General features: G+C 34.0%; 4 protein-coding genes across 5 annotated transcripts; 1 reads left to right on the top strand and 3 right to left on the bottom strand.

Annotated features, from left to right (window-relative positions):
- The first annotated feature begins 1,839 nt into the window (after window positions 1–1,839).
- LOC149911371 (uncharacterized) lies at window positions 1,840–22,397 on the top strand. Its single transcript, XM_090105786.1, has 13 exons — window positions 1,840–1,960; window positions 7,979–8,093; window positions 16,215–17,215; window positions 17,287–17,465; window positions 17,567–17,851; window positions 18,174–18,235; window positions 18,644–18,778; window positions 19,644–19,828; window positions 20,178–20,481; window positions 20,676–21,014; window positions 21,115–21,406; window positions 21,551–21,862; window positions 22,083–22,397. The coding sequence occupies exons 3-12, from the start codon at window positions 16,243–16,245 to the stop codon at window positions 21,809–21,811; spliced, it is 3,015 nt and encodes a 1,004-aa protein (XP_089961912.1). The 5' UTR covers window positions 1,840–1,960; window positions 7,979–8,093; window positions 16,215–16,242; the 3' UTR covers window positions 21,812–21,862; window positions 22,083–22,397.
- A 342-nt stretch (window positions 22,398–22,739) lies between these two features.
- Window positions 22,740–77,745, bottom strand: LOC149911372 (uncharacterized). Its single transcript, XM_090120514.1, has 27 exons — window positions 77,630–77,745; window positions 58,005–58,119; window positions 55,874–56,047; window positions 52,605–52,785; window positions 51,479–51,603; window positions 50,546–50,718; window positions 49,801–49,962; window positions 49,330–49,472; window positions 48,679–49,059; window positions 42,980–48,490; window positions 40,498–42,645; window positions 33,037–40,377; window positions 32,702–32,953; window positions 32,153–32,620; window positions 31,640–31,812; window positions 31,340–31,433; window positions 30,326–30,956; window positions 29,622–29,788; window positions 29,050–29,259; window positions 28,476–28,764; window positions 28,173–28,305; window positions 27,258–27,426; window positions 27,010–27,049; window positions 26,259–26,391; window positions 25,699–25,855; window positions 24,516–24,638; window positions 22,740–23,644 (listed from the first exon to the last, which is right to left on the bottom strand). Exons 1-27 carry the CDS (start codon window positions 77,743–77,745, stop codon window positions 23,220–23,222), a joined length of 20,034 nt encoding a protein of 6,677 aa, XP_089976640.1. The 3' UTR covers window positions 22,740–23,219.
- Window positions 77,746–88,661: 10,916 nt separating this feature from the next.
- Window positions 88,662–96,097, bottom strand: LOC149911373 (mitogen-activated protein kinase kinase kinase 13-like). The gene is made up of 7 exons (XM_090116511.1): window positions 95,911–96,097; window positions 93,379–93,552; window positions 93,094–93,295; window positions 92,674–93,012; window positions 89,911–90,048; window positions 89,463–89,642; window positions 88,662–89,031 (listed from the first exon to the last, which is right to left on the bottom strand). Exons 1-7 carry the CDS (start codon window positions 96,095–96,097, stop codon window positions 88,662–88,664), a joined length of 1,590 nt encoding a protein of 529 aa, XP_089972637.1.
- Window positions 96,098–97,720: 1,623 nt separating this feature from the next.
- Window positions 97,721–110,306, bottom strand: LOC149911374 (succinate dehydrogenase [ubiquinone] flavoprotein subunit, mitochondrial-like). 2 transcript variants are annotated; one of them, XM_090116415.1, is made up of 11 exons: window positions 110,276–110,306; window positions 109,394–109,467; window positions 108,923–109,095; window positions 105,917–106,072; window positions 105,417–105,574; window positions 104,805–104,969; window positions 104,208–104,407; window positions 103,115–103,309; window positions 101,930–102,074; window positions 101,013–101,257; window positions 97,721–97,866 (listed from the first exon to the last, which is right to left on the bottom strand). In XM_090116415.1, the coding sequence occupies exons 1-11, from the start codon at window positions 110,289–110,291 to the stop codon at window positions 97,723–97,725; spliced, it is 1,671 nt and encodes a 556-aa protein (XP_089972541.1). In that variant the 5' UTR covers window positions 110,292–110,306; the 3' UTR covers window positions 97,721–97,722. The 2 variants fall into 2 exon arrangements, with proteins under 2 accessions (XP_089972541.1, XP_089972471.1); XM_090116345.1 differs by having other exon boundaries at window positions 97,721–97,875; window positions 101,022–101,257; window positions 110,276–110,291.
- Window positions 110,307–128,186: the final 17,880 nt, after the last annotated feature.

Consider the following 128,186-nt stretch of genomic DNA (forward strand, 5'->3'; position numbering starts at 1 on the left):
CCAAAAAGCGGACGATGTATAAAATCTGTTGCATTAATGGAGGTTCCTTTTTTTGATGAAAAAATAGAGAAGATAAAAGCACTCTCCTGAAAAACTAGTAATATTATATTCAGGTATTTGTTACATTCGGAACTATTGCTAGAAATTTTTTGAATCGAATAAAACCCGGCTTTGTTAACATATATAGATAGACAATAGGCATGATTGTAAGCTTTTCTATGAATATAAAAATGTCCAATAATAACTTGATGACATGAAATAAAAATCAATTCTCAAATAACTAACAAACATTAATTAATTTTTATTCTCTTTCCTCACTTAAAAATATTATCGTATGAAAAACCTTGCCCAAGATGGGCGCTGTAGTCGCCAAGCTGTTAAAAAAATCTGAACGCCTGTTATTCAAATATTGGTTTATTTACGTATTAAGACAGTGAAAATATGTAAAAAAGAATCTTGCCTTCATAATCAAACAAACTTGATTTTCTTGTATTTGTTTTCATTAAAATTAGCAGATCTCAATTATTTCCCTTTATACATTTTTTTTCAGTCTTACCAAAATAACATATTATCTTATAATTTCGTGAATAGGACAAAAAAAAATTGGCAACAAATCTAGAACAAGACGTACCTAATGTATACATATTTACCTAATCTTAATGGTAAATACCTACTTATGGTACACTCTGACCGCTGATTTTTTTAAGCAGAAATATTTACGATTTAGAAAATACATAATTAGGGATAACAATTAGTATACCTACATATGGTAGGTACGAATAACATGAAAGAAAGTTGAATACAATGAGATAAAAAAATAATATAATTATCAAATATGTATTATCATAATTATTTAATTTATTAAAATTAATACCTGTATCCCATCCATATATGTTTTATTCCGCTAGTACATATCTGGGCGGTTAATGTATCGGTTCGTCTTCCACACAGGTATGTGCAGGTATTAAGGTTTCTAAAAACTAAACTTACGCTACAGTTTTAGCTGCGGTGCTTGTCAATGTGCGCAGGTAACCGGATATTACTGTTCATCTTACTCAATTTGAGATTGACTGGATTGAATTTAAAAAATATGTCTCATTTTATTGTCTAACAAGAGTTCGGTTCGCGTTCGCTTCGCTATTTGGACCTTTGAGCGCATACCAAGGTTCAATGCAATAGGAGCAATGCACGTGTGCGATTTGTCAAAGGACCCTAGGGTTTGTCATGTTTTTCTCTTTGTCATCTTGTAATAAAATTTATAAAATCTTAAACCAATCTTATCTAATTGTTACACAATACCTAAGTGGTGACTCTCGAACCAATTACAGCATAAAAATATGATCGACTTTTTCCGCCCTATCCTTGGTATAATCATTGTTTGTGTTAAATCCTACACAAAATAGACGGACGAATTACGATACATAATTAATAAACAACAAATCAAAATTGCGTGTCTGGATTCGAAGTAGCGACTCCGGTAAGCCGAGTGCTAGCGCAATCGAACGTGGTGTTAGTCACAAAGTTAGCCTTACAGTTCTTTACCCCAAGTTCGGTGTAAATGTCAAACGTTAATTCTTCAATAAAGATTCCCTAATAATTATTATAAATTAATTAATTTTAATAATTACCTTAAAAAATTTACATTGAAAATTAATTTCCGAATTTAATGTGTAGTATATTAACAATAGGGATTCCATGTATCATTAAAAGTGTTAATTGAGTTATATCTGGACGTATCGTACCGGAGGCTGCGTGGGCATCATATGAAAATATTTTCAATTTCCTCCCTATATAAGGCGCGCCGTCCCCGTGCACCTCACAGTATGCGCTAAGGTTTTAAAGCACTAAGTACTTGCTGTGTAACCTGTGTAATGATAACCGGTCTATGGACTATGGGTCTTGTCATTAGTTGAACAACGTCCGCGCCGGCTGTACCTTACGCACCGCCTTACCGCGCTCCGTGAGTTATATTCTTTTTTTTTAAATAAATTTATTATTAAAAAAATGCGAGGGCAATGCGAGCTTAAATTATAAAACAATTTTTTGATTGGAATATATTTTTTTTCAGTGCATTTGTGAATTTTTGGGACTTATCTGAACAGCCTTTTGCGATAGTTAATTTTTAATAATAGTTTTTGGAGTGACTATTTTTTAGTTTTGTGTGAAATTAATATTTCTGGTTTCTCTCTCTCTGAGTCTGATTAATAAATAGTGTTTTAAATATTTTATGCTTCATTTCTGTTAAAACAAAACTTTTCAAAAATTTAATTTGATTTAATTGTATTTTTTAAAGTGATTAATTAATTATAGAGATGGATTTACGCTTTCATTAAATTATCTGTTTTCATTTTACAATTTTATATGAACTAGAACATTATATGAACGATTAGAAAATTATAGAAGCTGTTTTGCAGAGCGCAACAGGTAGATTTGACATTGAGCGAGTTTTCGACTTAGATATGTTTAAATTTTAATCTACTTTAGCTAAATCTCGCATTGCCCTTTTAGTTATAGTAATTATTGTTAAATAATTTATTTGTTATTTTAAGTATATGAAAGTTAAATTAATAAAAAAGTTATTAAAAACATAAATCAGTATTTTATCAAATTATTCTAGAAAAAGCATTTTACGTTAATTTTTTAAAATAATAATTATTTTTGACACTTGTCTAGAAATTTATTAATCATCCTACGTTAATTAACTTAAAAAAACCCTCTTAGATATTATTAGATATAATATTTACTAATACTTTAATTTTAATAATACTTGAACACCATAAATTTATCTATACAATAGGTATATATAATAAATCTGTAGAAGGGTCAATTCTGTACATTGAAAATATTGAAAAAATAAATAGCAGGGGGTGTTACTGGATCGATACCAAACCCAAATATGTGATTTAAAAAAATTTTTGTCTGTCTGTCTGTCTGTCTGTCTGTCTGTATGTGAAGACATCACGTGAAAACTAACGGTTCGATTTCGATGAAACTTGGTATAATTATACCTTATTATCCTGGGCGTAAAATAGGATACTTTTTATCCTGGAAAAATACGTAGAAAAAAAATTAATCTTAATTTTTCAGTTTTATCCATGGACGTTGTTCTGTAGAACCGCGAACACATGTTGCGTATTATTATAGGCCTAGCCGTTTATAAGATTTAATTGTCAGAGTTACTCAAAATGTAGAAATAAACCATCCACGTGAAGACCGACATCCGCAAGGACGGAGTCGCGGACGGAAGCTAGTCTAAAATAAATTAAAATGAGACTTATTCAAATCATGCATCAATCTAACAAAACATAATGTAAAAAATATAAGAGCCTTACTGCTAAAAAATAAACGCGGACGATAGCAAAAATTTCATATACCGAAATTAATTAAAATATGTACGCAGTCCTAGCGACTACCAATAGAAGTGAAAATTTAGAATTTTTGTATTAATATTTCAAATTTAATAACATTGGCATGTTGGTGACGCGGACTCATAAGATACGAGTCGAGCTTTTTTTAAAGAATTTTTAACATCAAAAATATCACAATTTTTCAAAATATCCTTAATAAAGCTTCTAACGTGCACTTATAAAAATTCATAATTTTTTAAGCCATCGAGAGGAGAAGAGAGAATTTTATATAAGAAAATTTTACAATACCTATTAATAATAAAATTTCCATTAGTAATTTTGAAAACATTATAAAATGATACATTCAAACTGAATTAAAACGAGTCCTAATGAAAACGTGTACTGCACAAAGGAAAATGCATAAAATGTATAAAAAACTTAAAAAAAATCACAGACAATACCAATTACATTATGGAAAATGTGCGAATCGAAAACGCGTTCTTTTTCGAGACGTTACATTTGGAGCTTTTAAAAACAAAGAAGTTGCGGCTCTATGTCACAGCTAATCACCAGCATGTTAAGTCTATTTTGCATGCACAGTTTCCTAAAATACAGCCATTCTCTACCAGGAAGTTTCCAAACCTATTGTGGAGCGAAACATTTTGGCATTGATTTTTAAGATCGGATTACAGACTATTAGATTGGGCGGTGGGGAATTTTAGTGTATTGAATAACGCATCACATCGCACCCCCTAGTCATGGGGGATGCGTCGGTTACACTGTATGCTAATTGGTGATTTACATCCTTAAAGTAATTAGTCTTTGAAATTGATTAGTTGGTGAATAGATGATTAGATTTGAGCCCTATACCGGACACCGGGTTTGGTCCTTTGTCAGTCTACGTCAGAAATCAAACCCAGAAACGCATAATACCCACATACAATAATTGTACCACAGACCGTATTATCGGACGTAATATATCATCCCATAAACATAACAATTGTAATTATAATAGCACAAAATAACTCTTAATTATGAATGTTTTACACCATTAAATAACACTATCAATTAGGTTTATTGATGAATACTTATTTAAAATGATATCATACTAGCTTTCCGCTCGCGGCTTCGCCCGCATTTTCAAAGATAAACCAATGTGTTAATCCAAGTTACCCTCTATATGTATGCTAAAATTCATTGTAATCGGTTCAGTAGTTTTTGCGTGAAAGAGTAACAAACATCCATACATACAAACTTTCACATTTATAATATTAATAGGATTAAAAAAATATTTGTAAAAATAATAAGTACGTATTCAGTATTTTACCTAGTAGGTAATATTTCAAAGTTTCATCTCAATATAACGTTTAATATTTAATCATTGCTCGAACATTATTGCAATACCAGGGTCAAGTTCAGCCAACATTTGATTGGTAGGTACAGTACTAGGAATCAAATAATCGATACTTAAAATCAAAGGTAATTGATAGATTCACAAAGGAAACGCATGCAAATTTACACTGAAACATGTCCAGTTAACTACATATTTGCCTGGGAAATGCTGTGATAATCACTTCAAAGAATTTCAGTTTTCAGTGGGTGGATTTGGAATGATCGTGGCAAAAGCGAAAATTATTGATGTTGTAATATACGTTATACGTAAGGATACTCGTGCGTGAAAAAAATGTAATTATAAAATGCACGGTCCATTTTTTTCTCATTTCCTTAACTTGGAGTTATTAATAGGTAATAGTTAGTTATTAATTTATTAGAGAACACTTTGAAAAAAAAATATGAAAATTATGTAATTTGTAGTTACAAAAGCATCGTATATATTTACTAGCGGCCCGGCTTCGCCCGTGGTACATATGAAAAATAGATGTTGGCCGATTCTCAGACTTACCCGATATGCACAGAAAATTTCATGAGAATCGGTCCACCCGTTTCGGAGGAGTATGCAGACTAACATTGTGACACGAGAATTTTATATATAAGATAAGTTTTCCTATAAATCTCACCACCTTCAGAAATAGAGTGGAAAATCAATTTCTATACAATTACAGCAAGTGTGGATGGAGCGCGTTGATATCTGTATAAAAATGAACGAGATTTTAGTTCGTTGGTCTAATTGGGTTGTATTAAAAGCTAAAATTATACTTCTAAAACATTTGACATTGTATTTGCATTTGGACTTTATAGACATATTTTTTTTTGTAATTATAACTTTATAAAAAATATTAATAAAACTTGTTATTCTACTAAAAATACTTACTGTTTATATATTAAAGTAATTTCGAAAATGTATTTAACAATAAATGAACAAAGGATATGTAACTTATTTATTATTTGCTGTGTTACATAATTAATGTGTGGCAATAATGATAACCTGAATTGAAATTAATGAAGCTATACACAAAAGCATTTGTTATCCCACATTACAGGATTATTATTGTAAATACATATTTAATATCTCACTAGCTGCGCTCCGCGGTTTCACCCCCGTGGCTCCACTAGATACTATTGGTCTTAGCGTGATGATTTATAGCCTATGGCCTTCCTCGATGAATGGGCTATCTAACATTGAAAGAATTTTTCAAATCGGACCAGTAGTAGGTAGTTCCTGAGATTAGCGCGTTCAAACAAAAAAAAAAGCAAACTCTTCAGTTTTATAATATTAGTATACATAATTGTTAATAGTTATAATATTTACATTGAGTATACAAATAATGTCTATTTTAAAATGTCCTGTATGAAACAGTGGGAAACTTTTTTCACTGACTTGCCTCGTGCACGCGAGCATACTTAAATCTGGCTTTACAAACAGAAAATTAAATCCTCACTGTTGAACCCTAATCTTTCGCCTACCGCGCGCGACACAAACCTCAGGTTTACCAGGAATAAATATTATTACAACAGCTCTGCATATACTTATATCTAATACTGTATGAACTTGAAAAAGATTAATTTCTCGGGAAATATGGTATCGAATACAAATCTCCGATGCAAATTAGTGTTTCAAGGGCGAATGGAATTGTTATACTGTAAGAACTAATGGATAGGAAGAAAAGCATTGTAAATACTAAGTACCTATGCCTGCGAGCTCTTAAGATGTTTAGAAATTTCTTTAGATAGTAAGTCAACGTGCTTTTAAAGATGCATCGTTATCAATTAGCAGAATCTGTAAACACGGTAATTGCCGAGATACAGTTTCATTAAAATCTTATTGCTGTTACGATTAATGCATTTCAGTGTTCTCCACTAATGCATGCTCCTAAAGATCTGTAAACAAATGGGCTCGATTGGATTTAAAACTAAGCATTTATTTTCTATCCTTTCATTCTATTGAATTGATGATTTAAGTGTTTAGTAACTTGGACCAATTATAAAATTTGTAGTAAATTCATACATTGGAGATTGTTCTTAAAAGTTTATAGGCAATTTCGGATACCACAATTCAAACTGAATTTAAAATAAAATTAGAGCAATAAGGCTGCCTTTTAGTACATATGTGCCGTATGTTTTTATTGTATCTAATTATAGTAAAGCATATTTATGTTTGGTATATTGTATAATAAAGAATAAATAAATAAATGTCACTTGTTGTCTAGTTTATTTGTAATTTCTTCTCGCACATGACGACGACTTGTAAATGGCTTTAATATTTTGATCAAATTTCGGATGTACCCTCAATAAAGCATACCGATAGTGACACGAGGGGAGCACTAGACTTAGGGACAGGTTATCAATTAGCGAATCGGATGCCACCACACTCGCCTTATTAGGCGTGAATACATTTTCATGCCAATCATAATTTTCAAAGCGGGTGTATTAATATCTCATGTTCTGCAGGTAAATACTTCGTATAATTCCCACGGGTCCGGTTATAAAAGTCCCTGTAATTTATGCACGTGTCAGCATTTTTTTCACGCGCCTCAAATCGCTCGCGTTTCTAGCGAGTATTCTGCGAAGGCTTTCAATATGTACTTGCAAGTGTGCTCCATATTACTGTTATACTTCAGGGACTTATTGATGCTATGTATGAATGTCGATTATATTGTAAGAATCGAAAGTTCATAGATGTTGGACACGTCTTAAGTACTTAGAAATGGAAGCTCCAAGTTCAAGTTCAGATATATTGTTAACTTCGTGTTTATTTCATTGTAATATGAAGAATATTGGAATTTTGTTAACGGGTACTTATGTATTGTTAACTTTTAAGTTTTATAAAGTGCTTAGAAGTTTGTCTCGTGTTTGTTTACACGAGGAATTCAATTGTTACATAGAATCATATTTGTTAAGAAATTGTAATATTAAAACACAACAATAACTGTTTCGATTCAATAAACTGAAGGCTCTATTATTCATTTAATTGTAGTTTAATAGATTTATATGTAGGTATTATTTATAGGAAGTAGTACTTGCATTAAAATTAGTGCATAAATATTTTGACAATGAGGCAATTATGAGGGCAACTCGTTTCACCAACTCTAAATAATAATCCGTGGTTTCTAAATTTATGTTAGGATTAAAAGTAACCTACTTTAGAGTTTAGATTCTGAATAATTACGTCTGTTACTTATCCACCTACGAATAAAGGTTGAGCATTTTCTAAACTTTTGAAACTTTTACAGGCTATTTACGAAGTTTGCCGAGGACATACATAAGACAAAAGCAGTATTTATGGATATGGAAATATGGACCACCAGCGAAATTAATTAATATTGATAGCCAGTTGTACATCGTCTGGTAAGTTCTGTCACAGTTGGTTCTGTTTAGCTTAGTCTGTCAGTTAGATGGGCAAAATGGTGTACGTAAATATAATATAACTAAAGTAACAGTTATAAAATAGTTAAAAACGTAAGATTTACTAATTTTTCACAATTTAATTCATTATTACAGATGTTTAGTAGTAAGAGGTAAGAAATTAAATATATTTTATTTGATTTTGTGAATCATCTTTAAATCTTGCCTAATCGAAGTGGCCTTAGATTTTTTTTATGATTGATTTTTTAAAATTAAGTTGAACCATGGCGTTGGTTTAAACGAAGCTCTATATTTTATAAATAGTTCTTATTTTAACTGAGTACGAATTATGAAGTGTCAGAGCAACTCCAAAACTGGGCTTCGTTGTAAAATTTTTTTTATTAACTAACTTTTTATTAACACGCGAGTGCGTGAACATTATGTTGAACAGTCTATTTGCACCATACTGTTTTGATTTGTATGTGAATGTGTTAATTTTTTATAGTTTTCGCTTTTAGATTTTATGATTATTAGTATGGACTTTATAAAAACCTATTTGTCATGTAAATAATATCATTTAGCATGTATCTTTTCAGTTTTCATCGTTTTCATATTTTGTGAGGTTTAAAAATATTATGTTATATACGCTCGAGTAAATATAATTAATTATTAGTTAATTGATAGACATTATTGTGAGAATTGAGATAATATTATAACTGTAATTGTTAATTGAAACGAAAATTTTTGGGAATCACTAACTATTTATTTATCCATTGCTATTGTTGTTTTGTGAAAATTATTACGTCACTATAAAGGGATATTTATAGAAACAATAAACTCAATTAATTGTTGCTATTATTAGCAAACCAAAATTATTTATAATAATTATTTATCGAAATACAATTCGAAATTTGGTTCAATCAGTGCATATTATGTTTGTTTGTGGTGAGCTCGTAGAATTTGAAGTGTGCATTTAGTTCGTTGTCCGTTAATTTGACGTGATTTTGTTTCAGTATCGTAAGATCCGAATATAGGTCGACCTGCACCGGCGTGATAATAGAATGAGACCAATTTTATAATAAACTAGCGGTCCGCCCCGGCTTCGCCCGTGGTACATATTTACGTTTTCTCTACATAAAAACCATCCTCGTACTTCAAGGAATATAATTAAAAAAGAATTATCGAAATCGGTTCAGCCGTTCTCGAGTTATGCGCTTACCAACACATTTTACGATTCATTTTTATATATAAGAAAGATGTAGTCTATTAAAAAATCTATTAAAGATGGGTTGACTGAAAAAATCCTGGACAGGATATTTTTAGTCAATTATTAAAAAAAAACTTTTTTTTTTAATTATACAGTGTTGAGATAGCGCTTATGCTGATATATTTTTTTTTCTATCATCCCATCAAGTGAAAGTAACTGGTACGGACATGCCTGTTTATACCTGCCAACCTAGCAGTTTGTCCAGGTAAATATTTGAAATAGGGTTTTCAAATATTTACCTGGACAAACTGCTAGGTAACTAGGTAGGTACTGCTAGGCTGCAAGTGAAAGTAACTGGTACGGACATGCCTGTTTATACCTGCCAACCTAGCAGTTTGTCCAGGTAAATATTTGAAAACCCCTATATAACTGCACAATCTGTAGGTTTCATACTTCAAGTCTATTATAATTTTTTTTTATTATCTGCAATTAATTAAAAAAAAATTAAGTAAAATGTCCTGTCCAGGATTTTTTCAGTCAACCCATCTTTAATAGATTTTTTAATAGACTACATTTATTATAAAATCGGTCTCATTCTATTATCACGCCGGGGCAGGTCGACCTATATTCGGATTTTAGACCATAAATAATGACTAGCGAGCAGTCCATCTGTATTCTCTTGTAATACACGACATCGACACGTACCTAGAGATTAGGTAACCTTTTAGGGGCCACATTCTTTGATAAGCCTTTACCAGTATCGGGCTTGGAATATTTATATTTTTCGAAAGCTCTCCTGATAATTGCGTTTATCTACTCGAACTCCTCCGGTTCTGTCTGCGTTGGTAATTAGCGTTTTGATGAGTGGATGTTTAGTTTAGAATGTAATAAACAAGTTTGGAATTTAATAAAGCATTTCTGCTATTATAGTAGAGCCATTTTAATAGGCAACATTTGACAGTTCAACAAAATTCAACAACGTATTACGTAACCTAGTAACGACAACATAGAATAACATGATATTTCGTTTTGTTAGAACTGCACATTTGCTTAACTTTTTTCAATTACGTCCACATATTTATAATAATAATGACCGATACAAGTAATTTTAAGATTTCATTTTACTGATAAACCATTATAAACATAATAAACAATTTCTGAATTGAAGAACTGACGTCGCTACAATTTTGTGTCAATAAACCTTTTTTCTTTTTAAATACCAGAGACGTTACTCTAAAAATCGAAATTTGACATCTAGAATTGAGTGCATTGATTACTTGTGAATAAAAATCATCATAAATTAATAAATTCGATTGACAAATGTTTCAAATCCGTATCGATTAATTCACTTTAATCGATGTTTTTAAGCAGGTTACCTCTCTTCGAAGATAAAATTGATAGACGTCAAATGTTGCCTATTAAATTGGCTCGACTATAGTACCTTATAAAATGCACTATCGATAACGCCGTGAAAGTACATAAAATGACATATTATATCGGTATCAGAGTGAACAATTTACATGAAATATTTATAAAACTGATACCTTGACCTTCGTAGTTAATCAATCATCGTGAAGTATGGACTCATTGGCTATTGTGTGTTACATTAGTGCTTGAGTATAGAATAGAAAGGAAAATGTGGAAACTTTGTCATAATAGATATAATAGATACTCGCATTACATCTTAGACTTCATGTGGCGTGGGTTCAAACCTAGGAGTTAATAATTGGCTAAACCCATGGATTTACTTGGTTTTAGAAATTATTTTCGATTATATTAATAGATATGCGTTATATAAGAGCGTTTATAATTTACTAGAGGAATAACATTTAGGTAGGTAGTTACTTGAAAGTATGTAGGTACTAAGTAAATGATTGTTTTTTTAATTCTTGATTCAATTGACATTTTGAATATTAGGATGGATCGATAGTTAATCTATGTGTTTGAAACTTTTTTAGATATTTTTACTTCTAGGTCATTAACAATTCTCTTCATTACAAAGTAAAAATGTCACTACATATTTAAAATTCCGTTTATTTCTTAATTTTATTTATCGTCCAATGAATTCTCATTTTATGTACGAACGGATATTTTTCTTCTAAAATACACTTATAAATCAATGTTCTAAGCCACAAGGCAGTCGCTATGATACAACAAGAACAATCAGTGCCACCTTCCTTATAAGAGCAACTATTAGTCGCTCACGAGGTGCCTCCATGGATAAAAGAGTTATGTAAAAATATATTTTGTTTAGTTGCTCAATGTATCTCTCTCTATATAAATTTGCTCAATGTATCTCTCTATATGTATACGAAGACTCTTGAACATTGAATGTCATACATGCTTGTACTTTTAGCCTTATAGTTTATTTAGCCATGGCTGGTTATTGCGGTCATATTATTAATTTGCCAGTCAGTTCAATTTACGGTGTATTCTGCCAGGAAATAAGAGGTCATAATACGGCCCCTGCTCGGCTGCTCGTTGATAGGCAGCCATCTTGATTTTTTTTGAATGGTTGTTGAAATCGGGATGCCTTGTGTCAAACATAAGGAGTTAACCACTGGGCCATAGATGTGATCATGTTATTAAAGCAAATATTTTTTGTGCATATATTCTGCTTGTATTGTAAATTCAATATTAATACGATGCCATTTCGTGGAATTCGAAGAAAGAAACGAGAGGATTAGAAATGTTATTTCACTATTATAACGTAGTTATTCATTTTGCATACGGATTGATAGATTTCAATTCTTGTCTCCTTGATCTACAGTGCAGCAGTGTTCACCTAATTCACCTAATAGCTTAGAGAGGTGAGATTTGTGAGTTTGTAGGACCTGAGTTTGTCGTTACCTGTGGATTTACTGAACCGATTTTGAAAATTCCTTGGTCATTCGAAAGGCTTCATCTTTACTGAGTTAGATAGAATATTTTAGATCTTGCGGGAAACCGGGGGAAAACGGGGCCAGCGGCTAGTACCTAGCAATAAAAACGTTTCAGTTACATTCAGTTTTATATTGAAAGCTATCGGGATTTACGTATCATTATGATGTTATTAGATTATTATAGACGATGTTTTTGTTTATTTATTAATTCATAGTGGCCAGTTAATTTCTGCTTATGCGGTTTATTTCATTCAAATTTCATATACTTACAATTCCTAGAGATAAATTGATATATTTTATGTATATACTTTTTTTGAGATTAATTAAATAACTTATCGATGGAATGTAATCGATAGAGTTGTAATAAAGAACCGCAAGTATTCAATGCGAACTTGAAACCTATCCGTATAACAAAATAATATTAATATTATAATCTCTATTATATGAAATAATCGTGAATATTTCATATAATAAGGCTTTAAGGTTGCGGTGAATCGGGATTCAATTGTAGTGTTCCCTTGACATATTTATTGACTAGCGGTCCGCCCCGGCTTCGCCCGTGGTACCTACATGTTTAAACTATAATATTTCTCAAGTTGGATCGAACAGCACATGGTGTGCGAATTTTATTATAATCGGTTAAAAGAGGTTTAGGAGTCCATTGAGTACAAACATTGTGACACGAGATTTATATATTATATTAAGATTTTAAGCGGTTTTAAAGTTCTTGATGAGATTTAATCATTATTTGCAGTCTTCCTTGAGTACTACTGGGTTCTCAACGACCGACGCTCATTGTTAAGTACCTACTTTAATAAAACTTTGCGTTACATATGATTATTTATTAAAGATTTTACTGTACCTATGCGATAATAAAAAAGACCACTTCTAACAACTAACTAAATAGGAAACCTAACTACTCATTTATTACAACTATTTATCTACTACTAGAGGTCCGCCCCGGCTTCGCCCGTGGTACATATTTCGCAATAAAAGGTAGCCTATGTCCTTTCTCGGGTATCAAAATATCTCCATACCAAATTTCATGCAAATTGGTTCAGTAGTTTATTCGTGATTGAGTAACAGACAGACAGACAGAGTTACTTTCGCATTTATAATATTAGTATGGATGTACCTACTTATTAAAAAATATAATTTCATGTTTATATGTAGTCACATACAACTACTACTGTTCAATAAAAATATAATATTATCTGTTATATTCAATTTATAGTATCCTAATTTCGATCTAAACAAGACACCAACAAGGAACACCTCATTAGTAAAACTTTCCCTATAGTAAAACAAATTACAATTGCCTTAGACCTTTTCGTAACTCGTAATTACCTGTGGTGTAACATCCGCTACGACCTTTAAAACACGGAAAACCCATTTCAGAACGCATTGCATAGTACGATGATGGATTTTTCGAAAATTCTTAACTAATGAACCACTAATTTTAATTCTCGTCTCGTCCACTACGCATGCGTGAATACTAAAACGTATAAATCCTAGTAGGGTTTGATTCGCATTCCTAAACATATGGAATACCTATTTATCGAACAGCGCAGCCTTTGTTCTGTAATAAAATTATGTATTTAATTCCTAAATAAATATGCAAATTTATTGAGATATAACTTTAATTAGATAATATATTTCACACAAAATCTACCTATTTTTGCTTATCTTCCTTGATAGTTAATTTAATTTTAAATTATAAGTTGCCTAAATAGGTACGAAACAAAATATGTAAAGTGTGTAGCTAAATATGCCCATTGCCCAGTGTATGTTTTTATCGAAGTTACATTAATTAAAAAGACAGCCAGGTTTTCAAAAGCTTTGTCTAATTTGGGATAGATGGTGTTGTTTAAAATGTGGGATTTAGTAAAAAGGAGGACTAATAAAGGTTCAACTAATTTATTGAGAATTTAGTGAAAATTGTATAATACACTAGCAAACCGGGCGAACTCCGTTTCGCCACCAGAGACACCTTTTCTTTGCTATAAGCCTCACGAAGCCCGAGACCTTTCCAACGAATGCAAAACCGTGAAAATCGGTTCGTGCATTCTGGAGTTATAGCGACTTATTTTTATATAGTAGAAGATTTAGACAATTTTATGGTAAAGTTACTAAAAAAAACATAAATATAGCAATATATTTACTTTTACCTTAAGGTACAGGGATAGGATGAAAGTTTATTTACAGCATATTACTCCTATCCCTTTTTAAACGTCATTGTTTTACTCTATTTGATATTATATAACTAAAGTATAGTATTACGTCGGCACGTTTATCCAACTGTTGCACACGATCTTCAGGTATATATTAGATAAAATAATCCTTTTATAATTTTGATTAACCTAACAGTTTAAGTGTTATACAAAACTTTTGATAACGACGGGTCACTACTCACTAGGTATTTTATGTTTCACAAGCTTGGCTATTTCTCTGTAGTATTTTTTTTTTGTATTTATTATTTAAAGCGGCTGGACTTAATTTGATGGATATTGAACCAGATAGTTGATATTATAATATTGTATTTGAATTGCTTTCATTTAAGAAAAAAAGGATAAGAGAGTGAGTCGTAAACAATGTTTTAATTCCAATAAATAAAGTCTCTTCAAACTATAATGAATATTTATAATCCAATCCGTATATATGTCACCGGACTGTGACTAAACCACAAATTTTGCCGTCACATAGGACTTTATCAAATAGCCTGAGACAACACATTTACAGAAGTTTTATTCCATTCCACATTAGGAGAAAAGTAAATAAAAATAGTGTTGCATACATACATAGCTAATAGTATATGCTAAGCTCGCCTGCCCTACTTGTAATGTCAATGCCTGAGTTCCTTTTGCGGACATTGCGTGATAAACAGACTTGATATTTATCAAAAACAAGCACTTAAAAATCTGAAGAAAAGGTTTTGTACAGTACATGCGAATTTACATGGGGAAATTGCAATATTAAAGCAATGTACTTATAACTGTCATTATGTTCAAAAATATAAGAATGTCTTTTCTTTTTATTATATTTTCCAAATGTCGATTCAATAAAAATTATCGTTTAATCATTTCCTCTCTATTTGATTTTAAATGAAAGGTTTTACTGATAATACTTGTCTTCGGTAATATTATGCGTAATTTATTTAAATACAAACCGTAGGTAATAATTTTAATCTGTAAGGTGTTTTATAAACCATTAAAAATATATTACCTACATTCGTATCTACCTAATTGATGAACGGTCAAAGGTTTAAGCCGCCTACAATCAGTTCAACCATAGTGAGAATAATTAATAAATCAACTTAGAAACAGCTGTTCTCGAGAAATCACTGCTATCGCGATATAATTGTATTATTATAAACATTACCTTCGCTAACCCAGATCGCTGTCGTATGACTGGATATCGAAAACAATTCAATATGAATCTAGATAACAAAATCTACTTTGAGAAGATAGGGTGTGGAGGTCGTTAGCTCTCCGTGTTTTTGGACTTGCTCGGTCTGTGTACGTCACCTTGCATGACCTTATTTAAGTCGTGAGTCACAGCAATTATGAGCGACATACATACTGGCTTGCGTTCATTGCAGCTAAGGTTTTTCGGAACTAAAATAAATCATGTTTGAAATGGATTTTAACGTGTTAGGATTTCAAATTCAAGGTAACCGATGCAAGGTTGTTCACATCGTTCACCTAGTGGTCTCTTTGAACGTCTGATCCTTGTAACGCTTTTGACTAATTCCGAATCGAATGAATGAGATGAATCTAAAAAAAATCAATTTTTATAATTCTATGTAATATGACTAGTGGTCCGCCCCGGCTTCGCCCGTGGTACCTACATGTTTAAGCTATCCTATCTTTCAAGTTGGATCGAACTGCACAAGTCGAGTAAGTGATTTAGGAGTCCATTGAGGACAAACATTGTGACACGAGAATTTTATATATAAGATTAAGATAAGATATTACATTAACAGTCTTATAGACTGCAATACCGATTTGATTAGGTAGTTCAAAACCTTCGTTTCAGAACCGGGGCAACGTAATACTAAAACAAAATGTTTCGGAACGAACCTGAAGTACAAATGATTGATATCGAGGAATGTTTAAAGGATGTTATTGCGGATGAGGACACAAACGTAGTGTTTGAATGTAAGATCGCTGGAGAATGTCAGATACCAGAGGATGAAATATATGCGACTTGGATTAAAGATGGTGAAATTTTGCGCTCATCCCGTCGGATGAGAATAAGCATAGGAGGAAAATGGCACCGTCTCGAAATAAGGGGTATCACTGCGAACGACCAGGGCGTCTACATAATATTATTGCAACATTTTGGTGTCCAATCTCTATCAAAAGGCTACCTTTACGTGAAGCTCACAAAATCTCTGGCGAATGTTCCGCTGTATTTAACAGCGGCACCTCGACACAACTTTGGTGCCGTTAGACATCTCGTACACACAAAAGTTCCAGTGGGCGGCATCATAGAATTGGAAGCCAGGTTTAAACAGCAAAAGACAGAAGATTTCTTATGGTTCAAGAGTAACCGTGTTATCGTAGAAGATGAACGCACGATCATTTTAAGTGATGAAAGAACGACCACTCTTTCTATTCTTAACGCACAAGTGACAGATTCAGGAATATATCTGGTGATGTATAGAACTCGGTTCGGTTACGAGTCCACTTTTACAGACGTGATAGTTCTCGATTTAGAACCAGCTATAATACAAAGGAGTGAACTAATCCCCAGCATTGATGAACCGTTTCCACGTATTATGGAGGCTTATTGCGGCGCAGAAGTGCGAATGGTCGCAAAAGTCCATTATGACTCTAACACAGAATTCTCGTGGGGCCGGGGCCCAGAACCCCTTCTAATAAGACCAAACATGGAGGTCCAATATTTTAACAATAGATATGTTGCGTTGAAAATTTTTTGCGTTGCTATGGCTGATGGCGGCGAATACACGCTGAATGCGCGCAACAGAATCACTGGGTACACTGAATCCACTACTTGCACATTGCTCATAAATAGTAAGTATTAATTTCCGTTGATGGTAGATATTGAGAAAATGTTGCAAATGCTAATAATTCGCGATTTACAGAGCTACCCATCAAGAAGCTAACACCAACGAAGATACTGAAACCTTTGGATGCAGCCGTAGCTTGCGTTGGATCGTCTTTGACGTTCAAGGTTGTGTTTGAGGCAGAGGATGCTTGCTTTTGCAGTGCTGTCTGGGAAGTTGGTAAATTCAGAGTAGAGCGCACCAATCAACACTTTGACGTAAGAATATGCTAATATGGATGAATATTTATAGTCGGTCATTAGATGGAATATTATAACGATTAGGATTGTGCATACGTTGAGCTAGACTTATTTTTCAGGTATACTGTAATGGAACGGAATTTTATTTATACATCAAGAAGTTGGAGCCAGACATGGCTGGTCCCATAGTGTGCGAGATCCGCAAATCGATTCCTAGCAGGAAGTCGGTCACGCTATGCGTTTCAACTGCAAATTTGACAATTGTACCACCCTCGGTAATGGAGGGGCTACAGAGAGACGGGTCCGATGTCGAACCAGCTACAAACGGATTCTATAATGTCTCCAAAAAGGTTTCTTTACCTATCAATGGGATGGCTATTGCGGGCGTTCCTCCTGGAGATATTGTAAGCTTTTCAATGTACTTTAGTTTTTTTATTCCCTTCTTCTTGTTTTTTTGTCGTGAATAGGTAAATACCTACCAATGTAAAATGAAGGACAGTTAATCTATAAATCAATTATAATAATATTATAAAAAAATTGTTGTGTAGGTAATGAATATTTTGCAACTTATAATACGCCATTGAATGCTAAAAGCGAAAGAGTTCATGCATGCGATTGTCTTGTTGTATTGACTGAAGATTATGAATTAAGCTTTGCGAAATTTAAATTATTACCATAAATTTAAATTGTACCATATATGGTTATTATTATTTTGTACTTACGCAGGACTCGCCAGTTGCAGCTGATAAGGGAGAAAAAGATTTTTGTTTGAAAATCCAATATTGCAAGTGAGTATGTTGCTTAATGTAGGTATAGGAAATGCACATCAATAACCAAATTGGCAAATCTATAGTTTACTACATATTATATTCACAACACTTGCTAAGCCTCCCGGCGTCGCTTGAGGTTAGACCGATGATCGACATTTCCGACTATCGTAATTTCCTGTTTTCCCCCGAACTGTCAATCATACCAAATTACACCGAAACAGTTCAGCCGTTTCGAACTGACAGACAGACATAACAGTTCCTAGGATATCATATTTTGATCTAAGGATATGATTCGGATTTCGACGTAATTTATAAAATTAATCTAAAACATGATACGTCAATGAAAGGATAGTAATATAGCACTTATATTCGAATTTAAACATTTATTCTATATATACAGAAATAAAATTAAATATATATACATAGATGCGACCGAGACATCTACTTCCTGCTCGCGGAGGCAGAGGGAATGCCAGAGGGCGCCATGTTGACTGTGGAAGAGGAGCCACAAGCCGGTCCATCGAGTAGCAATGCGAATGACAGAATTATTCTATTGAAATGGTAATAATTTATTGATATATTTTAGTAACTAATTAACAAGGTGAACTTGATAGGTTCTCGTATATTTTTTGTATAAATTCAATATAAGAAAGTGTTATAGGTGTGATAATAGTATTCTTTACAAATTCTTTCAGAAAAAGTTTGATAAGTACGTATTCATAAAATATTCTAACATATTCTTAAACTAGCAAAATATTATATTATGAAAGCAAAACATCTATTATTAATTTCACCTTCAGTAAATTCGAACTCAACACGTCTATTAACTAGCAAAATATTATATTTTCAGTACATTTCTATAGCTTTGGAACGAAAATATCTATTATTATTTTCACTTTCAATGAGTATAATATGAACTTGAAATTTTTACATCGTTAGTGAGAGATAATTGCAGCGCTTTTAGTTGAGAACAGCGTAATCCCGTCTAATAGGTACTTATATATTCCAAGTCCCAACTCAATACTTAATTGCCATTTTTCAACATTAATTGGCACGAAAATTTTCTTCAATGGAATAACAACTGTTGCTTTTGGATCTTATCGGCTCTATTCGGCTATTATCGTTAAAATACCTAAATAAGGTACGCAAATAATATAAGAAATTTACATTGAGAGTTTCAATTTTTTGAATATTTCTATAGCTTTTCTTGATTTATAGCCTCTAATGGTGAAATAAATTTTAAATCGGTGCAGTTATTCCCTGACATATGTTCAAACAAATGCGTTCAACTGACAAACTTTTCGACTACGAATCTACGAGCAGCGTAAGTTACATAACTTAATCAATACAATACCTGCACATCTCCTAGGATTGTTCAATTCTTACTGTGAGTTATATCGAGAGAATTAACTAACAGCAATTACAGGCCACCTGTTGGGGATAAATGGTACTCCGTAAATATCGATCAAACAGAAGATGAATTCACCGGCGCAGGTGTGTCTAGCACACCATCATTCCGCATAAAGAATCCTCCCTTGGAGAAGACCCTGAAGATACGCGTGCTTGGCGTGGCTCCCAATTCTGATCACAAAGAGTCCACTGTGGAAATATGTATGTATGCAACAAAAATACTTTTAAACACCAGACATAGCATATGCTTAAAGAAAAATTGAATCCAAATTACTCTAAATTCTTTTGGTAAGATTTTAACAAAGACGAGTCATTAAAAAAAATGTTGTGTGGTTTTATGAAACCACGGTAAAAGTGAAACTGTTCGAACGGTTCCGAACACTGCTTTGTGTAGCGCATGTCGCGTGACGGTCGGCTGCCGAGTAGGTATACCTACTCGGCAGCCGCGATACACGCGACATGCGCTACACAGACCAAAACGTTTGAGACGATGTAATAAAAGTTTCACTTTAAAATTTAAAAATATGTAATAATATGTTCTAATTTACAGCTGAAATAAAAGTGGAAGAGATGACGGACCCTAGGCACGTGCGCATCCAGAAGATGGAGCTATTTTCGCAGCAGTATCGCGAGACTGGCGATACCATTGGGCGCGGGGCTTTCGGCCAAGTGGTGCTCATCAGGAACGAAGGCAGGCAGTACTATGCTGCAAAGACTATGAGGACAATTTTGCAGAAGAGGAGGGATTCGGCTCGCAGGGAGTTCGAGCTGCTGAAGTCATTGCAACATCCCAAACTCGTGAAGTTGTATATGGCTTACTCCACGAAGGACAACTTTGTTCTCGTGATGGATTAGTGAGTATTCAATAATTGATATTTCTAAGGTAATCTAAACTGAAGTGTGTAAAGCTTGGCAAGATTAAATATTTAAATTAAGTACCTAATAATTTGAAACAAATCATTAAATAAATCCAATTACGGAATTTGTGTATTTGATTCTGAATCTATGGTCACTCCAAATAATTAATCTATTTATCATATTTTTTCAGTCTGTGGGGCGGAGAACTATTCGATAGATTGGTTGACGAGGAGTATATTATAGAGCTAGACGTTATTATATATGTGCGTCAAATATGCGAGGGTCTGCAATTCATACATAGTCAGAAAATTGCTCACCTGGATATGAAGCCAGAGAATATCATATGCCTCAATCCAAACAGTCGCTTGATTAAAATAGCGGACTTCGGTCTCGCTCGCGTGATACACGAAAGGCAAATTGTCAGAGCCATTTATGGAACCAAAGATTATGTGGCTCCTGAAATATTGAATTATGAGCCTTTAAGTGTAGCTTGCGATATGTGGAGTTTCGGCGTGATTATTTACCTCCTGTATGTATAAACCTTCTGAATATAACATAACCAAATATTTTTTTTACATGTAAGAGTTCATCTTGATTGACCAGTGACCGCATTATATTATAATTTTCAGATTGTCAGGAGTGTTGCCATTCCAAGGGAAAAATTGGCTCGACTACACAGCCAAGATAAACAAGGCATACTACAACTTTGACGATCTAGCATTCAGGGATATATCTGAGCTAGCCAAAGATTTCGTGAATCGGCTTATTGTGCTGAATCCCGCCAAGAGGATGTCCGCCGCTGAGGCCGTCAACCACGCTTGGCTGCAGGAAGAGCCTCCGCTGGGGATCACCTACAGCCCCATGCGGCGCGCTCGCGAGAATCTGAGAGAATATCTCAGGACCTATAGGGAGAGATGGCAGGTATGGAATTCTTGGAAGAATCACTATATGAATTTATTGGAAAATAAAAAACACATACAACTTGCTTAGTCATTTATTCATTCATCTAAGCTACTTACGTTTGCTCCAACTACGCAGTACAATAAACTCTAATTATTTTTTTAGCGAGCTGGCAATTTGATGATTGCTGCTCATCGTCTGCGCAGAATTGTGATTGAAGCTGCTCGCAATCATGATGAAGATCAGCATGATGAAAGACAGCAGCCTGTGCAGCAAGAAGTTGAACACCAGCAGGTTGAACAACAGCAGGCTGAACAACAGCAGGCTGAACAACAGGGGGCTGAACAACAGCAGGCTGAACAACAGGGGGCTGACCAACAGCAGGATGAAGAAAAGCAGGAAGAAGCTCCTGAACTCGTGACTTAAGCTGGATAGCGTACTACTGAGTAGTAGTTTTATGTTTTAATTTCAAATACGGTAAGTTGAGTGAACTGAAAAATTACCTTAAATAAACACTTAACTAATCGGTTTCCCTTTTCAATTTTTTAACAAAATATAGGCGTATTATAATGTAACCTTCCAATCTCCATAAAATTACCATCTATTATTCAATGTATGCTAAATAATATAAGCTACTTCTGAAATTATATATTTGATATTTTCATGCTAAATAATTGTAATCTTTTGTTTGTTACAGTTCCGATCAAGAGAAGAACGTTCACAATTAATCATAATATGTAGTGAAGAGTAGAATTTGTGTCTATTTATTCCAATTTGCGCATATTAAAGGATTAAGTTACTCATGATGTCACCAAGATCTCGGTGATGTTTTGACTTATATACTACGTCATGATGCAAAGTGAAAAATGTGCCATGATAAATTAAGTAAGGTTTTAAAATCAGCGAGAAATAAATCATATGATCATAAACTCTGAGCTCGCAAGGCTCAAGGAAAATGAAAGGGCAATGTCGTAGTGTAATGGTAGCTATAAAAATATAGTTCTTTCGCATTATATCCCCATAATATGTTATCCAAAGCTGTAGGTTTAAAATTTAGGCTATATTCCAGTTTTTCAATTAGTCAATCATGTTACTCGTAAATTAAGTATTTAATTATTTATTATTATAATTAAGGTCTTGAAAATCATGTAATCACAAATTATATGTAATCTTTGATCTTAAATAAACAGTAGTTGGAGTAATGTCTTTCATTTCATAATAATGTAAGTATGTGTCAAAGAACATTGTATTGTGATTGTATTGAACAAAAATCCTTGAGTAGGTTTATATAACAGAGATTTTTAAAGTTCTCTTGGGATAAACGTATGTAAAGATTCATATAATAAAACGACAATAACTTGCAATACAATATATTTCACAAACCCCGGGGAGAGCTCCTCAACTATCTCTAACAAAACTATTAAACAACTCAGTTATATATATTTTATAACGGTGTATAAAACAATTACCTATCTTTGGAATCATCGACAACGTCAGTGCATGATAAATCATAAATATTTATAAAGTATTAAACATGAACAATTTAACAAACTAAGCAACGGGACATAACACGATATATGGACGTTCAGAAAACGAGTCGAATAAATATTTATACATTGTCTATAAATAAAACACAAATGCGAAAACAAATTTCTCACGCGCGCGGCACCTTCGAACTAGGCCTGAAATAAATATGTCATGATGTAATACTTGGATTGTCAAGAGAGTCGCATCGCTAGAATTCGCCATAACAAGAAACGGGTACCCGCATTCGCATCGCAGCAAGTCAAAGCACTTACATGAAGTCCGCGGCCGACATTCATCCAATCGTCGATCAGTCTTGTCTCGAGTAGGACGGTGTTCGTCTCGTGTAGCTCATCATCCGGCGCGGGGAAGCGCTGCACGAGCGCGTTCCGCCGTAGAACTTCCCCTTGTGCGATATCACTTCCAGCCTTGCTAACGCTTCTGCCCTACCGTAGTCATTTTCGAGCGTTATCCTGTAGAGGCCGACGTCTTCGATCGTAACTTCATCGATCTGGAGTATCCTGAGCATTTCGTCCTTCTCTTTGATACTGATGCGAGAAGTCGGTGTTATGATAATGCCGTCCTTGTCCCAAGTGGCCCAGGGTGGGGGGAGACCTCCAACGGCGCATTGGAACACGACAGTTTCACCTTCTTCGACCACTTTGTTGAATGGGTAAGTGTAGAATTTGGGCGCTATCTCACGAGTGGGACTGCGGAGCCGGCGTACTTCTGGACCTGGACATAAAAGACAGACAGTTAAAACTGGATAAGAAAATATTCTAGAATTGAAATTGCACTGTGAATAGAAATTATTGACAAAATTATTTCAAATAAACTATACATTTCTACAATAAAAAGTAATAAAACATATATATTATTTTACCCGTAGAATGGTACATTATCCCTTTATTTCCTAATTTGGGATTTGTCTATTCTCCTGATTCCGAGCTTACCTGGAAACTTATATTTGCAAAATTTATAAATGTGTAGATATCTATAGCCTTGTGCCTGTGTATCAAGTATGTAATGTATGTGAACCTCCTGTGTATATCATATATTTTAGTTGTAATGTTATGTTGCTTGGGTGTGTGTGACAACTGTGTGTTTGTATCATTAGTATATTGCATGTATGTATCAAGTATGTCTCATGTATGTGTGTTTGTGTGTTCACTCACCAAGCGTGCGTGTATCAACCATATTGTGTAACTATGTGTTTGTGTGTGTGTTCACTCACCAGGCGTGCGTGTATCAACCATATTGTGTAACTATGTGTTTGTGTGTGTGTTCACTCACCAGACGTGCGTGTATCAACCATATTGTGTAAATATGTGTTTACGTGTGTGTTCACTCACCAGGCGTGCGTGTATCAACCATATTATTTTGTAACTATGTGTTTGTGTGTGTGTTCACTCACCAGGCGTGCGTGTATCAACCATATTGTGTAACTATGTGTTTGTGTGTGTGTTCACTCACCAGGCGTGCGTGTATCAACCATATTGTGTAACTATGTGTTTGTGTGTGTGTTCACTCACCAGGCGTGCGTGTATCAACCATGTGTAATATTAATATGTGTGTATATGTCTGTGTGTGTATGTGTAATACTCACCAGGCGTGCGCGACATGGACCTAGCGGGCGTGGTGCGCGGCGTGGAGCGCGGGGTGGACGCGGCGGAGGAGAGCGCGGGGGGGCGCTGGAGACGCTGGCTGAGCGTGTTCGGCTCACCCGGCGCTGGGGGGGTTACGATACGATACGTTTGATATTGTTTATTAAGCTATTGCATAGCTTCTATCGCGGGCCTTGAGCGCGGGGACCGAATCCAGAAATTTAGTAACGAAAAACCTCACGCTCCCCACTCCGACGGGCACGGAGGTGTGACTTGAAGGCATAGCATGCAATGCCTTACCGCGGCAGTCCCCGAATGCCACACGTCTTTTTTAGGGTTCCGTAGCCAAAATGGCAAAAACGGAACCCTTATAGTTTCGTCATGTCCGTCTGTCCGTCTGTCCGTCTGTCCGTCTGTCACAGCCGATTTACTCGGAAACTATAAGTACTACAGTGATGAAATTTGATGGGAATATGTGTTGTATGAACCGCTACAAAAATATGACACTAAATAGTAAAAAAAAGAATTGGGGGTGGGGCCCCCCATACATGTAACTGAGGGATGAAATTTTTTTTTTCGATGTACATACCCGTGTGGGGTATCAATGGAAAGGTCTTTTAAAATGATATAAAGTTTTCTAAAAAACATTTTTCTTAAAGTGAACGGTTTTTGAGATATCAGCTCTCAAAGTCGTAAAAAGTATGTCCCCCCCCCTCTATTTTTATAACTACGGGGTATAAAATTCTAAAAAAAATAGAGGTGATGCATGCTAATTAACTCTTTCAACGATTTTTGGTTTGATCAAAGTATCTCTTATAGTTTTTGAGATAGGTTGATTTAACTGTAATTTATTATATTTGCTGCTACGGAACCCTTTGTGCGCGAGCCCGACTCGCACTTGGCCGGTTTTATTTATTTATTTATTCTTCATTGTATATGTATACGCAGTAATGAAATACAAAAATGAAAACAAAACGAATAACTGGTGGTTGAAAATCCTACTTTAAAAATTTCTGTAAGTTTTCATGAATAAAAAGAATGGAAAGTTATTTAAAAATAATAAAGTTTACATTTAAAAGCAATAATTGTTTAAAAATATCCAATTTGTCACTTTATTATAAGCTCCAATTAATTTCACTTTATTCTAAGTTGCATCTACTACTATAATCAAAATTAAAAACTTACGATACACAACAAGGCAAGCTTTAGACGACGCTTTTCCAAGATTATTAGACGCTTCACAAGTGTACGTGCCCTCATCTTCAGCTGCCACTTGCTTTATCTTGAGCCTTGCTGTTCCTACTTCGAAAGTGGACTCGAAATCTGGACAATCTGGTAGTACCTGGTGGAAAAAAATAACATTTTTAATATTCATGATTTTTTTAGATAATGTCGATGATTCTGGACAATCTGGTAGTACCTGATAGAAATGTTTGTTATTTTGTATATTTATGATGTTATTAAAGAGTGTTAAGGGAAAAAAGAGCTGGGGCCTTAATAGAGGTTATGTGTAAATCCAATGGAAATCTCAATTATAGCATTTAAAGCAAAAACCTAAAACATAGAGTAACAATTTAATTTTTTAATCAATCACATGCTCTCCATTTTGATTTCTATTTTACCAAAGACACTAGGAAACTAAACCTAAATTATTTATCATCATAATGTTGTTTTGTGACCCTACCATGCTACTCGCAGTAAAGACTGAATATAGGACTTATTATTTAAAATTAATGAATAAATACCTCATTATAATGGAACCAACGTATATCTGGGTCTGGATTGCCCGAGATCCTACACTCGAACTCCACTGCGTCTCCGTCGTAGCACAGAAGATCAGTTAACTCCTTCTCGAAACGCGGTATTACTTCTACGCGCCTGGAATAAGGTAGTTTAAGTTTTATAAGGTAGTATTTAACAATGGAATTATAAGAAACTAGCTTTCCGCCCGCGGCTTCGCCCGCGTTTTCAAAGAAAAACCCGTTCCCGTAGGATTTCCGGGATAAAACCTATCCTATGTCCTTTCTCGGGTATCAAAATATCTCTATACCAAATTTCATGCAAATTGGTTCAGTAGTTAAGGCGTGATTGAGTAACAGACAGACAGACAGAGTTACTTTCGCATTTATAATATTAGTATGGATTTGAAGAATAGAATAGTGCGGAAAGTGCAGAAAGCAGTATCTATAGTCTCCATAGATACTGCTTTCCGAATCGGTGGTAAATGTTAAAAATACTATGTAATGACGATTCGAAAGTGCTACTAAATAGTAGTCTAATTGAATAAATGAATGTTTGAGTTTGAGTTTGAGTTTGAAATAAATAGCAGCTTATTTATTCCTATAGCACGAGCACAGGTTAGTAAGAGTAGAAATAAAATGATTGATTGGAAAAAGGTTTAAGAAGTGCAAATTTTATAAGACCTATTTGATACACAGAAAATGAAAATTGACCTCACAGGAGAAAAAAAAGAGTTGACTTGAAATTTTTACATACCCGTATCTTATGTTATGTGTATCATCAGTGGACCTCAGATCTGAAAAGCATCAATAAGAAAATTTTAAATACTGTTGCCTTTGTGTTAATCAGTTCCTCCTGTGTGACTCCATCTCGTATAACCAACAAACATTAAACAAAGTCTAAAAACTATTCAGATAACTGTGATAGGTAGATAAATGATAAAATACTTGGTCTTTAACAGAAAAATAAAACATCTAAAAAAAGTCCTAAAATTCGGAACTTACCTTTAGCAAAAATCTGCAGCGAAATAATAGCCTTAGCCTCGCCATGTATATTTCTAGCTACAACGGAATAGGCACCAGTATAGTCTAGTTTAGCGTGAGGGATCTCAAAACGATACACTGGACCAGCTGCCATTTGCTTGAAGTGGTTCGCATCGCGATAGTAATCCGGCTGTGAAATTAAATCGAGATCTGTTACTAATAACTTACTAATAAATTAAATATAGGAATTGTTTTAGAGCATGTTTTAAATTAAAGATTAGAGAAGTACCGCATGCATCAACCAAGCATCTGCAACACTCAGCTCTTTTTCGTTTGCCAGATATATATAATAAGAAATTTTCTAATGTGGACATATTTAAGACATCTCGCTCAAATTTTAATTAAAAAAGAAATCACTTTTTCCAATAATTCATAATAACTATTATATAATATAGGTTTCAGTACTTAATTTTTAGTTACTTAAAGTATATACATATATACTCTCATTCACACACTCACTCACAACAGACTACACACCATACCTACACCTACACTCATCACAATAGTATTTTGTTTATTATTTTAACGTATATCTTTTCCTCCTACTTTCTTACTCAATTTTCTTTGTCACATGTTTATTATAATAATTCTATTAATGGAATTCCTTTTTATTGGCGTATTGTTCAATTATTATGTAATTATTGTAAGAATAGCTGTAAGGAATCAGAAATAAATAAATAAATAAATAAATAAATAAATATTTGTTATACCATTCATAATTCAATAGATAGATATTATGGTAATTATTTATTCATACAATAAAACATCTTGCTCTGGGGCTTGTCTTAGACAGTATTAATTTCACAGTTACTTACCATTATTATGATTTTATCTTATATTCAATTTTTATATTTGCTATGACCAATTTTAACCTACCTTCAAGAAATCACGCAACCAGTACACATCAGGAGTGGGATCACCTATAACTTCGCACTCTATTATAACTGTGTCTCCTTCTTGAGCTTCCGTGGATCTTGGTTTCTTCAAGAACATGGGTTCCTTTGAGTAACTGCACCAAAACAAATATAGGTAATAACATTGGCCAAATTATTTCTTACTTAATCCGAGATCGTTGGTATTATTTTTTATACTAATTGAGGTTTGAATGTATATAATATCTAAAAGTTCTATAGACATACTAAAAACCATAATTATAAAAAACAAATAGGCAATACTCACGGAACATCCGGACAAATAACAGTAGGCAGTGACCTTTGATCTTGTCTTTCTCCTGTTACTATTTCCACTTTACCAGACGTCGAAGCTTGTCCCACTTCATTAGACGCTGTGCAAGTATACACTCCTGCATCCCGAGGAGTGACAGATGCCAGAGCTAGTTCTATTTGCCCATCCCTGTTTAGAGTCATAACTGCTCTACGACTTGGTCTGAGACGGACCCCTTCTCTGTACCAGGTTACTCCCACTGAGGGATACGCTTCCACTATTGCGGATATGCGAAGTTCCTCTCCTAGAATATTTATGGGGCTTAGTTATTTGGCACACATTAAAGAAAATAAAGGTTGATAACATTTACAATGCCTAGTTCGTTACAAAATAGATTTTAATGTTGTTTGGATACATAAATTCCTTGTTAGCAATGTCTATTAACATGTCTCTAATCCCAATTATTATAGACACTGACAATCGACACTGCAGAATTAAAAATATATAACTCATCCAGAAAAGAAACGAAAAATTGCTTTGTTTCCAAAGGCATGGCATAAATCTTGATAGTATGTATAACTCATCTTACCTTCATTCAGCCGATAAGAAGGTTCTAGACCACAGCAGAACTCCGGAGCAACGTATGCTCTAATGCCCTTATCGACAACAAGACTGCAGCGACAACTGATAGCGCCGCTGCCATTTCTAGCTAGTGCTTCATACACACCACCATCGTCTAGTGTGGTAGGAGCTATCTCCAATGTGTGAAAATGCTCATCTTGGTACTTTACTCGTCGACCTTCAATCAGATATAAAAGAGAAAGTTATTCTTAATATGATATTTTTAGAAAAATACAGTCATACATTTCGTTCCACATTTTTTATGCAAAATTTTAAATATAACAAGAAGACGTAAACAAAACTGTAAATAAAATTTTACAGTAGGAATTCAAGTCTGTCACTAAGAACATCTATCTATTTAGTCATACTCAAATATTATTGAATTATTGATGCTTTATATCCAGGTACTTTACTAGAAATAATTAATTTCAACAGCGTGCCAAATAGTTTATTTATGTTTGCATTCTGTTTATATTTATATTCGATTCCTAATTTTATAATTATTTTATGGTTATTACAGTACAATAGATAAAAACTTACGGTCAATAACTACTTCCTGGCCGTCTTTAAACCAAGTAACAGTTGGCGTCGGACTGCCAATAACTTGGCAAGTCAAACGAACTGGGTAGGTCGCTTGAACACGTCTGTCTCTTAGCCGCATTGTGAACTGTGGAGGGTATTCACCTTCCGCATCTGCTGACCTTTCCCTGTAAATTATATATTACTTATTACTTTATGAAATCGAGAAAAGAAAATGCTATTGCACGTCTCATAAGCGAAGCGTTGAGGTGGGTACTACTGTCACTTCGCGCATAACATCTGATTTTTCAAACTTAAAATGTCTATAAGTATCATACATTGCACTTGTAAGATAATACATACACACACATATTAAGAAAAAACACTATTTTTAACGTTCATGATATTTTTGATGTCATTTTTGTTATTTAAACTAGTTAAAAAACAGTTTAAAAAAGTTCTGTCTTGGACGTCCGTGTGTCTGTATGTGCGGATCCTTTTTCTTGTTAACACGATAGCGACCGAAATACTTTACTAATCGAGTCTTTTTTTTCTCTTACGCTTGAGTATGCTCAGGAATAGAACCCTTTCATTTTTCAGGGTCTGATTCGATGTGGTTTAATTGTTATTAAATAAACAAAAATAATAATTAATAAATATTTATTAAAAAAAAATTATGAGGCGTGCACTTTTGGATTTTCCAAATTATTTATATTATGTTTTACCTTTTAAGCTTAGCATCAGCTTCCCATATCTGTCTGTCAGTTATAACAGTCATTCTCGCGTAAGTTGAGGCGCGACCGTGGACGTTAGTCGCTTCACAACTATAGCGACCCTCATCTTCAATATTCACATCTTGAATTTTTAACGAACAAATATTCCCGCTTTGCAAGCTTCGAAGTCTGCTGGATTCTTCAATTTCATGACCGTTCTTCATCCATACTATTTCTGGTGTAGGTTTGCCTTTAAAACTGCAGCTTAAATTAGCAGTTTCACCAACCAATACTTTCAGCAATCCAGGTAGGATATCGATAAACTCTGGTCTGTCACCAGATAGGCCGACTCCGACTGGGACAGATGTCTGCACTGGTTCACCCCATCCGTATCTATTCCTTGGAGTAACTCTGAAGTGATATTCTTCACCTTGTTTTAAATTGAAAGCATCGAATGTGTTTCGTGGTGTGATCCCCATTTCCACCCAACGAGCTCCTCCGTCTTTGCCTAAGAGCCAAGAATCTACTCTATAGGCGAGGACTGGAGCCGCGGCGTTTGGATCTGGCTTGGGCCAAGCGAGGGTCAACCAATTGTTGCCACCGTCTACTGCACTCGGCTCTCCTGGTATGCGTCCGGGCACGGCTGCAAAAGAAATATAATTTATTGGCACACCATTGACCTTAAATATGCTTGGTGCGATGCCAAGACAAAACAGACATCACATAAATACGTTAGTCGAGAAATATTTATAAAACTGTAATTTATAAAAGTTTAAGACAATCTTGCATTTATCAGTGAATGTAATTCTTTATGTTTAAGCTTGGACCCCGAAAGACAACTTGATGTTCATTTATTTATCGAATTTAATGCAGTTGTTTACCAATGTCAAGACGTCCATATAAACATATAAATCAATCCCAGTTGTTACTCATCCAACACAAAGGTGAATATATCATATTAAACACACGTAGTGTAGTCAATAGTTATTTTTTCGTAAAATGCGTATTTTTTTGAGTAGTACTTACATTTATATTTTCGATCTGATGCAACGATTGCTTGATCATCCATGGGATACGTCCAATCGGATATTAGATTATCAGAAGATGCACGTTGTCTTACCTGTGTTAAAATATTAGTCAGATTAGCTAATTTAACGATTTATATTATACATAATATGGTGTAGGTAATAGTAATGTGACTTCATTTATTTATGAATTTATTAGCTTCTTGATTATCAAAAACATTTGGAAGAGAATTATGCCAATAAGTACCTATGCTACACGCTACGTTCCAAATAACACAGGACAAGCTGAAAAAATACTTACAACCACTGTGATGAACGCTCGGTCACAACCATACGCATTTCTTGCGAGGACGCAGTAGGTTCCCGCGTCGGATATTACCGACCTCTTCAACGTAAACTTGACATAATCATCGGAAGTCATTTTGCAAACACGTTGACTGTTTGTTATGTCGCGGATTCCCTTCATGAACATTACTGAGGAATTAAAAAAAGGTTAAAATTTGTCAATATTTGCGTGAAAACTTGGAAAATGTTTATTTGTGATCAAAATTTATTGGTCCAGTCTTGGAAGTATGCATTTGCAATTTTATGCTGAGTTTAGATAATTATGAAAGAGTTACAGAAAAATTGTTTGACATTTATTAAAGTTGTGTTTGAAGTTCAGTTATTTATTATTGTATACTATTATTTTAATGTAGGTATCTACACCGTCACTGATTACATTCCAACATAACGTTTAATCTTTACTTAGCTTTAATTTCTCTCCAGCTTAGATTTTTATTAGGAACATTAAGATTGCCAATGTTTTAAATACCTTTGGGTCTAGGTTCTCCTTGAACTCTGAACGAAATGTTAATATCTTCCCCTATTGAAATCAGTAAATCTTTTGCGGGACGACTGACTATCACAGCGGGTTTCCCTTCCACCTCGCTCGGCTGAACCACTGTTATATCCGCATTCATGTCCACGTTCCCATGAGTACTCCACGCTCTACACGTGTACAATCCGGAATGTTTCTCAGTCACATCGGATAAGGCCAATGTATATATTCCATGATCAACAAAAGTCTGTGCGTTCCCATAAAGCTCCGTCACACATGAGCCTTCCCGTAGCCATTCAACTCTTGTCGGTGCACCGCCTATTTCTACTTGCAAACCTATTGTACCACCCTTCACTACTTTATAATCACTTAAAACATTTGTAAAGTGGGGTCGACGTGTGTCTGGAATGTGGCGTGACTTATCAACACTTGATAAATGCGGACTAATACGGCTTTCTTTACCTGTACAAAAATGCAAGTATAAAAAATTATTGTAATCGCTTTTAAAGATGATGTTAAATATAAAAAAAATGGAAATCTTACCAATAAACTGTACCACATGCGTTATCTGATCTGTCCACATGGAACTTTCAGCTTTGCAAGTGTACGTTCCACTATCTTCCACAGTTGGATTACTGATAGTGAGTCTACACAAGCCATCTGCTAAATAAGTGGCTTCAAACCGTGAATCAGTACCTACAGGCTGGTTATCTTTGATCCATGTTATCGTAGGAAGCGGTTGGCCTCTAATTCTGCATTCCAATACCAGTTCATTCTCAGCAACGTGATAGACGTCTGAAAATATTATAAAATATTAAATACAATCAATATACTTAATATATTTTGTTGTTGTTATTCGTTCCTATGAAAATCCTTACCGCGTATCGAACGTGTAAATGTTGGTGGTATGGGTGAAGGCTCAAAACTCGGATAAACTTTCAATTTTGCAGAAGTAGTTACAGATCCGTGCTCATTTTCAACAGTACAGCTATAGTCGCCAGAATCGCTTGGAATTGCATTAAGCAGTTCCATTGTGATAAGTCCATCAGCAAATTTAATTTTATATTTTTGTTTATCGTCTATTGGTACTCCGTTTTTGTACCACTTCAAGACAGGTTCAGTCGAAGAAAGAACGCTGCAAGTAAGTTTAACTCTTGATCCCTCCACAGCAGTTCTATTTGTCAAATGTGTTGAAAATACGGGTTTCCTTTTTAAGTCTCGTGGCGACCCAATCCTTTTTTCAGAAACATTTCTCGTTTCACTCATGGCTTTTGATTTAAACCGTATTTCGGATCTATCTTTTGTGTCCGAAATGATGTCAGTGTCCATTATACTAGGTGACCTCAATTGATGATCTCTGACAAGACTTTGTGCTTTATAGAATACCTTCGAGGTCGAGCTATATGTATTCACTTCTGGTAATAATTTATTGGCGTCAGAATCATATGGCTTTCCCATATATGACGGTGGTCTACTGAACTCCATACTTGGATCTCCAATATTTGGATCAACGAATTGGGGCTTGTCTCTGATAAGATCCTTGTCGATAGAAGAGGTTTGGGCTTTGTCCCTTTCGTTGGATATGTCGTATGTCGTTTTATCTACATGTTGTTTGATTTCATCCAAACGTTGGCTATGTCCACAAAGCTCTCTTTCTTTTTCTTCATAAGATGATTCGGTATTATTCCAATTTTCTTGAATATCTTTTTGTTCAAAATTTTCATTTTTATCATCTGTTACTATCTGCGCTTTGTTATTGTCTGTTTTTGAATCACTGATATTATTGTCTACTATATTTTGTGTCTCAATTGTTGAAGTTACTTCTTTTTGTTTAAGTTTTGATTTCTTGTGTTTCTCTTTTTTTTCTAAAGATGATCGCTTTTTTTCGATCTTAGCTTTATTTTTTCCACCATCCTTTTCTTTACCATGGTCCTGAATTTTGGATTCAACAGTGTCTTGAGCCTTTTGTTCCTTGGTTCCTTTGTTTTTATCAATTGTATGTTCGATAACGCTTTCTTGTGTTTCATTTATCTGTGGTTTTTGATTAACCTTATCTAATGCCATTTTATCTTGTTTATCTACTACCAAGTCTTGATTTTCATTTTCTGACACAATTTCATCGTTGTTTTTGATTAAATGTTTTTGATCCTTCATAACAGAATCACTAACGAAACCCGTTTCTATAGCTTCTGATTCTACCTTCTCAGAGAACTGCGCATCTTTAAGTAAATGTTCTGTTACTGTAACATCGTCATTCAATATTTTGCTAGCAACAATACTTTCCTCGGCCGTTTCTGCACCTTGAGTACTATCGAGACTATCTTTCTTAATAAAACCTTCACTATTTTCTTCATTCGTTTCGTCTTTATTGCGTCTACCCTTTCTTTTGTCTTTTGATTTTTTTTTAGTATCTTTGTGCTCGTCATCGGTCTTTTGATAATCACCACTTTGTTCTTTAATTTCTTCCTCCATCTTTTGTGTTTCGTTTGAGCTACCACTAAATGTATTATCTATATTTAATACTTCATTTTGCTCAGATCCAGTTATCTGATTTTCTTTTGAATGAGATGATAACTCTTGATCTTCAGTTTTATCATTAGTCCTATAATTATTTTGAAGTTGTTGCATATCTTTTTGAGATTGCGCATCTACAGTAATAATATCAACGCAAGAATCATCTTTTTGTGACACAATTTTTGAAGGTTCCCCTTCAGTTGATTGCAGTTGTTCTGCGACCAAGTCTTCTTTTCCTTTATATATTGCGGTTGAAACATCACCAAGACCATCATTTTTTCCTATGTTGTCTTTTTCTTGTTGAGATTCATGAGCTGTTATTGTTTCCTTTAAATGAGATAATTCTTGATCACCAGCTTTATTTAAAAGTATATTATTATTATCTTGTTGATGCAAATCTTTTTGAGATTGAACATCTACAGTAGTAGTATTGTTTTCTACAGATGATTTAACTTTTAAATTTTCACCTACAGATTTATGTACCTGTGATTCGGCTGTGTTTACTTTTTCTGTATTTGTTGTTAGTAAATCATTATCAGTTTCTTTAGCTTTTTCAGACTTGTCTTTGTTCTGTTTCAATTTATTATCTCTTAATGTGTCTTCTAAATGAGATAATTCTTGATCTGGAGCTTTATTATTTTCAATAAATGATTCAACCTTTAAAATTTCATCTTCAGATTTATGAATTTGTGATTCGGTTATGTTTAATTCTTCTGTACTTGTTGTTAATAAACCATTATCAGTTTCTTTAGGTTTTTCAGACTTGTCTTTGTCCTGTTCCAATTTATCATCTCTTAATGTGTCTTCTATATGAGATAATTCTTGATCTGGAGCTTTATTATTTTCAGTAGATGATTCAGCCTTTATACTTTCATCTTCAGATTTATGAACTGGTAATTCCGCCATGTTTACTTTTTCTTTGTTTATTGTTGATAAACCATCATCAGTTTCGTTAGTTTTTTCAGACTGGTCTTTGTCCTGTTTCAATTTATCATCTCTTAATGTGTCTTCTAAGTGAGATAATTTTTGATCTGGATCTTTATTATTTTCAATAAGTGATTCAACCTTTAAACTTTCATCATCAGATTTATGAACTTGTGATTCGGTTTTGTTTACTTTTTCTGTATTTATTGTTAATAAACCATTATCAGTTTCTTTAGGTTTTTCAGACTTGTCTTTGTCCTGTTTCAATTTATCATCTCTTAATGTGTCTTCTAAGTGAGATAATTTTTGATCTGGATCTTTATTATTTTCAATAAGTGATTCAACCTTTAAACTTTCATCATCAGATTTATGAACTTGTGATTCGGTTTTGTTTACTTTTTCTATATTTATTGTTAATAAACCATTATCAGTTTCTTTAGGTTTTTCAGACTTCTCTTTGTCCTGTTTCAGTTTATCATCTCTTAACTTGTCTTCTAAGTGAGATAATAATTCTTGATCTGGAGCTTTATTATTTCCAATAGATGATTCAACCTTTAAACTTTCATCATCAGATTTATGAACTTGTGATTCGGTTTTGTTTACTCTTTCTGTACTTGTTGTTAATAAACCATTATCAGTTTCTTCAGGTCTTTCAGACTTGTTTTTGTCCTGTTTCAATTTATCATCTCTTAATGTGTCTTCTATATGAGATGATTCTTGATCTGGAGCTTTATTATTTTCAGTAGATGATTCAGCCTTTATACTTTCATCTTCAGATTTATGAACTGGTAATTCCGCCATGTTTACTTTTTCTTTGTTTATTGTTGATAAACCATCATCAGTTTCGTTGATTTTTTCAGACTGGTCTTTGTCCTGTTTCAATTTATCATCTCTTAATATTGTGTCTTCTAAATGAGATAATTCTTGATCTGGGGCTTTATTATTATCAATAGATAATTCAGCCTTTATACTTTCATCTTCAGATTTATGAACTTGTGATAAAGCTATGTTTCCTTTTTCTTTATTTGTAGCAGATAAACTATCGTCAACTTTTAAACTATCATCTTTAGATCTATGAACTTGTAATTCGGTTATGTTTTCATTTTCTTTATTTGTTGCCGTTAAAATACTATCAGTATCGGTTGCTTTTTCATCTTTGTCTGTATCTTGTTCCAATTTATCATATTTTAATGTTTTTTCTAAAGGAGATGAAAGTTTATATCCAGCGTTATTATTATCATCAGATGATGCAACTTTTGAAGTTTCATCGTCAGATTTTTGTACTTGTAATTCAATGTTTTCTTTTTCTTTATTTTTTGAAACAGCGTCAGTTTCGTCAGTTATTACTAACTTATCTTTATCTTGTTTCGATATATCAGCTTGTAACGTTTCGCCAAACACAGATTGTGTATCTGGTGAATATGTTTTCTGACTAATGTTATTGTTCCCATATTCGGATTCCTTTTCTTTTATTGCTTCTGAAAACGCCTGACTCTGAGTTGTTTTTGATTGATTTTTTTCTAATTCAATGTCTTCATTGCTAATTTCAATCGATTTAATGCTCGACTCGAGTTCCTTAATATTTGTGATAGGTCCTGTTTTATCTATTGGAGTAATATCAGTAATATCCAGAGGGTGGTCTTTTGTGGGTGGTTCTTCTATCGATTCATTATTTTTGTTACTTACTTCACACGGTTTTTCTGAAGCGTTGTTAGCTTGTTCGATTTGTGTTAATCGTTTTGTTTCTGATATCTCAGTTTGTAAAAAGATTGTCCTGTCTTTGGTATTTGTTTCTTCGTTCTTATCCACTTCTTTTAAATCGTGCTTTGGATCGTGAATTAATGATTCAATAGATTTTGTCTCATTTAAAATTTCATGGCTTTTTGTCTCAGCTGAAGACTCAGTTATAATTTCACTTGTATGTATGCCTGATAATTCAGGACAAAGTGAGCCATCATTACTTTCCTTTTCATTAGTCAATTGAGATTGAAGAGATTTTTTAAGGTATTGATTTTCTGAATCGTCGTGAAGTATACTTTGATCCAAATTAGTTTCTTCTTTTTGTTGTTCGTTTTCTTCATGTCCTAAAGAGGAGGACAAGCCACTATGATCTTTTGTAGTATCTTCTAGATCTTTTGGATGAGTCATAAACACCTCTTTTCCTTTTTCCACATCAAGTTCCACAACGATTTTATCCTCTGTGACGCTATCTAGTTTTTCTTTAGTTATATTTGTTTCTGTACTGTCAGTTGTAACGGTTTTATTATTTATATCTAATTGAATTCCGAGGTTTAAATCTTTATGAGTTTGTTCAGCAGTATGAACAAACTCATCATCACCATTTTTATTATCTTGTTTATTTAAATTCATATTTATAATAGACACTTCTTCATTCCTTTGACTATTATTCAGTAATGTACTTTGTTGAGTTTCATCGTCCGTAACCGAGTGCTCAGTATTATCCTTTATTCTTGTATCTAAGTCCACAATTTCTTCGATTAAAGTGACTTCCGTGCTTTCTTTAGATGCCGTTTCTTCTACAGTTATACTTTGAATTGGAATCAGAAGATTTTTTTCTTGCGATTCCAATACAACTTCTGATGACTGCAAGTCTGCAGGCAAGTCTTCTGGTTTTTGTTCTGTCAATGTATTTCTTTCGTTTTCTTGAGTTTCACAGATATTAGTTTTAGCTATTATACCTGTACCCATACTCGCATCAATCTCTTCATCAACACTTTTACTATCCTTGCCTAATAATTGGTCTATACTAGATTTAGCCCCATTTTTATTTTGTTCTACCTTATCATCAACTATTACATCAGTATAATCAATTGAAACATTATCGCCTTCATTATTAATTTCCTGTTTATCTAAATTAATCAAAGTTTTGGTTAATTCATTACTTTCGCTCACTGAACTTTCAGTCATTATATTAGTTTTATCAACAACTGTTTGTTTTATTTCGATATTCTCGTTAATTTTTTGTTTATCATTGGGTAAATTATTATTTTCCTCAATTATATGTGCTTCTTCTTCCATCACTAATTGGATCGTAGATTCGTTTGTATTATTTTGATTATTGGAAACTGATTCTAAACTTTGATTTTCAGCAGTTAATGGACTATCGAAATATTCAATATCTTTTTCAACAATTCCTTGCAATTCTTTATCTTCTGATTTCGAAGGAATATCATGTGCTATTTCATCTCTTGTTTCATATGAATCTAATGTTTCTATGTTTATTTCCTCCATTTCATGATCCATTAAGTCTAAGAAGGAAGTCGATCTTGAATCCGCTCTTATTTTTAAAGAATCTTTTGTGCTCTCCAGGCATTGTGCTTTATCTATAGCTTCATCAATTAGACTATCAATAAGTGGTTGTATATTTTCTCTTAACTGTTCGCCTTCAGATTCAATTAATTGTCCTTCGTTCAGAGATCCTTTTATTAATGACTCTGCAGGTGCTTCTTTTGGTATATTTTCGACTAACCTCTCGTCTTCATTTTCTAATACTTCCGAAAGTTTTAATGTATGCTCTGTTTCCAACAAAACATCATTTTCACTTACATAAGATGCTGGTATACCTTGATTAAAATGAGATTCGTAAAACTCTTTTAAACGTTTTGAAATTTCAAAAATTTCTGAAGATATTTCTTTGAAAATGGGTATTTTATCTTTAACTTCTAAAATTGATTGATTAGCTATGTTTTCTATTTTTTCATTAACTTTTAAAATAACTCCATTTATTTCATTTGTCAACGGTATTTTTAGTTCAGTTACATTCGTAAGTATAATATCTGTTATAAGCATTTTCAGTTCATTGAGGACAATTTTCGTAAGCGTCGCATCACTGGGTAATCTAGCTGTTTTATCGAGATTTATGTAAAACTTCACATCTTCAAAATGATTAAGCGTCTTGCGAAGATATTTACTAACCTGAATCCAATTATTTTTATTATCTAATTTGCTTAACTTATTAATATTTTTTATAGCATTAAGAATGTTTTCAGAAGGTTTTCCATAATTCAGATAAATATATCGTTTTTGAATGCTCGTTATCGTACCCCTCATGTTTGAAATACTAGTATAAACTGAATGTACAGCAGTCACAATTGTGTCCCTTGTTGTGACATCAACGTTTTTTACTTTATTAATTTCATTCTCAATTGCAAATAATTGATTTTCAATCGATTCTAGGTTTTGTAAAATATCAACTCCTTTATCTATTAAAGTATCTTCATCCACTGAAAAACTTTGTTTTATTTCTTTTATAGTTTCTTTGATTGAGTTGAGGCCCTTAATTATATTCAAAATATCTTTTTCACCTTTTTTTGTTTCTGATACTTTATCTAATAATATGATCGTATTTTCAGTCTCACCCATACAGCCTTTTAGTATATTTTCTTCATTTATTTCCACTATCTCGCTACTTTCCGTAGCTTGTAAAACATCTTTTATTGTACAAACCAGCAATTGTAATGTTGCGCTAGCTTCCATTATATGCTCTGGTGGACTATTCTCACTCACTTGAAGCTGAACACTTCTCACACTACACTCTAAATCATTTAGAGTCTCAGTGAGAGCATCGTTTACTTCGGAATTATTTTCACTTTTAAGTTTTATCACCTCTATTTGAAATTCATCCAGTATATTTTGTAGCACTTCAACATTATCAGTTATGCTTATAGTACTTAGTTCAACGTTTTGTTTCAGGTCAGTTAGTAAAATTTCCATATTCTCTATGACTTCTTCATATTTAATTGCAGTTGGTTGGAACGTTTCTGGAGAATAAAAGTAATAATTTTTTCATTAGAAATAAAAAGTAATATGAATATATATTTAAGAAGTAAAAACATATTATTGTGTATGATATAAATATGAAATATAATAAATTTGCTTACCTGCTTCGTCAAATTCTTGTTTTATTGTGTCAATTTCATGCTTACTTAAGGAAACATCTTCATTTTCTGATACTTCTAAAGCATTATTTTCCTTTACATTTGTATTATCACCAACCATTTCTTGTGATAACATTGTAGGAGAAGATGCATCAGTAGTTATAATATTTTCATCTTTGAGCTTACCTTCAAGGTCATGGCTCTGTTGATCTTCAGATAAAATTTTTTCACTGGTCATGTCTATTTTGGGTACATCATTTTTACTTATATCTTCAGATATTTCAAGGATTTCTTCCGAAACCGAGGCGCATTTCTCAAGTTTAATTTCGTGAGAGGTACTTTGATTTATGGCGCTATCTTGATCAATACCATGATGTATTTCAGCTGAATCGATTTCTTTATTTATCATTACCTCTACTTCGTGCTGGATGGAATCTATGGTGTCCTCTGTAGGTATTTTAATAATTAAATTAGCATCTTCAGTGCTAATTGACTCCATCTCTAATTTTGCACACTCCTTATTTTCTTCTGCAGTTGTATCATTCTGCAAAATATTATCTGGTGCGGATGGCTCACATATAGGTTCAATTATATTTTTACATTGATCATTGACGGGAGAATTGTTTAATTCTGAAATATTATTTTCTTCTGTGTCTTGTTTTTCAAATAGTTCAATATCACTCTTTGTTTCTTGTGATAAGATTTGATGGGTTTCGTTATCAATGTGTTCCATCAAACTCGTGTGGGTTAGCTGTTTATTTTCATCGTCTTTATCTACTTTTTCTGTAATTAAACATTCCTTTTCAATTACCAATGCCTCATCAGCTACTCCTAGTACATCAGAGGTAATGGAATCGGCTGTCGTTTTCATCGCTGATAAATCATCTAATGTAGAAATATCTTCAACTGCTTCGATTTCTTGTTGCTCTTGGACTAATAAACAACAACTTTGTAGAATTTGCGACGTTGTTGCAATATTTACTTTCTCATGCAAGGATGATAAACTCTCATATTGCGATATAACATTTTCCTGCAATATTTCTAACGTGTTGTGTAATTCTTGAAGGGGCTTTGCGAAAACGCCTGATACTTCATTCATATTTTCTACGGAATTCTTTACTGAATCCATCAATACTTGATTTATAACGCTTATATTTTCGTGTAGTTTACGAAGCGGCTCGGCGAAAAATTGTTCTACTTCAAAATCTGACATATCAGATGTATATGAATCACCAGCTTGGGAATTATGCTGTAATGACGCAACATTGCATTTAAGTTCTTCTAAAATGGGACCAATACTATCAAATGCTGGAAATATTTCATTATAATGAATTGAAGAATCTTCAAAATGAATGTTATTTATAGCAATAATTGCTTCTTCGATTTGATGAATAGCAATGTTTGCTTTACATTCATTACTCTGAGATTCAGTAGACACTTCAATGACTTTGTGATCGTCAGTAATAATTTTTGAGTCAAACATTTCTGATAATTCTGATAATTCTGTGTCGGGTTGCATTGTAATAGCTTCTAAACACTCTGTAGAGTATTTAACGACTAAGGTGTTAGATTCTTGTTCAATCACTTGATTATTTTGTGGAACGTTTGATTCAAGTTCAACATTACGAGTTTGGATTTTGTCGGTGTCAACGACTTTGGCCAAATCATCATTTTGCTTAGGAGAACTTTTTTGTTCTCGATTTTGTATAGAACCTGAATCAATGTTTTCAATTATTTTTGGTTCTTCGGCATCTATTTCTTTATTAGATAATTCTATAGGGGCCTGAGCAATCGCAATATCATTTAAATCTTCCTGTAACTGGCTAATAACTTCAATGACTTGTTTCTTCACATCTTTGTTATGGCCAGACAGGTCATGAATACTCTCAGTAGCTTGTTCTTGAATTTCAAATAATGATTTTTGTAACTGTTGTACTAAATTTTCTTGGTCTTCAGTTACAATGTGATATCCAACTTGTTCTGTAGCCGTATCAGGTATTAATTCCGAAGAAGCTATACTTTCTCGTAATTCTTGTGCAATTTTTTTTGCTTCCTTAACATCACTCACATTTATTATTGCTGAAATTTCTTCTATTATCTCAGTAATTTCTATATATTGTTCCATATGCTGTAGCAGTGCCTCTGCTTTTTCTGTAAAAAATAAATCTTATATATAAAAATGAATCGCAAAATGTGTTGGTAAGCGCATAACTCGAGAACGGCTGAACCGATTTCGATAATTCTTTTTTTATTATATTCCTTGAAGTACGAGTTCTTAAGTAGAGAAAACGTAAACATGTACCACGGGCGAAGCCGGGGCGGACCGCTAGTATAATATAAAACTATAATTTCGTCAATAAATTTCAAGTTATAAATTTACTTAATGCAATTAAATGAAAAAAATTTCAAATAATGGTTACAGTTCAAAATTAAAACTTGATAACTTCTCGTAACTACATAATATAATTTGCACAACAGAACTTACCTTTAGGAACTTTGTGTTCAATACCCATTTTCTTATCACTAAAAAGTTTCTTTATGCACTCTTTTGTGTTTTCAATGACTGTAGAAACATCGGTTAGGTAAGCTAAATCATGTGTACCTTGCAATCTCTGTACAATTTCCTGAATTGAACATAGCTTTACATCGATTTTCTTAGCCAACTCTTCATCTCCAAACACAAGATTTTCAGATATTACATATTCATCAATTGCCTGACAAAGTTGATTAATTGTTTGTACACATGAGTTAAATGTCTCTGCTGGGATAGTCTGAACTTCCGGTTTGGATAATTTTATTTCTTTTAATTTATTCAATTCTAAGTGCAAAGTCTCCAATGGTTGCATGAATTGACATAAAGCTTTTTGTAAAGAATCATTATCGGTTAATTTCGTTACTAACTTATTGCTTTCATCTTCAATTAATTGATTCATTAAGATGGTGGAACAATCAGACAAACATTTCAATAGTATCACGTTTTTCCCTGTTCCAGTTGCAATTTTGTAGTCTTGGTGTTTACGAATGCAAATTAACATTTTGTTTAAAATCATTTTCGTATCCTCGTTTGAAGTAGTAGCTATTTTCATTTCCAGTAAATCCAAAAAGTTCTTTATGCTTTTTATATCTTCTCCCATATCTTCTTTACAAGAGAAAGATTCCTCTTGCATTTCTTGTAAGACATTTACTTCTAAATTAATCAAGTGTGTATGCGCATTATTAAGAATATTGTAAAAAGTTTGAATGACTTCATGTAATTCATTTGGACAGATCTCTATAGGATATCTTGAGAGATATTCTAACGTTTCTTCAATATTCCGTAATGGTTTTTTAAATAAAGTTTTCGACAACGAAGATACAATTTTAATTAAAGAAGTTTTTATTTTGTGCATGCTCTTTTCTATTTCAACCAGGAAATTATCCAAACATGTTTGTGTATCTTGAGATAAATTTAGATTGTTTTTAATGTTTTTAAATTCACGAATATCAGTTTGTAGTACAGAATATTCTTGAAGCAAACGAATTACTTTTTTCTGACTGGGAGGCTGATTAAGTAAATAACGTAAAATGGAGAATTTACTTTTACAATTTTCAAATAACGCTTCTACTTTTTTTAAATCTGATGATATTGGCGATTCTTTGGTTGTGTCTTTAAAAGTTTCTATACTGATTTTTATAACATCTTCCATATCTTTCAATGAGTTTGGTTCTTTTAAAATATCACATTGTTGAAATAAATCACAATCGATATCAAAAATGTGAGGTGCATCGGTCACATATGGCTGCATGACAGTCAAATTATTAGCCAATTCATTAACAATGTTAAGAATTTCATTATCCTGGTTAGTTGTTTTTAATGGTTTAACTGTATAAAATATAAGTTCATCTTGTATTTTTAAAATATCTTCGTAAAGCTTCTCTGATACCACTTTAATATTATTATAATTTTTAACGGAGTCAGGTGTATTTGTCGCCATCAAAAAATTATCAACTGAATTTTCTAAGACTTTCAAATCGTCAACAAAAATATCTTCTACTAAATTCAGTTTAGCTGAGTCTTTTATACACATTTTGTAGTCTTCACCCAATTTTTTAATACAGTCTGTATTCATTGATACTTCTAGACCCTTATTTGGAGTGTCTTCAATAAGACTTTTGAATTTAGCTAAATTTATTTTTAAATCTGATAAACTATTCGAAACAAGTTGGATTTTATCTGGTGTTATTTGTAAAATATCTTGGTATTGCAATATATCATGGTTTTCTATTACAGACAAACAATTATCCAAAGTTTGTGATATTGTTGTTAGAGAATCTAATTTTAAATTTGATATCGAATCTTCTTGTGTATCGCATGGTAATAATGTTTGAATTTCTCGATTAAACTGAAGAATACTTTCAGGGACATTCTTGAGGGAAGCAAATTCGTTCATCGCCGATAGTGATTCAAGTACCTTGATTACTTCAGAACCTTCCAATTCATCAAGGGTTTCATGAACAACATTTAATACTTTAAAAACTTCAGATTGTGGTCTTGTCTCTGAAGCTATTGCTACATTTATTATGTTCTCTGTTGGTAGTATTAAATGGTCCGATGAAATTGATTCAGCTGTTGTTTTAATGCCAGATATATCTTCTAATGTTGAAATTTCTTCAACAGGTTCTACATCATGTTGTTCTTGGACAATTAGGAAGCAATTTTCAAGAACTTGTGCAGTTGATGCAACATCAACATTTGCATGCAAAGATGATAAGCTCTCATATTGTGAAATAACATTCTCTTGCAATATCTGTAATGTATTATGCAATTCATGTAATGGTTCAGCAACCACAGCCGTTATCTCGCTCTTTGCTTTAGTATCTTCAGTAGATTCTAAAAGTAACGTGTTTAAAATAGTAATATTTTCATGTAGGTCTCGTAATGGTTTACCAAATTTTTCTATTTTTTCTTGTTCTGACATTTCTGATAAATGCGAATCATGTTCTGGTTCGCTTTCTCTTAAAGATGCGATACTATACTTTAGATCTTCTAATATAGGACACATATTTTCTAACACTGGATAAATAGTATTTATATTGGTTGTGGCTTCTTCTGGAACAACTTTATGTATTACTGCTATGGCTTGTTCTATTTGATGTACGGCAATAACCGCTTTGGATTCTACATGGCTCGAGTTATTAGATATATCCTTAGCACTTTCGAAATCTATTCTAACATTGTCATCCTCAGTATATGTAATTATATTTTGTATATCATGGAAATATTGATTTACAATAAGAATTATTTCATTATTTAGATCTGTGCTCAAATTATTGTTTTTAACTATGTCCTCAATAATACTAAAGTTATTGCCAATACTGGCTAACGAAAGCAATTTGCCTGTTTCAATATTTTTAATAGATGCATTCATTCTATTTACAACATCACAGATTCTTACTAACGTCAAATATTTGGAGGTTTCATTACTTTCGATAACATTTTCCAATGCCTTTGTTAAATATTTGTGGAATAAAGTCATTGTACTTTGGACATTAGGTAGTAAATTTAGTGAAGGTAAACTATTTTCTAATGTTATTAGTATGTGTGCCATTTTTTGTAAGACATCTAATTTATTATCACCATGTAATATATCAAAACTGCCAATGTTGTTTTCAATCTGTTCAACTTGAGCTGAAATTTCATTCAGATTTTCTTTAATTATTTGTAAATCATTTTTCAACTCCCCTCTATCGTCTCTCTTTTCTTTTTCCATTGATAAGCTTTCAAATGAGCTTCGCAGTTTCAAAACAGAACCCATAACGGTCTCTATGATATTTGTATTATATTTATGTAATGTAGAGTTTGATTCCTCGACTGAGAGAAGTTCAATATGTTCCAAAGCTGTTTGTAAGTCTTGAATAGATGCAGACATATTAATCAAAATAACTTCAGCGTCATTTATATCTATAGAATTAATAACAATACTTTTTAAAGCATTTTCAACAATATTTAATAACGAGTTTAGAGGTATTTTTAAATCATATATCGCTTTTTGAGTATCATTTAAATGTTGAATATCTACTGACATCTCGTCTTTTTTTGGTGTTTCATCGAAAATTGATTTTGAGGCTATTGTAGATCTAGCAATTTTAATTACGTTCAGGATTTCACTAGTCGATGAAGAAATTTCGGATACAAATTTATCGTCCATAAACGTTAAATCTTCTTCAGCTACGGCTTTAATTTTAGCAGTAAACTTAGTAATGTCTTCATCGCATTTTTGAATTACTGATATGCAAGTGTTCTTTATAAACGTCTTATCATTCCCGACATCAACACATTTTTCAACCATTGTTAAAGATTTTTGGAATTCTTTTAAACAATCGGGAAGCTTCTTAAATAAATTATTATTTATTTCTGCTGATTCTACAATAGATTCCTTAATGGCTTCAGTTATACTATGAATTTCATTTAAAGGAGTTATTAGACTATTAATAATTTCTAGACTTTTAGTTGCTATAGCTGCGGTGGACATGAGTTGAGATTTAAGAATTATATCTCTTTCTGTTACTTGTATATTGTTCATTATCCTCGACAATATTGAACTCATTAGCGTTACATCATGTTTTAACTTTTCAAGACGTTGCGGGTCTATCTTTAATTGTATAGGTTTTTCAGGCTCTGCTACTCCATCCGTGGTTATGTTGAGGGCATTGTCAATGGAAACTTTTGATTCGGGTATATCTTCTGAAGGTACATTAATTCGATGTTCTTCTCTTAGCATTACTGTTTTTGTTACATCAGAAGATGCTTGAGTAGCAACTTCATCATCGAGTGATGGTTTAGAAGATTTGATCTTTTCAGCGCTTCGTGCACTGGCAAAACTTGCACTCTCTGATAAAATCTGGGTGTCGTCGTCTTTTTTCTCTTCAGATAACGACGGATCTTTTGACAAACTGAAATAATCATCGGCACTTTTTTGTGAGTCAGACTTTCTTCTGGGTACTCTAGCAGGTATATCAGACTTTTCTTCTGAGAGCATTGCCATTGTTTTTTCTAAATAATCTTCACCTGCTTCTTGGTCAAATGATAACTGAGCATGACCGTTTTCTTCAGCTATAGATATATCTTCTATATCTGCTTCAGTTCTCAAATCTTCTTCTGGAGCAACGAAATAGTCTGGTGATACGTCTATAATAATAGCTTCCATTAAAAGATTGCCAGATGTCGAAGTTTCTTTAACAAATCTTAAAGGAGGAAGTTCTACAACATTATGTTCCGTAACATTCTCCGAAAGCTGGTCTGCATACATTTCAACTATTTGCAATGCTTCTTCCTCGGTCAAATCAGGCGTTTCATATAACGAAACTGATACTTCTTTTCCATCAAATGAAAATGATATTTCTCCCTTATCATCCAACGTGATATCACCGACAGGTGTATCATACATTTGTGAAGTTCTTTCTTCATGTATTGTACTGAGAGATAGATTTCGCTGTAAAGTTTGTTCTTCCACTTTCTTTTTATTTTTTGCTTTAACAGTGTCCTCAAAACCTAAAAGAGATGCGGAACTGGCAGCAATTCCCATACAATTTTGAGCTTCGCAGGTATAAGTACCTAGGCAACATGTGCCATCTTGTCCTGATATTATTCTATGTATATCACCAGGCTTAAGTTCTTCGCCGTCCTTATACCACTTTAATACAGGTTGCGGGACCCCGATCACTTTACATTCTAAATTGACGGCCCCCTCATCCGATAAAATAGCTTGTAGATTTTCCAGAAACCGTGGCTTTTTGAAATGTCTGGGTATAATTAATTTTAAAAAGCACGACGTAACACTATGTCCAAAATCATTCATGGCAACACATTTCCACTCGGTTTGATCCATTAGTTCTAAGTTTTTTATATCTAAATAAAATACACCTCGGTCTTCTTTACCGAGATGGCAACGAGACGATTCGTCCACAGGTTGATCGTCCCGATACCATAATACTGTAGGTTCAGGCGGAATGGCAACTGTAAATAAAACAGAAATATTTTTAAGAAATATTTGTAATAGATTAAAATAAATGATTTTTAATATTCTTTTAAGATTTTATTTTGAACAACTAATATCAGTATTCTGATCTACAATAATATATATTAGGTTATTACTTCGTTTAATTATTTTTTTTAGCAAAATAAAAAATATTTGTAATATATACCTTTGATTGTAAAGCGGAATGGCTCATCTATTTTCACTTCAACACTCTTTAGTCCCTGTAAGAATTTAGGTGCTTGGTTCTTAGAGAACAATTGCAGTTTCTCTTCTTCGTTTAATTGATTCTGTATGTCTTCGACAGTAAGTTCTGCGGAACTGCTAGCTTGGCCCATACAGTTCTTTGCTATACAACAGTAGGAGCCCAAGGAGTTGGTTCCTGTGAGTTGGTACACGTCTCCTGGTTTCAACTCTTGCCCATCTTTAAACCAACTCAGTACTGGTGTTGGAAAGCCGACAACTTTGCATTCGAACGAAACCAGACCCTCTTCTGTTAGCACAGCTTGAAGGTTTTCCATGAAACGCGGCTTTCTGTAGTTCTTTGGCACTGGAAAGATTTTTTTATTATTTAAAATGTAGATAGGAAATCGGATGATAAAATTTTTGTTTTAGAATTGTAAATTTTGAATTAAAGGAGTAAAAATTAGGAGAAAATTAATCAATACAACATTAAAAAAACATATTTCAACAAATATTCACTGTTTTGTGGCATAACAAATAGGTTTCTGAAGATTACTGCCTCGATTACAAAAACAAGATTCAGATGAACTAAATATAAGACATGATGATGATGAATATATATAAAAATAGATCTCACCGTCCATAGTGACGTTGCAGGTGGAAATGCCCACTCTGCCCCCGGCGCTGGTTGCCACGCACTTCCACTCGCCCTCATCTGCCCATTCTGCCCCTGACACTTCTAGGAGATATCCACCCACACCATCTTCTTGGATGTGATACCTTTAAGTGATAAATTTATTCAAAATCTCATTTCTAATCTTTCATCGAATTCAAAAATTATTTGGAAAAGATTCTTTGTGATCGAACATTGACAAATCAGCAGACACATCAGAGATCACAAAGGTAAATATTTGTAATATTTATGTATGTATAATATTATATTTATATTTATTGGGGTAAGATTATGAAGAGTTAATCCAGAATTTATATTGATAAAGAAATCGCTAGAGAATATTTTTAATTCAAATTAAAAATATAATTATATTGATTCTTTCAGGAAATAATCCAGTTATAATACAAATAATTCAAATTTGTTACAGATACTTACTTCATACTACCCTCAATTTTGCCCTCCTTATTGTACCACACCACGCTTCTCGGCCACGGAGGAACTACAATGTGACAGCTCAGGTTCAACGGATCACAAATCCTAACAAATTGATCTTCTAACTCCTTCGTGAAGATTGGAGGAGGGTCTGGTGTGACACCGCTGAGAAAGAAGATTTTTGAAGTGAAAACTTCTTTAGCGGCGTTGGGTATAAAATCTTAAACTCGCGTCAGGACACGTGACCTGATCGAAAAAGCGTAAGACGGATGGATATCAAACATGCTCAACGTTAATAATCAAGTTTTCATTTCTGCCGGCACTCCCGGAGTGCGACCCGTCTTTTTTAAATTGATTTCCTTGAATATGATAGAGTCTAGAGAAAAGCTAAATTATTATTAGTACATGTTTCATGATAGCCAGGATACTGTTCCTAGCTATCATGAAACATGTACTAATAATAATTAGCAACAGTCTTATGTTTCTCACACAACAAAATCGTTTGGAGCTTTTTTTGAGTTATAATTTTTATATATACATATATCTAAATTTACAGCAGATCTAATAGTGGAAAAAGGACGTGTGAATAATGACGTAATGGTCACATTAGTTACGATCTTGCTAAAATATTAAAAACGTTTGTCTCATTATTATAATAATTTATCTTCCTTGAACCTTAAAATCTACTACAACAATTAATAAAAAAATAAAAAAAATACCAAAAAACACTTGTAAAGCCTTAACTCACCCTGGACTCGGAGTAGCTCCCTCCTTAGTACGACCAATAACATGTACTTTGGAGGAGGAATACGCCCTTCCCATACAGTTGACCGCCTCACAAGTGTATGTACCCAGGGATGTAGGATCGTCTGCGTTTGCTGTTAGCGCAAATACATCACCAGCTTTTATTTCACAGCTGTCCTGTAATATTATGGGTATACTTGAGTATAATGCTAATCACATTGACACGAATACACTACCTATTAAATAAATAAATATTTCAGGACAATTTCTCATACACGGCACGATCTGATCCCATACTAAGCTTACTATTGGCACGCAAAAACACAAGTGTAGAAGACATCTGCAAATGTTGTTGCCGTACATGCGTACAAACTCGGGTAAAAGTTGTTTAACAAAGAGTTCTCAGTTAGTTGTACCGGGAATAATATCAAATTGGAATTTTTGAAATATGTCACAAATTTGAGAAAACGTTACTTTCTTTCAAATGTAGATGTAAAAGATATATTGCAGATTGGTCATTAATTACACTAAAATATATTCTTTATTGGAGTTTTTGAAGTGAAACTTCTTTATCGGGGTTGGACAAAAATTTAGTGTAACATTTTTGCGTTACGCCGTACGCGTGACATTTTTGCATTACGCCGTACGCGTGACATTTTTGCATTAGGGCGTATTCAGAAAGAAAGCTTGAAACTTATAAGCGCTTATACGCGCTTATCGGCGCTTGTCAGCGCTGGTAACCCGCGCAGGAAAATATATGAACATGACAAGCGCCGATAAGCGCTTATAAGTTTCAAGCTTTCTTTCTGAATACGCCCTTACGCCGTACGCGTGACATTTTTGCGTTACGCCATACTCGTGACATTTTTAAGGTCATAAAGAAGTTTCACTTCTTACGTGTGTACTCTACTTTATATACCTATATTGTTTAAATCACCTTAAACCACCTGAGCACGGGTGTGGGAACCCCCACGACTTTGCACTCCAGCGACACTGTTCCCTGTTCCGTTAGAATGGCGCGAAGTTCTTCAACAAACTCTGGCCGTTTGTAGGCTTTGGGAACTGAAATATACAATTAAACATTAATAAATATGCGTTTTCTTTATCCAGTTATACTTTATAGTATTTTTTATTTTATTTTTTATGTCTGAGTGTTACAGAACACTTGTGTTGAACACATGAACACTTGTAATACTAGAAGTGTTACTTACAGATGCTTTGCCGGCCTTTTATGGACAAACTAGCTCTTTTCTTGAAGGCCTCAATATCGTAGTTATTATTAATATAGAATCCCTTGTAACGCATTATAATTTATAGTTTACTGTCAATTTTGGTGGTACGCAGCGTGCAAATCAGTCAAGCTCACTACACCGTTGCTATGCAGGCTCTGAATACAATACCCAATTTACCAGGAAGCTGAAATACGGTGAGCATTAGTCTCTGTGCGTCTGATATCGAATCGATAACGCATCCTACTGTTATGCTCACCTAGCATGTGTTTTCGGGGTTCATTGTACTTATATTCAGGTCAAAATTATTCGGAAATACGGATGGAAGAGGTTTGAAAAATAATTAGAGGTTTGAAAAATTTTGCAATTGGGCAACGCATTTGCAAACACATTTCTTGAGAATGTTTATTTACGGCTTTACCATGAGGTACCCACCAGTTTATTTGCTCTAAAATAAAATGACAATGGGCATCTTCTTCTCTTATATATAAAAATGAATCGCAAAATGTGTTGGTAAGCGCATAACTCGAGAACGGCTGAACCGATTTCGATAATTCTTTTTTTATTATATTCCTTGAAGTACGAGGATGGTTTTTATGTAGAGAAAACGTAAATATGTACAACGGGCGAAGCCGGGGCGGACCGCTAGTTTTCTATATTTTTATCCTTATAATTTTTCATCTTGATGTACTGGAGAGGAACTGTCTTCCCTAACACGGAATTTTCCTAGAAGACAACCTCGCTTTTAATTTCACTGTATTAATTTGTCAGCTCAACAAAGATTACGTCCGTTGTATTTCACCTAAAACGTTATTCGGCACTGTATCTTATCACCTAAGACGTTAAGATGCGCGGAACAACTAGCCCGTCCGCCCAGGTTCTCCGCAGTGCAGGTCCACCGTCCCGCGTCATCAGCGCTGACTGTCGCCACGTCCGCGCACCAGAAGTTGCCGTCGCGGACCAGCGCGATCCGCTCAGCTTCCAGCAGGCGACGCTCGTTGCGGTACCATGTTACCTGGGAAATTATGACATAATCTGTAATATAAAAATGAAAAATGTGTTAGTAAGCGCATAACTCGAGAACGGCTGAACCTCTTAATTCTTTTTTTATAATATTCCTTGAAGTATGATGGTTCTTATGCAGAAAAAACGTAAACATGTACCACGGGAGAAACCGGAGTGGACCGCTAGTATATTATAATATTATAGGAATGCGTAATTACGTAGGGAGCTAGTAAAATGTACAATTATACAATAACAAATTACTTTTTAGAAGCAAGAATTTTCATGTACCGATGAAATTATAATGGCATATTATGTACTATTATCGGTACTTTGATTACGAATTTGAATGAAGGAAAAATTCTTTAATTTACACCCAAGTAGTGTACACCATATGCATAAAAGTTAACAATACAAAGACAATACATTTAACAACGTACAGAAGCCGGCCTTATCGCTGGCAGTGGCAACTTTATCAGGCAACCCAGAAAAGACGAGTAAAATAAATTAGTAAAATGCGTATAGAATAAACAAAGTATCTCTTTATAAGCGAGTATTAATGTAATGTAATATAATGAGAACTTTAGTTACTCAAATGCATAAAAGTTTGAAATAAAAATCCTAATTAATTGTAGTGGGAATTTTTATATTGTAGTGTACCTGACAGCTGTCGTGTCCTACGTCGTATCTTTGTAATAAGTACTAAGAAAAGAAAGCGTGGGAGATTGGACTTTTATGCATCGTATAAAAGCACCAGTTTTAACTTCACAATAGAATAATGGACCTACTAATTGTATTGTGAAGTTAAAAATCAATATTGCTCAACAAATTTATAAAGAACTAGCTTTCCGCCTGCGGCTTCGCCCGCGTTTTCAAAAAAAAACCCGCATAGTTCCCGTTCCCGTGGGATTTCCGGGATAAAACCTAGCCTATGTCACTCAGAAATGATGTAGCTTTCCAACAGTGAAAGAATTTTTCAAATCTGCCAAGTAGTTTCGGAGCCTATTCAATTCATACAAACAAACAAACAAACAAAAAATCAAACCTTTCCTCTTTATAATATTTGTATAGACGATCGGCTGTTCAAAAATTGGCATGATCTGTACCTATTTATGTCACTCGATAGTCGATACACTGACTGTGTGACTAGTCCGTCTGGAAGTTCTATATTGTGTTTTGGCACCACTTGTGAGATACGTATTCTATGGTATATATATATATGGTATACTACCTACCATAGATTTAATTATATCAAATAATTATTATAATAATTTCATGCTCATAGTAATTATAATATTTATAGCGTGTTAGGTAGTTATATTATTATATTATAATATTTCTTCAAAAACCTCGCTTTCATAAATTTTAGGATCGATTTAATTTGAACTTATTGAGCTTAATTAAAAATATGGCCCCGTGGCTCCACTCCTGTTGGTCGTAGCGTGATGATAATACCTTCCTCGATAAATGAGCTATCTAACACTGAAAGAATTTTTCAAATCGGACCAGTAGTTCCCGAGATTAGCGCGTTCAAACAAACAAACTCTTCTTCAACAAACTTTCATTAGTATAGATTTTAAGTATCAACGCAAGATTATACGTACCTATTTACTTACTTCAATGTGTTCGTTAAATTGAAAGTGACCATTACCTGGATATTATGCTATCAAGAAATGTTTATATCATAAAAACGTTGTAATTTATAAAACACTACATTACGCTGAAGTTTTAAAATAGAAAAATTATGTCACAAGAAACGCCGCGACGTACGAATTCCTTCACCGTTCAAGGTCTCTCACATTTCACATTACTCAATGAGTAGACCGTATATAATTAATTGTAACAAAACGTACTCATTTATTATTTTTTATATTACTATTTAGCACAAAACTAATTAATTATAAACAAAAAAGTAATTAAACATTTTACGATTCGATATTTACAATTTATTATAAATTGGCGCATTGGCGCCAATTTTTTATTTTTCTTCTTTTTGATAACGCGTTGGGTGGCAGGCTTCTCGCCCTTTGGGATTTTTGGCATAGATTAAAAAGAAGCATTCACTGTGTATTTGCTAAAACTATTTTATACTTATTATAACTTATCTCTTTAAATGTAAATATTTATATTGTATTTTGTGTAGGTACGTATTGTATTAAATATTTTTATCCTTTAAAAGCACTACTTACCTACAAAATGTAATAATCAATTCAGCTAAGATCTAATTTGAGTGTCCGTGTGCGTCTATTTTCGGAACATTACTCTACGTCTATTTAAAATTACAACTTCGTGCCACTGATTACAATAAAAAAAAATTTTAAGCATCATCCATAAAAGCTTCTGTCACAAGGCCATAAAATTATAATTTATTAGCTTTAAATGATTAGAATGTAATAATAAAGCGTTTCATAATTGTGTTTTAACTATCTACTTATGTCACACTAAATGTAAATTAAAAGAGTGAAATATTTATTTTGTAATATTATGGGTAATTATAATATATTATAATGTAATATATATAATTTGTTTTGTTTGACTATGTAAAAATTAATGTATCTAATGATTAATAAAAGAAAAATCAGGATGTCACGATACTAAACACTCAAAACAGTATTTACAGATCTTATTAGTACAATATTAGACCACACATCTATTTATTTCACAGAATAATCTTTGCAAGTTACAATTATCTTTGAAAAACTAACACGCAAGGGAAATAATAATTTCTTATGATAGTATAAAGTAATTACTCATGGGATTCTCCTGGCACGGTGACCTCCAGTAAAACGATTTCGTGCGCGGTAAAATGCAACACAACTATTAATTATTCACTGAATAATGTAAAAGAAAGCGTTTACTTTACAATCTGTAAAACGATTTCCGTAATGGTTTTTTTGGGTCTAATAGCAATATTACAAGCAAACATCTATGTTCATCACACAAATATTTGCCCCGGGTGGGAATCGAACCCACGACCTCTGGTTTGGAAGGCAGGGCCACTACCAACCAAGCCAACCGGTAGTCATGAATATCTACCATAGCAACATAATATTTCGAACATATTATATTCTAATTGTTACAAATAGCGACGTAATACCCACCTTGCACTCAGTAGAGCTGACGATCTCAACAAGGAACCTAGTCCTGGTGCCAACCTTCACGGTCAGGTCCTGTAGCCGCCGCAAGAAGGTCGGCGGATCGTCTCCCGTCGGCATTTCGTCCGGGGATACCTCCAGTGTGACCCGGGTCGAGTCCTTACCAGCAGCATTGCTTGCCTGGGAACAAGCCATGTTATTTATTTTTAATTAACAGTTCAATTATTTACGTCTTTTATAAGCTTTCCACTCACTGCCGTGGGTTTCCGCCCCTTCGTCCGCCTACTCAAAGGAAAGTTCCAGAGAAATTTTCTGTTACAAAGCGATAAATATAGCCTTTACCTCGCTCTAAGCTGCCTTCAAATAAAAATCATATTTGTAAATCAATCCGTTGTAACGTGAAAGAGATAAGTACAAAAAATCTAACACGCTTTCGCATTTAGCTATAATATTAGTTAGATTTAAAAAAATTGTTTGTACGAAAAGAAAAAGTTTGTTTTGCTACAATAAAAGTAAGAACTTTCCGTACAACATAAGAAGAAATAAATAATATGTATCAAAATTAACAACGAATATTGGATTAACCTTTATGTAATGAAAAGCAAACACGACCGAAATAATCAATTATTCCGATTGGTATCTGCATTATTCCAGATAAATGTAAACCGCAGCGATCACGTGTTGCGGTTTCAATACATTACAGTATTGAGGCTCTCAAAAGCGTGTATTATTTTTGTCCTTTCAATGTCATCAACACAGATTCCACGTGTATTCCCCAGTGGGAAAATAGTTTGCTCAGTTGTGAGATACGCATCGCATAGTTCACTTTTCATGCAAATTTTGTATTGTAACTTCAAGTTTCGAAGAATCTTTTATACACGGTATTGTAACATATTCGTATGTATTTTCAATAGCATGAAGAATGTCTGATATTTGAAAGCATTAAAGTTTCCAACACGTGTAAAAGTGTAGATAACGAATTCTACCTTCAGTATTAGATATAATATGACCAGCAAATGTTCTTTAAATCAGTATTTGCATTATATTTTAAAAAGATTCAGTACGTCGGAATCCACTCTTCCTATTAGATGTACCGTCGAGCAAATGCAAGCAATGCAATTACCTACTGTTACATTTTACTCTCACGTGCACGGCGCATTTCAAATTTGATTTACAGCGAACAAAGAAAAGCTACGTGTGCTAGCTTCAGTGTTTAGATGAAGGAGTATTTATAATGTTTTTTTCTTTATAAAATTGTAATCTAACTAAATATTTCTAAATATTTAATATTATTATATGCCCGAAAATTTGGAATATGACCTATACCTATAGCTTGTTCTTAATTTACGTAAAAAAAGACTCTAAGAAAAAATAATCTGTATGTAATCTCTTACAGAGATAGTCTTGAGTAGAACTTCCGCTACTTTTAACCCTGGTACCACGCGAGCGATTCTGCGTATTACAGCTTCTAATGTAAAAATACTATCTATGATTGAAAAACTAATATCCTCTGCCAGCCTGTTCGTACATATATCTCTAAATAGCATATTGGAACATCTTCAAACGTCAATCAAAGAGTCTGATATCAGTCTAGTAGATTGCCATCAAATCTAGTACACTAGGACATCACTAGATCATTGCTACGTTGTTTTAATTATTGATCAGTAGGTTTTATATGGCGGAAAATTTGAGGGGGCAAATAAATATATTCGAAACCAATTTTATTTTAATTAAATATCGTAATATTCGTTTTACGAGTGGGTATAAGGGTATTATCGGAATTAGAATAGCGTAGGTCTCTATAGAGTAGTCAATTATATTAGAGACGTTGCTGCTCGAGCGAGCTTATGGAAATTTTGGTGAAAAAATATTGTGTTGGATAGTCCATTCATCGAGACAAATATCTCACACAAAATAAAGGAATAAAACATTCCTATGAGAATAGAAGAAGAAAATCACCTTCCGTCAAAATCACCGTATGGTTGAACTGGAATAAGCAAATTAAAAAATATACATCAATAAATAATCGGTTCACCTAGGCGAAAGTTGCGAGCTAACAAGCATTAAAAAATTTATATACATCGTCAATAATTGACCTGAGAACCTCCGATTTTGAAGTCGGTAGAAAAGTACGTACTTGTAGGGTGTACACGCCGCTGTCACCCGTGCGAGCAGCGGAGACGGTCAGGCGCACGCCGCCCGCGTCCACTGACGTCTTGAAGCGGTCGTCTAGTGTCGCTCCCGCACGACTCCTGTCAAAAGTATTTAGATTAGTAATAATAAGCATGTAAATTCATCCATTCATTCAATTTGTTTAAAATTATTATCCTAACTGTAACAAATGCGAAAGCACTAGATGTCTGTAATTTCTTCATGCACCACTGAACTGATTTGGATAAAATTAGGGACAGATATATAGTTTGAGAAATGAGAAACGATATAGGATAGGTTTTATCCAGGAAATCCTTAAGAAACGGGAACTATTTGGGTTTATCTTTGACGACGCAACCGAAGCCGCGGATGAGAAGCTAGTATTGTATATAAATAAACATTTCAAATCGTTATTTTTTTGTTACTTTCTTATCTAAGCTTCTTTAACTTCCCTAATTGGGTATTAAGAAAATATATGATAAAAAGCAAATGAGAAAATTGTAACATCGCTAATGGCTATAATCCCTCTGATATCAACTATAATGGAATATTGTACTGGAAATATCTGGCATTTATGGAAAAATATCAGCAATAATACAAATAAATCATCTTCAAACGAACACGGTTACAAATAAGAGGAAAAATCTGAAAAAAACAGAAATATTTATAGAATCTCGAGAGCGTTAGATCGATAATATTCGGAGCTTGGGTTCGTCTATACTCTATTCAACAGATTCTATTGAAATATACCTATAAATATATATTTGTTCAGTTTATTTTTTTATCAAACATGTAAGGTAGGTACTTTATTATTAAGGCTTATACATGCGCTAATAACCTTGACCATACTTGACGGATCTCAAACCTCTCCCGCTGCACCTTCTTTTTTCCTCGCATTTTGTATTTAAAAAGATACCAATCAGTGAAACAAAAAATCCTCGTCAGGGACTGTTGTGTAACTGATAATTTATTAAACATAAAATTTTCAGAGCTCTAAGTCAGCAGGTTACGAAGTTTATAGAGTATTTGCGGAAAAATCGATGACCACGGCACATTTTTTTTCTAGAAATCTATTAACTTTGGAAAAAATTCCTCGCGAGCAATTAAAGATCAAAGACCATCCTATTTTATATATTTTTTTCGGTATTGTGCTTTATGTTGTACCAGACTTTATAGAGGTTGAACATAGTCGAAATTGCCGGGTAACGCCTTAAATAATACAACGTTTCAATATCCGTTTTGTTTCCGTATCAAAATCCGTTGCGTAGTTTTAGAGGAGAATGGGGACAGACACACAGACAGAGCGAAGCGACTTTATTTTATACCTACTGGGTAGTGATGTTTCATTATAAAAGCACAAAATAATTAACTAATAGTAGTTAACGCTAATAAAAGTAATCTCGAACATTCGTAATTAAATGGATTGTGGAAATTAACATAACAGATATCTATCAATTAGTAACAATATGAAGTTAAACATTATACTAGATACCAAATTCATGTATTTCATATAGACTTTTTACAGCAACATTGTGCTTTTTTAAAACTATAATTGACGAACTTTCCGAAAATCACAATCTAAAACCTACCTATGATTGACGTCGCACATTTATTTCTATATCCGACAGCAATACGCCGCCGGTAAAAATTAAAATCAACTTTGCGCAATAGACCATTGCTATATCCGTGATGTATATAGGGCGAATATTTTAAAGCTCTGTGATGTCCGTTTTTATGTTAACAAAACAATTTCCTTCCCGTTGTTACGGAGAAGCCGTTAAATGTTTCAGACTTTATGAGGGAATTGCTGTGTATTTATGGGTCTGCACGCAACTTGCCCGATGTTTGTTTTGATTACGCGGGTTTCCTTCATTTTGTATAGTTTTAATTAGCATGTAATATATTTCATGCGATGTTAAAGGACTAGTAAATATAAACAATTTATAATATTTATGAATATTAATTGACATTTTAATTACCTATAGGCTTATAGGTATAGTATAATAGGCTTATAACTCTATACTTAATACATAGCTTATAGGCTACATAAGTATTAAAATCCCGGAATGTGTTTCTGCCTAGTCTAGCAGTTATACTCAACAGCCAACAGGTTGTTGTTACTGTCCATGTATTATTAACCAAATACTTATTTATATATAGAAAATGATCATCCTTGTTTCCACCAGATAAATATTCTGATACAATTCATAATTTTAGTACCTATTTAGTTGCTTATTTACAACTAGCTTTCAACCCGCAGCTTCGCCCGCGCAGTCAAAGAAAAATCCGCATAGTTCCCGTTCCCGTGGGATTTCCTGAATAAAACCTATCCTCCTCGCGGGGTAAAAAGTAGCCTATGTCCCTTCTAGGGTATCAAAATATCTCTATACCAAATTTCATGCAAATTGGTTCAGTAGGTTAGGCGTGATGGAGTAACAGACAGACAGACAGAGTTACTTTCCCATTTATAATATTAGTATGAATTACCTTATGCACCGGGAAAATCTACTAATACCACAGAATACATAATAGTAGCTTAACGGTACTAACAGTAACACTGTACAATGACAACTGACAATCTAAATAAGTTAAAAAAATAAATTTTCTAATAACGATTTAACATTATTTACTCATAAACTCCTTTTACATACCTATATTATTTGTCTGAACCATAATCCAACACGAAAACATCAGGCACTCACGTGTTCATACGAGGCACGAGGCAGATATTTTTTCATAATTGAATTGCAGATTATAATATCAGCTAGAAATTTTTAATATCGGATAGAAAGAGCTCTTGTAAACCGTGACCTTTAGGATATTACGTAGGTTCAAGCGCTCGGAGCGGGGCCCCGGGCTAGATACAAGCAATGGCTCCCGGGAGCGATCGATGAAGCCTTATGCATGTGCAAAGCATTCAATACACGAACGACTTTTTTTTATTTATTATAATATTTTTGATATTCTTGAATTATTTTGATAAATTTTGCGTTACTAACGCAAGTATCAATTTATATAATGGTCAGATGATCGTTGGCAGTTACTATTATTTTGGAGTAAACACAAATAGATATTTTATTTATTTGATTGGGGGGGCAAGTATCTCGCCTCGCGGCGGTGTGAAAAAAAACTCCGGCTGAGTGGCCAGACGGCCGGAGTCTAGGGCGACTGAGTGAGGAACCTTTATTTATTTATTTATTTATTTTATTTATTTTATTTTTATTTTATTTTATTAGTCTCCAAACAGCTTATACAACAATATAACAAACAAATTATTCAAGTACAGTTAATAACGTTCTATGTATAAGCCTAATCTATGGATACACAAATGTTTAGTGTGAAAGATGTTAAAACAATTAAAAATACTGTTACCACAACAATAAAAAATACAATAAAAGATATAGGTAATTAATAATTATCATAACAAGATTCGACATAAATCCGTATGCTTCAGGTGCTACGCAGAGCAGTAAGTACTAAGCGACAAAAACTGGCTAGACTATTTGAAAATATGTCAATAGTGTTATCTTTATTAACTACTAGCGGTCCGCCCCGGCTTCGCCCGTGGTACATATTTACGTTTTCTCTACATAAAAACCATCCTCGTACTTCAAGGAATATAATAAAAAAAGAATTATCGAAATCGGTTCAGCCGTTCTCGAGTTATGCGCTTACCAACACATTTTGCGATTCATTTTTATATATAAGATTTTTCTTATAGTCGGCATAACCTATATACTGGGTTATTATAAGAAATACATAAGCGAGTGGCGGGTATATAGAAGGGTTTAGCGTTCCGAGTAACATAAGATAACATAAGATAGTAGAGACTAGAGAGATACCTTGGTATTAAGGGTGTTATTAAGATTTATAGCTTAGTGCATAATCAATATAATCATCATCATCATCATCATTGTCAGCCTACACTTGTCCACTGCTGGACATAGGCCTCAGTCATGGCACGCCACTGAGCCAAGATAATATGAATTATGATTGAAATCAAGATACTTAATATGATTTTTAAATTAGTTTAACTACAATTTCTAAAAATATGTACCTATCTAGGTAATGAGTTTCACATTTTCTTTTTAAATATATAACGAAGAAGTCATATGTAAAAATAAATCGCACGTAAGCTAACGTGTTATATTGACCGTCAGTAAATCTTCTGTCATTGTTCACACACGGCAATTGTCTTCCGCCAAAATTGAATCCAAAATCTATTTATATTAGTGTCTATTATTATTATCAATGCGTACATAATTTACGCCTTCACTTGTTTATTTTATCTTTTGAACGGAACTTAACTACAACATCTTATTATTGAACTTTACCTACATTCTACGTTCTTTTATTTTCATAGTACTTCAGTAATCGCATAAAACAATCATCATTAAAATTAAAATAGATATTTGACCGTTTGAATTTTCTCCGACCTCATTAAATATGAAAAACATTTTTTCTCAAAAATTTTTTTTAACATTTTCTCTATAAACCTTTTAATATCATGAAAGCCAGTGTTTCCAACAATACTTTGTTAAATCCGGATATACGATGAACGGTCGAATGCACATCCTTCTATTGTGTTTCTATCGCATCATGTCCGTTCATAATACCAATAAAATAACAAAGTTTTTAAACAATTTTAAATTCTTAGAAAAATATGTGGAAGTAAAAAAAAATATGTATTAAAAAAAAGAAACTAAAGTATTTTACTCCTAATGTCTCAAATTTTTATATTTGTTCAAAATATTCCGAACAGGACAATGGGAAAACTTTATTATTCGTAAAGTACTTATAGGGAGTTGGGAACCATTGGAAATTGGAATATTGGTTGGTTAACCTCTAACATTGTAAGCCAAAAGTTGGCTCAAATTTTAATGTATGTTTTTAACCGACTTCAAAAAAAAAGGATATTGGCGATAGTGTTCCAATTCTAGCTTTCTAATTTATATACAAAAGTAGGATTTTCTTGCTTGTCGCTAAGTTGTCGCTTAAACAAATCTATATATTTATAAAATGAATGCCTGTCTGTATGTCCTTTATATAATCAGACACATTAAATTATATAACAGGACATATGATCGTATGAAGATCATCAGAAGTGTCGTGCGGGGCGCGGGCTCAAGCAATCAGTTGGTATGACCAATTTCGAACACCACAGGTAAAGCCGAGTTCATTGCTAGTATCGCATAAAATAATCAGGTTGTCTTTAAAATGCAAAAATAACCGTAAGGTAAGCACACGCCTAACCAAACATCGATTAGTCAACCTTCGATATTTCATTCCGATATCCATGTGACCTTTAACCTTTGGCAGTGAATTCTATTTTCCTGGAATAACTTTGCAGTGCAATACAATTACAGGCTCCTCGGAACCGGGGAAAATTGGAATACGTCTAGTAATATTTTTCATATCCGTCGTCCGTATGTTTGCTATTTATTATGCAAAACTATTTTACTGACGGATTAAATTTTAAAATATTACCTACAATATAACCTTGACCGCCTCCTTGGTACAGCGGTTGACGCGTGAACGTGAGCGCGCGAGCACCGAGGGGTCCTGGGTTGGATTCCCGGTCGAGACGAAGAAAAAAAAATGTGTCGGTCTGGTAGGACATAGAAGGCAGATCACCTACTTGTTCCTAAATAAATCGATCAGTTAAACAGATGTATAATGCATCTGCCCCTTACCCCACTAGGGGACATGGGACTTCACTTTTTCACTTTACACTTACAATATAAAGTAGTATATTATTCTAATTGATTATTTACATAATTCAGCTTAAAGTGGGCTGTCGAATTTCTGGCTATAGTTGAAACTACCGTCAATGGGATATAAAAAAAGTAAGATTTGCTGCCAACGATAATTCTTGATGATGATTGTACTTACTAAATCTTCAAATACCCACCATGTTTTACGACCTCCAAGTGCATATTGCTCAGCGAGATATAGGAAATAGATGAAGGAAAAACTCTTTTTCTTTTTTTAAGAATATTAAAATAATGTTACAATTTTGTTTTTTAATGTTTTTCGGTGACGTTTGTGGTATGCGGTATGTAGTATGAAACAAAATGGCGTAACTTGCCCGATTCAGTCTCTCGTCATTTTTCGAGAAGTGAGAACACAATATCTCTTGAATGGTATATATATATATTGTATAACACTATGACGATTTTCAATATAATATTACTTACGTTGCTGATCGAGCTATATCAATTGAGAACCTTATTTATTATTTTTTTTATAAAATATTATATTCACCTTTTTCCAGATTGATTATTGTATTCGCAATATTAAAAAAAAATCTCATCAAATATGAATTATGGCATTTTTTGCACATTTTATTATGACCGATCCTTTTTTTCCCTTTCCTCATCATCATGACCATCCTATACTCATTTGATAGATATCTACTACTTTTAATCAATAATTCAATTTGTGTATTATTTGTATCATCTCTTTAATATATTTTCATTCTAACTTAAAATTATAAAAACGGTAAGATATTTATTTTACTTTAATATAATAACCATATTCTTTAAATTAAACTAGGTCCCATACAGTACACGTCATTTAAAGTTAGCTAAAAATAATCGCCGCTGAGGCGCCAATGCCGTGGCCAAACCCAATTTCGTCTAGTATGTTATAAATAAAAGTATTGTTCGCTAATTTGTAACGAATCTTGTCTTTATTTTTTGTATTTTAGCGAAAAAAATTTGGTGTGTATTTTTTTTAAACAGTGGCACAATGATTACGATGTTTTCTTTAATATAAAGTTTTCAATAAGGGACCTGCAAAGAAGAAAACACAAATTACATAAAATCATCTTTATTTTATTCATCAAAATTATCAAAAAATATTAATATTGAATTAATTTGTTAAATTTTTCGTGCAGAAACAACATTAAAAAAATATCATTCGTAACTATTTACGTAATATATTAAAACCTAAAATTTTATATCCTACACATAAACCCAATAAAGAATAAACTATCCATATCACCCAGTTTGTTTTCATACACAGCCCCCTTAGGGGCCTAATTCATTTATTTTCACCCCCCATCCACGAGTTCCCAATCAGGGTCTAAAATTGCATTTTAAATCCTTCCCCAGCATTTATATTCAATTACCTACCTACGCGAAAATCAATATTCTAATATTCTAATACTGTCTCTATAACTATGTACCTATATTCGCGTTTTTTATTACCTATTTTAGCAAATCCATACTAATATTATAAATTCGAAAGTAACTCTGTCTGTCTATCTGTTACTCAATCACGCCTAAACTACTGAACCAATTTGCATGAAATTTGGTATGAAGATATTTTGATACCCGAGAAAGGACATAGGCTACCTTTTATTGCGAAATATGTACCACGGGGTCACGGGCGAAGCCGGGGCGGACCTCTAGTTATATATAAAAGTAAAACGCCAAATGTGTTACTAAGCGTAAAACTCGAGAACGGGTCGATAATTCGGCTAATTTTTTAACGCTTTTGTTGAGGCACAAGTAAGAAGGAAGCTTCCTAAGGAGAGAAAATACGAAAAAAATAAACTAATAGGTACGAAAAGGCGGTCATATTGCTTAAAAGCAATCTCTTCCAGGCAACCCTGAATATTATAAGCGTGAAAATTGTGATGCTGTAAATTGATCTTTTATCCCTTCTAAGTAAATACTTTCGATCAAATTAAATATTAAACTATTATCAGAAATGCCTAGACATAAGACAATTATTATTGAAATTCAATTTCTTGGAATAAATTAATCAAGAAGCTTCAATAACACCCTTCACCTTGTTGTCGTCCTTGTTACCGAATGAATAATGATAGCAATTATGGAGAAATATATCACTTTAGTACATGCTTATTTAGTTCCATATGAACGATTTCAAAGTAAACATACGCCGCCTAATAGAGCTTACAAAATATTTTTATCATACACCAAATAGCTTTCTCACAACATCATTATTTTTAATACCCTAAAATATTCTTTCTCGTAGTTAGGTATTATTCAATGTAAAATTAATAAAAATTTCACACTAAACAACATAAAATCGCGCGCATACACATTTTCCGAAACTACAAAAGCTAAAAATCCACATATTAAATTCCGTGGAAGTCATAATATTTTCTTGCATAATCCTAACCTCTTTCAAACGTTATATCATAAACCTGCAACCGTATACTCATGTACGTTTTCTTCAAAGCCCGGACTTAATGTCTTCATTAAATTCTTTCGCTTTTAAATAGTAACGCCGCGGTTATAAAGACACATAAGGTACCGAGATTCAAAGTTCGTTCAACCGCCTTCAAATAGATTTTGAACATCGCTTTTATGGGGTTGGGAAATTTACGATTATTTAGATATGTCGTTCAAGTGATATGTTTGTATAGATTTAACACGACCTATTGATGTTACAGCTTGTAGAGCCGATTATTAATTGATCAGCAGGCCGAGACTAATGGCAGAGAATAGAACAAACGCTAAGGAATAGAAACTGCTATCGCTAAATTATTGACATATGCTCATGACAATTTTAATATTTTATTTTTAAGTGTGTTTTTCACAATTTTGTTAAATTGCGACTGGATGAAAATTTTGTTTGTGGTCGTCTTCGTCGTTGGTAGGGTGAACAAATCCTTAGCGAAATATCGTACGCATATGACAATTAGTATCGCTAGCGGATTCTATTCCATTGCGTTTTGACGTTTGGCTCTTTAACATTGATGCCTTTGCACTGCTCTTTAACATTGATGGTATTTGACGGGAAATGAAAACCCATACCTACACGTATATGTAGGTACATATATTATTGGCATACCAATAGGTATAATATTATATGCGTAGTGAAATAAATTTAAATAAAAGGTACGTTATAAAATGACGATGTAAGTCGTCTCCACGAATTTCCGAAAATGTGGCATTCTAGATATTATTTTAAAGATTGGTATGAGGACATCCATTAGTGAGAAGCAAAGGATACGAAACTACAGAGTAGTAGGATATATACCACCTTGTGTCAGCATTCCTATCTAAATAAATATATTATTATACTTAGAAAATACAACATAAAATACGAATAATGAGAAATTCAGCTTTGTGATTTCTAAGTACAATCTACACGTGCATAATTTACAAAATTCCCGTTTCTATCTTACATTTAAATTCTACAAAAAGTATAATTAAATAAAGCCTCGTGTCTCCGTTTCACAGATAGCTAGAAGACAACTAAAGTGCAATGTCAGTACGGAATTCATTTTATTAGATTCTAAAGGTTAAAATCTAGTAGGTACCCCGTACCCCTTGGTTCTACACCCACGCATTGAAGTTGTGAGATCCTCAAAAATGGAATATTATTATTGTAAATTATAGGTATGCAGGATGGAAAGTGATGGGCTCTAAAGTACTTAAAATACATAGATAATTTCTACTCTGTTTAGTTAAAATAAATTTGATATACATATTAATATATTTTTTAAACTCGCAAGCAAAACCGGGTATTGCATATAGCATTTTAATATACTGCAACACAAAGGGGACAGTATAATTGAATGTCAAGTTCACGTCCGATCGATCTCTGTAAATGCTAAAACAATTTCATGGAAATTCAATCGAACACAGAGGATGTGCCGGTCAAAGCGAATTACATAAAGCCTTTCACAAGGCCTGCACGTGTAAAGCTGAAAATGGAGTTGGCGTTCCGAGAATCATGTAATGAGAGTGCACCTGAAAGCTTTATTATTCAGCCTTCAGGTAGAATATTACGGAATAGCGCCTTTGTATTAGTGACTTAGCGTTTGCCCCGCGGCGCCGCGAGTTGATTCCCACGCCACTTTTTGCAACCGTCAAGATTATTGTGACCGACCAAGGTCCGAACGATAACTTCAAAGGAGCTTAATAACAAGCAAGCTTTATACATTTTATAGTTTATAATATTAGATGAGAATATTACCTAATGTGGATTTCATTACATTAAATTGCCAATCATAACAGCGATGATTGGCTTTGGTAGGATATATGAATTTAGAAATCGATGAATACCTACAGCCTACCATTTCTAGGAATAAAATTGATGTTTAAAAATTAATAAAATTTTGTATATATACATCATAACTACATAGTCTTTTCTAAAATCTTTTTGTAATATAATAGATCGTATCCACTATTGTTTATCATTTGACAAGCATACCCGGAGTGACGTCCATTTCTCCAGGCTTTTGTCTTCCCACGCGCGTCTCTTAGACAACATTGTTGTAAGAACTATCCGCTAATGAGTGCTTTACTTATTATCTATTTTCCAGATAATTCTAAGAAAATATTACGAAACCATTTCTAAATCAAATATAGGTACTAAGTTAAATCAAGATCGGCATCAATATTGGAAAATAGATATCTGGATTTTGGAATAATTAACATAGAAAAGCTTTTAGTTATGACCCTGCTGTGGTCGACGTGGGGGGGTTCAATTATTTCTGTATCGGGGAGGTCAAATTGATATGTCAGGGGCGGGTGGGATAGTCTATTCTGATGATAATAACTATGGATTCAGGGTCGAGCAAAAAATGATTGTGCCGGTGCGTCCACCATCCTGTTGACCTGACATCATTGTCAATTGTTAAATCCTAGAATGGGTGCATGTTGGTGTCATAATATAGGCTATATATTGTATATGGTGGTATATTGGCATAAAGCAGACACAAAAAGGATTAAAGCTTTCTATAAACTTGACCTTAATGGATTCTACATATTAGGTGGAGCAATACCACGCTACGAGTATAATTGGTTTTTGTTTTTGTCACTGGACGTTCTAAATTCACTTTTCTGGTTGCAGATGAATGAACATAAAAATGCTTTTTGTGCAGAAAATGTACAGCAATTCGGTTATTTAGAAACTACGGTTCACAGAGAGAAGAATTGTAAAAGTTCACTCATTTTAACAGTTCTTGAGATTTTGCTCAGAAGTGTCATCAAACTTGACCTGTTTTATTTTTAAATGATCGTCGTTTCTATTCTAACATTTCGTTGTTCCCAAAAACTTGAACTAAATTATGTTTCTAGTTCAACCATTTTTACTGTTCAGAACTTAGCAGAGGGGATGCCTAGGACGAGGACGGCATTATCCCTATTTTCTCTAACGCTTTTTTGAACTGAAGGCTATACTATACATCAGTATCATGGTCAGTAAACAATAAAATTGTGACGTCCTATCCACAATATGAACCTTCAGCTGGTCATTCGCCACATCCTCAGAAAACATTGTTATAGTTGAATGAATACGACATAGACATAATAAGTTGCACGTTTGGCCTCATGTGCTGTTTGCGCAAGACTCTCAAATCATCTGGCCGTATGCCAAGGTCCGTGAGGTACACAAACAAATTCGATTTGCTATGTATTTGTCTAACGTGTAAGTCCCCAAATGGATTAGGCGAGTTATGCCTGGTCGAATGACCTATGTTCTCTGTACTTGCATCCTAACTCAATATGAAGGTAAATTAAGTAGGTTGGAAAATGCACAATCAACAATGAGTATAAGGAGTGTTAAATGAATAGATTTTAAGAAGCATTAAAATATGATTCCAAAAATCATTGCCACTCAGTTGATTTATTTATCTAAAAATCCATACACATTTTTTGGCCAGGCTTGACTCCACATTCTAACGGTTACGGTCAGTTTTTATTTAATGTGTCATTAATTACCACTAGTTCATCAAGACTGAACACACACAACGTTAATATATTACATAACAATAAATGATTACTGAATTATTCGCCCCTTCGCAAGAAGTCGTATACCATGCATCCCTACGTCGTCGGCATTCCGTCTCAATGCACTAAGCTTTGAGACGCCGCGCCTGTATCCGAACTTCCTAGAAGTTCAAGGCTTTCCCAGAAATACATAACATGGATTTTATCGGGATGAACTTATTAAAAGACTTTATCTATAGAAATAAACTGGGAACGATGTTCGTTGTTAATTGCTTCGCTTGAACGCTTATCTTATAAAAACTAGCGGTCCGCCCCGGCTTCGCCCGTGGTACATATTTACGTTTTCTCTACATAAGAACCATCCTCGTACTTCAAGAAATATAATAAAAAAAGAATTATAGAAATCGGTTCAGCCGTTCTCGAGTTATGCGCTTACCAACACATTTTGCGATTCATTTTTATATATAAGAAGATAAAAATAAAGCATTGCGATTTATTTGTAGGTGTTTCATTCAATTTTATAACATAATTTATAAATATCATTTTTAGACTATGGATCTAACTTTATTGTTATTGTGTGAAGTATTCGTAATCATACATTTTTTGCTAAAGTAAGCAATATCATTAGATTTTGGAAGAAGACTGGAGACGTGGATAACTGAATATGTCTCTAACTATACAATACTTATCAAATCGCGCAATTGTCACTGACCATTAGATGCAAGAGTTCATTTGCCTCTTAAATACTATATACAATCAAATACTTAAGGCCTGAATCGGGTAGAATTCCCTTTTAATACCGAAAATTAACTCTAGATATAACCGTTTTTCTTCTTAGATTCTTAATGTACATATCTAAAAAAAATTTATATTAAAGTTTCGAATATGATAAAGGGCATGGTTGTTTTAATTTGTTTATTTTACAATCAGGTTTTTTGGAAAAAAATCATGAACTGAGGTCGATTTTTGGATTTTTAACCAAAACGCTAAGTCAATATAACGTCAATTATTGGCCTTAAATCCTTATCCCAGACATCTATATAACATAGCAGATCCCTACAAAGCTACAGACCAACATTCTCCACTTGCAAATTCTATGAAGGTAAATTTGTGCACACGAGCGTGCTAGCACTACATAGTTTAGCTAACGCCTGTAACAGCACCCCCAGCAAAGGCGTACACGTGACGTATCGACGCAATAAAGGCCCGCTCCTGTAAATGGATTATCTCCTAGATAACTGAATTTTGAGCGCCAGCGGCAGCCTGCAGGGGACATCCGTGCATAGTGCAATTTCCTTTGACCTTGAACTTTCAATATCACCGTGTCAAGTGCGACGAACGTGTAACCCGTAATACGATTTTAAAATTGTTTAGCGGTATAAGCGATGTGTAAAATAAAAAAAAAATGATACACAAACCTGTAGCAGGCACATTTGCTTTATCTAATAACTTATTTTTAATCTTGTTTCAAAAACGTGACTTAATTAGGAATTGTTTTACAAAGACTGAATCGGAGTACCTATAACTAATTATTAGATATTGCTCATATGCCTTTGAGTAATTGTTCAAAACTTCGATATTAAACGTAACCGTCATTTTATTATCAATTTGAATAACAATATAAAACAAACAGAAAAATAAGAAAAATTCTATATTTATCGTAGATTTATCGTAAAAAAACTGGATTAAATATCTTAACTAAAACTTTAAAAGGAATACACGTACACTGTGGTCTAGGCAACTTAATTATAAACTTAAATAACTAACTACCTACTTAAGTAACTAACTACCTACTTTGTTGTTTTCTTCCTTAGGTCAAATTACTCAAAAGTCTGAAGAAGAACTTATTAACAATTTAAACTTAAAGTAAATTATAACTGCCAACTGCAGCCACATTGTTTTATAAGTGGGTTTTTATCTATAATGCGTAGAAGCAGATTCATTCGTCAAAATGTACAAATGTTCTATTTCATACGTAAATAATTGAGAATTTCAGTCATCTAGTTGAAGACAGTTAAAAATAATACACAAACACCTAAGCACATAGCGACGTATTTGATTTATGTATACCTGTATTTGTGTAACAACATGCTACGAAATAACGTGAATCTTTTCATCGACCTAGTTACTTAAAAAATTCAGGGTGATGTTTAAAAGACCGTGAAAACTATAAACAGCATATGACATAATATGACATCGTTTATTTTTATTGTGTATTCGTAGAGAGAAACACGGTGTGAAATTCATTCAAGGGGAGCTACTACATAAGGTTTTATTATTTTCACCACTATCGTAATTTAGGCCGTTAATAAATATTTATTTAAGCACAGCTTTGTACCATCTTTATGTAATGAATATTTTCTGTATTCCATATGTGGTATTTACATTTTTAAACAATCGAATACATATTGTGTTCTTCTCAGTTTTTTTTGTTAAAATAAAATAAATCGGATCTATAAATATTCTAGGAGAAAGGTAGTTTAATAATAATTTTGATTTTAATATAGCACTACCCATTGTACGAAATCTATTCAATCTCCCTTTACAAACAAGCAAAGTACCTACCTGTCAGTACTTATTAAAAAGAACTACCTAAAACGGTGGTCGTTTTCTTCGACAATTTTGCTTATTTTATTAAAAACACGCTATTTTTTAAATATCCATGAAAAATATTTAATATACATATAAATAGCTTTTATATGAAACGAAATAATAAAACCATTTTCTATATACAGGATACTTCGCCCGCCCTCGTTTCCACTTTATGAAGAAATAATAAGCCGATTATGCACCTAGTAAAAGCAGTCTTCCAGTAAAAGGAAATTCAATATTTTATAAGTGTTGAACGGGAATATTAAAGTCTATGTTTAGATTTTAATATAAACTTTCAAACAATGTCCATTAGCTTATGAAACACTAGCTTCCGCCCGCGACTCCGTCCGCGCGGAAAAATTTAGATTTTTTTTTCTACGTATTTTTCCGGGATAAAAAGTATCCTATTTTATGCCCAGGATAATAAGGTATAATTATACCAAGTTTCATCGAAATCGAACCGTTAGTTTTCACGTGATGCCTTCACATACAGACAGACAGACAAAAATTTTTTTTATCACATATTTGGGTTTGGTATCGATCCAGTAACACCCCCTACTATTTATTTTTTCAATATTTTCAATGTACAGAATTGACCCTTCTACAGATTTATTATATCTATGTATAGATGATTTACGCTATTTGACTTCAAGTATAAAAGTTATTACCGTCGCTTTTATAAAAACTTTATCTGTTATGACATTAATAGATTAGCAATCAAATTAAAATATAAATCCCTTTTTACAAAGGAACACTTTACAAAATGATTGCTACGATATTGAATGGGAGTACAAAGGTTTCATAAAAGGATTGATCTGTTAAGAATTTAATGAATTGACAATCAAACTAAAAAATTAATCCCTCCATATAAAGGGGCACTTTACAAATGTCGATAAAAATACACGAAGGATTATATTGCTCTCAATATAAGTCCAATTGTGAAAATGAATTTATAAGTCCATTCGTTTTTATTGTTAATGATATATTGGAAATCGGAAACTTATTTGTTCATTTGCTGTTTGCTCAATTTTTTTACATAAAGCTTAACTAGAGATAGCAAAGTATATTATTAATAAGAAAAATCATTTTATACGTAGGTACTTATGTATCTATATAATATGTAGGTATAAGATGTTTGAATACGAAAAATGTAAACTAATGAATCTTTTAATAAAAAAGTTCATTTAACGTAGCGTTGCATGGCGATGTAAGCTTTGCTCTACCATCTGCACTACCTTCATTAAAATATATTGTTACGTGGAAAATGTGATAAAATATCCCGTATATTTTGTACTACACTGTGCCAGATTCTTGAAAGTATATGATGGTGCGATGAATTTCAGTTAATTACAGTTACTGGCTGAAGCTTAAATGTTATTTATATTAGAGTCTCAGACTAGCTTGTTGGTATGATAATACCTACTGTGTGGATTTCCGTACACATTTTTTGTGATTAGCGGTGCTTTACATGAATGTAAAAGTTTTATGGTGTAAGCTTTAATAGTTGTGTTTTATGTATAATAAATAATAATGTATTTTATAAGAGTCTAATATTTCAGTTAGATTGCGGAGGTCAATGTCTACTTGCACCAAATGAAAGATATTGTTAATTGTTTAAATTATTTATTTATTTTTTATATTTTTGGATTAATATTTTTTTTTTCAATATGGATAATGTTATGTAGACAGTAGTTTTACATAGTGAGTTGGCATTACTTTACAGCTTGTTATCATGCGCATACGCACGCTTCGGGGATTACCTACCGCTATTATCACTACATAGTATAAAACAAAGTCGCTTTCACTGTCCCTATTTCCCTATGTCCCTTTGTATGCTTAAATCTTTAAAACGAGGCAACGGATTTTGATGCGGTTTTTTTTTAATAGATAGAGTGATTCAAGAGGAAGGTTTTAGTATATAATTTATTAGGTTTTAGACAAAGCGATGAATGATTTAAAAACATACCTATATCACAGACTAATAATAATATACTACGTAGGTATACAACCTATATATTATTAGCACAAAGTATGTTTTTAAATATTTTTAGAGTTCCCAACGCGTGTAGCCTGATGATAAGCAAGCACTATCGATCACCGACCATGAACATTGCTAAGAAGAAAATGGTTTCTAAGGGATAAGGAAAAGATTGACCACGTGAATAAAGGAACATAGAAGAAAGGGTGTCCTCTACCAAAAAAAGGGATGTATTCATTCAAATAAAATGAGAAATTTAGACTTGTAATTGTGCAAGTTGGTATATCAATAAGCCACCGAAATTGATTCGATTACAGTATTGATTGGACCTCGATCTCGAACTTGAAATCTCACTTTGCAACCAATTCGGGTTTGATGTCCAGTTCGAATGGAATTATCGAAGTAGATGGAAGTTTTAGACGGACTTTAATTTCATTTTGAACTACAGCACTACCGTATGCTGTCTTAGTTTTCAATACACCAATTAAGTGTTCGAAACGAACTCGATTGAATTAGTACTCGATACCTACTCCCGGGAGTAAACTCGGTTTTCATCAATATTTTTATAAAAATGTATAATACTTGGTCGGAATTGAAATTAAATTTTAATTAATTCGTAAATATATTTGTAGAGTTAAAAATCAGTAGGTAGTCTTCCAAAGTATGCAGTTGGAATATGTTTTTGTTATTTTAGCGTTGTATGAGCATGTTTACCGTTTATTAATTATTGCAAAAAATTAACGTTTTTCATTGCGTATCGTTTTTTTTACAATTGTGAATAGGGAAACTCTTGACCACAATCTCGCCTGATCTCAAGCTAAAATGCTAAGATGGTACGCGATTCCCTAGAAGATACCCGTTTACTCTACGCTTGAAATATTATTGTACCTACAGACATCTACACTAATATAATAAAGAGGAAAACTTTGTTTGTTTCATTGTAATGAATAGGCTCATAAACTACTGGACCGATTTTAAAAATTCTTTCACCATTCGAAAGCTATCATGCTAAGATCAACAGGAGCGGAGTAATGCGGGTGAAACCGCGTGGCACAGCTAGTTTATAATATGTATAATTATTTTTTTTATTACTATTAGGTATACCGATAAAAATGTAGAGACTTCTGATTAGTGAGATTACCTACTGACTTTAAATAAAATTATGTAGCTATAAATTCGTCGCCTACGCAACTTAAGGATTCTAAAAGCAAAAACAATATAGCTGTGAATACTGTAATGTTTAATAACACGAAATCTAAACACTGCGTTCTTAAATAATTCATAAATATAATCTAAATGTAAGATCTATTTTTGCTGTATCGGCCTAAACTCAAATTAATCATCAAATGTGTTTTTGCCAGGTCGTGTGACGCGATAGCATTTCATAAAGTACTAGGTACTGTACGACGTTTGATTGTTCGAAAACCCTGCGTGCCAATTTTATTAAACTGAAATAAAATTCAAAATATATTGATGCTTACACACCGTTAAATAATGAAAAATCTACGTTAATTATAATCTATAATATGAACTTAATGCGCAAACGCTGTAAAAGAAAAAAGCACCAGCTAGGTAATCGATGATCGGAAACGACAGTTTTTTTCAATACAATGTCTTAACGCGTAATTCAATTAAACACGTAACACAATTACTCCACTACACTGTCACATAAACTCCTGACCCTGTGCCGAAGTGACTTCATATGAAAAGGCACGACACGCGAAATCACAAATACCTGGTGTATATCGAAGAGTTCGACCGCACGACGGGTTTGCCAGCTGCATCACCCTTGCAACAATTGCTGCCCATGGCGGGAGCGCATATCGTTTCGGAGTACGCGATAGTCGGCCGCGGACTGCACGAAACGAGGGATATTTTTACAGAAGCGACGCCAGCGCCGCTATTTGTTTACTGTTCAAATTTATGAGGAATTGAAGGAATCTCGCGCTTGTAAACGACCTTTCTCTACACAACTTTGTACGAACGACGGTTGCTCACTAGAAAATGAACACAAAGTATTGGACCTTTTTCAGCTCCTAACTTGTGACAAATTTGTTTTCGATAAACGGGCAATAGGATGCTATTAGATCACCAGCAGCAATAACACAACAGAAATAAATAATGGACTTTAGTATTGGACGTAAAAATACCTGAAAATTTCAGCTTACATAATTTAAAACTTTACACAGTGTTGCCGCTGAAAATCATAGATGGCGCTCATACAGTTTCATAGATCATCACGAGATGTCGCATCGTTTCGAGGAAAGTCAACTAGGTGGCGCTGTCTAGTACCAGAGATCGAACAGAAATTAACCTCGTATTTATTTTTGGTAAGTAAAAGGTAAACTATTACTGACATCATTTGGAATTAGCTAATAGAGAAGATCAGTTACGTCATAGTATTTCAGGGACGGCACAATGTTTCCCATACGATTCTCGTTAGACCTACATCTGCGAATATACGCGTGTTTCATTACGCCATGACATATCTACGCCGGGGAGTTAATGTTTATTTTGGAAACTTACAGAATATGAGCTTTATGTTGTTGAATGTTTGGATGAGTTTAGATTTGTGACAAACGTTTGTGCACATTTAATCAATTTGATCGATCGATCGAAATTGATATTTCGCAATTTTGCTTGCAAGCCGACATAAGATTCTAATTTCCAATCCATTCCGTTGAGGAATTCATCTTTAGTGTGGTTATCAATTAGGTTGTAATAGGAATAGAAACCATAGAGTAGGTAATAGTTTGTAATAATATAAGTAGATACCTATTAGTATTACATTTAGAAAAAACTGTAACTTATAAGTGGATAATATATTTAATATAACTATCGAAAATAAAAAATCGTATTAATTTTTTAAATATCCATAATTTAAATATAGGAGCACATCGCGCATTATTTGTTTCATGATAAATTTTTATTACGAGTCTGATGATGTAAATCAATATTTTTTTTACGCTTATCGATTGATTCAATAAGTATTAAAATAAAATAATGATACGCGAATACCGACACGGTAATGCATCTGAACAAGTGCATTCCTGGTGAGATTTATTTATAATGAAACACATTCTACGACAAGATCACGAAAGGGTATTTAAAACAATATTACAAGCTGCACCAGTGATTGTCATGTTATTTGCAAACCAAGTGTCAAGTGACTGGTCTGCTTCCTGGTCTTTATTTATACTCGAAAAACAAACAACGCTAGCCGGCGCGACCGCGGCACTATGCACTTTATTCACTGAACAACTGGATCTATCGCGATCGGCACACTTTTCGGAGAATCTGAAATGTGAACATGGGCAATGGACCTACCATTCGTACGTGAAGGGCGGCGTCCCCGTGGGCAACGGCAGCGCGAGTTCGGCGGCGCTGCCCGGGGCCGCGCGGACGGTGTGGAGGCCCGTTCGGGGCAAGGCCGGGGGCTCCATGGGCTCCAGTCCTCTCGGAGCAAGCGCGCCGCACTGTATGCGCGCTTGCGCTCACGCCCGTTCACTTTCTATAAATAATACCAAAAAATGTAACACGCTTGGAGCGTATTTCGTATGCGAATATTTCGCTAATATCTTCACTGTCTCATATGTTTACCTATTGACATAGGTACACGTTTAGTTGTGTTTTACATTATTGTTATTTAACTAATATAAAAATTACATGACATTTGTTAGAATGTTTCTACAAAGAGCTACAAATTATTTAGTTTAGTATGAGTTTAAATTATATATAGAGCAAATACTATGAGACGTGTAATTGTCGATTTTTTTTATTTCAATCAATATTTTCTCTGAATGGAGAGCTATTTTCAAACGCATAGGCGGCAACAGGCGTATTTTTTTGCTCTGTAGGTAGAGATTACTTGTTACTGATAAGACCACCTTTTGCACAATATTCCTGAGGGCTGTTTTATTCTCTGATATTTTATTTCATATTATGTACTATGTTCATATTATCAGTAAGTTCTATCGACTATGGTAGATATGCTTAAGATTTATTTTTTCCTCTACTTAGGCAAAGCGTAAAAAAGGAATAGAGTTTATATTGAGAATGTTGATGATAAAGTGGACGATGTGAAGAACTTCCAAGTTATTTTGCTAGTGTTTGATCGTAGCTTATTGGTTTCAGTGGGGTTTTCCGTTTTAGTCGGTAAGGATCCTGCATAACCCACGGCTCTACGGGGGCCGTGGCGTTGAAGATATCCCTAGTCCCTACACAAAAGGTACCTACCTATACTTTTATTGTATCATGGCAGGCATAACTCGTATAAATCATATTACCATCCATAGTCCACACCAGTTGCCGCGCTGTAGGTATCTTGAAAAAAATCGCTTTCTCTTTTAGGTATGAGGCGAAGACAACAGGTATATTTTTCTGATGAACGACGAGCTACACTATATTGTAACAAATTATATTTTTATTACCATATTTAACTTTTCCTTTCAATAATATTAATCTAGCTACTCTGGTTCTCGAGGAAGGTGTAAATTAAATAATTTGTTAAGGTTTATTTAAGTATTGAAAGCGGGTTAACCCGCGGGCAGTACCTAAGCTTCTTTGTCAGATGATGAACCTATATAAAACTAAATTTTTCAAATCTTCTTGAGGATAAAACCAAAGCTTGGTGAAATAAATTATTAAAACAAGTATCTAGGGAGAAAGCCTGAAGCGTAATAAAACGTAACTTGTAAACAACATTGTAAGGTAGACAGAATCGATAAGTTAGGGACATTTCACATTGTAATACATTATAAACATAAATAGTGGAATAGCGTCCGCCCACGGCTTCGTCCGCGTTTACAAAGAAAAACCCGCACAGTTCCCGTCCCCATGGGATTTTTGGGATAGAACCTATCCTATGTGTTAATCCAAGTTATCCTCTATATGTGTGCTAAATTTCATTGTAATCGGTTCAGTAGTATTTGTATGAAAGAGTAGCAAACATACATACTTAAATGTCATACATACACATACATCCATCCTCACTAACTTTCGCATTTATAATAAAAGTACGAAGAACATTATAGACGTATTTTTATCATAATTTTATCGTATTATCTCGGTACTTTCTCGGAATGTAATATATATTTTGAAGTATTTTTCCATTTACACGCAAATAAGCTAAGAAATTTTCCGAAGGAAAAATCTTCCTACGCGTGTACCTATACAGAATTTTTTAATTGGCGAATAATTGGACTGACTGAATATCGAATCATTTATTCATCCTCTTAATTTATATTTTTTAAATCTATTTTAGGTAAAAACAAGTACCTAACTAGGTAAACAAATGATTAAGATAATTTTCGTTTATCGTAACTAGCTAGGCGGATAAAAACGAGCGAAGCAAATTCTCTCAAAACATTCATAGGTATTTTATTTTGTACCTTTCATATTGTTTTCATCATTGCATATTTTTAGTCTAGCAGTCTTATGTAGATAGGTACCAACTTGTTGCACAAGGTTCAATTTCTAGGTCATGCCACGCCAAGTGCTATTCGGGCTATCCTACATAATATACCTTACCTTTTTTATATTATACTAGCAAAACGCCCCGCTTCGCATGGGTATAATGCAGATTAGGATTAGGTCAATATATTATTACCTATGCATATTTTCTACGTGCCTTCCTCGAATCATTATTTCTATTAAAAAGAACTGCATCTAAATCGGATTCGCTCAAATGTCGAAGATCTACAACGAACAACTCGGAAACCTTGTGGTACGGGAGCTAAGTAGTAACGTTTTAAAAAAAGTCATTTTAGTAAAGTTGGGTTTTTACTTTTTGATATAGGTACTGTTTCTCTTGCGGTTATAGTCCGGGCTGTCTGGCTGGCGACTTTGCTGGAGATCAAGAAATTGTAACATGTTACAATTTACAACTACAACAGAACTTCTAATTTTTCGTCAATTTTAATTTACCTTATTTATTATGAAAATGAAAATCAGCAAAATCCATTCAGTCTTTGGGAATTATTTCTTAAAAATTGTATATTCACATAACTAAGCCAAGTTTTTCCTCGGTCGTTATTGATATAGGAAAAAGCAGTCCTTTTTATTCTTTATTGAATACTTCGGGATTCGAACCCACACTTCACAGGACCAGAAGTTAAGATTATTATTATCTCATTCAATTAAAAAATGACATTCGCCAAAATGCAGCAATCGCCTAATTAACAACTTATTTTAAGAGTCGTTTCTTATTTTTAAGGGGTGATAAGATAAATCAAGCTAATATTGTGTATTATTTATTTATTTCATCAAACTACAGTGGTAACCGACAAAAACATTAAGATGATCAATTTTGTCTAAATCTTATATAACTAAGTATTTACTAGAGCTAAGGATAAATTGCCTTTTTCAATGCTTAGATAGTTTTAAGATAGTTTATGTGATATTCTAGTAGTGTTAGACGTATATCAATGAATTACAATATATTTCATTCCGATCCGGGATGGAAATTTTTCCATCTTATCTACAATGTGCCCTTGCGCAAGCGCAGAGAAAGCTCCAAATCTGTCCGTTTAGAATCTTTCTAATCATTGAAAAAGGCTCGGAATAACAAAATAATACTATGAAACTCAAGAAATGACTAATAAATTCCGATTAAAGAAGGTTAAACGGCTAACGAAATGTCCTAGTACATTCAGCACAAGAAGATATTAGGTAAATTACTAAATTACTATGAAAGGAGACCGATTTCTGTTGCTGATAATCGTTAATCCAATAAAATAAGTTTTAAGTTATTTTTTGTGTCTGTTCGAGTATTAAATTTAATTCAGAAACTAATCCTTTTTACTATTAATCGGTATCCTTCCATATGTGTTACCGATTACAACCTTCTTAATTAACATCAATATTAACGAGTAAACTCTTAAAGCAAATTTACAGTAATAATTTAATTAATTAAATTTAAGATAGTACAGTAGAACATAGAATAATAAATTGGTATATATCAATAGTCTTAGATATAAAAACTTAACTTAATTAACATAATCCATGTTTAAAAAATCGATAATTCTTAAAAATAAATTAGTATACATATATACGTAATCAAATGACAAAACGATAAAATCGATTAGGCGGATGTCTTTTGATTTCATGAATAGTTTTTTATATTTTTTTTGTGAAACATTTTGCCGAGCGTGACGTAAATACTTTTTAAATCAGAACACGCATAAAAAAAATAAAGTAGTAATACAAAAAGTTATACAAAAATCAAACAAAGCATTTATTCGAATAAACGATGGACACGTGTCAATTGTCCGATTCTTTGCATTTTTCGCCAGGTGTTGTTCTATTTACATGTGTGATTCATTTTTCACAGAATTCGACTATGCAAAATTACTTTTTGAATATGAACTTTATTTAATGTTTATATTTTGACAAAATTGACTACATAAATTCCTCCTCTTACAATAAGAACTTTTTTTGCGTAAACTCAAATAAAAAAGTTTTAATTTAGTTCAGCATATCAAGACTATAGATATTTACCGCATTTAGCAAACTCAAGATATCTAAGTGGCGTGTTTGAGCTTACCGTAGCAATATCCGAAACATCTTACACATATCACCTAAGAGAATGGTGAGAAATACTATTTCTATGGATGTACTCTACATCCATAGAAATAGTAAAACTCTTCAAAAACTTTAGACTAGCAGTCTATAACTTTCAACTGACTTATCATTACAAAATAATAAATAAAAATAAAAAATCCTTGGACCAAAACACGCTTAATTAAAAAAAAAATAACAAAAGTAAATAATATATTATGCATCTGAAATGTATTACAACGCGATTGTACATTTAGGTACAGTTTATTAAACGGCTAAGGATTTAAGAGAAATTAGAAATTAAATTAGGGCATGTTTACACGCGAGGATACCATCAATCTTTTCGAACGTAATGTGCCGATTGATTTGTGAATAGGTATAGCTCGTGTAACCACACCCTAACACCTGCGATGGCAAATATTCCAAATTTTGTCTAACTTTAAAAAAATATAGTGATTACGCTAATCGATTTCAATTACCACCTCATATCACTTGTTTCGCAAAGGCGACAATATCACAACCCCACGCGAGTTGACTTGAAGCCTCGTCCTATCCACTCATTTGAAACCCCAACATCATAAAATACTTTATTATTTATCATATTTGTAACTGAAAATACAATTTACATTATTGTTTATAATTAATTTTTAAATCATCATAAATCAAAATATTATTGAGTATTTAGGACGAGGCTTTTGAATCGTAATTAGCAGCTGGCTGGTCATTTTCACACCATGGCTACCAATAACGATTCAGTTTACAATATCGCGCACGCCATAATATGTACATATCTCATCGCTCCATTACAAAAATATCCTTCCAGTGTAATAATTAGGTGAATTTAAAAAAATATTTTGGAATTACAAAAATATATGCAAGCCTAATAGTAGATATATATGACAATAGGGCCCCCCTTATATTTGTGCGTACGCGCAGTGGTCACACACGAAACAAAATAAATCGGATCGAAGAAAGTCCATGTGGGTAGACCGACACATTAATCTACGAGAAATTCGGATTATACATTTCGTTAAGAGATCCTGTATTCATTACATCCAGATCTTGAGATTTTTTTAAAGCACAGTAAATGTAGTAGGTAGTGTAAAAACCGCCATTTGAACTTAATTTCAAACCTTCTATCGTTGTTATTGGATGTTTCTTACGGTTTAGGCCTGAAATTTATTCGTTACAAAAATAACGAAGAAAATACGTCTCAAAAGAAACTCAAATTATAAAAATATAAAATAACCTGCAAATATACTTTTAATAATACTTTGACTAGAAATTGAAATGCAAAACTTAGACGGAATACACGAAGACGTATACATCGATACACACTTTATAATAATTAATAGTAAGTATAATATTTATCCATATTATACTGTTTTAACACGAATAAAATTTTGAATACGACACAAAGATATCGCTTGAATATTGGTGTAAATAAGATATTATTTACACAATAATACAAATAAGCCGGCGAATGCATATGTCTCTTTCACATAATATGATATTAGTACTACCGGCCCAAAGGCGATGTTTCAAAACCTCGACGTAAGTCATACTTTACCCAAAAACAAAGTCGCTATGAATTATGTTTACTTATATTTTAATTTACGTACCTACTCTTCCTTAGCACGATATCCATCTCTATGCATAATTATTTAAATAATACTGTCTACATAAATTGATATACAAATAAAGTTAATACACAAAAAACTAAAGATACACATCAAAAAACACGAGTAACTCAGGTAATAATATCGAAACAAAAAAAACACTGACGGTGAATAAGCTTTGGCAAAAGATTAATGATTTAAATAGTAATTAGTACTTAATTTTCTTACTATCTACTACAGCTAAACTAATTAAACTCTATGAAAAACATGTACCCTAATTCTAAAGCTACATCTAATTATCAAAATACTCGAGTAACTGTCCGTATGACGAGAGAGGTACCCGGTATTTTGGCAGGCTTGCGTGGCCACAAAGGCTCAGCTCGCAGAGTCCGGGGGAATGCGTGGAACATCATCCGCAGGCTGCGCCTCACGAACACAGCCAGCGGTGGACGTTGCAGTGATGCAAAATAGTAATCATAGTAAAATCGTGCGGGCTATGGAGCGGAATGTGCAATATGGATCTCCGGGAAGCTATGGCGTCTGCCTTTCGAATTCCAAAAAGCGATTTATAACCAAATTTTGTAAAATATAACGAAGCCCGAAATAAAACGGCAGACGGTGACTCGCCAAGTAGATGGACGTGCCCCCTAACAAGTCGAAGGGGGCCGGATGGCTAAGGGTGGTGCAGTGCGGCCCGGGTCTCCCCGCGTGTAGCGCCAACACTGCCACCCCCGAGTGCGATGGAAACTCTTGCGACTCCACTGAGGGGCTCATCCCCGTGGAGGTCGGGAGTACGGGGTCGCCACTCCCCGACACCACGCCACTAGGTGCCCTGCACAAGTTAGGTAGCGCTTCTCACGCTTTAGATTTACGTCGTCTCTCCAGTATGTTTCACTATTTTACGTAGATAAGCAGTGCATGGTTAATGCTCCTAAACTGGCATTGGATGATTAGGTTTTTGAATTACTTTTTTTGCGTTTATTACTACATTGTGGTTGTAAAAATATCAAAACCCGCACAACAGCTCGCGTTTAAATAAGCTGATATGATACAAATAAACATATTTTAATGAAACAAAAAAAAAACAGACGGTCAATAAGAAAATACCTTGGCCAAAGATTAATGATTCATGATCATATTATTTTTCGTTCGTGGCGAATTTTAATGATATATGGGGATTAGTTATAACGTTACCTAACCTAATTAAACTCTATGAAAAACATTTACCCTAATTCTAAAGCTACATCTAATCATCAAAATACTCGAGTAACTGTCCGTATGACGAGAGAGGTACCCGGTATTTTGGCAGGCTTGCGTGGCCACAAAGGCTCAGCACGCAGAGTCCGGGGGAATGCGTGGAACATCATCCGCAGGCTGCGCCTCACGAGCACAGCCAGCGGTGGACGTTGCAGTGATGCAAAATAGTAATCATAGTAAAATCGTGCGGGCTATGGAGCGGAATGTGCAATATGGATCTCCGGGAAGCTATGGCGTCTGCCTTTCGAATTCCAAAAAGCGATTTATAACCAAATTTTGTAAAATATAACGAAGCCCGAAATAAAACGGCAGACGGTGACTCGCCAAGTAGATGGACGGGCCCCCTAACAAGTCGAAGGGGGCCGGATGGCTAAGGGTGGTGCAGTGCGGCCCGGGTCTCCCCGCGTGTAGCGCCAACACTGCCACCCCCGAGTGCGATGGAAACTCTTGCGACTCCACTGAGGGGCTCATCCCCGTGGAGGTCGGGAGTACGGGGTCGCCACTCCCCGACACCACGCCACTAGGTGCCCTGCACAAGTTAGGTAGCGCTTCTCACGCTTTAGATTTACGTCGTCTCTCCAGTATGTTTCACTATTTTACGTAGATAAGCAGTGCATGGTTAATGCTCCTAAACTGGCATTGGATGATTAGGTTTTTGAATTACTTTTTTTGCGTTTATTACTACATTGTGGTTGTAAAAATATCAAAACCCGCATAACAGCTCGCGTTTAAATAAGCTGATATGATACAAATAAACATATTTTAATGAAACAAAAAAAAAAAAAACAGACGGTCAATAAGAAAATACCTTGGCCAAAGATTAATGATTCATGATCATATTATTTTTCGTTCGTGGCGAATTTTAATGATATATGGGGATTAGTTATAACGTTACCTAACCTAATTAAACTCTATGAAAAACATTTACCCTAATTCTAAAGCTACATCTAATCATCAAAATACTCGAGTAACTGTCCGTATGACGAGAGAGGTACCCGGTATTTTGGCAGGCTTGCGTGGCCACAAAGGCTCAGCACGCAGAGTCCGGGGGAATGCGTGGAACATCATCCGCAGGCTGCGCCTCACGAGCACAGCCAGCGGTGGACGTTGCAGTGATGCAAAATAGTAATCATAGTAAAATCGTGCGGGCTATGGAGCGGAATGTGCAATATGGATCTCCGGGAAGCTATGGCGTCTGCCTTTCGAATTCCAAAAAGCGATTTATAACTAAATTTTGTAAAATATAACGAAGCCCGAAATAAAATGGCAGACGGTGACTCGCCAAGTAGATGGACGGGCCCCCTAACAAGTCGAAGGGGGCCGGATAGCTAAGGGTGGTGCAGTGCGGCCCGGGTCTCCCCACGTGTAGCGCCAACACTGCCACCCCCGAGTGCGATGGAAACTCTTGCGACTCCACTGAGGGGCTCATCCCCGTGGAGGTCGGGAGTGCGGGGTCGCCACTCCCCGACACCACGCCACTAGGTGCCCTGCACAAGTTAGGTAGCGCTTCTGACGCTTTAGACTTACATCACTCTCCAGTATATTTATTTCACTTTTTTACGTAAGCAGTGCGAGGTCATTTAAATGGAAATATCATATTTCTCTTTCATAATTCGTATACCGGAAAGATAAATAGTGAAAACGCAATTCTACGGAAGCTTTAGGTATGTACTATGTTTTTATTTATAAATATTTTTTATACAGTGAGCAAAAAGTACAAGCCTAATTTGAAACATCGCCTTTGGGAAATTCATAACCATCGTATTAACCAATATAATGAAAAAATAATAATTAGTATATTAATCCTTATAACTAAATAGACTAGTGAATAATATTGAAATAGCTTCTACCCACTACTATAATATTATGCTGACACGACATCAATATTTTTCATGAAACACTGAACAACTGTGATAATATAATAATTATATTATATGACATAATATGATGTTTACGCCCATTTATTCGGCCATCAATACCAGTGGGGGTGCCAGTATCAAGGTCTTATTCCTCTTTTCATTGTAAATCATCACATACGCACAAACTTCATATTTGTACGCGTTTAAGTCTGCGTCCATGTGTGTGTGAGTTGCATCACGTCATAACTCATAACTCTGTATTAGTGAACTTCACGTTATACAGTGTGGAAAGTTTTAATGGGTCCTGGAGGAAAAAGTTTTTTAAATACTCTACATGGATCCTCCATACATCCATTCTTCTTTAAATAAAAGAACTCCCGTTGAGCTAAAAACTCTCGACTGGCCGGCCGATTAAGGCAAGCCAGTAGTGGAGGTCCGGTGTTCGTCAGGCTTCTCTCCGACCGGCCGGTTAAGGCAAGTCGGATATGAGGACAGGCCTCCCGGCTCCCCCACAACAACAAAATGCTCAGCGGGTGCGACTGATTGCACAGTTGGGATATAAATATCCCATCCGTGGGCGGTGGGGTCGTCACATCCCTACGCCTTTATTATTATTACATTTATTTTTCGGAAATAGGTTCATACAGATAAAACCCATCATACTGGTCCAGGATGGGTGCGCAATAAGCCTGCTGACTCGGCCTGTGAACGCCACCGTTGGTAAAGGTAAAGGTAAAGGCACTCCTCCGCTGCCGCTCTAAGTGAACACCTTGCGCTGATGTCACTTTTTCACTAGACCTTGACGAGATACGCCCTAGTAAGTCTTTACACTTGAATAATCAAAGTGCACGATAATTTAAGGCCTTATCGAGGACCGCTTGGAAAGAAGCTTGAATTTTCAAAAACCTTAAAATACATTTAAAATTCAAAATAAATATTTCCTTTCAGCAAAAGGAGATTGCCCAAGTTACTATGGCACTTGGTATCGCAATCAAACTTATTGTGTCAAGATGAAATATAGCTCAATTTAAAGCTTGATGTTAGTACTTTTAGAAACGATTAAAGTTTTTATGTAAATATGCCGCAGTTCGCGACAATAAAAATAAAACAATAGTGTTATTCAACACTTTAAAAAAATACTTTATCGAGTTTAAACTAACGATGAACGTTAAGTTGTACATTTATTACATAGGTAATATTTTAATTTACAAGACAAATGTGAAAAGTAAATCGAATAAACATTATTTCAAAATAAATAACATCGAAAAATGCGTCGAACACAATGACAGATGACGCAGGACGCTTGCAAGAGAGATAGATATATGTGTCAAAACAAAAACTTTTACTTTTATTTCTATTTATTCGGTATAATTACGACTTAATAGTGATAAATATGATCATTATAAATACAAATAGGAATTAACAATATCACAAACATGTGACACAACTAGTATTTTACCGATTCCATACGTGGTCATACAGGTTTCAAAACACAAACTTTTACTATTATTTCAATTTATCCGGTATAATTAAGACTTAATAGTGATACATATGATCATTATAAATACAAATAGGAATTAACAATATCACGAATACGTGGCACAACTAAAATTTTACCGATACCACCCGTGGTCATTCTCCTTTTGCTATTTCGAGTATTTCAAGTACTTTTCCTCCAAGGCCCATAGTAAATTTCCACTTTGTTTAATAATCTGGTGTAATAATGTTAAAATTATTTAAACATACCTACAATCAATAAATTACCAAATCAAACGATGTTTTAGGTTTGATGACATTTTGATAGCTGTATAAAATATTATACTGCCTAAAACACAAACATGAAATCAAACAAATACAATTCTAATATTCCGTCCTCGTTGCTCTTTCGAGCCACAGCTCCTTCCAATCTAGCCTCAAAAAAAAAAAACGTAACAAACTTGCGAAAATTCGCAAAACAGAAAAGTTTCGCTAAGTCGATGCGTAAATCTTCTGGTCATAAACGAAAATCAAATAAAAAATAAAACTGAAAACAGAACCGAAAAACAGAAGAAATACGACCAGTCCACCTTACACCTGCGCCACGTCTGGGATGTAGTTGTCGTTCAGGTAGTCGTTGGAGGCGGTGTCGCGGACGACGAAGTTGCCGTTGTCCTCCATCTCGATGACCGTGTCCTTGGCGTTGTTGTTCTCGAAGTGGCGGCTCTGCTCGTTGCAGGGGCAGTGTGAGTGGTCGTCCATGGTCATGGTCACGGTCTCAGCGCGCTTGTCGTTGTACTGCACGACGAGCTGGGTGGGCAGGATCGCCTCGGGCTTCTTCTTGCGGCGGCGCTGCTCCACTACGTGTACCTTGGCGGTGTCCGACGAGGAGGACGCCTGGCGCTGGAACAGCTTGATGCCGCGGTGGCCGCAACGACAATCGTTCAGCGCGTTCTCTTTCCTAGGGAGGGAGGTTGATGGTGAAAAATTGAGAAAAAAAATAATAATAAAGGTCGGTTTGATGTAAAATTCAGTGACCAAAGTGGAATATAAAATAAATATCTTCTACATTATTGGTGGACTCTCGTAGAGGATCAATAAAACATCGATAGATATTGACAAAAACTGTTCTTTATTAGGTATTGTAATTACTAAGAATATTTTCGCTGAATCTCATACTGCTTGTTTTCTCCCAATCGCGGTTGTAGTGCCTATATTATAAAAAAATACATTTATACCATTTTGGGAGGCAGCAAATCCTGGATGAAGTCACAGAACAACTCAGGGCTATAAAGGACCATGCAAAAAAGTTCTGCTTATTTCTACACGTCGCACTTAGCAAGTCCAACTGGATGCTACAGGACCCATCACTATCACTTCGACCATACTCACTCAGCAATCGTCTTCTCGCGCTGTTCGAGCTGCAGGCGCACAGCGCAAACTTCAAGGAACAGCTCGTTAGCGCGTGTCACTTGCTGCTCATACACATAGCGGAGGTCGCGGGCCTGTTTGAGGTCCTCACGGCGCTGAGCAACCACATCTGTGCTCTCCTGGCTGAACGACTTGGCGCTCCTAGTGGGTGAGAGGGGCGTCAGAACGAGGCGTTCGAATTTCAATTTTATTGCCAAAATAGTTTTGACTCAAATTAACTTTATTGTTATTATAAGAAGACTGAGTAATAAGATAAGCTGTTTTATTATACAAGGTGACTACCTACGTTATATAAGCTAGTATTTTTTTCAGAAACCTTGAAATATTTATCAAATTGTCACTCTTTTTAAAAAAAGGCTATCTTTTTGATCAGGAACAAAATCTGAAAGGTTGCAAAGTGACTTAATACCTAGCATATAGGTGCTCCATGCACTCATGCACCTCCGAGCGCCATCCAGTCTGGATGTTCTTGAACGTCTCTGTGTCCATGGAGCGCAGTTCGCCGCCAGCCATCTCCAAGTGAGCGGCGATGATCTTGAATGGTGGCCTAGTACAAAATACGCCTATGAAATTCCCTTTCTAATTCATACATCCAAAATTTTATATCGCAAGGGCGCTGAGAGAATGCTTTCGAAAAAAATTAATGCAAACATTCGCATTGATCGGTTTTAAATTATTGTCAAAAACTATCAAAACAGTCTTCTTGTTTACAGTTGGAAAGTTTTCATAGATTTGTTATTTTAAATTGAAAATAAAACTTTACAGTCTTATGTTCAAATAATTTTAATAAAAAATATTATTTTATATTTGCCTGATCAAAAGTAAAAAAGTTGTAAAACATGACCGACTAATATTTTATTGAAATATTCTGAGGAGCAATTGAACAACTAGGCCTCTAAAAATTCGCTATAGCAGCTATGACCGTTTCATGTAGAAACCCAACAATCTACTAAGTGACTAATCGCAATTAATATATTTTAAGCTTGAATCATAACACGCATATTTTCTGGAAAATTTATAAAGCCCTTTGACCTTGTCACATCCGATAATCACGCCTACCTTATCTAAAGTGAATATCGTATAAACAGATTCAAATTATTTACTTCAATTACTTTGTGAAAAGCTCAACACGGCAAGGTGACATATGAATATAATTATTGTAAACAACTGAATGAATAATATGGATAGGTACTCATCTTTTTGTGTCTATTATTCCGTAGAATACATGATTAGAAATGAATTTCCGAGGTGATTGTCTATTAGACAGTCGGATATAATTAGCCAATGGTCGCAATTGATAGGATTCTACGTTCTGGATTGCGGCTTACCGACTTGAGATCGTAATTACAATGCAATAGGCTATTTGACAAGGTTTTGAAAACTGTCTCAAATTATTAAGATACGTTTATAGAGCACACAAAACACATGTTTTTGTAGTTATTCATTGAGAAAATGGAAAATAAAAACATGATATTCAAATACGCCGCCAAAACACAATTTTGAAGAATATGGCGTCTCGCGACCATGGTGACGTCACAGCGGCGTAAACATCAACTTGCTCCTAGTACTTATTGTTCGTTTTTGTTTTAATTATAGTATAATTAAGTTAATCTGTTTAAAAACCAGAAAATGAGTTCTTATAGGTGGTGTGTAGTTCCTGGATGCAGAAATACGACTATTAAAACCCCTGACAAACTATTTATATCTGCTCCAAAAGATATAAAAATTCGTATAAAGTTAGCAGTTAGCTCGCAGAAATCCAAGTGATATTAGATATATCAATTAAAACAGTTATATTTTTTTGTGAAGACCACTTCAATGTAAGTATGGTGTTGAATACCTAGTAGGCAGTTTATTTTATTTGCAATACATAGTATAAATCGTCTCATTACTTACCTGCTTGAGGTAAGATAATGATATATATAAAAATTGATGATGACGTGTTTGTATTGATATTAAAAATAATCAATACACACACGTCAATCCTATAAACTGGATGGCTGAAATGAAAAATAAAGGACTTAATCTAAAAAATGTATACTTCATAATTATTGTGCTATTGTGATTCATGTTTGTAGGTACAATTAACTAAAAAGGTAATGAATGACGATTGAAATATTAACTTACGTAGCTGTTTTCACATTTCTCAATTGAGGAGCGTAAAAATCTTGGTTGTTTTTAAAGAACATGCCAACCATTATAGCACAGTATTACAATATTATTTCCTAATTATAGCGTCCACTTTAGGAAGATTTCTACTGTCTGCTTTTTCGAAATTAGGTTCCATGACAAACAAAAATAACACATAAAGAACAAAACTGATTACAGACACCTTGAATCACAAGAAATAAGTTATACAAGAAACAAAACCAAAAGCGAAATTCAGCAACGACGTGAGTAAACGTTGGGATCTCTTGTTATTTACGCCGCTGTGACGTCATGGCAGATGCAGCCAATCATGGATGTTTTCGGTCACGTGGTCATTTTAAAAAATATGATGTTTTTTCTGGACGATTTATAAATAAATAAGTTATTATTTATATCATTTATTAATTTAAATAACTTCAAAAACCTTATATATATATGGATTACACAAAAAAGTAATTTATTTTTTATACTGTCAAATAGCCTATTGCTATTCAGATTAGCAATTACGTAGCTTAATAGTTTCAAGATCATACAAGTATATGTAGATATTATGTATCTTGATTACGCTTTCGGGTATTCGTCGCATTGCACACATAATATAAGATGAAAATGCTGTTCCAATCGCAGTATATTTAAGTATGAATTCGCAAAGTCAAAATGGAAAAGACAGTTTCTTTTTTGTATTCGTTTACAATAAAATAAAGATGAATTTAAATATTTTCATGTCATAATAATCCATAGACTTCACTCAAGGCTCATATATTATTGTTTTGTATTGTATTCGTCTTCCTTTTTTAGTCAGGCTATGTGGCGTTAACAAAAACTTGTTTTTTTTCTTCATCTTCAAAGTACATGTTGAATCAGAAAAATCATCAAAACCAATAAAAAAAAAAACAATCGCATATTATTTCAGTCGTTAATTTACGCAAGGGTAATAAATAAATTTCAACACGACGATATTCTTTATTCAAAATGAGGGTACACAGAAATATCATACAATAGACGCCAATCGCTTGAAACTTACCGATTGCGTGGCACGCGGTTCCAGCATTGCTTCAGCAGCTGCTGCAGGCTCGCCGGGCAGGTGGACGGGATCGGCAGCGAGATCGAGTTTGTGCCAACTCCCCACATTATAGCGTGCGTCTCCAAGTTCTTGTATGGCACCTCGGCGGTAAGCAACTCCCATATAACCACGCCGAACGACCAAACATCTACCCTCTCTGAGCATGGCTCGTGGCGTATTATTTCTGGCGCCATCCAGGCAACTGTTCCAGTGAAGCTCATCACCGCGCTGACGTCATTCCATTCGCGGCTCGTGCCAAAGTCGCTCACTTTTACCACCAGATTGTCGGAGATGAGTATGCTGAAAAATTCTCGAGGGTTAGAAATACATCTATCATATAAACAATTTCATCATTGTGTAAAATCATATTTGTTTACTTACTTGGGGCTCTTCAGATCCCTGTGTATGATCTTATTTGCGTGCAAGTAGCCCATGCCGCGGGCGATCTCTTTAGCCCATTTGAGCAACTGCTTTGGCATGAATACTGTGTTGCTGTGCAGAAAGTCGAACAGTGGCCCATATTGGCAATACTCCATGATGATGCAGAAGTGTGGCGGACTCGTGCACACGCCGCGGAAACGCACTAATAAACAAAAAAAAATTGTTATATTTGTATTTTTTTTTTCTAATGTAAACACCAATAAGTAAACACATCTAAATACCTACCAATATTCTCATGGTTGAGTTTGAGAAGATGGCGGATATTTGTCTCATGTTTTGTGCGCAGCTGCTTGACGGCCACTTTTTCTCCATCTAGATGTGCCCCGAATACTACTCCTTGTGCCCCTGACCCCAAATAGAACAGGTCTGTGATCTTCTCGATGGGGACTTCCCAGTTTTCTATAAGAAAAATAAAAGTTTACTATGCTTGCTAGCTAAGGCTATATTTAATTTATATCCTATTTGTGCACTAAAAAGGGTCATAATATTTTCAAAGATAGTATTACTATTACCAAAATATGTAATTAAATTTCATTCGTTCAACATCAAGTCATTTAAGAACTGCCCTACAATTTAACCCAACCTTAATTCCTCAACCTCTTGCACATACGTAAGTAGAGCTACTTGTGTGCGCACGAGCAATATGTATGTATATGCAAGAAGAGCTAAACGTGCAAGAGCAATATGTTTGCGGTAGTAGACCTGTTTGCATGCGCAAGTAGAACTACTTGCATGCGCAAGTAGAACTACTTTCATGCTCAAGTAGAACTAACTGTTTGCACAAACTAAGCTGCTTGCACGCGCAAGTAAAGCTAGATGCATGCGCAACTAAATCTGGTTGCAAGCGCAAGTAGAACTGCTTACATGCGCAAGTATAACTGCTTGCATGTCCAAGTATAGCAGCTTGCATGCGCAAGTACAACTATTTGCATGCACAAGTAAAACTGCTTGCATGTCTAAGTATAGCAGCTTGCATGCGTAAGTACAATGTTTGCATGCGCAAGTATTACTGTTTGCAGGTCCAAGTATAGTAACTTGCATGCGCAAGTACAATGTTTGCATGCACAAGTATAACTGCTTGCATGTCCAAGTATAGTAACTTGCATGCGCAAGTACAACTGTTTGCATGCGCAAGTATAACTGCTTGCATGTTCAAGTATAGTAACATGCATGCGCAAGTACAACTGTTTGCATGCGCAAGTATAACTACTTGCATGTCTAATAGCAGCTTGCATGCGCAAGTACAACTGTTTGCATGCGCAAGTATAACTACTTGCATGTCTAATAGCAGCTTGCATGCGCAAGTACAACTGTTTGCATGCGCAAGTATAACTGCTTGCATGTCTAAGTATAGCAGCTTGCATGCGCAAGTACAATGTTTGCATGCACAAGTATATCTGCTTGCAAGTCCAAGTATAGTAACTTGCATGCGCAAGTACAACTGTTTGCATGTGCAAAAGCAATGCTCGTATGCATGTGCCTTATAAGTTATAACATTTTTCATTTAAAATATCTGATTTAACTAATTATAAAATTACTTTTTACAGTCAACAAGCGCATATTCATAGTTTATATTTAAATTCATCTTTATTCTGTTCTATTCTCATTTATTACTATTTCATTTGTTTCCAGTATCTTTGAAGACACACTTTAAGATATTTTCTATTTCTTTTATATCCGTCCGGTTGCATAAAAAAAGAATTTCCTAATGTTTCTTCTTCTTGTTTTCCATCAAAAATCGTTTAATAGTAGAATTATCTTTTTTTCTTTATAACAAAATGAAATTTAGTTGCTAATTTCATCTTTAGTTCCATTTAGTTTTAATTTATGTTGTCTTATTTTTTAAAAAAGTATTTAACTACTATTTACTAATGTATTCCTGTTATATCATTTGTGTACAGTAAATTTTTTCATGGCTCCGCTGCCTTATCTAGCTTCCTCGCTACATCTTTCATTTTGCCCCCTCAGAACCCCCTTATCCTCTTATAACCCCCCTTGCCCCCCATATAATCTTCATGTCCCCCCCATGAACCCCACAGACCCCTTGCCTATCAACCACTTGTGCCTCCTCAGTACCCACTGCCCCCTCTAAACAACCTTACCCCCTCCCCCCCGCCTACTCCTCTCTCCCCTTCCCCTTCTCCACCTCACTCGTGGGAGTGAGGTGGAGAAAGTGATTAACCACCATCAGGAAGGTGGTTAACCACCATCTTAACTCCCTAGGATCAACTTTTGAACAAGCTCCACATTCCAGCTTTGTCCGTCAATATGTAGAGAAAATATAAAAAGGAATATCCTAGATTACATCCAAGTCCATAGTTTATATTGCCTTTAATCTTTCTTGTAGTTATTATATTGCTTTATTATAAAAATCAATAATCTTCAATTAATGTGGAAAAAAGAAAAAGAAAAATATTTTATTTTTTGTTTTGAAAAACATTTCTTATTTAACTTATTTATTTTTATTCAAACAATTGTATTATATAGTTTACTAGCAATTCATTAATACTGGACTAATAATAATGAGCAACAAGCACCTTGTTGAACTTTGACATTTACGCTTTGTAAATATGACCAATAGGGCTAGAGCTATAAAAATCAATAATTCCCAGGATATGATGCGAAATGCAACGTTTGTTTGAAAATCAATCAAGCACTACCCGCGTAGCGCAGCGACCTTGATCCTGCATGTAGATGTAGGTATTCGAACAAACATCGGGAATTTCCATTTATGTAAATAAAATAAAATAATCTTACCTTGGGCTCCTTTATAATCTTCGCCCCGGAACAGCGACGCAACGGTCGAAAAGCACTGGAAAACGCCGCCCATCCAATAAAAATCTTTCTTTTCTTCCTCCCATGGTGGAGACCCAAGATCTGTGGGTTCTTCATTCACCACCGACAGCGTATTTGGATCATCATCAAATTGCCGTGTCTCCTCCATGATTCACTTCAATAATATAGTCCAATATTCACTTAAGACACAGATGCAATTGTTATGTTTTATGCAAGGAACTATTTAGCTCCAAAGGTTCGCGGACGACTGTATCTGATGGTAGCTTCCTGTGAAGTGTGAACTGTTTCAGATTCAAACTCAGATACAGGACTGCAAACCCAGCCGGCAGCTCGATGCACGCCCCGAGGGTAGCGGGGTGCGGAGGAAATTAGGGTTGAAACGGGGCGGCCGCGGCGAGCACCCCTCGCCAGGCGTCTACAACAAGTTAGGGGTGTGTTTTACGTTTAAAAAACTACCATCTACATAATTATAAGGATTGATTTATTTTGTTTTTAATTAAAATATATACGAAATTATTTCCGTTACAGTTAGTGGATTAGATTTTTTTTATAAGAAACGTATTCAAAATTGATGCTCATGTTTTGAAATTTATTATCTGTGACGAATAGTATTAGTAATGTAATATTCCGATAGATGGCAGTAATTTACAAAACTAATATGCAATGACAATTACTAGATGGCGCTTTTATAAATATTGATATGAATAGTTCTTATTTTAAATACAAAGGTAATTAATGTATTGGGTTTGTTTAATTCTTGCTTAATTTATCAACTAATTAATTTTTATAAAATTTTAATGCAATCATCTTTTTATTGATACATATTTATTTAAAAATTAAGTTCTACGCTATTGGTGGAAAATATGGTGGAAAAAAATATATTAATAAAATATTACGTATTCAGAAAGTTGGGGCCATTCATATTTTTGTTAAGTTTTACTTAGGTATTTAACTTATAGAACTTTTTCCTAGATAACTATATGGATGGTATACATACCATCCATATAGTTATCTAGGAAATTCTTTACCATATGTACAAAGTTATCTTACAATTCGTACTACATAAAATGTAATGAAATTCTAATACTTATAATAGGTAGGTATAGGCGCGTAGATTGAAGAAATAAAACAAAGCTTTTAGTAAATTACCTACTCATTTATTTCTATGCCAATAAACACTATCCTAACTAGTTATGTTAAAGTAATATTATAAATGCGAAAGTTTGTGAGGATGGTTGTGTATGTGTGTGTTTGTTACTCTTTCACGCAAATACTAATGAACCGATATCAATGAAATTTAACACACATAGAAGGTAACTTGGATTAACACATAGGGTAGGTTTTATCCCGGAATTCTCACGAAAACGGGAATTATGCGTATGCTAAGGGTTTTTCTTTGAAAAAGCGGGCGAAGCCGCGGGCGGAAAGCTATTCTATACTAAATCTATCGCATTCCGGAGCTTCAACAAGTTGTAGTTGGTTAAGATTTTCTATAAAGATATAAAATTTTATATTATCTGCTGATAACTATCTATTCCTATATAAAAAAGAACAGTCGAAAATCATCAACATAATATACAATTTAATACGCTGAGCAAGCATGATTTAGCCTTATTAACATTTAACATCAATAGAGACTAGCTTCTATCAAAAGTGATTACTAAAAATATTGTTCAAATCCTTCTCGAACATTCGAGACGTTTCAAATTGTTCTAGAACAATCGAATCAAATTTCGTTCTAGAGTGTTCGACGACTAGTAGAATGTTCAACGGCTAGTATACTCTCGGCACTGGCGGAATGGTTTGCACTTCGTCATCGAGGGTCTTGTCAATGACCGGTCGGTATGAGATGGTCACTTTCCCCGTTGCCAAGTCGACGGTCGATAGACTATGCTTGCGCCAGTGCTGTTCTATTGGCTTTGGTTTCTGAAAAGATACAAATTACAATTAAATAAAACAAAATATTTTACGTAATGTATTTTCTTGTGTTTGATTTCACGCAAATATGAATTAGATAGGTACTTGCGGTCCACCCTGGATACGCCCGTGCACTAAGCCCGTGCATATGTAGGTACATATATAAAATACTAGCGGTCCGCCCTGGCTTCGCCCGTGGCACCTACGATCATGTATCTCTCAAGTTGGATCGAACTGCACATGGTGTGCGAATTTTATTATAATCGGTTAGAGTCTAAGTGGTTTGGGAGTCCATTGAGGACAAACATTGAGACACGAGATTTATATTATAAAGATTATGTACCCAGTATAAATAATATAGCACTCAGGGATCCTGTACATATCCAACAGTGAAACAATTTTTTAAAACGGCCCCGTAGTTTCTGAGATTAGCGTGTTCAAATAAAAATAAAAAACTGTTCAGCATATAAGAATTATAAAACTGTGTCTCACTTTATTAGAAATATATTTTTGCTAAATATATAAATTAAGGTAAAAAATATCATAACCCAAAGTATCATAACAAACAAAGAAATAAAGCCTATGAATTATAAGGGTAAGGGTATTATATAATATTATCTAATATTAAACCCACTATTACTCAAATCACAATATATAAAAATAAACCTACATCCAATGTAAAATAATTAAAATATTGGTTCGCAAAAATCCAATAGCATAAATAAAATTCAACGTAAAATATTATTCTGTCTTCAACAAGGTCACATTGCAAACGCGGGCTTATTCCATAACCAGACACAGCATAGCTTTTACATCAATGTAGACTCTTATAGCAACATTTTCGCTTTCACAACATAATAAAGGTTAACGCACACTTATCCCAAACGAATGCGTCGAACGAAACGAATAAAATTAATTTTAAAATTATTTAAATAAAATATAATGAAACCTCCCAAACTTGGCCGCATCGCATCCGTCATCGTCCGTATTTGAAAGAACATCAGTATCCTGATATTTTAATTCGGGTAATGATATTTTTAATTCGCGTTTATTTGACTGACGTCATTATATTTGGAGTATCAGATGCGGTTGACTCTCCCGAGGTGCTCGCATTTTTAACCGACTTCAAAGAGGAAAAGGTTCTAAATTCGACTGTATTTTTTGTGTTTTTACATTATAGCTTTCGACTTGGTGTAAGAATTTTGATGATTTAAAAGATAATTGACTTTCCGGTTGGATCATTTAAATATTGCCTATATTTACAATTTGAAGGCGGTTTAGTAATTTTTTAAAAATAATTAAACAAGCTGCGTACGAATAGAATGGAATGCATTATTTAGGAGTATAAAAACGATATCTTCAGTGCGGTCGATTACGGTGGATGTTTTTGTGAACCTTTCTTAACTTCGACGCATACGGTTCGGATAAGTGTGCGATCACCTTTAAAACGTGGGAACTATTCTATAACCAGCCACTAAATTGTGTTTACATCGCGATCGTTGTGAACTTGCAGCTATATCGAAACAACATCGCTACGAGCAAGATCGCTTCAATATCGCGACTCCTAAAGGTACGGACTATTCTGTATACAGTTTAGTATCGAATTGGAGTTACATCGATGCTACATCGAGTCGTCGTTCTATAGAAATCTCGTAGTAGTAGTTATTATTGTAGAGTGGGCGGAGCTTACGTTCGGCTTTGTAATATTTTGCTTTTGCGACTTAATACTTATAGGTAGTTTATTTTGCTCGTTGTATTGATTTTCATATCTTTCTTGTATGATCTTGAATTCTTGTAGATATGTTTTTGTAATGTGTTCTGTGTAGGTTTATTTATTGTTTTTCATTGTTAATTTTAAAGTTAATGTATGTAATGTAACTTTTATTTTATTGTACCGATCTGATGGAGCCTGCTGGACATGGGTCCTGTGCTGTTTTACATTGAGTGATACCTGAGTATTTTTTATATAATATTTTGTGAAGATTTCCTACTTCATACAAATAAGTTGAGTCTTATCTATCTTCTTCTTCTTATACCTATATAAAAATGAATTGCAAAATGTGTTGGTAAGCGCATATAACTAGAGAACGGGTGGACCGATTTCGATAATTCTTTTTTTATTATATTCCTTGAAGTACCAGGATGGTTCTTATGTAGAGAAAACATAAATATGTACTACAGGCGAAGCTGGGGCGGACCGCTAGTCTTATATATAAAAATGAATCGCAAAATGTGTTGGTAAGCGCATAACTCGAGAACGGTTAAACCGATTTCGATAATTCTTTTTTTATTTTATTCCTTGAAGTACGAGGATGGTTTTTATGTAGAGAAAACGTAAATATGTACCACGGGCGAAGCCGGGGCGGACCGCTAGTCTTATATATAAAAATGAATCGCAAAATGTGTTGGTAAGCGCATAACTCGAGAACGGCTGAACCGATTTCGATAATTCTTTTTTTATTATATTCCTTGAAGTACGAGGATGGTTGTTATGTAGAGAAAACGTAAACATGTACCACGGGCGAAGCCGGGGCGGACCGCTAGTATAATATAAAAATGAATGGCAAAATGTGTTGGTAAGCGCATAACTCGAGAACGGCTGAACCGATTTCGATAATTCTTTTTTATTATATTCCTTGAAGTACGAGGATGGTTCTTATGTAGAGAAAACGTAAATATGTACCACGGGCGAAGCAGGGCGGACCGCTAGTATCGAATACATATTCATCTATGACTGATCGGTTGGCTTGGTTGGTAGTGGGCAGTGGCCCTGCCTTGCAAGCCAGAGGTCGTGGGTTCGATTCCCACCCTGGGCACATACCTATTTGTGTGATGAACATAGATATTTGCTCTTTGTCTGGGTGTTAATTATCTATATAAGTATTTATTTAAAAATTATATATGTATGTTTATCAGCCATCTGGTTTGAATAACACAAGCGAAAGCTTAGTATGGGATCAGATCGTGCCGTGTGTGAATCAGATCAGATTGTCCTGTCCTGAAATATACTAACAATATAAATTAGAAGAGTTCGCGCTAATTCTTACACCGCTGTACGAAATTCCTGACTGCTATAGGTTATGTAACTAGGTAATACCTGAGTGAAATTAGTTATGAAGGTATGTACCACCGATTACTCCATCTACCACGCTCACCTGATCTGTAGTAGGCTTGCTATAATCCATTTCATCCTCCCGCTTCGGGAAGTCATCCCTGAAGTGAGCACCACGGCTCTCCGTTCGGTTCCTCGCACAGGCGACCACCTGCACAGCCGCTTGCAACATGTTCTGCAGTTCCAGGGTTTCGATCAGGTCGGTGTTGAAGTTCGGTTTGCGGTCCAGCACCTTGATGTCCTTGAAGGCGTTGTACCATTGCGATATCTCTTTTTGAGCTGAAAGTAGATGTTTTTGGATGAGGGATAAAGTTTAGACCGTGTGTAGATGATGACTATTATGAAGTTGACTTTCTTGTTTGTGGAGTAGGTGGATAACCAATTATTGTTAATAGTTTCCTTGTGCGCGCTTTTTTCATAACGAAAATAAAATATAACTAGTAGCATTATATAATTGGCTCTTTTATGAGCATCGTACCTATACATATACCTATACATATACCTATATATGTACTATTATTAGTTGATGTTGTCTTTGTGTTTTAATACGGATGGATTATAAAATACTGATAAAATTGTTTGTGGGCACCTGCTGTAAGTACAGTGTGTCAAAAGGGTGAGGTTCATGACTAAATATTGTACATCTATAGGTATGATTTAAGTTTTTATGGGTTTATTAACATTTCTTATATTTCGATAAATACTGAAATAGCCCGTGACTTCACCCGCTTTGTCTTCGACCTTATAAATTAAATACCTTCAGTATCACTATTTGTTTTACTTTCTTTTAAAAACCGTACAAAATCTGTTGCGTAATTTTCAAAGATAAGCATTCATAGAGTCAGCCAGACACCGACTTTATTTCATACTACGTAGTGAAGCAGGATATTATCTGTGACCGAACTGACATTTCCCTAAGCGCTCTTCTTTCTCCAAGCTATATATTGTAACCTTCATCCAACAGTTTCGCCTCCCTGAAGACGCCGCACTTGTTCTGCATAGTTTGCCGCATGTTGAGGCGAAGTTCGTGCGGCATCACGCTGCCACTGCCGTTACGAACCTTCTCGAAGTTATCAATTGATGCGTCGCAAATGTTCTGCAATAGTTCATAGCAGTTAAACAATGTGTACGCTGTAGGTTAAGGTTAAGGGTAACGTGAACTCTATTGAAACAAAGTAAATTTTAAGATGGTATTGATCACAGCGTGGATATGTTAAGGATTTATTGTCCATGTTTCTCTTTAACTACTCTCAAGTACGAATTCTACAAGTAACGATCGAGTATATTTAAAACATTTCCTAAAATTATAAATTATAGCAAACATTTTTATCTTGAAACAAAAAAGTGTCAAACGTAAATATTTGAACTTTGAAGTAGTAACGTGCAGTACCTAACCGACCGTGTACCGTGAACAAATATTTGAGCTTTTCACATATCAATTCGACTAGAGAAATTTAACATACAATTTATCGTGCTGTGTTTTATTCTTTCTCTGCAAATATTCTCAACAATTAGTATTATAAATTAAAATTAAATTTTAAATTTACGTAATTGTTAGGTATAAGTACCTACCTTCTATATAATAATAATCGTACCTGAGGATCATTAATAACATAATTGCCAATATGCAACATTTTACTAATGTAATGCAATATCTCATTTCCGAAATCAGGGAATTTCACTAATTGAGTTAAAATACATGTGGTTAAAGCTATCCCACTTCAAACGGATAAAGCCTTCACTTCATTACAAAATAGATTTAATGCGATTGCATTATGCGTACAACATTAGGTATTACATTATTTTATAGCATAGGAGCTTTCTACTTGATATTAAAACCAGCCCTTATACTGCAACTCTTTTTAGTCATTGAATGCTTGCTTGTCGATTTCTTTTGAGAACAAAGGCGCTTTTCTTGAACGCAATGAAGTCATGTTGAACTGCTTGAGGTGACAGACACTGTCTTCGCGCGTCTATCAAACGTGTGAAGTTTTAAGTTTTCTTAGTTTACGTGCTAATTTCTTAATTTTTTTTAACTTTCCTGACAGTAACAAAACTAGCTACCTTTTGACTGGTGATTCCATGACAAGACTGAATAAATTCTATTTATAGAGACGTCCAACTTAACCAACATACATCATTCAACGTTTGTTGTTTTTCCCCGGGTTTAGCTATCTTGCCAATGTTCACGCCGACCGCCTTCCCGAAGACCACTGTGTCCAAGATCGAGTTTGCGCCGAGACGATTGGCCCCATGACAGTTACTGACCGCTTCACCGGCTGAATGAAGACCGGGTATCACTTCATCAACACCGTTCTTATTTATAATAGCCTGTGTAACATTTTCGTCATAATCAGCTCATTATGTTTTTACTGTAGAGAAACATATTAATTACACTTATCACACTTCCAATGTCCCTGGCGTTGTGGGTGCTTATGGGCGACGCTGAACGCTTAGCATCAGGCGTCGCGTCTGCTCTGTTGCCTCCTCTCTCATAAAAAAAAATAAAAAAAATAAGTATGAGGGTAGTTAACATATTATCAGTGAAAATTGATGAAATGAAATGAAAACAAATTTATTGCATCTTAAACACATGGAAACATAACATTTAAATACAATAATAAAATTGGCAATTAGCGGCCTTATGTAAAATTCAATATAAGAGCAACAGCAAAGGTAAACATTAATAATCGCCTACGGACCCACGACAGCAAATACTCCCCAGTACAATAATATTATTAACCAATGCACATGTGACAGAGACATCAAAGCTTGTCAGCACCCATTTGCACAGACCTCTAACCAAACAAGCTAATTTCAGGTATTGCGTTTAATATGTTACACGATTTGATCAATATCAGATGTTCAAAGGGAAATGTTATTGCATTTCCTAAAATTCTGATATTGGGCCACCGCAATAGCGGATGAGCAATCACAGGATTCGTCAAACAATCAGTGTCAATATTAGGCAAAGCTAGCCAGATCAAAGTAAATTACCAGTGGGCCGGAAGCCACATTAAGTACACACAGTATGTAATATGCTAAACGTTCATGAATTATTGGACATCCTCATTTCAACCGTTATTAATGTCCAGCATAGTACTGCCTAGGGCTATTGACGAAGTGCCGTTGTAATTCTAAGAGAAATTGTGTACCTATAAATAGTTGGCAGAAGTTATTAAAGTCTGCTTTTCCGCCGAGCTATAATCTTTATTTATTTCCCACGCACCTCTCCCTTATAGTTAATTGCGATGCCACCCATTGTATAATGTACTGTGGGTATAATTGGTACAGGTTGGGTGTAAACATCAGCTCCCGTGAAGGTGTAGGCCGTCTCCGATATACCGGGAAGCCGTTCCCTGATCACTTCAGCTGGTAGATGATGTAGCTGGAGGTACATGTGGTCCTTCTTTGGACCTACTCCTCTTCCTGGAAGTAGTTTATGATTAGCAATTTTGCCAATTTACGATAGGACACAAATGTACCTGTCTAAAGTTTTGTGTGATGTAGGTAAAGTTCTTAAGAGAAATCATTTATTAAATGATGAAGAAGATTAGATAAATTTTTGTAATATGAACTTTAACATAATAGCAATAAAGGATTATATAAATGAACCGGTAGCAGGCGTATGAAAGCGAAAGTGCATGGATAATCAATATTTGCAGTACATTTACACACTACTGAGTGAATTAAATTCACACTGTGTTTTTGAAAGAAAAGTAACAATTTCTGATGCCGTGTAGATTCTTTAATATAGTAGGCAGAAAGTTTCCAAAATAACTTTCTATGTCTCAATAATTATCACAAGACTGTTTGATTTTTTAACCTTGTCGAATCTCCGTAGCAATAGACCGAGAGACGACATCCCGACTAGCAAGATCCTTGGCTTTGGGCGCATACTTCTCCATAAATCTCTGACCCTCGCTGTTCACCAGGTAGCCGCCTTCACCGCGACAACCTTCCGTCATGAGACACCCGGATCCGTACATACCTAACAACCAAATCACATGCAAATCTATCCATTTTAAATCCAATAACGCTCTAATCCTGAAAACAATTTTGTTAATAGGTTATTAATTAGCATAACTGTTACATGCGGTTTGGGTTTCTATGCAGGATTTGTGGAATATTACGAAATAATGATAGATAATTTCGGTTCATTATTAACTTAGTCTGATAGAGTTATTAAGTAGTGGTATAATCGTGCGGAATTTGCCCGGGATTCGAACGCATAAACAGAGTAGGTATAGCAATATACGAATACCGTACTAATTTGAAATTAATTATCATAAAATATAAATCGTATATACAACTTTTTTATCATATTCCTTGAAGTATGAGGACGGTTCTTCATTGTTATAAAGGGAAAACACGAAACAGGGGCCATAGAGCAGAACAACATCGTAGGGCAGCTACTATCAAATAAATAAAACTATACCAGTAGGATGGAACTGTATGAACTCCATATCCTGCAGTGGGTATCCGATCCTAGTGAGCATGGAGCAGCCATCGCCGGTGCACGTGTGTGCTGCGGTGCACGAGAAATACATCCTGGGGTACCCGCCGGTCGCTATCACCGTGTTTTTCGCTTGGAACCTTAAGATTTATATACATAATTAGATATAATTAGGCTAGACTTTTGAACGATGTTGAAATATGATGAGGTGTGAGTCGATTACACTATGATAGAAATCGATTTCTAGATGAGTCCAATTATTTTGAAATATACCTACTTACTTGAACTGATAACTTCTAAAATCATAGGTACCATTGATTTTTTTCAATATAAATATTTATGAGCTTTCGAAAATTAAATAGCTATCAATCATCTTGCAACATGATGAACTATAAAGACTTTTTTCAAACAAAAGAGATAATTTACAATAAACTAAGAAATAGGTACGCAATTTGAACCCTTTTTTAGATATTTTACTTCACCTATGTAAACTAGTATCGTCCATGTCCAAAGCTAGTGCGCCGACCACCGCGCCGCCCTGCACAAGAAGGTCCAGTACGAAGAACTCCGTAAACAACTTGATGTTCTTAAACTTCGTGCTATATCCGTACAATGTGTGCAGTAACGCGTGACCGGTGCTGTAAAAGAAATGGCTCAGTTACAGCCATTAATATACAACCATTCTTTCTTAATTAAGTTTCTAAATATATAAGATAGTAGAGGTCCGCCCCGGCTTCGCCCGTGGTACATATTTCGCAATAAAAGGTAGCCTATGTCCTTTCTCGGGTATCAAAATATCTCCATACCAAATTACATGCAAATTGGTTCAGTAGTTTAGGCGTGATTGAGTAACAGACAGACAGACAGAGTTACTTTCGCATTTATAATATTAGTATGGATTATCTATAGTTCCCAATTCCAATGCGATGATTTAGATGATAAAGATTATACAAAGAAATATACTGGTTTTCATACTTCTACGTTAAAATTTACTTTAATCTTTATTACAGAATCCTAAAAAAATTGAAATACGTTTAAGTTGCATCTACAAAACTCCAAAATGTACCTATATCTAAATGCCCGATTTCCGATGTAGGTAAACTAGATACCATTTTTAGCTTCAAATGTCCAATTGTATTTAGTTTGCCATTAATTGTAAATAGATAATATGCTTATTCAACTATTATACAATTACGAATAACAAAAATAACAATGCACATCATATTTGGTCTCACATTACAATCATTGTTTGATGACAGAATATCGACAGCAAGAAATTGATACGCGTCAGTAGCCTAAATCTGAACGATAATCAATACACTCGCCGACACAGACATACAAGCTTGAAACATTGGTTAAATTAAAATGAATTCTAGTATATAATATAATGAAAAATTTTAAACCCCTTTGATGTCTAAACGTCACGTATATTGAAACGTGAACCGAACGGATCGCTCTTTTATTTTTCGACGTGACCAAAAATTAGGGAGGTTCTCAACACGTGGCTTTATATTTGTTTTTTTTTTTTTTTTTGTAAACCCACGTGTTTAGTACGCTTGCTACCGTCTAGCGAAATGTTTGTACTTGTGCCTAAGTCTTTGATTTTTATCTATGTTTTTTCTTGACTAAAAATAACATATTATTATTTAAAAACACGACGTTATTTTGTTTATCCAAAAATTACTATTGGAGCATTGGAATGTGTATACTGTTTGAATCCATACTATATAATATTATAAATGCTAAAGTAACTCTGTCTGTCTGTCTGTTACTCAATCACGCCTTAACTACAGAACCAATTTGCATGAAATTCTGTATAGAGATATTTTGATACCCGAGAAAGGACATAGGATAGGTTTTATCCCGGAAATCCTACGGGAACGGGTATTTCTTTGAAAACGCGGGCGAAGCCGCGGTCGGAAAGCTAGTAATTTATAAATGAACCATTACATGAACATTTAATTGAATGTAGCTATTTACAAAGCATTAATTTGTAACAAGCATATTTCATACACAGATTTTTTAAAAGCAGATTAATTTTAAAACATATAAAGACGAATGCATGTTCAAATAAACAAGGAGATGGATATTCGAAAATATTAAAAAAACACATTTTGTCAATACATCGAACTCAGTTTTCAATAACGTATTACAGCAGAAATACACTTGCGGACCTATTAACAGGAACATCCAAAGGACGAAAATTAAGAGGAAAATTCTAACGAAATTTTGGGCTTCTTGGCTGGCTTTCCTCACCCTTCCAAGAACATTCATTTATTCCTTTTGTCAAGGTATTTATTTCCTTTAATTTCTAAGACCAATAATCATACCTACATGAAACAAATAGGACTTTAAGCTTACAGTACTCATCGCATAATTATGTTACTATAAAAGATCTTGTACATGAGAACTATGTTCTATTCTTGTAAATAATATAAGACAAGTAGAATTAATAATTAATTTTGTGACTTATCTGTTTTTCTCCTAACTTAAAACTATTTCTGTATAACTTTAGTATTATGTAGTTTTTAACAATTTATTTTAAAAGTAATGAGAAAGCCTTGCGTTCCGTTAAATATGTTTTCAGTGCACTCTCTCGATGGCTTTTATGTATTCGTCGCGTTCAGTTATAACACGTTACCGGACACATTCATTTTTCCACTTTCAGGATAATATTTTATGAACCAGACTTCCCATATCCTCAGATCGATTTAATTTTACACATATGGATGTCCTACGGATGTACCTCGTCTTATTTAAGCGTTCCTTTTTGAAAATTATTATTTATTAGTTATTGTTTTAACTATTTATTAAATTAAATACAACAAAAAGGTTTTTTTTCTACACATTCGAATGTCTCGGTCGTTTGGTCGACTTGAAGGAAAAAAATACCTAAGCTTTTTGTACTTGTTATTATTGTTCTATTGTAAAGCAAAATTGAACTAAGAACTAAGAAAACCCGTAAAGTGCTCTTATTGTAAGTGATATCTGGCTTTCCATTTATAAAAGATTGAATAAAGCTAGATTCTGTAGTGGAATTTTAATTGGATAATATTGCTCGTCTTCTTATATTCCGTAAGTTTTTTAAGTTTTAAGAAGTATTTGCACAGGAAATATTGTAATATTGTGGTATTTCTAATATTTTTCTAATATGTATTACATATAAAGGCGAAAGTTTGTAAGGATGTATGGATGTTTGTTACTCTTTCACGTAAAAACTACTGAACCGATTACAATGAAATTTAGCACACATATAGAGGGAAACATGGATTAACACATAGGATAGGTTTTATCCCGGAAATCCCACGGGAACGGGAACTATGCGGGTTTTCCTTTGAAAACGCTTGCGAAGCCGCGGGCGGAAATCTAGTTTCTTTATAAATGAAGGTAGTAAGGAAACCGGTTTATTAATCAACTACGAGTCTAGTCTAGTCTGTTTATTAATAAACATATCAATGTTTTGTTTAATTTGAAGCATTCGATCATACCGGTCAGCAACACAGCAGGTGCGTTTAGCAATCTCCTTGCCTTGCATTTTGGTTCCCCCGCCAAAGGACCGCTGGTAAATCTTCCCATCTTGCGTCCTGGAGAACGGCATACCCATATTCTCTAGTTCGTACACACAGTTCGGCGCGTCTCGGGTTAAGTGTTGAATCGAATCCTACAATAATACGTGTTACTAGTGACTGAATTTCATAGAGACATAGAGTAATGTTGAAATAAATTGATGTCTGATGATATTATACCTGCAGTTATTTTATTAAAGGGTAGTACAGTAAATCTTCGAAGGCTAAAAATAACTTTGGGACCATGCACCACTTTAGTAAGTACCTAGGTAAGTAAAGCAAATTTACAACAATACGTTTAGAGCAAGCGCTAATAACAATTGTAATAATATGGTAGTTTTTGTGAGTAAGTTGAGTTCAGTATTTTATAATGTGTTGAATAAAAACACCCACTTGATCTCCAAGCCAGTCAGATCCTTTAACCGTATCATAAAAGTGCCATCTCCAATCATCTTCATGCATACTGCCTGCAAGATGATGTATTATTAAGAATAACAAGGACAGACCACGAATTTTCATTTGTTTAAGTTATGTATATGATCAATGATCATTTATTAAGGCAAAGGCCGATATAAAATTACCACAATTATTAATTAAAAATTATAAAAAAAATGTTGGTAAATGTTTATTATTCGAAATTTTTCATGTTATTTTATTTTATATTTTTTCCTTTATAATAAATAATATAAAAATGAATCGCAAAATGTGTTGGTAAGCGCATAACTCGAGAACGGGTGGACCGATTTCGATAATTCTTTTTTTTATTAATATAATAAACCTTGAAGTACCAGGATGGTTCTTATGTAGAGAAAACATAAAAATGTACCACGGACGAAGCCGGGGTGGACCGCTTGTAAATAATAATTACTGATTAATTAGTAAATATCTATTAATAGTTGACCAGAGAACAAATTAATTTCAGTCAGTTCCACGAATTAATATTTTCAGTGATGGTCAAACTGAATTTTCGATCTAAATTAAAATACGTACACGTGCAAAATAGTCCATCAATTAACCTTTCCATCCTACTTATATTATAAATGCGAAAGTAACTCTGTCTGTCTGTCTGTTATGCTTTCCCGCTTAAACCTCTCAACAGATTTTGATGCAATTTGGCACAGACAATCTTTAAATTCTCTAGCTCTTTGAAGTTATACCACCACCAAATATTATCAAAATCCATTCTGTTCTTTTCCTGTGAAAGAGCAACAAACATCCATCCTCACAGACTTTAGATATATTAGTTATAGATAATATTAGTCGCTCATTAGGCACCTATAGATGCATTCATGCCACCCTGAGCCGCGATGGTATGTGATCTAGTTGGGAACAGCTTGGAGACGAGCGCCACGGAGAACTTCTGTTCAGCAAGGGATATCGCCGCTCGGAGACCAGCACCGCCCGCCCCGATGACGAGGCAGTCGTACGTGTGATGGCTGATGCTGTAGCTCCCTGGCCTGGAGCATACTGGACGAGGAACGTGTTAATCAACGATTGCACGAAAAATTAATTGTAAGATATTAATTAACTCAAAAATACTCTTGATTAGAAAGGTACACCTTTACCAAGTAAAGCTGGCTATTTTTTTTCTGGTCTTACATAACATGTAGGCCCTTGTCTAATTAGCTTATGTTTGTGTGTAAGCTTTCGATGTTTCAATAGCTTATGTGCTTTCTCATATTTTCTTGACATCAGGCTTAATCATTGCCATTTATCTGCATTAACTCAAAATAGGAGTAAGATTTGTTTTGTTTTCTCAAAGAGCTTAATGCTTCTGACTTTAAACATACACATCAACCTTTTAATAATAAAATGAACAAACAGAATAAGCCTTCCGTCAATTGGAAGCACTCACTGGACCGTTTGTTACCTCTATCATTAGTTAACCTTTTATAAACAGACCACTATGTGGTTTCACTTTTAAAAGTGGTCATGTTAAACAATGCTTTTAAAGCAAACCGCATATAGATGATAAAATTATATCAATTAATGATGTCAAAGGCGACTCCTCCGCAAATTTCATAATTATAATTTTCTGGAAAATATCAGTAATTTGGCAACCGTTAATAAGTCATATTATAATTGAAAATATGTTTAGATTGACGATAATTGTGGTTTGATAGATTCTGTTGCAATAATTGGACGTCGTTACAGATTTACAGCTTACGGTTTTACTGAGAATTTGTATACCTTTTGATATTTGTCTAAACCATCCATTTGAGCTTTTTTTTACAATTTTATTAAAAAGCTTCGGTAGAACTTTTTCAAGTTTGCTATGAAAAAGCTGGATTACATCTTTCTGTGTATTTAAAGTGTTTCGTAATAACATTAAACTTCGTAGTAAAATATGAATAAAACAGCATAACATTTACCTTTTAAAATCGTACCCCTTTTGATGAGTTTTTTGGTTACAGCGAAGCAATACTTCTGAAATTAAATGATGTTGTTTATGGTGGGAAGTAGCTACTTACAGCTTCCTATTATTTAGCTCTTGTAATCTATACTTCTATAATTTCATATAATAAAGCTGAGTTTGTTTGATCGCGCCAATCTCAGGAACCACTGGTCCGATTTGAAAAATTCTTTCAGTGTTAGATAGCTCATTTATCTATAAAGGCTATAGTATATATATATCAATGCGGGTAAAACCGCGGGGCATAGCTCGTATTGTTAATGTAAACGTATATAAAAGTAGTTTTTATGCCAGTGACGAAGCGCTAATTCAGTAATTAATATTGGTATTTCTAATAAGTAAATCACTTAATAAATAATATAAATTTTGGCTGTAACGTACCGAAGATAACATTCTTGTTATTATAAAATATAAACAAAATTATCCAAAACAATTCTAAAATGTATACACAGATTGTTTTGAAGCTTATGTCAATTTGATTTTTTTAATTATTTTTTCAGCTTGTGAAAATCGTAATTTAATTAGAACCATGAAAAAGTACTGTTATTATTTTACAAATAATTAATTATTATTAACTAGCTAATTATATATTGACCGACCCGCGAAGGCGCAAGAAAAAAACGAAATTTACTTAATAATAATTTATTGTAATAAAAAAATACATTTTAAATTATACCTAACTTAAACTACGTCACTCCGGTTCAATGTTGGAAGTTGGAACCAAGAGTGTGCAGTGAGTGTGCATGATTGTCTTCGGCGGGGCAGCGTCGCGGTGGTGGTGATTGCCATAATATACTTTATGGAAACGTGTGCGCGATGTCGCAATCGTTACTGGGTACAAGTCCTTACTGGATGGCCTTATGCATCTTCTTATAAATAATGCGTGTTATATGTACTTAACAAGCTGCTCCGCGCGATTTCACCCCCGTGGCTCCACTCCTGTTGGTCGTAGCGTGATGATATATTGTACCTGACGGAAGAAGGGCCCCGAAGGCTATTTTTAAAAAGAGTGACATCAGCAATTCTGACGTCACCGTCATCAGGGCAGACGCTCATACTGGGAGTAGAACGCCTGTGGGTATTTTTCTGCCCTTTTTATTCTCGTCGTAATTATAGAGAGAGCTCCGAACGCTCCAACGGCCGGCGAGTGAATGTGCTCTGTGCCGTCGGGCGCTCGTATTTAAAGCGAACCATGACTCACAAGAATTAGTTTGAGCGTTGCCACTCGAATTTTGACAATGAATTTTCATCAGTTTTAACAAACATTAATTATTTCGTTAATTTAATTGTTTCATTAGTGGTTGATTAATGAATCAACCACTTATTTAAAAAGATCAAAGTAAACTTTAGCTAGTTATAATTATTTAGAAGTTTGAGGGTAGTCGTTTATCGTCGTTGCGCCGACATACCCTATAGCCTTCCTCGATAAATGAGCTATCTAACACTGAAAGAATTTTTCCAATCGGACCAGTAGTTCCCAAGATTAGCGCGTTCAAACAAAAAAACAAACAAACTCTTCAGCTTTATACGTATAATGTTAGTATATATATATTTTTTTAAATATCGTTGTTTAATTTGGAAAATAATGATTTTTTTAGGGATGTAACGATACCGATACGGATACCGATATATCGGTATCGCCGATAATAAATCAACCGATACCGATATTTTTTTATTAAATTCTTTCTTTTCTTTTATGTTTTTGCATTGTATTCATTCATATTGTTTTATTTCTGTTTCTGTAATAGTGTTAAGGAAGAGCGGAATCTCCTGACACAAGCATTTTATTTGCTTACTAGGAGTGTTCCAATCACAAAGGAGACGATTTTTTTTGTTTGGAGAATAGGCCCACCTCAATTTCTTAGCGTATATTAATGAAATGTGTGTTAATTTGTTCCTTGAAGTCCCCAGATTACAGTGGTGACATTACTTTTACATGTTTTAACCCTTAATAAGGCAAAGGGATATAGTTTCCCACCAAGACTATTTTGAAAAACATGTTTATTTTACATGAAAGATAGCCCATAGAATGAACGCAACCGAAATATACTATTCTTTAGAAGATTTTAAATTTCATAACTTGCAACACTTTTCAAAAAATGACTACCTTATATTGAAATGGCAATGTCAAAGTTCAGTGACGTGAAAAAGTGCTAAAATAACGGTCATTTTTTGGTTACTTCCGAGAAAAAATCTTTTATTGTTCAACGAAAAATCTTGTAAGTAGATTATGTTTCCATCTTTTATGAAATGACAACTTTAGCTATGTTTTTATATTGATTTTATGCGTATAACATTGATAACAGCGTTAAAATCTGCGAAATACTAAGTGGGAAAATTATTCCCTTGGCCCGATTGAGTTTATAATTTATTTCTTATTATATATATGAAAGTTTGAACTCACAAATATGTCAATACAAAATACAAATAATAATAGAATGCTGAAATTTGAATGAAAGTAAGCTTCTTAGGGGATGTAGATGTGATATTTACATGGAATAATTTATTTGTAACAACTTTGGAGTTCCAGATGCGATACGTTTACTCAATGTCGGCGTCCATCTTCCAGATGAAGGAAATACTTACAAAAGATGCCGATATGCCGATTTTGTAGCACAAAAAAAAGAGGAGAGAAGAACAAAAATAGTATGTTCCACGTGCCAAGTTGCACTATGTGCAAAGAAATGTTTTATTCCACGAGGCTTCACCCCAAGAATAATTATATTTTTAACACGCTTTTAGCTTACTTGTAATTAGCTATATGTATTATTAGAATAAAAATACGATTGCAATACCGCTTTTTATTTATCATGCATGATAATATTCATAGGTAAATAAAATAAAAGTTCGTAACGCATAAAAAAAAAATTAAAAAATAAATGAAATGACAAAAGCGAAACCAGGTGAAATACTAGTATATGAATAACAACAAAACTAGGCATAATTCCCTTTGCCTAAATAGGCGAAGGGAATTATTTTCCCACTTCGAGACACAGTGCACATACATAATCGGGCAAAGGGATATTATTTCCCACCCAAAAAAAGGGGGTAAAAAACCATCCCCCCTTTTTCAAAATACTTTTTTTTAATTCTGCAGTATCTGTTTACACTATTTCCACTGTAACTTACTTTCTAGCTGTAACACAGGCGCGCGCCTTATTAAGGGTTAACCGGAATCTTTAGAAATACGTGTGCAAACTTTCACCTCATTACTACATAAAAACTAACTGATAATGAGCGATTTGTCTTGTGTGACCCATCCGAATCATTGGGTACAATATATTTTAATAAATGAATAAATAAATATTAGAAAACATCATATACATTGTCACGATTTAAAGCTCGGAAATCAAACACAACGAAGGTAGCACAAACACAGAGACCCGATTTGGTTATAAATAGATATAAGTGGGTGTACCTCAAGTTTCTGGACCTTGATGCGATTTTAGCGATTGAGAAAACTGATTCAATAAGAAATTATTAGTTAAGTAGGTATTTAGGTAGATGATATTTTATGACTAGGTACATAATATTAGGATAGGTATCCATTTGCACAGCTATTTTATTATTCATGTTCAATTGTAATATTAAACGCTCTTATGTTGTAGCAATATCATTTTTAAATAGGTAAAAAAAACATTGTTTACATTCATTGCAAACATTGACGCAGGGGGCTGGGGGCTACGACAGGAGGAATCTGACATATTCCGTCAAAGCAGCCAATAGATATAACATTTCGTTACACGGATTTTTTTAGCTGAGTAGAAACAAATTGTTTTATTTGATAAATGACAGGATTTAAAATCGCTATCAATCATATTCTTACATATAAATAACAATAAAAACAGTTTCTAAAATGGTTTATTGAAGGCAATTTTTTTCGCTTTTTGGTTTAATTTTCATTCTATCGATAAAAACGTTTCGTTCCAGTTTTTTTTAATGTTGGCCATTGTTCTTGGTTTGTAGACAGCACACTACAGCAGGGATGATATCAAAATAAGGCTTTTTAATTCGATTTCATGATTCCGGTTTCGTTTGTAAAACAACGAAGTTAGAAAATTCATAATATAATTTTATATTTTTACACGTTTTTTTTGATGACTATACGTTACCGAGTCTTGGTGGGCCCACAAAAAATAGTCTCCTTTGTTTATGTAAAGGAAAGAAATAAATAATTTGGAATTTTTTTAATTTTTAACGTGATAACGTTTTTAAAATCGTTTTAGTCGGGTGACATGTTCATAAACTTGTGTCACACCAAAACCTCACGAGCGCGATCGCAGGTATAACGAGAGAGAGACGGACCTATCTCCCGTTTCATCTCGAGCGCTGCCACTGCATTATGTTATCACGTAAACATCTCGATCGTAAACCTACTTTACAAACAACCAATTTTTTTGATATCAAATAATTCAAAAATCCGCGCCCAATGAACGACGCGGGAGGCCGCCCGCGCGTGCGCACTTTGTTTTCTGAAAAAACTCTACCAATTATAGTAAACTTTTATTAGGTACCTGATTGTATGTGTATTACTTAAAGTTTAACTGACTTCGTAAAATAATAATACCTACTAAAATAAATGGTTTTGTTGTTTTTTGATTTGACTTTTTTATTTAAAAGAATACGATTAACAGTTGTCTCTGTTAAATGTTGGTAACTTTTTATGCATAATTCACTATTTATTTTTCTACCAAGCCATCGATATCGGTATCGGTATCGGTATCGCCGATACATTACTACAAATATCGGTATCGGTATCGTATCGGCAAAATCATGTATCGTTACATCCCTAGATTTTTTGTTTTAAAAAGTTATATACGAATAGAGGAAATATTATGTATAGAAAGTTGGAATAATTTTCTCAGATAAGAATTTATTGGCTACGTCTTATAATTCATTTCAATCATTTCTACGCTGAATGTTTTATACATTAACATTTACTATGCATGTGTTTCTAAAAAATATATTCTATTGATTTCATGATTCCGTCTTTGTGCATTTAAGAAAGCCATACTCTAAGGCCATAGTCACAGGCCATACTAGTGTTTGTCCAACGCCATCTACGCTTACTTTTGCAAAATATGCGTAGAGCAAGCCGAAAGCACGCTGTGCACTGTACAGTGTACACTGTACAGCCTCCAAACGATTTCTGGGAATTATTCGCATTTCACGGAAATGTAATCACAGCATTCCGAGAAACGTCTGCATTCTGCAATAAATACGCGGTAGGTTTGGTGAATATTATTTGTTTATTTATTATTTAGTTTATCAAATTCAAGTAAGTTATACTAGCGTCGTATATCTACTGAGTTGTTGTGTGACGCTATGCAATGTTTACGCCTCTATGCTTTCGTAAATTAATAGATACGTAAGCGAAATAGCGTAGGTGGTTTACAACACTCAGAGGTCCTTGCACTCCGAACCGTACGTATCGTAGTAGGATAATGAGGAGGGTTGTAAACCCAACGTGACGTCACCCATTCAGACACTAACACAAAGGGCGAGGCGGAGAGCTCGCGCATGCGCTTCTCTGCTTAAAAATGTGTATACATATAAATATCTAAATATATCTATAGTCTAATCGACTTAAAGTGAAGACATGAGAATCCAGATCCGTTTCAAATACCACAAAGAAAACAACTTAAAGATCGATTCTTGGACTGAATTAATGTCTAAGCATCAAAAAATATTTTTTCAAAAACCATGAATTTATCGGAAATTTTAGTATAATTCGTATCGTAGAACCTACCTCACAAAGCGGCTAGGCTATAGTCGCCGCTTGTTCTTTAAAAAATGTGTATAAAACTCTGAGTGCCTTTTAGTGTTTTAGTGTTATGGATTACTGATATCGGATGCCTTATATTATGCAGATTGTGGTAAGATTAATAAAACTATTTCCCTTTTATAGCCCAGAGCATCAACAGCATTGCGGTATTTTTATTGGATTTTTCCTATCAAGATATCGCACGAATGTTTTTCTAAAACCTAGTAATAGTCAAGTTTTTTTATGTTATATTTTGATTATATATCGTGTTCCTAGCTTGTCTTTCATTTTAAAAGAGAACAGCTTATGCAATTCGAGGTTACCTAACCTCAAACCTGCGTATGTTAGGTTATATCAAACGTCAAGGTGATCGTAGTAGTTTACGCGAAAATTTTAAAGTTAAAGCAAAATATAAATATTAACGTACGTTATGAATATTTTTGTAGTAATTTTGGTAGTAAATATTGTCATAATTTATTCGCAAGTAATTCGGAAATTTGTTGTAGATAATATATTGATGATAAGAAAGATGAAGATGAAGTGTATTTGTATGGATATGTGCATAGTTTTTGATTGTATACTTTTTGTATTTCTTAGCTAGCTGACCTAATTTGCGCGTTTGAAGTTTTTCGTATTTGCGACTATATTCCCTTCGCATAAGGTTGTAAGCGTTCCTTGCAAAATATTATATAAATTCTGAATTGCGAGTTGAAACACGTATATATATATATATATATATATATATATATATATATATATTATATGAACTCTTGACATAGAATACGCTAGCCATTGTCTTAGTTGAATAAAATAAACGTTATGAAGAATTAAATAAATATGTTGCTGACTCTCTATTGCATAACACATTTGTTTTAAATTTAATTTCAATTACGCATAACCACAGAGAATCCTAGAATATGTATTTTATTTCATAGAAATGTTAACAATAGCCGATATTCCGAGAAATCGGTGCGCGGATTTGCAAATTGCATGCCGATGGCTATATACCTTGTTGATTTAAGAGATTTACGGTTAAACTAATAAAATGATAGCTTAAAACACAGTATTGTATTGTAATGCTATCGTCTAAACAAATTGGTTGGCTACGAAGCTACTCAGAAGTATCGCTGCTACGAACTAGCAAAGCTGTAGTTTGGCCAATAATAACTTTATGTACCTACTTAGTCGGTATTAGATAACAATGCTATTTCTTTGTCCTATTAGCATTCATTAACAACAAGAAATTGCTCATTTTCCTTGCTAAAGCATTTAGAAAATAATAAAACTTGTAAATCAACTTAAATAATATTTATCTAATGATCTCAAATATATCATATTTAATTAATTATACTTTCATCCCTCTATAAAGCCAACATAATATAACAACGACAAAAACAATATAACAACAACAAAATTGAAATAAAATAACAACAGAAATCGATACAAAAATATAATTTTCGTGTCTGCATGCGAACTAACTGCATGCTTAAAGCCTATTCGATGAAAGTAGGTTGTTACAATAGTCATATGAATGGATATAATAATGACTACTTACCTATTATAAAAGTGTGCTACTTAAGTTGTTGGTCTGTAAATTACAGCTTGTCGTTCGAACGCGCGCGAAGTTCTTCGTATTATTTTCCTTTTCTTTTATTCATAATCGTGAGTACAAAAGAATATTAAAACGTGAAATAAGTGTGTTGAAGTACAGAACTTTGTTATTAGAAATTAATCATTAAAATCGACTCTTTATTAAGTAGTAGGCGATATATTTTAAAGGTGTGTATGTCATATTAATGATTTTGTTAAAAAAATGGAGGGATAAGAATCGTACATGAATTAATATTGAGACAACATTAAATTAAATTGGAATACATACGGTAAATATTGTTACTCCAAATATCTACTGCTACTTTTAAGTTCCGGCGACTCAAGATGATATTATGAACTGCAAAAGGAAGTCCAGTTTAATATAGGTACCAATGTAGGAGTTTGAAATAATATAACAAAATAAAACTCTTTATTAAAAAATATACGGAAGAATATTACCTACATTCTTAACTTAATACGACATAAATTATTATCAAATAAATAAAAGTCTTGTTACTATAGACTTTACCAATAAACTTATGTTCGTTGGTTAAGTCTATAATAACAGAAATCCACAGAAAATGCTCAGATTTATGTTATCTTAAATCTATGATATATAAAAAAGCAGGTCATTGTCTTAAATACTCTAGTTTTCCACTTAAACTCAACAATTAAAGTTACCTTTAAAACCTTTAAAAGTAGGTACTGTATAAAGTTAGTTATTAGCAAGGCAATAATGGACTTGCTATACAAACTAACGTCTACCATGATATCCTTCTCAGCACGCTTAGTTCTCTTAACATATCTCCAACAGATATTGATTGGTTTCGTAGTTATCTACAGGAACGCCAGCAGCGTGTCCAAGTTGATAATTCTTTTTCCTCTTGGGCTGACGTTACTGCTGGTGTTCCGCAAGGCGGTGTGCTTTCTCCTCTTCTTTTTAGTTTATTTATTAATTCAATATCCCTCAACATCACTTCTCTCTATCATATGTATGCCGACGACTTTCAAATTTATTGTCACACCTCGCTTGAAGACCTGCCGAATGCTATTGCTAAAATGAACGACGACGTATCCACTATTGTTGATTGGAGTTATAGTCATGGCCTAAACGTAAACCCAAAAAAGACGCAAAGTATAATATGCGGTACGAAATACTTTGTATCCAAATTAGATTTTTCTACTTTGCCTAGGGTAATAGTTGATGGGATTGCTATACCGTATAGTACCGAAATTAAGTGTCTGGGGATTTGGATTGATTCCTGTCTATCTTGGAATCGTCAAATAAAGGAGGTTCGTAAAAAGGTTTTTGCTGCTGCGGGTTCGCTCCGTCGCTTACGTAATTTCCTGCCGATACCGACTAAGATTGCGCTCGTCCAAACACTCCTTTTACCTATCATAGATTATGCTGATGCGTGCTATCCTGACCTCTTCGAATACCACCTAGACTGCCTTGAGCGCCTTCAGAATTTCTGCATAAGATTTGTGTTTGGCTTGCGCAAATACGATCACGTCTCCGAGTTTCGCACTAAGCTCAAATGGCTTCCCATCCGTCTTCGCCGAAATACTCATATCCTTCACCTCCTGTACTGTGTTCTGTTTGATCCGAGAACTCCGCTATACTTAAAAGAGAGATTTGAGTTCCTTGTGTCTAACGTCAACCCGACGCGTTCCTCTAATAAACACCGTCTAGCAATGCCACCGCATGTTAATCATGTTTATAACTCTTCGTTCACTGTGCGTGCCATTAGACTTTGGAATGCTTTACCCTTAGACATAAGAGCAGCTCAATCTCTATCTACGTTCAAAAACTTACTGAAGCAATTTTATTTATCCAATTAGTCGGTAATTTCATTGTTTATTTTATTAGTCAATTGTGTTGGTGTGCGTTTTCTATTTTATGTATGTGTAAATATATATGTATGTTTATTTTCCTATTATAATATATGTATATGTTTGTATCTATTTATGTAGTTATATTATGTATGTACATTATGTATATGTATATATGTGTATGTTTATGTATATTTATAAGCTTATATTATTATCTATTTAATATATGTAATATGTATTTTTATTTATTTTTAATTTATTTATTTTATTTTATTTTTCTGTTTTTAGTGCACTTTGCCCTGTTTTTAATTACTTTTGCACTGCGTCTCCTTGTCCACCAGGTTGTCTGGAAGAGATCGCTGTCTGAGCGATAAGACCGCCTGTTGTGCTCTTTTATTAAGTAATGTATTATGTCCTTATTTGTACTTTTCTCTGTGGTGCACAATAAAGTATTTTTGTTTGTTTGTTTGTTTGTCTATTTAAAAAGATACCTATTGTTTCATAATTCTCTATTAAACAATTAATTGGAGATATTACTTGAAGTTTTTCTTAAAGCAAAATCATAATAAAATATGTTCGCGAAACGCTTTAAAAAGTGACGCGCATTGAAAAATATCTTTCCCTTCATATTTTTAATTAAATTTCCTATATTTTAATTTCAATCACGTCTATGCGAATATAATATATTATACGTATATTATACGCTAATGGCTAATAATTTATGTAACTACATAAGACTTCTATTGATCTATATTCATGAAAACCGCAGTTACATACGTAGCTAAATGTTTCTTTTATTTCCGTGTACTTATTACGTACTCATGTGATTACACAATACATAAACCTTAACATTGGTCATGCGTATGTGTTTCACTAATACCTAGGTAAAGCCAGCATAGAGACAGAATGAGTATAAATAAAGAAAATCTATATTTTTTATTTTTTTAATAAAGTGTGTGTGAATGTGAAATGATGAAATACACATATAGAACATTATAGCAATAATAATAAGACAGCTTCTATTAAACGTGAAAGGCAATCTTTTCTTCTTCTTTTTTTCAATTCATATAGCGTTAGTTGATACATATTTAGTTGTTAAAAAAAATAAAATAATAATTTGAGTAACCAATAATCTTAGAAAAATGTCATGCACATAAGTAAACAATACTTATATACCTACATATACATAAATACGATAAACTTAGACCAATTATTTGTAATTAAACTGCATTTACATTATTTTTAATCCTACAAAATTTTATAATTATTGTATCTATGGGAGAAGCCACTCGCACCTCGAAAGAACATAAATAATGTAACTTCTATATACAGATTAATATTTAATATCTTCATAATATATTGGTAGATGTATACTTAAGGTATTGTTAGGTATTATGAGTATATAAATAGTACAGAGACAAAGCTTCATATAACCATTACTACTAGCACATGACACGTATTGTTTGCGCTTCCACTGGGAAGATGTCATCGCTTGTCACGTACACGACGAAATTTGAAAATAACCGTATTACGTAAATGCTGAATTAACAAAGGATTTGTATCTATAATAATACAAGCATATAGATAGTGTGTAGATTGTCTATTTATTAGTTAAACTGACCAGTGACCAATGTCATCGGATTGCGACGCGACGCGACGCGGATTTTTTTTTGTGTGGTGTCTCTCGATGTTAGCCAGAAGGGCTTATACATGTTAACACGGACGCGTGGGTGAACTGAAGGAATAAAAGTTTATTCGAGCGGAGCCGGGGTGAACAGCTTGTAAGTATAACATAAAAAAAACCTCACAACAAGACCATGCATTCATTACACCTGTAAATCGATCGATTACCACAATTTATGAAAATTAAGAGTCCATTGAGGACAAACATTAATTGTGACACGAGATTTATTTATATTAAGACTAGCGGTCCGCCCCGGCTTCGCCCTTGGTACCTACATGTTTAAACTATCCTATCTCTCAAGTTGGATCGAACTGCACATGGTGTGCGAATTTTATTATAATCGGTTAAGTGGTTTAGGAGTCCATTGAGGACAAACATTGTGACACGAGATTTATATATGTTATAGTCAAAGTCCGATACACAGTCTCTTCGCGGAAGGACTGGTTTATCCTAGGTTTGGCCAAAGCCATCAGGCAATCCCCGAAATACATTTCTATTTCGCCCTTTGCCTGAAGTATTTTTAGTCCAACCCAGGAGCTCCTAACTTTTCAGTCAAACGTCGAAAGTAAATTATTCTGTTTCGGTTTTGGCCTAGTCAATCCTAGAAGCGACTGCAATTCTCGGTCAAACATTGATCTGAACATGTTTAAACGGGTTCATAATTAACATTAAAGTTAATGCCTCACCATGTCAGAAAAATGATTAATTTTTCATTTTAATTACTTAAGAAATTATTAAAACAATAAACATCAAAATTCTAAAAATGTTATTTTTTTATACTTAATCTTATACAAACTAACCTCCGTATATTCCAAAGCATTTATTTATTTATTTTATACTTTATTGCACATCGTACAAAAGGCGGGCCTAATGCCACACGGCATTCTCTCAAAGCATCTCAAATATAAAAGTGAAAATCACGTAAGCTGACCAATCAGGTGTCAGAACTGGCAGAGTTAAGCGGTTCATAAGACTTGAAAGCTGCTTAAATGATAAAATGCTTCCAAATATACGAAGATAACACACACTTCATACCTATATCGGAGTTTGACTCGTCAAACCCCGATTTAATAAAATTGTGTTTTGACGTTTGCCTGACCAAATTAGTCTCTCCCAGGTTTGACGAAAATTGTTTAGTCAAAGGCCGAAAATTTACATTTGTTTGGGCTTTGACTAAGTCATTCAGTCTGACCTGAGGATTGACCAGTCCAACCTAGGAGCACCGGAGCTTCGAAGTTTGCCTATAACATATATATTAAGATATTTGGTATAATAATGTGAACTAATAATGGTATTGTGGAATAATTCCACTACAGACAATACTGCAGATAAAATATTAAATCGTACTCTTCTTATAATAAGTTGTTAAATACGACTTCATCCGGGTATACATTTTTTTTTGTTAGATTTACATCATCATTGATGGTTATCTATCTCTCTATCTTAAATCAAGAGGCCCCAAAACAAATATTAATTATAAAAATCCTTTTATAGCCTTTTTGTTTTATGCGTGGTGTAACTAACTCGAATTCTTTTAAAGGAAAAAGAATATTACATTAATATACCTATTACCAGTAAGTAATATATTATCCCACAGTATTATCCGTTCTTTTCCCAACCTATAGAAGATTCAATTGAAAGTGAACATTGTTTTACTCATTAAAACACACCAACTGTTATCCTGAACTGCACTGCTAAAGGTTAAACTTACAAGTATTTAATGAAAAACAACGCGTATTGGAAAGGCTGCTAATCCTCCCTATTATCAACCCTTTATTTAATCCTTTCGTGCAAGTATTGAACCCGACGTGTACCATCCCCTGTTATTTAATTGTCTGGTGTTTTTATAAGGCACAAAGTACTAAAATGATGGGTTCTTTTGAGTTTTGATGTTCTACAAGATATTAACATGCCTTTAGAAATACGTTCTTATCCTAAGTTCAATTTACCGTTGCTTGTCTTTTAAGTTACTGTGGCAATACATTCCTATCCCAATTATAATAGTACCTATAACTTATTTCTTTTAAAATGCCACTTTTGATAATACACTCCCTTATCTTCTGATAATATTATCTTATCGACTTTATACAATCGTAACAATATTCTTCAAATAATATTTATTCATCACAATCAATTTTTCAGAAAAGAAAGAATAAATAGTTAATTATACGCTGTGGGTTAGACCGTAGACGTGAACGTAGGTAGGTACGGTCTATCAATTATGAAAATGGCCAAGTGCGAGCCGGACTCGCGCACGCAGGGTTCCGTACTATCAACCATAAAAGAAAATCATTTTTGTATTTGTGTATATTTTTTTTTAATTTTAAGTATTTGGTTTTTATAGCGGCATCGGAAATCGGGCAGACTGAAAATCAGCGCTGTTCGGGTGTTAGCCCACAGCATGGCTGAGTCTGTTCCGATTGCCTAATATGTGTTTGGTGTTTACTTTTAAGTTAAGATAGTCTAAGTTTTTGTTGGCAATAAAGTTCTTTTTCTTTTTTTTCCTTAAAGACATAATTTGTAAAAAATTCAGATTCCTAGCTATCACGGTTTATTAATTACAGCCTGGAGACAGACAGCAGAGGCTTAGTAATAGGGTCCATTTTTAACCTTTAGGTACGGAACCCTAAAAAAATGTAATAAGAATCAATTTGCCTTGTCGGTAGTGGTTCGAATGTTTGAACGCTGCAATTTAATTCCTGTCTGAATATTTGCCTTCCCAATACTCCTCACAAATTTTGCGAAACAGGAATAGGTACGTACATAGAAGATCTGAACAATTATCATCTATATTTCAAGCTGGCTTGGGCATACGATATTCAATTTGCGAAGGTGGTTCTTGTATCGAGCGAGGTTGTATGCAAACATTCTATTCATTTTATTAGAGTTTTTGAATACACTAATTATCGGGATACAATGGAATTCTGTAAGGAACAACTTCCCTGCTATTATTACGAAAAAAAGTTGTATTATTTAATTTATTCTCTCTTCTATTGTCCAATGATTTTTGAGTAATAAGTACATAATACCTAATACGTAGGTGGTCTACAGCTGAATTCTACCTATACCCGTGACCCCGTCGTTGATGCGGCTTGACGGAATACAGTGGGGTTTTTGGTCGGTAGGAATCCGACATAACCCACGACCCTTTCCCCGGAAGCCGTGGGTATCTATGCAAGATTTCCCCACTTAAAAAAAAAGATGGTCTACAGCTATCGTTGAAGTAGTTCTTGTTCATATGTCGATGATTAATACCCGGGTTATCTAAATTTTTATATAATTGCATATTTTTTTAGTATACCTGCTATTAATTGAATAAAATCCATTGAAAACCTATTTTATGCTTCCATCAATACAATAGAAGTAAATGAAACATAAACATTAAATTCCGAAAAGCGTTTGAAAATTTTTACAAGTTATTTCAACGATAAAATATAATAAAAATTGGAATTATTTAGCAAAATTGTTTTCCATATAATATCTCTAAAACGTGACGCTTTAGACCCATATATTATATAACATTTTTTGCTCGTCTGTAAGTCAGCAATCGAAATATACAAGTTATAAAATGGCGGACAGTAGATGTGCCAGGCTCCATTTATGTTCCATCTATGTCATATTATACAGATCCTAACAAAGGATTTGTTTGAACTAAAATTATTTATCAAAATTCATTCTGCATTCAACAAACAGATGAATCGCAAAGGAATTTCTGTTAATTAAACCTAACAGTCTAATTAATAATAAACGTGTGTACATAAAAGTGTTTTGTAAACGCTCTCACGTAATAGGTACCATTTTATGAATTCAAAAGCATGACTGACAAAACATTAATCAATCGCAGACATATCTACATATAACCTTATGACGTCATTACATAGTATATAAACAAAGTCGCTTTTTCTGTCCTTATGTCCCTTTGTATGCTTAATTAAGTTATTTTTAGAGTGATTCAAGAAAAAGTTTTTAGTATAAAAAAATGTTAAAAATATGTAATGACGATTTGAAAGTGCTTCTAAAAGAAGTCTAATTGAATAAATAAATGTTTGAGTTTGTCTAAATATGTATAATCACTACATAGTATAAAACAAAGTCGCATTCTCTGTCCCTATTTCCCTATTCCCTATGTCCCTATGTCCCTTTGTACGCTTAAATCTTTGAAACTACGCAACGGATTTTGATGCGGTTTTTTTTAATAGATAGAGTGATTCAAGAGGAAGGTTTATATGTATAATAACATCCATTAAATAGTGGAGAAGTACTGTTATTTTTGAGGTTTCTAATGTGATGTCGTAAATAATTACATTTTATCCGCTTACATAGCAAACGCAGGCTGAACCCTACGAGTTTTATCAAAATAATGTACTAAGTATTGTACACATTGAAAAGGTCTACAGAAAAGTCCGCGATGGCATATGTCTATCTCTTATGGATAACCCACAATAACTTTTTTTTGTCATTTACTTTTTACGACAAATAATGGCTAATTTTCGAAGCGATTTTAACCAATACAGCATTAATCCTTAACCAATTAAATACCTTGAATACATTGTTCATTTAATATAGATCTATATAGCCCTTTACACCGTATGATTTAAGTGAATATTTTCGGAGATATTACAGATTTAAAAATTGCGGGGCGTACCGTTTGCGGTGGTACCGGCCGGCCGGGCCGCTGTGTTTTTATATACAACGTTAAAAGTTTTTCTGTAGTGTATAATTAGTATCAGCATTGCACCCGTGCGAAGCCGGGGCGGGTCGCTAGTTTAATATATTTAAGAAAAGCGGGCGAAGCCGTTGGCGATAAGCTAGTAATTTGTAATATTATAACTCACGTGATTTCCACATTACTTTCATACCAAATTAAATGAAATAAATTTATTTGTCCAATAAGTTGTTATGATTTACAATTAATGTAAGTAGGTACCTACGAAATGCTTAGATTTATTTCAATTCCCTTTTTAGTTACATATTTTGAAGACTTTCAAAACTTCAATGTATATTATAATTATTGTAGATCATCTCCTAAATACCTACACAATTCCAAGAAGGTGGTCTGGTAAAGTTTAGAAGAAGAATTTGAGATCAATTCCCAGAAGAGACGGATCGACGAAGACTCGGTTTGGCAGACCACTACCAATATCCGCGACTCCATCATTATAGCTTCTCGGAATACAGTGGAGTTTTGATTTCCCCAAAAAAGGCCTCGTATTAGCTATTTTCACCGAATAAGCCATAACTAAAAATTGGGTAGGCTGATTTTACGGCTAAAATGTGCAGTAGTTACCTACATCTTATATATAAAATTCTCGTGTCACAATGTCTCAGTCTGCATACTCCTCCGAAATGGGTGGACCGATTCTCATGAAATTTTCTGTGCATATCGGGTAAGTCTGAGAATCGGCCAACATCTATTTTTCATATGTACCACGGGCGAAGCCGGGGCGGACCGCTAGTATTTTTATAACTTTGTTTTAATGGATATAATTTAAAATTATGTATCTACTTACAATTTTATTCAAACACTTAGTTTATTTCAGTACCTACTTAAGAAAATTTTCAAATTGAAAACTGTTCAGAACAAAAATTAAATTTAGACTAACTAGAACCAACATCTTAAGAGAATCTTTAGTTTCCACAAAAAGAGTTTGGAATCTAATATCCCTAATTCAAATACTTGCGACTAAGCGAAATTGCAATCACATGCAATACTACAATCAATAGTAGGTACCTAACGCTGCACCCCTGTCTGGATATCGTACACTCATTATTCACATAGTACGTGAGTACTGGCCTAAAATCGATCAATGAAATCTATCCGTCGTAAACAGCTACCCGTCAGGAGGGGAAAAACCCCACTATAATCCCCGTAAAAACTTAAAATTCTAAAGATTTAATTAAT

This window comes from Colias eurytheme, chromosome 1, assembly GCF_061535395.1.
Source record: "Colias eurytheme isolate Ceu_HAF_F1 chromosome 1, ilColEury1 Martin Lab GWU primary, whole genome shotgun sequence".
NCBI classification, from domain to species: domain Eukaryota; kingdom Metazoa; phylum Arthropoda; class Insecta; order Lepidoptera; family Pieridae; genus Colias; species Colias eurytheme.

What these genes read in the sequence shown, in the direction of transcription:
- LOC149911374 (XM_090116415.1), bottom strand. An exon ending in CAATTAACTATAAGGGAGAG is followed by an intron (nt 103,310 to 104,207) that starts GTGCGTGGGAAA and finishes AATGTTACACAG; the next exon opens with GCTATTATAAATAAGAACGG. An exon ending in GGCGAAACTGTTGGATGAAG is followed by an intron (nt 101,258 to 101,929) that starts GTTACAATATAT and finishes ATCTACTTTCAG; the next exon opens with CTCAAAAAGAGATATCGCAA.
- LOC149911372 (XM_090120514.1), bottom strand. Translation starts at nt 77,745, where the DNA reads ATGGAGCCCCCGGCCTTGCCCCGAACGGGCCTCCACACCGTCCGCGCG. An exon ending in GCATGTGGTACAGTTTATTG is followed by an intron (nt 32,621 to 32,701) that starts GTAAGATTTCCA and finishes ATTTTTGTACAG; the next exon opens with GTAAAGAAAGCCGTATTAGT. An exon ending in GCTGCAGATTTTTGCTAAAG is followed by an intron (nt 27,050 to 27,257) that starts GTAAGTTCCGAA and finishes GATGCTTTTCAG; the next exon opens with ATCTGAGGTCCACTGATGAT.
- LOC149911371 (XM_090105786.1), top strand. Translation starts at nt 16,243, where the DNA reads ATGTTTCGGAACGAACCTGAAGTACAAATGATTGATATCGAGGAATGT. An exon ending in GCACCAATCAACACTTTGAC is followed by an intron (nt 17,466 to 17,566) that starts GTAAGAATATGC and finishes CTTATTTTTCAG; the next exon opens with GTATACTGTAATGGAACGGA. An exon ending in TTGAAAATCCAATATTGCAA is followed by an intron (nt 18,236 to 18,643) that starts GTGAGTATGTTG and finishes ATATATACATAG; the next exon opens with ATGCGACCGAGACATCTACT.
- LOC149911373 (XM_090116511.1), bottom strand. Translation starts at nt 96,097, where the DNA reads ATGGAGGAGACACGGCAATTTGATGATGATCCAAATACGCTGTCGGTG. An exon ending in ACTCAACCATGAGAATATTG is followed by an intron (nt 93,296 to 93,378) that starts GTAGGTATTTAG and finishes TTTGTTTATTAG; the next exon opens with TGCGTTTCCGCGGCGTGTGC. An exon ending in AGGGATCTGAAGAGCCCCAA is followed by an intron (nt 93,013 to 93,093) that starts GTAAGTAAACAA and finishes AGAATTTTTCAG; the next exon opens with CATACTCATCTCCGACAATC.